Here is a 144,179-nt window from a genome sequence, read left to right on the forward strand (position 1 = left end):
CGAAAAGAGAATCCTCTAGTGTGAAAACGCTGTAAATCCTTTTTCTAATCATATTGAAAGAAAACCTGTAGAATGTAGATAGTAACAGACACCAAATCAGGAAAAAAATTGCGCTAATTATAAAACAAAATCGTACCAATACAAACAATGGAAACGTTCCCAGTTTTTGATGATCACGTCTTCAGAAGAGGGTTAATGATAGCATCATTTTTCACACCCCCCAGACTTTGATGTGTGGTGATAAAATGATGCAAGTTTATATTGAATTCTAGAGCTCTTATTTGCATTCGAAATGCGAAACGGGAGATTTATATCTGCTCGTGAAATGGTTCAGTTTTTCTTGATGGCATAAACAAATGCCAAAGGTAAGTATATAAGTTTATCTTTTACTTAGGTACAGGTATGTAGCTGAATTGAAAATGGATAAATAGCTAAACCCAGTTGAAGTATAAAATAGATATCAAGAATGGTTTGGGTTCGGTCGTTGACTTTTTACCCAAACTGCCAAGTATTATTTTTAAGATAAGGTACGGGTGAAAACAAGGGTAGCTGTAGGTAAATAGTTATAATACGAGTTTTTACGAATCAAAAATACCTTTGAATACTCGTTCAGAAATCGGAATGAGGTAGTTATATACGAATCAAAAAAAAAAGAAACATTGCAGTGGCATTCGATATCCGTAGCGAAATATTTATTTCCATTTTGTACTGCAATTTGTATCTTCAGTTTCTAAACCCACTACAATTAATGCTACCCCTTTATACATAGTATCTACCACAGATTAGACGATAACGTGAATTATGTGCGCAGTAGGTACACAACTCACGGCATTGTGCACTATTATGTTACGCCATCTGCCAACATGACATAATCTATGGCTTGTACGTGGCTCACTGTTGAATATTCGCCACCACGAATCGGATTCCGATATAGGAGATCGGTACAGGGTTTGATCAGGGTAAAGTTCGTATTTGGCCATGAAACACTTACGTAAAATAAGAATTGATTCAACTCTGCAGAAGAAGAATTGATCCTTCTCCGTGTGAGAGGAAGCCTGAACCCAGCAGTGGGACGATAAAAAGGCTGGAACAACAATAACAACTCCGGAACACGACGGTTTTCAGTCAGTAAGAGTCTGACACTCCCTCTCCGCTGCTAACCCACAGCGGAAGGGGTCATTTGATGATTTTTGACGTCGTTAAAAAAAAAAAAAATATGGTCTCTGATGTTGAATTGTTACAACGACTACTTCAGAATAGCAATCGGAGACGCCGGCTTTACGAGCCCTCCAAGGCATGAGGGTGTATGCAACTCCGCCAACTTCATAACTCCGGGCTGTTCTGACTTCAAAAACCAAGCATTATGTATAGGTAGGTACTATATTTTCATCATCACTGCCAAACCGTTTTCATTTCATTTAAATGTGTTCAGTAGATTTGGCATGAAAGCCCGATAGCCAGACATAATATAATTATTCAAAAGGAGTCAAAATCGGTCCATCCATTTTGCCTGAAAGCAACTACCAATTCAATACTCTTTACGAACCCAGAATTTATGATCATTATGTTTTATGCCCCCACAAAGCATACGACGTCATAGGAAGAAACTAGTTTGCAATAAAACGAAACAAATAATCGTATATAAGTTTTATTACCCTTTTGTTTTACGTCTCATGTTTTAAATCAGCTAAGCAAGCAATTTCTAGATTAAATTCTTGGAATACGGGTCGCGAGCTTTGGATCTTTAGATATAAAAACTTTTCTGTGACACTATTGTTCCTACTATGGGTTTGCCATTTTGATTTATCGCTTTGGTGAGAAGTAACTCTCACGAAGTTCAGTACATTTTGCTTGTCGTTCGGGTAGGCATAACACTCATTTTTAGAAACCTGAATGTCTGGATTGTAATAATTCAGCCAAAAATATAACAGATTTTGGTGAAACTTTACATCACCATTATTCACATTTTTTTACAGATCACACATCAGTATAAAATAAAGGCTACTTTTCATATGGATGTAGAAAGAATTTTCTCCTACATATCAACGTTTATTTTGACGCTATTTATCACTTAAAATTTCGATCACCATTGAAGACCACAATTGAAGACATAGAAATCAGGTTAGAAAATTGTCAACACAGCATAATTATATTGTCAACACAATATATGATATTTCTTGAGCTTCAAAACTTTATACACCCCTTAGTAGGGGTAAATCCAGCATGTCAGAGTAATTGATGCTCTGTCGTAGCGTCCTGTCCTCTCAGTCGATATCGAGATAACCTCTCCGATATTATAAATATTTTAATAGGATTGTACCGTCCTTTGAAGATCTATGCTCTGAGATCTTGACTTTAGTCAATTGGAGATATGGCTGCGAGAATTCTTTATTGGTAAAGGATTTATAGGGAGGAGAAGATTATAGGATCTGTTTTAGCACTACCCCTTTTGCCTTCGAAGTTCAATTCATCTTAATTTTCATGTCTAAGGACCTACTTGCTATGGGGACTATGCCCAACAATTTTTAACTGGTTTTTTGCCGCTTTGCTATTACGAGGGAGTGTTAAAAATGAGTTGTGTCCATGTTGGGATCGACTGACTCTGGTGTCATAATTACCGAATGGATGAACCAATATTTTTTATTTTTTTTGTACGTGAAATTGACGTGAGGGTTCTAAATGGCACATAACACATTTTTTCACAACTCCTCCAACTTTCAGAACATATCAAATGAAAGAGATTGCAGAAAATATTCAGCAAAGAAAAATCTTCTTCACCACAAAACCTAATCCCACAAATAAATGGGCGAATAATACAAAAAATAAAGCATTAATCCCTTGATGTTGGTAATTAGCGAAATTGTAGCCTGTCTCGTAACTTATTATCAAGTTACGTCAGTACGCGGCCGTCTCGCGGCAATTTGTGCGAATTATGAAACACTAGTGCTTGCTTTTTGGTTTTGCACAGGATTTTCTAGATTTTTTAAATATGAAAATATTTGTTTTTTTTTCTTCGTGAAGTTTAACTATCGCACTATGTCCTGGCTCGCTTTTTTCGTCATCGCAATCACATTAATATTACAAGAGCGAAAGTTAATGAGTTTGTATGTGTATGTTGTTGACACGAAAACAGCTAAACGAATTTTGGAGAAAATTAACAGTACTTATATAATGAAGCTTATACATTGGCACATCAGAATAACACATAAGTTAAATTTTTATAGGGAAGTAATTCCCTTATTTTTTAGTCGGTATTTTTTGATTAAATCGATAGCGGTATTCGCTATCTATTTACTAGTTCTGTTTAAAGAGATCCCAAAGCTATGTATGGCCCACTCTCTAAAATTCGTAGTTCAATACTAGTCAATCCGGTAGCTCTTCCAAAGGTTGCAAAGTTGATAGAGTACTAGATTTCTGAAGGCCGGTAACGTTGAAATTGACATAGATATTTGAATGACAACCGGAGCTGAAAACTGTGACGTACTATCGTCAGGTTGAAATCTGTTACGAGGAACCGATGTGTCTAGATTTGTGGCAAATGTAGTTTTCTCTTGCATTTTTTATTAATCTCTGTTTCTTATATTAATCATATTTTAGCCTAGTTTATTTTGATTGAGGAAAGTTTTTATATAAACTGTCTGCCTCCCAGAACAAAACTGTGGAATTAAATGTCACCTTCAAAACCACATTGCAACCTTTAGGAGACAATCTTACTTTTTTAATGGCTAGTAACTGGCGAGATATCCTGTGTTATGGTTGTCTATGGACGGCGAAAATCGCTGCCATAAAAAAAAGTTACTTCACAAAACGTTACTCACAGTTTTTTATCTTCTACAACACACAAACAAAACACCATCCTTTCATACACATAATAAAATTCATCCCTAAAACATTCGTAAGCTTTTCGAAACATCACACAGCGTGATTGGTAATGCAATTGTCTAAAATTGTTAGTGGTACGCGAACTCAATTGTAAGGCTTTTTAATGTTTATAATTGGCATCGGGTGACGTTAATCAGTATCCTGGCTGAATAACGTGGTACGTTCGCCTTGTAATTTAAAAAGTTTGGGAGAATTCGCGTTGTTTGTGGGTGAGAGTGTTGTTTTGGCGCGAACGTGTATCTACTGTTTTTTTTTTTGTGTAAGGAGGTTAGTTCTAGATTGTCTTTTTTTTTGGTAAAGAGGTTTTGAATGTTGATGTATATTTGAATGTGGAATTGTGTGTGTGAGTTATGTTATGTGATAGTTTTGTTGTTTTTAATTGTAATAAAATATTGTTTCTTTTTTACGTGATTATTACATAATATGACTGTTTTGCATTAAGACAAAACAGGTATTATATGTAGAAGAAAACACAGCAATGATGTGAAGAAGCAGTCCTATGATTCTGTGAAAATATCGAGAATATCAGTCATATCTGTAAACAAATCGAGAATATCCTCCCAATTTCTGTCACCACAGGGCTATCTGTCATACTTTACCGCCAAATTTTCAACCGGCGCCATTGCAGTCTTCATCATCAGCAAGAACCTTGGCTCATTGCTGTGTTTTCTTCTACATATAATACCTGTTTTGTCTTAATGCAAAACAGTCATATTATATGTCTTCGAAAACACAGCAATGATGTGAAGACCTGTTTGATATCTGCTGGTGATCAGAAATTATAAAACACAAGAATGCAATGTGAGAGTAATATAATTTACTAGGTATTTCCTTATAACAAACCTTCTTATCACTCTCTTTGAACCATCTTTAACTTTCAATATTTGCTGGGAAAATGTTAAGAACAAAATCCAACCACACTATTAGTTTAAAATATTTATATTTTTCTTACCAAGAAACTCAAATTAAACAATTCAATATGAAAACAAAAAACATAACTTCCTTCTTAGGATTGATAAATAAAAATGCAGTTTAACTGCCACAAATTAACAAATAATTTTCAAACATAAACACTTTAGCTGTTCAGCCTTAATAATTGAGATCAAAATCACATTATCATAAATAATCAAATATAATCACTATTAATCACATTGTTTTAAAATTATTATAAAGTAGACCAGGGACATCCTCACTGACAGGCTTATTTATATTTCTACAATAATATTTAGAAAAGGTTTCCACACACTTCCAGTTTCCTCTTTCTAATATCTCCTGTATAGGTCTATTGTCTAGCCATCCCCTGGAGGCCACTGCTGACCTTATGCTGCCTGGAGAGTAGCCATCTATCTGTGCCAATTTGAAGGCTGACCTCACCCATCCTGAGATCATGGTCTTAGAGGCAGGCTTTGTATCACCGGTGATTGATATAAAAAGGGAATTAACATTTGTAGCTTGATTGCGTCTAGTCTCTGAAATCTTGACTAACTTCTTAACGTTAGTGACTGGGCAAAGCTTAGAATCTTGGTGCTTCATGAGAAGCCAGCCTGATTGTCTATGAGAACTTGTGTCTGTTTTTGAGCCAAATTTTGGCCAGAATGTAACTGTGTCCTCAGTTTCAGCATATCCTTGATCGCCAAGCTCCAAAAGTGTAAGATCATGCAACCTTCGGCCAGATGCAAGTAAAAGAATCAATGCAGTGTGTCTGCTTTGATAAAAAAGAGTGTCTGGAAATTCTGAAGACTTTAACCACTCATACAATATTTTAACATCCCATACTGGTAGCTTTGCTGGGCGTGGTTTAGCTAGACTCACTGCCTTTAAAACCTGCTGAACGAAACAATTTTTGGCCAAGTTCTCAACCCTAGGTGCACAGTAAGTTGAGACAGCAGACTTGTGCAACATTACCGTGCTGTATGCAAAACCTTTCTCTAAGTATAAATTAGCTAAAAATCTGGCTAGGTCCTTGCCCTCTGGGCACTTATTATCCACTCCATGGGATTCACACCAAAGTATCCATCTTTTTAAAGGTGCACTATATGTACTAATAGTGGAGGGGCGCCAGCTACTTCTCAACAATCTTTGTTCATCTCTGCTCCAGTCCTTTACTTGATCTCCCCACCCCCAATTTTCCAAGCCTGAAGTACTAGCTTGTCCACTGACGGTGGAGGTAGTCCCGTCGTCCTGTCCAGCAGCACCTCCCTCAGGTTCTCTATGGGAAGTGGGGGTACTTGCGCGCGTGTCTTCAGGTCGGGAAACCAAAAGCACTGGGTCCACTGTGGCGCTATCACAATGTATGTCCCTCTGGCCTTGTTCAGATGTGCCAGAACCCTGGGCATCATGCTTGGAGGTGGAAATACCCAAGCTGTCTGAAAGTCCCAAGTTTGGCTGAAGGCGTCGCAGAACTCTGCGGAGCCATCCCTTGAGTCTAGACTGACATACCTTGAAACTACTGCCGTGTCTCTTGTAGCGAAGAGATCTATTTCTGGAACCCCCCATTGTCTGAACACTGCCTCCGTGGCTGGTGGCAGCAGGTGCCACTCGGGTACTGACTTTCCCCTTGACAGGCAATCTGCAATGCCGTTTAGGTTTCCTGGCAGGTGGTACGCTGTCAGCGTTATGTTCAGCCGACAAGTCAACTCTAACAACTGGGTTGTTAGGCCTAACAGCTTCAAGGACCGAGTCCCGCCCTGATTCCTTATGTACGCTACTAGAGTCCGATTGTCGGTCTGAACCAAAATGTGGGCATTCTGTAACAATGACCCTGTGACCTTATTACCGCATAAACGGCATACATCTCTTTTAGGTTCGAGTGCCAGGCTTTTTGGTTCGTGGCCCATTTGCCTGAGAGATACTTGCTGTTTAGACTTGCTCCCAGCCCGCATCCGCTGCGTCTGTGGTCAAGAAATGCGTTACCTCTTTCTTGAGTAACGGGTTTGGACAGCCCTCTACTGCTTCCAACCACCACCGGAAGTCCTCTCGCACTCCGGAACTCAAGTTTCTCTTCTGGTTTCTCCGGGAGAACTTTCTCAGGAAGAGTTGGGCCTTTCGACAGTGAAGACGGCCCTGGGGAATCGCATAGTTGGCGAAGTTTAGTTTTCCCAACACGCTCTGCAACTCTCTTAACGAGCAGTTGTCCCGCTTTAATAGCTTTGTCAGGGAGGCTTTTATTCCTTCTACTTTTCTGATGGGCAAGGCGATTGTTAGGTACTGAGTATCCCAGACCAGGCCCAAGTATTCCAACCTGTGTGTTGGTTCCGTCACCGACTTCTGGTAATTCACGTGCCATCCCAAAGACTCCAAGACGGCCAACGTTTCCGCAACTTGTGCCATTAACTTGGATCTGTCCTGACAAGCTAGGAGGAAGTCGTCCAAATAGACCAAAAGACGAATGCCTCGATTCCTGAGGATCTCTGCCACCCAGTTTGAGACTGCCGCAAATACACGGGGCGCCGATGATAGGCCAAATGGCAGAGCAGTTAACTGGAGAATTTCTCCATTGTAAACAACCCTCAAAAACCGTCTGTGAGTCTCCGCGACACACAAATGGAAATAGGCTTGATGAAGATCTATCTTCACTAGCCAGTCGTTTGCTTGAAGAAAGGTAACTATGTCTAATTGTGAAATTAGGTAAAAATGCTTTGTGGCTATGTACCTGTTCAAAGCCTTGAGGTCGAAGATGGGTCTCAATCCCCCATCCGCCTTCTTTATTAAAAACATTTTGGAGAAGAAACCGGGATCCACCACTGCTGGCTTCTCCAGGATGCCCTGCATCTTTAAATCCTGAATCACTCTTGTCATTTCCAGGGAAACTTTGGTGGCTATACACTTTAAAAAGTTCTGACCGGGGTATGTCAGGGGAGGTTTGCTTCTGAATGGCAAGCGGTAATTGGCTATAGTGTTTAAAATGAACTGGTTTGCTCCCAACTGAGCCCATCTCTCCGTGGAGAATTTTAGGCAACCTCCTCTGAACATCCGGTGAGAGTCATTCTTCTTTAGATCTGGTGGACTTATCGTTATTGGCTGTGTTAGAGGAACGTTGACGAAAGGGCCGGTTTTTATTAGAAGTATGCTTAAATTTCTTATCAAACTTTCTAGACTTATTTTTAAAATTATTTTTTCTATTTTGAAAGGGCTCACCCCGCTCTGTAACTTTCTTTTCCTTGAGGTAGGTTGGAGTATTCAGCCAGACCTGAGACCCTCCGAGGGACTGTATAATAGGCTGTAGTGCCTCTCTGCTAAATAAATGTTCAGCACTAGGTGGAACATTCCTCAATGTGTTCCTAAGGTTCGTATTTGAAATTTCTTTCAAAATCCTGTCCCGCCTAACCTCAATAGATTCAGATCGTTTTCCACAAATAATTTGCATTGTGGTCTCTGAATTTTTGTAACTCGAAGACCCAGGTCCAAAAATCTCTGACATTTTGTCCACCAATGACTTAGGGTTCAAATTAGTTGGATCCGCGCTAGCCCAATCTACAATATTCTGTAAACCCGATTTCAACAATTGTCTTTGCTCTAAGACTTTGTTAGATATACCAGCTAAAAACATTTCAGTAGCAGCTAAATAATCCTTATTCTTATTAAAGTGACACAACTCATCATTGACCATAAGGCCTGTAAATCCTGGGGTTGCAAGGCAACCTTGCAAAGCTTGCTTGTATCTAATGCCCTTCCAAGCCTGCGAGTCAAATTGTTGCAGCTTATTTAACTCATTAAACCTATCCTTATCGCTAGGTGGAATATTTTTCTTACTGTCTATCTCGGTGCTTAAGGCACCCAAATTTAGAGAGAGCGACTCGGGCTGTGCAGGCAAAGTAATAAATTGTTCCGCACAACTGTCCTTAGCAGCAGAAGGCTGCGAGCTCGTTATTGTACTATTTGGCGCTGCCCTACCATTATAGCAGTAACCTGACTGATATAAACTTAAGTAATTAGACAAATACGCCATTTGCGACATCAAAGTATCAACACGAGGATCGGTACGGACATGTTTAGACTTGTACTTACGGTTCCTCGCCGACGCACGAGAACGCTTATTAGGCAAGGGCGAAGCCGTGCCCTCCTCAAACTCCGAGGATGAGGAGGAACTACTTTCCAACGCCCTCGAGCTTGTCGACGACGATTGCCCTCCATCCGGAGCGGCCGCGTCTCGCTCGCGGTTCTCGCACGTATTACTCACCGAGTCCATTTTATTATATAAACTGCCGTGTTTTCTAAAGTAAAAGCACTGAAAAACTCACTTTTACACTCACTTTTTAAACTTTTTGCAGTTGACAAAAAATTTTTCATGCGTTTTGAACGAATCACAAGAATGCAATGGCGCCGGTTGAAAATTTGGCGGTAAAGTATGACAGATAGCCCTGTGGTGACAGAAATTGGGAGGATATTCTCGATTTGTTTACAGATATGACTGATATTCTCGATATTTTCACAGAATCATAGGACTGCTTCTTCACATCATTGCTGTGTTTTCGAAGACATATAATACATATGTTATGGACCATGTGATTAATTCGGGCATTATAAATAATGCCCGAGCATTATGAATAATGTCTAGCTTTATCGGGCCAAGTGATTAATAACTATCTTAACTTCATTATTTATCACATTGCACGGGCATTATTATATTGCTACATGATAGTTGGGCAATCTATATCTATACATATAATAAATCTGTAAAAAAACTGTGTCTGTACATTGAATATATTAAAAAAATAATAATTGGGTGGGGTTTAGAAACAGTAATGGAGCACAAATCCAAAAAAAAAATTCTGTCTTTATGTCTGTATGTCTGCATGTCTGTATGTCTGTATGTCTGTATGTCTGTATGTCTGTATGTCTGTTTGTTTGTACACGCTAATCTTCGGAACTACTGGACGGATTTCAATGATTTTTTCTTTGTTGTATCAGTATTAAGCCTGGTCAACATATAGGCTATAATTTATCTTCGAAACTTGAAGACCTGGTGCAGAACACCAACAGACCAACAAAACTATAAGAGATACCAAAATGATGCCATAGCAAAAATTGTTTCATGTGATAAGCATTTTCAGCTGAGATAATAAATTTTAAGATCTGGAACACCTGATGTGGAACCCCAAGAGCCCAGCTTCTCTGTACCATATACAGGTATGACGTTTTAGCAAAAGTTGTTTAACTTGATAAGCACTTTCTATTGACTTATACAAATTGAAGATCTAAAACACCTGATGTGGAACTCCAGGGGCCCAGCTAGACTATAGCATATAGAGGTGTGACGTTTTAGCAAAAGTTGTTCAATCTGATAAGCACTCTCTGTTGACTTATAAAAATTGAAGATGTAAAACACCTGATGTGGAACCCCAGGAGCCCAGCTAGACTATAGCATATAAAGATATGACGTTTTTGCAAAAGTGGTTCAATCTAATAAGCACTCTTTATTGACGTATATACATCGAAGATCTGGAACACCTGATGTGGAACTTCAAGAGCAATACTACACTTAAAATGTATAGAAACGAATGTTATGAAATAGGTATGGTGACACAAAACCGACGATTATCCCTTTATACACTATAGAAATATGAACTCAAGGACAATCCCCGGTGGACGTCGTTAAAAAAAAGACAATCCCTATACCATACCGCTAACTGTGGATGAAAATTACTTGGGCTATTGTGATGGGATGCTAATGGACTAGGAATGGGAAACTACGGGAACTATGGCACCTGCCGATGACAATGTATTAGATACATGTAAAATTGCTGGTGGAGACTTCGCCAGCTCACTTACTGGGCCCCGGGAATCAGTCACTGAATAGCAACAAGAGGACAACAGGGACATGAGCGGCTGAAGTGTGAGAATACCTCGGCGGATTTTAAACGCAGATTACGCGCTCCCTGTGGGTCACTTACCACGAGGCATCCTCCGAGCAGGGCTACTAACCCTGCTCTAGCGACTCCACTCTGGACGGCCAAGCCAAGCCAGAGGCTTGAGACCTACCCCCGTCATGGTTCACTCTGACCTGCCGGAGATGGGGGCAGTATACTCTCCCTGGAGAACTCAGTATATACAGCCCCGCGGGGTAGCTACTCCCCGTCATCAGCCTCAGATGTCCTGCGGTGCTTATATCTCATTATTATTGTCGTTATTATCTCAAGAGCCTTTGTCCCAATTATGTTAGAGTCGACTTCCAGTCACGATGCAACTGAGTACCAGTGTTTTACAAGGAGCGACTGCCTATCTGACCTCCACAACCCGGTTACCCGCTCAACCCAACACCCCTTGGTAAAACTGGTCAGACTTACTGGTCTGACTACCCATAACGACTGCCAAGAATGTTCAATGACAGCCGGAACCTACAGTTTAACCTACAGTTTAAGCCTTCCAAATAACGGTCATTGGTATCCAAAATATACGTAGAAAGTACCTACATACGAACTTAGAAAAGTTGCATTGGCAGGTACTTGCCAGACCTGGAATCAAAGACGCACGCTCATACTTGAGAGATTGGTTCTCTACCCACTAAACCACCACGACTTCCACTAAGTCACCACGACTTTGTCATCTATTTAATGTTTTTTACGTAATACGTGTAATATTTTTGCCACACACAACTTAAATGCGGACTAATTAGAATCACTACATTTATCCCTATGGTCGCGTCTATTGCGGTTCAGTTCTCAGCGTTTTGTTTAGTCTGCTGTGCTTTTGCCGTTGAAGTACAAAAATTAAATATATGGAACGTTTCTAATGCGTATCCCGTTGTTTTCAAGTCAACGGGCTCTTAAAATTCAATATCAGACGATTAAGATCTTTGATTTTGCTGATCCCGTAGTCGCTGGCATAAGGGACAGGATCCGCGTACGAAGTCGCGGGCAGAAGCTAGTTTGATAATAAAGCTATATTTTACGCGGTGCGAGGGCGGGGAAGGAAGTATGCATACTTTAATAAATTTGCAAAAACAAGCAAATATAATGTTGGATGTATAAAGCGCTGAATATCCCATGGCTGCAATAGGGTAGTGTCCAGGGTCGAAATAATGAAATAATATTTAGTCCGCTTTTTAGATAATCAAAAAATATTGGATACGTATTTTTTCTTTTTTTAATTAAACATAAAATGACAAAGATAATACACTTCAAAAATTAGGAGTGGGGGCCTTTTACGTCACAGTGTCCTGAAAATTGTAGCAACTTGTGACGTCACACTCAACTTTAACACGCTATATCTTAACAAGTTCTGATCCAATTTAAAAAAGAAAAAATACGTATCGCTTAATTTTGGACAACCTACAAGACGGACTAATTATTATTTTTTAGGAAACTAGCCTATTGGTGACACTGTAAGGATCCGAGTTCCCGAAGTCGATCGCGCTCGTAACGATGGAAGAAATATGCTTGCTACAGTTTAACCTTTATAAACTGGGAACAAAACAAGGTGTTTTAAATCAACTATATTCAAGAAACCAATTAACTGTCTGCAAGGATAGATTTATCTCACCTGATGACGTTCCAGAGACAGAGATTTCGCTGAGAGAGTGAAATTTTTGTTTTAAATTTAATTATATTTTATGTTATATTTTTAATATGTTTTTCCTTAACTTTTAAATGCAAAAACTAGTCGATTTTTAAGGCAGAAGTCCTTCATAGTTAATCCAAATCATGAGGCTAATTATTTGAGTGGTTTAATAATTAATTTATTTTTAATTGAATGGCAATAACAATAAAAAAATTGAACTTAAATATGTTTGTATTACTTTGCCCAAAAGGTCACGGGCAATATGTATAGTGCCCGGTCAATTTGATTATTTGAATAATTATTATCAAATTGCACTCTCATATTGAGCATTTTTCATAATGACCGGGCATTATGTATAGTGCCCAATTTATCACTTGGTCCATAACACATACAAATTATTAGATGAAGTCTAGAGGGAAAGGTAGTGTTTATAAAGAAATGCTGTGTGTTTACTTTATAATGTTTATTCAGTATTCATACTTAACATTTAATTAATGCTGACAAAAGTATTTACAACTTTATTTACACTGGAAATTACATATCTAAGTATTGATTACATAATACCTAATATGGCACAATTAAGTTAGCAATACTATTAAACTCAATGCTGAATAATTGCTAATTAAATACGTAAATTATGAACTTTGAAGTAAAGCTTCAGAATATAATTTGCGAAAGTTAAAAAGTGATAAAATGGTAGAAATGTCTAGATAAGTAAATTTCAGAATTTATACAAATGGTGCTCCAGGCAAATGGTTTTATATGTAAGATGATATATATTTCAACCTACTTCCCAAAAAGGAGGAGGTTCTAAATTCGGATGTCTTCATGAACTTAGAAGTCATGTTGGAATTCCGCCTGTACTCCGATTTGAGGCTTGTGGTGTCCGAAGGTCTTATCCAAGTTGCCTCCGGCTGATAATCTGGTGTTCTTGTCGAAGTTCCATACTCCATCACCGCTCAGTTTCATCTGTAATGAAGGGTATTTGACTGGATTTTGTTTCTGTGGCTTTTCGGATCACCCTTTCGGAGATATGGTAAGTGCAGTAACCGAAAGTTATGACAATAGGTAGGTAGATATTATTTTTGACTAATGTATCTTTGTTGATTGGGGACCTCCAGCAATTTTAGGATATTTAGGTATTCAGTGGATACCTATCTATCTATATCTTGACATCGAGAGTAAACTATTATAGATTGTATTCCGCAATTCCGAAAATATTTCTTCTGTACCTAATACCCATATGTATTCCAATTGCACCTCTAAAAATATGAACGTAAATAATTGGACTCAAAAAAAACGCCGTATGTAAATGAAATCAATACAATTTTCCAATACTCACGCCACTACCCCCTCCAATCTGCTTGTGCACATCAAGACCAGCCTTCGCGTTAGGATTGGACCAGTCCAGCCTGCCTCCCAAGTTGCTGCTGTCACCGTAAGGGCTGAGCACCCTGGAGCCGTATGCCTGGCCTTGGAGATGGCCGCGGTGGTCGTTAAAGATGTCTTGCTTATAGCCTCCGCGACCCTGAGGTAATAAGTATTGGGTTGGAGTTTGTAAGAAAACGAAATGCTAATTGCAAAAAGAGATGAAAGACAAGATACATAGAAGGAATCTTTTGAGGATCTTTTTCTTGCCTGCGAAAGCAGATATATCTTGTTTACTCTTCCGTTCTTGGCATACTGAAGTAAGGAAGAATTGGCAAAAGCATTGATCCACTCAAAGGATTTCATCTGGCAATACTTGTGTTGTGCTAAATTCTGATAGAACTTAATCGTTGGAATAATATAGGCAACAGTGATTTGAAGCTTAGGATACCATGAAATCTGGAAGACTTGGCAGCATTACAAAACATGACCAACGATGCTTTCTTATGACTATTTATGGGAAGACAGTTTTACCCGACTGCCTTTACATGCATTTTGATATTACAAACTAAAGAATACTCACGAATACAGAATCGTCAGTGCTTCCCAAAGTTCCGAAGACTCTGCCATTGCCTACTCCACGTGACCAAGTGAGGTCTCTTGGGTGACGGGAGACCAATTGTTGGTAGCCTGGGTACCATTCCATTGGCTCCTCTTGGACGTACATTTGGGCGTATGTGCAAGCTACGAAAGCTGCTAAGCATAAAAGGATTGAGGACTGCATTTTGAATCTGAAACAATAAGATTTAGATAGATTAAAAGGTTAGCTACGATTGGTGTGGATGGGTGACCATCTTGCCATGAGGAACTCCTCCGCCTTTTGGAAGGCACGTTTAATAGTTGGGTCCCGACTGTCATTTGAACATATCTGGCAGTCGTTACGGGTAGTCAGAAATCAGTAAGTCTGACAACCAGTCTTGCCAAGGAGTTGCCCAAGTAACCGGGTTGAGGAGATCAGAGAGTCAGTCGCTTCATGTAATACACTGGTAATCAGCTGCATCTAGTTAGATTGGAATCTGACCCCAGCATAGTTGAGAAAAGGCTAGGCAGATGATGAATGAGAAAGATGTTTGAATAAATACCTTTGGTTGTAGCTGTTACTTGCTCTCTTCACAAGATGCTGTAGTAAACTGTGCCTTACTCCATTCGGGAGTGATCATTTATACCAGTTTCAATATCGGAGGTGAATTCCCTCGCCCAAGAGTTAAGAAGATTCATTCAAGATGTGATTAATTATAATAATATTTATGTTTCTTATCCGCCTTAAATGGTGTTAAGTGTAGTAATGAGATAAGAATACGTTTACAGATTATGGGAGTATGATAGTGTAGAGCCAAGTTCCGAATTAAGTTTGTCAATATTTTATTTAAGTGAATCCGATATTTTGTAGAAGTTAATATTCAGCTTGATCTAATTAAATTGGGCGGCCTCACTTAAGACCCTACAAAAAGATTTTCTTATATAAATTGACATTTGAAACTCCAATAGCATTAGTTGATTTTTTAACATCAAGTAGAGGCCACTTAATTCGCGACGTTTGATGCTTTAGAAAGTAAATTATTGGACCAATAAACTAAACTCAATATTGCGGCATTTGACGATTTTTTTTTTACTAAATACTTTACGTATTTAGTTTGAAAATATGTTTTTTTTTCGAACTTGGTCTTCACTGCCAATTAATTATTACGTGTCTTATCTACTTTCATATTTAACTGCACAGTTTATAAGATAACCGGGAATTACTACTTATCTAGCGCAGAGTAAAATGACGTCAGAATATGCCTACATCTTGTTATCAGTAGCTTCGTCACACTGCAATGTGCTAAAAAGTACCCGATTCCCCGAACTACTCGTATGTTGAATCCAAAAATTAGATACTTGTTTTATGTTCTAAATGACAGTGTGACCAATGTGAGCTCATTTGTTTTTGGTTAGATTCAATGCTTAAACAAATGAAGCTATTCTGATGTTCTACGTAGATAAACTGTATTAATTCAGGAGTTCAAGTATTTTTTCAGAAATAAGTAATTATGACTGTTTACATGCATTAAAAGTATCAATTGGCGATTTACGCCAATTGATACTTTTAATGCATACTTTTAACTTGTACTTAATACTTTCTGTCTGTTGATTTGCTTTCTAAACATAGGAACTTGGTATTACTTGTATGAAACTGTTTTCACAATTCTATCTCTAGTAAGCACAACAACAGATAGATACAATATTGAAGTCCGCATTATGTGGTCAAACTATATTTTTCCTTAAGACCTGTGAAGCGATTGCGAGGAACATCATTCTTTGCCATCAAGGGACAATCGTAAAATGGACGTTAAACTCGAAAGTGTCCATTACATATAAAACCTTACCTTTTTGTTCTGATCCTAAAGTTAATGCTGTTATAAAGCCATTTATTGCTTCTTTAAACGATGTTATATTTCTTGACGTTCATAGCTTAATAAAGATAATAGAGTTGTCCTATGTGAAGTTCAATGGCTCTCGGTACGGTAAGTTTTCGGGTAGGTCACCTGCAACTTTTGGTTTGATTAGTTACTGTCGAGAGGAAATTATGTTTATCTTTGTTTGGGCAAAAACCTGATTAAAGTCTAGATTACCTATCAATATTTACCTAGTAAGCTTTAGTAAAATATTTTATGATAAGCGCAAAAAACAATATAATCAGATTATATCATCTGCAAATCATATTGAAAAAAAATAGTCCATTGATTGACAGTAAAAAAAGGGAAATTATGTCCGTCAATGTCGTATCCATAAGGTTTGCTAACTAAATACCCTATCAAAACCCTCACTTTCATTATTCTAACTATTCTCAATAAATATCCTCCCCATCTGCTCTAATAATGCATAATGACTTTCACCTTTCAAATCTGTTCAAGCAATCCATCAGTAACACTGGGAGCCAATTACTAGATGCGATATCTTTCCATTTTTCACGCTGGCTCTCAAATCGAATGAGAAGCTCCATTTACTTAGAACTTATAAACTCAATACCTATATCTTATACGATTTAAAATTCTATCTGAAACGAAACTTAGTTGAAAGCTGTTTGAAATTCGTTTAGGAATACGCTTAAAGTTGCATACTGGAAACTTTTAGTCGGCCATTGGTTTGTTTGGATCTCTGACTCTCCCCTGAATCAGTATGAATATGAATGGTTGTACGCGCATTACAAAGATAAGGTATTGAATGCGTTGATTGGTTTCAAGATTTTCTTCACCAGTCTTACTCAAGGGTATTGGGTTGCCCGAGTAACTGGGTTGAGGAGGTCAGGTAGGCAGTCGCTTCTTGTAAAACACTGGTATAGTTATCGGCACGAATCTTGAGCTCTGACCTACATCTGCGCAGAAGTGATTTATTAGCAAAAAACCAATCCCGAGTGTCGGCTATGACGCGATGCACTGCAGGCCAATCACCGCTTTAGCCCGCCCCCGCGCCGCACTTCATACTACAAAAGGGACCCAATAAATTACTTCTGCGCAGGTGAAGGTCAGAGCTCAAGATACGTGCCGATAACTATACTCAGCTGTAACCAGTTAGAGTGGAAGTCGACCCTAACATATTTAGTTGGGAAAGGTCTTGGGAGACGATATTGTCAACTGTCGGCCGACTGTTTAGTCTGCAGTGTGCAGATACTCTTAGAATGGAGAAGTTGTAAGTATTTGGATGTTGGTCCGATCTAGCTTGGTGGACAGTGAGAAATGGATATATTTTTGAGAAATCTTTTTTTCCTATGGATTTTGTTAAGGTATGATTCTAACATAGTATTACTAATAAATAAGCTGCAAGTTGAAAGCGGAATGGGTTTCAGGATTGTTCCAAAGTTACTGCGGCATTGGTACCCGAAAGGCTTAAGAAGGATGTTCCTTCTTAAGCCTTTAATGGTGGGTTTTAGTCGGCAAGAATCTGACACTCCCTCACGCTGTACCCACAGTGGGAAGAGTCATTTGATGATTTCACACAAGAAAAGGGGAATGAATAGAGGTTCCTATTTTAATCATAAGTTGAAAGACATTTTTCTTTATATCGTGGTTTCTTCGTACTGAAAAAAGTTACGTATTAATAATTCTTTCAGTCTAGATTAGCACGACTACAAAAGTTCATAAATGAAATACATTAAAATTTCTTTATGACCTAAAAAAGTAATTTTAATAATGGCCGCCCTGTTACGTTACTTCATTTTTATTAGCTTCGTTGTTAATTTATTAATGAAACAAGTTCATAAAGATGAGAAAAACGGTTTATGAAGGATCAGGGCAATGATCTCTCTAATGACAAAAGACCATTACCGTCAACCTTTTTTACTGTTCTATTGAAGGACACAGGTAAATTTCCTTCCAAAGATAAACTTAGAATATGAAAGAAAGAAAAACCATTGATTTGCACAAAATACGCAAAAGCAACAAAACTAATAACGAAACAAACATATACACAGAAAAATGCTGCAGTTGCGTCACCTTGCGAAAAAGGGCCAGCGCTCAGCATAAATGCTGTGCCTCGCGCAAGCAGGCACGAGACAACACGGCCTCGGAAATACACAAGCCTATATACCGTTTCAGGCAAAAAGAGTCCTATCAACTTGTTCTGCATCGACCAGTCTTCAGCGTAGCATAACTAAGGTCTGCTCACAGCTTTCGCGGATCGCAAGTCCTACTAGCTACATTTACCGTAACGAGAACCACCTCAATGATTAAAATACGAACCCCAAAAAAAGTTTTCATAACGCTGCCTCCAACTTAGGTACGCCTAAAAATAGTATTAATTTAAATGAAATATCCACAGGAAAAAGTGTAGATATACAAAAAAGCTGGGTTTTATAATAAAACGGCACAAGTTGAGAGTAAGCAGACAGTGATAGTTAAGTGCTTAATGTATCCGTGGAGAGGCAGTCGCGCCGCTTGGAAATTGAAATTGCTTAAGGTATGGTTCTGTTGACGCGACTTTTTCGGATTATGGAAATAATTTATGATTTGACAGATGTCGTTTGGTATCGTAATATTTTAATTGTGTCATTGTGACATTTGCTAATTTAGGTGTTAATATAATTAAATCGCTGAAGGACTAGTTAATACAATTAACAAAAGCATGATTGATGAGTTGATCCAACGAGTTGTGTCCCATTTTTTTTCGAACGGTGGAATACTTATGATTTGTGAGTTTGTGACCATTATTAAATATTCATTCTTATAGATAACCCACTAACTACTAAGTATTTTTATATTCAATTGAAAAGCCGTATTCAAATTAGTTCACCCGCTTTAGAGCTACCTACATTGTCACAGACAGATACACAAAACGGTCGAACTTATAACACCCTTCCTTATGGTCTTAGGCTTCACTTGTTCCAGAACCTATTAAAAACATCGCAAGTAAACTAACTTTTCAAAGCTCAAAGTATATCAACTACACTGGTACGCAAAGTAACTATAGTCAGAAACCACACAGCAATTTTCAATTTTAATTAAACTCCTTTAACCAGAAAATCGCCGCGGCGGAACCAACCACTAAACAAAGTCTACTTTATGAGAGTTATTCAGTTTTAATATTTCGCTAGCGAAATAAGCTCTAATGGCGAACGTTTATGATAAAACCTTTCATTAGAATATTTAAACGATTTTGTTTCTATTAATATAATCTGAAGACTGATAAGGAATGCATTGTTATGGCTGTGAAAGATAACTTTAATACTCGTAGCTTAAAATTTTTATCAGTGTAGAATCATGATATATGAGGAAAAGGGTGGGTTTTGTAACTGACTGACTGTAATCTGGTTTCTACTGTAGTCATTTGTCATGGAAAATTGCGTCTGCGTCTACTCTATCAAATACTTACTCTTAACTTCTTGATTAAACGTGATAAAGGTACGTATATTCTTTTATTATTGTCATCATCAGAAGCATTTTGTTTCATTTTGACAACTTAGAATTGTGAGTATAGAAAATGTTAACTTCGGTCAATAGTCAGTCAACCTGCGTATGTATAATGAACCGTAGTAACTATTTCACGCACTTAGATAAAACCGTTCCTCGAAAAGTGGGCTGCCTAACAACGAATTATTTTTTCAAATCGAACTTTTGGTTCCTGATTGTATAGATTGTGAACCGATTGTTACCTACTAACAGTAGGTACTTAAGACATAATTTTTATTCTTTTAAGATGCAAATGTTAAGCCCAACAAACTGGATATCCAGATTTCGCAGAAAATGATTTACCATAAGGTAGTATGTTTTAACATCTAAACCGACTACGCAAAGAAACAAAAGCCAAGATTGTAATAAATATGTAAAGAGTGAAGAGGGGGAGGCCATTAAATTTTGAGCGAGCCCTCACTTAGTCAGCTTGAGTGTTTTCCTAACAAATTGCTTCTGAATTTAGTCCTGATATTATATTTAATGTAAGAACTGAATTTATTGCTTTTAAAATTTATAACGGCTGTTATATCTTGATCGTTTACTGGGAATATTTTAGGTCATGCTTTGAATCGATATTGATATCATAGAAGTCTCGTATTTTAAGCTTATACTTCAATTGAATTGTCTGACTTATTTTTGGTGCAGTTGACAATTCTGTCAGTCAGTACTAAAACTGCTTTCCAAATATCCCTTGAAATTGACATCTGTCAACTGTACAAAAGATTCGGTATCGCTATAACTATCTTCTTTTGTTTTAATCTTACGAATAAAGTGATGAATGAACATTTAAACACACAAGTTTGGCCCCTCACCCACTTTTGTGAGATCAAATACCTAACTACACCCCAACTACAGGTATTTTGTTCGCAACAGTTTGCAATTTGATCAGTTTACTGGCGCGGATTGGAAGCTGAATATTTGTTCGTGTTTCAAAGCCACTCACTTACTCTTCTACTGTTGCGTGCCTATTGGATGAAAACTCGTGTTAATTATACAGTACAGTACTTAAAATTTTGTCTGTTCTCTCCACATAAAGAAGTAATACTTATTTATTTATTCTTAATTGCACACTTAACAATAAATATAAAAAGAATAGGGACAGTAAAGTTTCTGTACAATGGCGAGCTTAACTTAGAATTGGGTTCTCTTACAGCCAACTTTAAAGCCATAGAGAGATTCGATAGTGGTAGAGTAGATTAAAAACTTACTTACTTTAAAATAGGTAAGTAAGTATGCGGTTTTAAAAAGGATGTTAGAGTTAATTTCTTGTCTTTCTGAATGCATCTGGGTTCATCTTTTTGATGGCGTGACTGCCTACCTGAGCTTCTTAATCTCAAACCTCTACATAAGACTGTATGCCAGACTTTCTGGCTTCTGGCAATTTTTAAGAATTGGGAAAGATGTTTGTTCACAGTTTAATGTGCCATCGCAAACATGATGGGACCCTTTATGAAAAGGGGTCAGCTATCCGCGGAACGGCCGCTCAATCGTAGCTTTACTTAATCGAACGATGCACACAGCTAGGAAGAATTCCTCTTTAAAGATGATCCCATCGAATATCATACATAACAATCGAACGTCACAAAAAATACGCACAAATTAAGACAAATGAAACACAAACAGAACATACCGAAAATCCGCTGCAGCGACATTCAGCGCTGAATTCGTTGTGCAAACATTGTACCCCTCAGCGCATGCAGCGCTGTCCCAGATTGACGCTCACCGCATGACGTTGCACAAATATCACTATATTATGTACCATGTACCATCTACACAGAATAAACATGTACAGTTGTGAAGCCGTGGTGGCCTAGTGGGTAAAGAGCCAACCTCTCAAGTATGAGTGCGTGGGTTCGATTCCAGGCCAGGCAAGTACCAATGCGACTTTTCTAAGTTTGTATGTACTTTCCAAGTATATCTTGGATGACTGTGTTTCGGATGACACGTTGGACTGTAGGTCTCGGCTGTCCGTGAACATCCTTGGCAGTCGTTACGGGTTGTCAGAAGCCAGTATGCCTGACGCCAGTCTTACCAAGGGTTATTGGGTTGCCGGGTAGCTGGGTTGAGGAGGTCAGATAGGCAGTTGCTCCTTGTAAAAACTGGTACTCAGCTGAATCGGTTAGACAGGAAGCCAACCCCGACATAGTTGGGAAAGGCTCGGGAGATGATGATGAGTTGTGACGCATGTGTATCGACGAGCTTTTATCGGTACTAACGGTTCTGTCAGTACTGAGTGTCGTGCAACGAGCACATACGTGTGTGAGTGACATTTTAACGAACGTTGGAACGTAGCTTCACAACTGTTTCCAAGAGAATATTTTAAACTGTACTATCTATTTGATTCGCTAGTTAAATAGCGAGTTGCGAGGAATGGAATTGATAATGTGCTTGAACGGTGCTGATGGAATTTTGTGTGTCAGTTATTGATACTGATATGAGTCATATTTTTGAGTAGTGACAGTTCCGGTCTTTTCTGCAATTAGCAATTCTGTGGGGGATATTTTAACGCCAATTATTTTTGAAAAGTTTTTGAATTAGCATTAGCAGCTGCATATAAATACACTAGCTCCTGCCAGTGGTTTCACCCGATTCCTGAGAAAATTACCTACTTCCCGCACCCGGGTAAAAAGTAGCCTATGTTGTTTTGATATACTACCAGCTAATTATGTACCACATAGCTCTATTAAGGTAAGGTTCACGCGTTGTTCAGGCAGTTCTTGCGTAGAGGAAAACATCAATTTATACATAGGTACAAACTTTCGCGTTTATAATATTAGTAGGCTGAAGCGCAGTACGTAGGTTAATAATACATAGGTATAAATAATTACATTTTTATTATTTTTTGTCTCAGATCTTTAAATCACAAAAGAAACCCCATAAAGCGAATCTGTCAAAGAAGGATAATCACTCAATCCCAAATGAATCTCATTCCAGGAATTCTTATCAAACCGTTTGACAGCACAGCGGGTATGTAGCAACAAATCTGTGATACGTAACATTCAACGGTCTGCGCACGAACACGCTACAATCACCGACTAGTGTTCCCAAGCTCGTATTTACTTACTGCACTCCAGTGTACAGAAACTGGGGCAGTTTTAGGGTAATTCTTGCTCTTGAAAGCCTTGATTATGTAATAAACTGCTCCATTAAATAAAGAGCTTCTTTCATCCATTGTCTAATCTATCCATTGTCTCATTTTTACAGCCTTTATATGAAACAAAAGCAGCAAGAATCTGTTAAAATCTGGTCAAGTACCCATCTAAAGAATTTTGTGGTGCACAAGCATGTGACACAGAACTTATTTACAAACCCCAGAATGACTACAGACTCTTGCCAAGGCTGCGATCTAATTCCCAGATTTTATATCAATCCGTTTGACAGCACAGTCGGTATGTAGCAACAAATCTGTGATACGTAACATTCAACGGTCGGCGCACGAACACGCTACAATCACCGACTAGTGTTCCCAAGCTCGTATTTACTTACTGCACTCGAGTGTACAGAAACTGGGGCAGTTTTATTTTGGTGATTAAGTTTATGTGTTTATTGATGTAGAACAAAGTAGTAATAATTAAGAGTTTTTTTTTTTTACTTATTTTGGTTCGTTTTGAATTAGCAATACTTAGCAGCTGTATCTAAATAGATGAATGAAGCAGTATATGTCAGATTATGCTTAATCGCTACCTTTTATTAAATAGCTTCAAATGAAACTCAATCACTCAGTCTTATCAAACGGCATGTACCAACAAATCTGTGATACGTAACATTCAACGGCCGGCGCACGAACACGCTACAATCACGGACTAGTGTTCCCAAGCTCGTATTTACTTACTGCACTCGAGTGCTCAGAAACTGGGGCAGTTTTCAGTAAATAGTATTTTCGGGATTAAGTTTTATGGAGATTCTTGGTCTTGGATGCTTTGATTGATTTTGTAGGATATGGCTTGATTGAATAACGAGGTTTTAATGGATAGCTACTTCTATCACCAGGATAGATGGTAATCTGCCTTTATGTTATTCTGATGTGAAATCCAATTTTCATCAAAATTAGTTCAGTTATATTTGCATGATACACAAACAACTATCCATACATCCGAACGCTGTTTAAAATATTAAAACCAAAAAACCATCATCTTTCTATTACTCAAAATTCCAGAATTAAGGTAAGCGCAACACACTATGTGGAACACTGTAAGTAACCATTTACGATGACCTATTTACAGTCTTAACTTCTTTGAAGAAGTAGGTAATATTTTGTTATCAGGTTCCAATCTATGCGATTTCATTCCCACATTCACACCTCTTCTACATGAAGCTGTCAATTTCCCTTCACCGAGAAACAAACTATTTCTAAAAAAACCTTCACACAAAGTCCAAAGCTCTTCAGCATAATTAGAAATGATATCCGGATCAATAGCAACACGGGCATGTAACCCAAATCCATGCATTTTGTGAAATGGACCCGAGCGGACATGTAACATGCTTCAATCACAGAGCACACTCTAGAGAGCTGTATTTACTCTGTATGTTGGGAGGTCTGTGTCCATTTGTATGCGGGAATTACTTTTTGTATGTATTTTTCCAACCGACTTGAGAGAGTCGGGAAGAGATGACCGGACGACCTGAGATTGGGGGGAACACTCAAAGGATCGCTTAGCAGTGGGACTGTTCATGCTAGAAACGAAACCAAATATCATATCAGTAGGTAATTCTATACAAGCTTCTTCTTATCGAGTGAGCTGTAGATTTAATCACCTAACAATCTGTCAGAATCAATCAATCAATCAATTAGAGGAATTTTCCAAAATACGCTTGATCCGCCGGTGGCTAACGTAAAATCGTAACAGCATTCAGAGACGCCGACTTTACGTGCCCTCCCAAACATGGGACTGTAACATCGTCTACTTCCAGAATGCGTGCTGCTTTGTGAAAGTTTATAAAACCCAAAAATTCTAATTTGGCCTTACTCAGGAATCGATGCCGGGAACTGTTGCACTACACTGCAAACATTACTACCAGTGTGGTACTAGTTAGCGGTGCCTCATACACAAACATCAAAATATACGAGGTTAACTAACTACCTCACCCATATACAATAATTACTCTTAAACATTTCCTGCCGTCCAACAACGAAAACGCACCACTTCCCGTGCAGTGCCGAGTCAACATAATGGATGAGCATTGCATTTGGCGAACGCCCAAATTTACTGCTAGATACAGTATGTAGGTACTACTATATGTACCTGTCTAATGTTCCGAACTGTTCTCTCCATGTTTTGATATCAATACCTCGCATTATATACCCGAGAAGCAAATTAGGAGTATCATTTGAAGCACATAGTCTTAGTGAAAGGAGATCATTAGAAGCCAACTGTGTTACGTAATATGATCAACCCTATTTTGTGTCAAGGGTTTGGCAGAGGTTTAATCAAATAGAAATTCAGATTGGGCGTACGTTTAAATTTAATATATGGAACTTTGCAATAGTCAATAGGAGTTCGCGGTAAAACACCCTGATAAATCTAATTTCTCAAGAGTTTTACTTGCAATCATTTTACAATTATTAAGATCATCCTCTTGCCCTTATCCCTATTTGATTTGCATATTTGCTTCATCTCACAAGTGACACGCTTTCTACCCATATCGTCTTTCACACAATCCTTCCATCTCTTCCTTGGTCGCCCTCTTACTATTTAATCAATTATCAGTTTCATGATCAAGACATGATCCTCTTTCCTAAATGTCACATGCACATTTCATTGCCTTCCTCTGGTTTCGGCCCGCAATACATTCATCTCATTTACTAAAGGCACATAGATGAACTCTTGCAATAAAAGTTCAGAAAACCTCCCCAAAGCCAGAACACCCCATAACTACAAAAACCAAGCCAGCGCATCCCAGAGCACAGATTAATTAGAACAGTATGTCCATGCATCATTATTAATATACGGTTGCGTTATGCCAAACCGATAATGTTGGATAAACTACTTAATTATTGTGCATGTTGCAATTCAAGCGGTTTGCACACTGAATGTTTTGTAGGCTATGTAGGATACTGATTTTGTGTTATCGGCTTGAATGTTTTAGGGGAGTGGTTTCAACATTCGTGTACGTTTGATTGAATTGAATATGTTATCAAAAGAGATACATTTTCGAGTTTTGGTAGTGTGAGAAAATTGAGGATACTTCTGTTATTTTGACTTTTATTAATGAACCTGGATGATCATTTTGTGTGCAAAGGCCCAAAAATTGATATTGAATACAATAAAGTGCCAAAAGCTTCGTGATAACCGTAATGCTACATTCAAAAAAATACTCGTGATAATCTATACACATTGAACAAAAATCACCTATTAAAATTAAGTCAAGGAAAAACAAAGCAATAACAGCCAAAATAATCCCCGTGAGGAAATTAGGCACAATACTCATGACTCAAAGCAAACAAAACATTTATTTTGAGTTCATACTTATGTGAATCCCCTTATCACTGGATACGGCCTTATTTGACCCCGCAATTACTACAAATATTACGTTGAACTTTTAAGTTATTGTGTTTATTTTTGTATGCAAAGTATTTTTCTTATCAACGATGCTAATTTTAGTTTAGCTTACTAGATCAAAGCATCTTGCTCCTATGTTTCTACTAACATTGATGTTATCTTCAGTGTAAGCCTTATAAATTCGAAAGTAACTGTCTGCTTATACGTATGTTGTTCTATTACTCCAAAAACTCAGAACTAAACTAGAACGAATATTTTTCACTGGGAGATATCCCATATGACCAGGTGTACGAACTGCTGGCTTAAACTCTCAGTATCAATAAACGGTTATAGACAATCTTTCTTACTGACTGGTACCTCTTTTTAAAGGTGCTGTCTAAAAATGAATAAAACCATCTCAAGAAGACTTCAGCTTACTAACTCGAAATATCAATCCACAACGGTGATCCATTTTTTTATCACGTTGAACAGTAAATAAATCAATGAAAGTACTATTTGTACATCGAGTCACTAATCTTTCTCTGGAACAACATCACTTTTATCCTGTTACAGCATTTTAATAGCTTCGTTAAGAAAAAGTATCACCTCTGAGTCACCGTATATTTTCAAATGAATCCCCTAAGCCTTCGTTATAGGGAGTTTCCCGGAGACACAGCAGTGGGTATATATGATCGCTCCGGGACTGAGATGCTACAGAATCTTACAGTTCCTTGTGGAGTTAAGAAGTAAACTTGCAAGAGGTATGTGCATAGAATAATTACAGGTTAACTTTTTATTTCTGGGGTAGTTAAAGAGTCCAATGATTCTTTCAAAATTCTATTTATTTTTAAGAATGGGACGTTGGTACTTTATAATTTTGGTTGTATTACTGGGCAATAAAATCTAAAATACTTTCTAAGTCGTTTACGTGAAAACACGTTTTAAGTACTTTTTTTTAAAGACATTTTGATCCATTTTAACTACTTATTTGCTACACAAACACGTCATATAAACAGGACAACAAACAAACTGAGAAATTGATGTGCAGCAAGAGACTCAGCTCAGTAAACTACATTAGTATAAGTCCCATCACACAAAGCAGTGACATTCTTTTACATTACCAAGGGATCTTCTCATTACCATTGCTTCTTAAATACCTATTGCCATTCTTAACATTTACTTAAAATATTTCTTTTGTTTCAGTTCATCATGCAGTCTACTTTTTTATTATGTTTCGCTGCTGTGCTTGCATGTGTGTGTGGTCGTATGACCACTCCCGATGTGTACAAAGGAAGGTAAGGTGATCTTCTTTATAAGAAACTTTTTCCCATCATCATCCTCCGAGCCTTTTCCCAACTATGTTGGGGTCGGCTTCCACTTTTTCTAATACTTAAAAAGTATAAAAGATACATTTAAAAGTATAATTTTCTTATTATCTATTATTACTGCTTTCTTTACTGTGGTCCTGATTTATGCACGATGCTCCGTTTGCGAAAGCTCTTATTGACTGCTATATACCCATTTATAATGGTGATTTCGATATACTATCTATTCTTTTTTTTAGAATTTAGATGCTTAATTATATTGTTTCTTTTTCAGGCCTCTTCGCGAACAGCTTTCAAAAGTAGCCCGTCACGCTCGAGATGTGAGTTGGTCGACTAACGCTGGTAGGGGTCAGGTCTTCGGAACTTTGGGCAGCACTGATGACTCTCTATTCGTAAGTAATATTTGTGTTAAAAAATTCTTTCTTAAACCTCTTTATAAGTGAAGTTGATTGAGGTATCCTGCAGTAAATTAATTGGTAAATAGGCTAGGAGATTGTTGTAAGGCAGATTTTGCTTGTAGTTTACAAACAATATAAACGAAAAATAATTCGAAATTTCTCCCGTAATGTGCAAATTTTAAACCAGAAAAGGGCAAAACCGTAGCAATCATACGGGGTTCTTAATGGCAACGAAACGAACCCAAGTTCGCACGGGATAACAGTATTTTCCCACTATTTAATGCATGCTATTAAACACATAAACCTTCCTCTTTTATCACTCTAACTATTAAAAAACCGCATAGGGACGGAAAAAGCGACTTTGCTTTATACTATGTAGTGATACCATCCGCAGCATGTCATATTAACCTACTACCTTTCTACAGGGTCGTGGAGGCTACAAGCAAGACATCTTTAACGACCATCGCGGTCACCTACAAGGCCAGGCATATGGCTCCAGGGTGCTCGGGGCTTATGGCGACACCACTTCCTTGGGAGGCAAGCTGGACTGGAACAATGACAACGCGAAGGCCAGTCTTGATGTGTACAAGGATATTGGACGTGGTAGTGGCGTAAGTATCATTAAAAACCCTTTTTATGAGACTTTTTATTGCATCACTGTAGAGCACAGGCCTCTTCTAACACCAAGAAGGAATGAGCGTAAGCTTTCCAGAATTTAAATTACTGGTTTCCTCAAAATGTTTCCTGTGTCTTTACTAAGTCATTGTTGGCCAAGTTATACATAAAGAGTTCGTATGGCTCAGAAAAGTTACATTGGTACTTGCCTGACTTAGAATCGAACCGAACACTCGTACTTGAGAAGCTGGTACTTTAACCGCTTGCTTTTGATAATCTTTACCATATAGTATAATGTCAATAATGAGGGATTTCTAGGATGCTTACCTACAAATGTTTCACCCATATTCATATCATCATATTCATCATTAGATGCATAGTAATACTAAAGTCTCACCAAAATACTATTTTTCCAGATGAAGCTATCAGGTGATGGTGTATGGAAACTGGACCATAACACCAGATTGTCAGCCGGTGGTAATCTGCAGAAGAACTTCGGCCATGACAGACCAGAGATTGGCATCCAAGGAAAGATTGAACACGACTTTTAAATAGACTATAAAAGTCTTCATGCACATGACATTGTAAATATATTCATTTTCATAATGATGTCATTTTTTAAAGTCTGTAATACCAAATTGTATTGTGTTTTGAGATTGAGACTTCTTTGTAAATATATATTTTTTGTAAATAAATTCTTTAGAATGAATTTTATGCTTCCTTATGTATTACTCTTATGTACTCTCTACTACTTCCCTTATAACCTTTCTTATCTACTCCCCTTATATGCTTTATTATGTACTCCCCTTTTTGTAATAGCTTTATGTGCTTCCTTATATACTTTATTATGTACTCACCTTATGTACTTCCTTATTTACCTTATTATGCTATATTAGAGACGGCTTCCAATTCAATCGGATACAACTGAGTACAAAGACAAGTTCACAATAATTCTCCTGATTCCTATTCACATTCCCATAATATTTTACACCATCAAATAAACCACTTATTTATTTATCCTGTTACATTATTTAATAGCCTCGCTAGAGTTGAACTCTCGATCTATGAGTCACATCTCAAATGAATCCCCTTTTCTATCGGCTCTGGGAGTTCCCTGAGATACAGTATGCAGTAAGTACAGTCAACTTCAGGTCAGTGGTAACAGTTTTATAGGAAAATCGTACTTATTACTATTGAGTTAAGGTGCATGACAGTTACCACTGATGTGTAGTCTACTGTACGTACCTATATATGATCGCTCCGGGAGAGATCTGGTACAGTTTCTAACGGTTCCTTGTGGAGTTAAGAAGTTGTTTTAAAAGGTATGTGGTAAAAGGCTAAAATTCAAGGTAAAAAAAAACAAGGTTCAACAAAATGAATAAATCGCTACTCATGATTAGTCATAAATACATTCACTTTTATTGATTTGATAGATTTTTTTCCTACGATTCAACGGAGCAAAAAATATTCAGAACACAGTCCAAAACAGTACTTACCGAAGACAAGATTTCTAATGTTTGTTTCTTTCTATTTATTTATTAAATTTTACAGAAAGCTTACATACCAATTACAATTAAATAATATTATGTAGGTAATACGCCCACTTTAAGCGATGAGTATGGGCCTAACGGTCGTTCCCAATAATTTATCCATCTGTTGTTTTGGTTAATACACATACGAATTTCACATCACTTGTATGGGGCTATCTCAATAATCAAACTCAAAATTCACAGATAGCTTATTGAAATCCGCAGCTAATACTACATGTTCTTTAATTCCAGTTCATCATGCAGCCTACCTTCATTTGTTTCTTCGCACTGATTGCCTACGTAAGCGCCCAAGTATATCTGTTACCAGGATATGAGAAGAAAGATGAAGAATTCTATCGAAGGATGAATATGGCACTAGCTAGAGGATCTATGGGACGTACCTGGGAAACTAATGCGGGAAGAGGAAAGGTCTTTGGAACTTTGGGTAGCACTGATACTTCGATATTTGTAAGTACTTTCTTTTCTTTATTATTTCTTACTAGCAAACCGTCTTCTTGAGAATGAAAACCACGAAAATAAAATGTTTGCTCATTCAATATTTGTGTGTTTTTGGGAAGAAATATTTGCAAAGCATATGTAATTTCTTCTTCAAAACGGTTTTTTTACACTTACGAGGTATTTCACTATAGGGTATCTTCGTCTTTATCAAAAACGCGAAAAATTTTTGATAAAATTTTCAAAATGGTTTATGGTCTATCACCAGCATCCACGTATTTCATCTTAGTCTACTGTTGAATAAAATTCTTGCCTGTTATACTAAAAAGTCATTCAATTGTTATTTCGTAGAACCAAACAAAACATAGTGAAGAATGCCTTAGAATAGATGATACATTTGAAAACTTAACATAACCAGACCATTTTCTTAACCAATCTTTCAATAAAATCGTACTTTCTCCAACAGGGTCGTGCCGGCTACAAGCAAGATATCTTCAATGATCACCGAGGTCATCTTGAAGGTCAAGGTTACGGGTCCAGGGTGCTAGGAGCTACTGGTGACAGCAGTGTGTTCGGTGGCAAACTTAACTGGTCCAATGATAATGCTAGAGCAACTGCCGATGTTCATAAAGAAGTTGGGGGTGCGAGTGGTGTAAGTATTGGAGCATTCATTGCATTGTTGATAGTTCCGGCAAATAGCTTAAATGTTAAGGCCAAAGTTTCGTTTGGAGGTATCTGTATCGATGTTTTTAAGATTACTCACGTTGTTTTTTAATGATTGCTAAAACTTGAGGTCTAGCGTAAATTACCATTCTAGAAGAAAAACGCTCGATTTAGGGCTTTTTCGACTTTCAGATGAGACCTACAAAAATACGACCTTTTTGAGGTCAATACATTTCCCTATCTTACGCAAGTATAGTTACACCGTTCATATTATTATACAGTTCTTCTTAACTCGTATACAGTACCTAGTCCATTGGTACCAAAATCTTCTTAATTACCTTTTATGGAAACTGAACATAAAATCCTTGTATTTCAGATGACTGTCACCGGTGATGGAGTATGGAAACTTGACAAGAACACCAGACTGGTCGCTGGAGGTAACGTGGAAAAGAACTTTGGTCATGATAAGCCTGTAGTTGGATTAGAAGCTAAAATTGAACATGACTTTTAAAGACTATTTCGTTGTATTAAAACAGTATGAGTTATGTTTTTTGGTTAAGTACGTTTTAAAAGGCCTGGTGTTGATACAAAAACTTTTAAACATCTGTTGAACACTTGTCTAAAAAAAGACAGATTATGACGTTGAAATAAGGTCCGTTTTGCAGCCAGTTTTTTTAGACAAGTGTTCAACAGATGTTTAAGTTTTTGTAGTAAGGCCAATAGTTTTCCTGTAATTAATTCGGATAGCACTTAGCTTTCCAGGGGTTTGAAAACTAACCGACCCTTCTTAGTTTTTGATTATGATGACAATCTGACTTTTCAGGCTGGTTTGCACCACTTCTCATTAAATATGATTAGGTACCGCTAAAACCATTTAAATCTTTATTTTGTTTCTTTCAATTTCAAATTGATAGACATAGTAAAGTGTTTTGAATGTTTTTAACAGTTCTTAATTGTATTTAGTGAGCAGTGGTGAAAACTATTCTTAGAACAAAATATCTTTTAATTAAATTAAATTGTACCAATTTTATTGATTCAGTATCTATTATTGTATCGTAAGTTTTTATAGTTACCATATAATATGTAATAAGTACAATAATGTTAAATAGGTATATGTTTAACAGTAAATTGTAAATATTGAAAGTTAAAGTTACATTAATAAGTTATTATTTATATTATTTTGTACATAAGTACACATTTCTTTGTAAATAAATTTTCTTGACCTTTATAGCCTGATTTTTTGTATTATTACCTAAACCTTGAAACTGCAGTTATGAGTTGCAGCTATTCGAAGTACGCACTTACAAACTTTCTCTTCGTAAATACCTTATCCTTTAACTAAAATAATCCCTCTAATCTTGATTCCAAAAGCTTTAATGCCTCGAGCGTCCACTTATCAACACACATACCCACACTTCTTAACTAATTTAATAATTCAACGGCCATCGCTCGGCCACGTTCGGGAGCGCTCGGCAATGCTCGGCAAACGGCAAAACTTTGATAATTACTGGCATTCCTGTACTAGAATTGCTTGTTTTTGCTGCAACACTGTTTGCAAGTATGCGGGTTATAACTTTAAGCTATTAAAAGGAATGTGAATTATTTTGTTGGGTTCTGTTTTCTGGTCAGTTTGGTTCCTCTCAAATACTTAATAGGAAAGTTTAACTTAATGACACAGTAACACTGAAAAGTGGCGAAAAAATCTATGAGACGAACACAAAAGAATAATAAGTGCAGATTAAGCAATAATAATTAAGTACTTAATTAGCGACTTACGTACTTACAGTTCCCGCCACATAATTTGGCAATTCTGAAATATGGAGTTCCTTATTTATTTAAAAATATTAGTTAGGTCACTGTGTTAGCTACTATCACCTAGGTATTAGTTTTATATGGAAAGGTGCAAAGCAAGTAATAACCAAAACATCTGAATACCTAAAGATTAAGATCAAAGTTAGGAACTCGACTTTACCTATTTACAGCCTTACTTATAAAAATCAACAAATCATCTTCTAAGCATTGTTTTAAGTAATTACTACTTAAAGCCTTAAGTAGTGATTAAATTATTTTGACCTATAAACGTTGCTTAAGCATGTCTTAAGTAATGAACAGATAATGACATAAAAACATACTAATTTCTCAACACTACCGGAATGTTGGTAGCTTAAAAAAATATTTGTCATCAAAACGTTGTGTAATGGCAACAATGGCATCCGTAAAATATAAAATTAAAAAGTTGAGCTGTCAATAAACCGGAAATGAAAAATCAGCTGGTAAGAATCCAGCCATTTTGATAATTAGCGGGTTAAACAAGGGTGTGAGGCTACTTAATTTGACAGCTCATTTAAGACATTGCTTAGAAAATGATTTATTTCAGCCACGTTTATAAGTAAGATTTTTTCTTAAACATCTCTTAAGTATAACTTATTATTTTATAAGTAAGGCTGGTAGTTTTTATACATTGGTCATAATTTTTTGAGAAAAATCAAGGAAGAATATATTGTTTTTGCTACTTAGATCGCCATCTAGGTATTGCGATTTGAAGCTCTAAGAAGAGCAATGGTTGTAGAAGTACATAGAAGTACCTAGTTTTATATGAAGAGACCTCCTGATTTAGTAAGAAGAAAGAAAATAGCAATTTACATACTATTTATTCATTCGTTTTGCAATACTTACACTAAGATAATTTCGATGGAAAACTGATGTTCAAGTATTCGTATTTCATGCTGCAGCGCCATCTATGATAAATAGTGGTAACTTCATGTGTGAGTAAGCCCGCCACGCGTTACGTGGAAAGCTAATGTTCTATAATTTTACTAGATGGCGCTGGCTTAAAAATTGAAATACTGCAAATGTTTTTTTCCTTATTTTGTTTCTAAATGATCGCAATGACTATAAATTAATATCTACTAATAAAAAGTCATTTTATTTGTCCTTCTTTTTTTGTGTTTATTTTTCTGAATCTTTATGAAACTTCATACAAGCAAGAAGCAGACGTCACATTAATATAATTATCCTATCCCAGAAATCTTAGAGAAATCAGTGTATCTCACTATAAAAAGTAACCAAAAAACTCAACATAACTTCCACTTTTTTTATCGTCTCGATAAAAAATCGGTAATAGGTACCTAATCGATTAATCGGTGTCAGCATGACTTATCGTTACACTAATAACGAAATCGATTATCCACGTTTTTTTTGTTTACATTTTGTTTGGGACTTGAAGATGGCCGCCCATTGCGATAATTTTAGATGGGTACCTATTTAAGTAGTAAATGGTTCTACATTATGTAGGTAGGTACTAGCCATTCCCAGAATGGTTCCTATGTAGGGGAAACTACATATACTTTTTTGCATAACCCTGTAATAAAGCTTATACTAATCAGGGACAATTTAGCATCCTCACTGTAAAAGAATTAAATTGGTTTTCAATTTGATTAAAGGTCTAAGTACATTCAAATATTTTTGTATAATTTATTTAATTCAGGAAATATATGACGAGCACAGCTAGTGAAATGCCAAAGAAGGTAAGTAGGTAGTTATACCTACAACTCGTCAAATTATATTCAAAATATTCAAAAATTCAGACGACCGCCAGACGTCTACTGATTTTGACCGATAAACCCCGTCTAATATAATCAATGCATAATCATTTTTACAGTTGAAAGTCACCAATCACCTTCTAATATGAATAACGACTTGCATCAAAAAATATTTATGTATGAATTAATATTTTATTTACAACCAGTTGCTGTTATGTAAGTGAATGTAAGGAATTAAAGGGGCATTGACATCAGCGTAATTATTTTTTGCCGATGCATTTTTGATAGTTGAAAATTAACACTAGTGAATATTAAAATAACTACATCTGTAAGTTTGTAAGTGTGTATGGCAGCGTAAAATCTGGATTTGAGATAATTTCATGACCATCATATTCTACAGGCTATAATATCATTGATTAATAGGACTCCTTTTAAAGTACATTGAATAGCTCTCTCTTCAGCAAACCATGATACAAGAGATGTATAGGTTCATTATGTCTGATGTTGTAAAGCTTTTGAAAATATTAGGGGCTTAATCTGATCGTGGTTGTTTATAAACTCTTTACAGCCTTTGGAGAATGTTTCCTTATATTTTTATGCATTCGATTCTGTCTGATGAATCAACGTAAGAATAAATTAAAGAAACCAGATGCGAAACTAGTTTGAAGCTATCTATTGTTGCAACTAAGAAATGCAGACTGCCAAACAGGTTTAGTCTTTGGAATCTACTTCCTATAGTTTAAAAGATTTTCAATAAGCATAACTGTTCTAAACAGTGATATTTTACATCCAAAAATACACGCTACTTACTTAACATTTCATAATCATCATCATTTCAGCCATAGAACGTCCACTGCTGAACCTATGTTCAGCCATGTAGCATGTAGGCCTCCCCCTTAGATCTCCGCAGATACCTGTTGGAGGCGACCTGCATCCAGCGTCTTCCGGCAACCTTTATAAGGTCGTCTGTCCACCTTGTTGGTCCACTTAACATTTAAAGTATGTACATAATTAATTTTAACAATTCATACTTACATAATAGTAATTTACATGGTGCAACCAACATTCACAAAATAAAGAAAAAAAAACATCAAAAGCATTGCCGCTCAGCCATTCGTTGAATTCAAATTAAATATTCAGATTAGATGAGGTAGTTACTGCCAACGGTAACTGGGCCAGTTAGTGTAGTAGCTAGCAATAGTTTGATTTGATTTGATTTTAGTCAGTAAAAGTCTGACACTCCCTCACCACTGCTAACCCACAGCGGGAGGGGTCATTTGATGATTTTTGACGTTGGTAAAAAAAAGGTTCTTACGGCAACACTACTGAACTGATTTAAATTAAATTTGGTTTTACAGGTACTAGAAGCTCACAAAGGACTTATGCTACTGTTTATCCGGGCGCAGGAAAATGTCCTCCCGGGATACGTATAGAAAGAAAGAAAGAAAGAAGAAAGAAAAACATTTTATTTACGCGAGTGACACAAGGAAAAAAACAAGAGAAAAAACAAAAAAAATGACATAAAAGAATAAAAAAATACGAATTACAACACAGAGTACCTTATAATATACGGAAGTTACAATAATTTACAATTACAATACAGCACTGTTTCTTTCGATTACTGAACTATCTAACACCGACAGATTTTTCTAATTAGACTAGTAGTTCCTGAGATAAGCGCGCTCAAGCAAATAAACAACAGCTGTGTATACTAAATGTCCAGAAAAATCTGATAGTAATCAAACATGAATAACATCACAATCTGAGTAAAAGCAATTCATCCAAATTGTCGGGTTTTTCCGTAGATAACATAAGTGTATCTAATTTGCGAACCTCGTTATATGTAATCGCTTGTAAACAAAAGGAGAATGTTTAAATATATAGACACACTATTAAGCGATCAATATATCATATATGTATATCTACTTGTATACTAAAGTGTAATAAACAGGATTTTTTTTTGTATGTCTGTTTGTTTGTACCCAAAAAGCTTCAAAACCACTGAACCGATTTGAAAAATTCTCTCACTGTTGGAAAGCTACACTCTTCCTGAGTAACATAGGCTATATTTTATCCCGGTATGTGCAGTAGTTTTCACGGTATACGGGCAAAACCACGGGAAGTCGGCTAGTTCGAAATATGCGATTATATCGTGATTGATGTGTAAAATCAATTGTGAACGATTATGTAGATACAGATGGTAAAAGATGGAGTATTATTATATTGACTTGGTCGTCATAAAATCCCAATGTGAGTTGTGCTTGTTATGTTTTCACTGTAAACGGCTGAATATGATGTCACCCAATTGTTTAGCTTAACAACAAATTATGTAAGAATATTTCAAATCAGTTCAGTAGTTTCATAGCTTTTAGGGTGTAGGCAAGAAAAAAATCTTCTTTATGATTAGGTATTAGTCTAGATTCCATCTGAAATAAACCTTAGCGAATCGAACATCATTAATGTTCGATTCGCTACGTACATAGATTTGTAGTATTAATACCTAATTACTTAATTTGTAGTACTAATACATAGATTGCAAAGCAATTGCCACTTTTATATGTTATCTTCATACAAGCTTCATTAATTTTTTAAACCTTCATTAAAACAAAAAAGCGACAGTTCTCAGTCATCCGATATTTGGACAAGCTCTCAATAAGTACAAAGAGAATGTTCAGATTCATCATTTGTCCAGCATCCATTTATGTCAAGCGAGAGGCAAAACCGCAACGGAAGAACAGATTGACAACTTGTTATTATATACTAGCTTCAGCCCGCGACTTCGCCCGCGTAGAGTACGGTTATATCGCGCTTCCAAGAGAATTCTTAAAAAGTCCGGGATAAAAACTATCCTGTGTTCTTTCTCAAGATCAACTCTATCTCTGTAGAGTTATCGGCACGGATATCGAGCCATAACCTTCATCTGCGCAGAAGCGATTTACTGCCTTATTGCCTTATGCGTACGGGTGCGCAAAGCGATCCCCACTCTTCCGCCGAGAGCCCAATATCCGTGCCGGTAACTATACCAAATTTTATTAAAATCAGTTCAATGGTTTAGACGTGAAATCGTAACAGACAGACTGACAGAGTTACTTTCGCATATATAATATTAGTGACACCTAGTTTTTTTTGCTCGGATATATATAAACTTTGGAACTTGATTTGAAGCTTGTTACGCAATGTTATTCAGTGAATGGGTTTTACGATAGAAAATGGGATGGAATATGAAGCAGATGGGCGCTCAGTTTTTTTAGTATCTAGAAAAGTCGTGGTGGCTTAGTGGGTAAAGAAGCAATCTGTCAAGTATGAGTGTGAGGTTCGATTCTAGGTCAGGCAAGTACCAATGAAACTTTTCTAAGTATATTTTGAACATCAAGGGAAGGCACGATTAATTGGTGGGTCCCGGGTGTCTTTAAACTATCTTTAGCAGTCAGGCCAAAAAGGCTTAAGGAGATCAGAGTCGGTCTCTCCATGTAAAACAGTGGTACTCAGCCAACTCCGGTAACACTGGATGCCGATCCCAACATGATAAGGAAAAGGCTAGGCAGATGATGATCATGATGTGTGTTTCGCTTATTATAAAGGCGAATATGATATACTTGTTGGAACGTTGATACGGAATACCTACGTAGTTACTCTGATAATGGATTATTATTGGTTCCAGATAGGCAGGCTCTAATTAATGCAATTTCACCTTTCGTGAACTAAGATACAACTAATGACTATATCAAACTGAAACATAAAAAATAGCTTGTTCTTCTTCTAAATAAAAGAACATCAGTATTTTAATAAAATAACCGTAAATAAAACCAAAACTAAAAACACGATTTACACTCACTTTTTACGTAAAAATTCAGTAGAAAGTAATAGATACGTCCATTTGTATGTAACGTAATAATTTGAGCACAAAACAACTAATGTAGATATAATGTTACCCATTGTTTTATACTGTCAGTGTTAGAGAGGTCGATGAACTTTGTTTGGTAGATAAAGTTTTTTTATTTATGAAAACTTATATGCTATCCATAAATAGTTTAATTAAGTTTAAGCAAGGGCTCGGTATTTATAAGTTCTGAAACACGTTTGTTTGTTAAAAATCTAAACCAAATAGATATACATGTGGAAGTGTCATTACCAAATATCATTACTTATATACTTGTTATGTAATATTGTTGTAATTAAAGTAAACTTTCTTTAAAAAAGAAAATAAAAAAAATTAAGAGTTTGCTATTTGTTTATAAAAAGTTAAAACACATCTAGACATCTACACATGCCAACTTTGATTAAAAATATATAAGGAAGGGCTTAATAACGACTTAAGTAGGTACCTAGCATATTGAGAGTCTAATAAACTTAGGCCTACGGGTTTGTTTGAAAGGTGTATGATGCAGAAGGAACAGAGATGGGCGTTAGGTCACTCCCTCCGACTGCATTACCTTCTACTATTAGGAAATATATAATCAGGTTGTTTAGCTTGAGCTCATTGTTTTCACAAATTCACATCTATCAATTTGTAAAGTATGCACTTAGACGGACTCATGCAAGAAAATATCTGTAACCTGGATATAAAATGAATACCTAACTCATTTCAAAAAGCTCAAAATAAGTCTTAACTTCTAAGCAATAGAGTTGATTTTCCTTCTAACCTTATTAAAACAGACACAATATATTAATTTATGTTCTTTGATTATTTTGTCCGTCTAACATTAATTATGTCAATATGCATTTGACAGACAAAATTCACTTTCGTTTGCATAACGTATGTACTTACTTTCAATAATCTTATTAGTCTACTAAATACATGTAAATTGTTTTGTTGGTCCAGTTATGGCGTCTATTGAAATGGGAAATCACCAGACGACGGCTACCATAGTAGCAGTGGGAGGGAGTGTCAGACTTACCAACTAAGTCTCATCTATGTTCCATCTGGAACCCCTTGAATACCAAGGCCGTGGTAACTACTCATGGGTTCAATTATACCTAAGATAAGGTAAGATTTGTAAAAAAAAAGCTCAGAAACTGATTGTTATTATTTCAATATGAGGATAGTTTGATGATTCATTTCGATGGTGGTTCGACGTCCGATAAGAATCCAATGAAAAAATTACGATGCACTGTCATAGTCCGATGGGTCAGCAATATAGGATACACGAAGAGAGATTTACGTGCTCTCCGATGCACAGATGTATCACCAAGAACTTCCAGACTACGAAATGCTTTATGAAAGTTTCTGAATTCCAAAAAGCAATTTCAGCCCGAATTTTGAGACTACAGGATCAACGGGAAAGTCTCTAGTTATTGGTATATTTGCCACTTTAGATCATCAATCTCTTTATCGCTAAACATTATCTATGCTGCTAAATATTCGTTACTCTTTTCGTCATCTATTTATTTTTACTCTTGCTTCAGCATGGACTAAAACGTAAGTCGCATGCCACTACACATAGGTACCTAACATTACATCATTACATAAACTAGTCCAAAGTCCAAGTTTATTTTCCTCTCAGTTTCCATATCGGTTATTATACCGTATTAAGTTTTTTAATTTCATATCGACTCTTTTATATTTATGATTAGAAAGTAAATTAAAGCATCAAAATAGTTTAGAGAAATGATCTTAAATATAACAGATACATAGTGGATATCGCACATCTTGAATATTAATTATTTTTTACATTCGTTTATTTAATTAAAATACATATTTACATACTGATTTATAAAAATAAAAATTATAATTCAAGTACAAAAATTAACTCTCTATTTTATCATAGAACACAAGCTTACACTTAACCAATTCAGTACGGCACGAACCATAACTTGACACTCCCGATCATTTAAAATCACATTAATTTTTAATCACCGATTTCATAACATCAGTACTGATGATTCATAAAGCGATTGATCCTGAACCCCTTCGAATGAAAGCTGTAAGATGGCAGTCAGAACTAGTTGCTGAACACCACATAACACAAAGTGAGCCAAAAATGAAAAAAAAATGGTAATTGGTACCAAAGAAGGTATGGGCCGCAGTATAGATATAGAGTTGGTAATACCGCACTTTTAAGTGACTTTAGTTTAAAATGATCTGATTATGTGAATTGTAACATTATTTCAAAGAAATCTTAATCTAGATTTACGTAAAAAATAAACTTAATAAAGGGCGTCGAAAAATTGGTCCTCATCGCTGTCACCCGGTAATGTATCCAAAAAGGCTAGCGGCATTGCTACGTTGGATGGCAATGCTTAAACGTTGGCCGAAATAAAAGCAAGTGAATGATTTTAAAGATAAACACTCTTGAATAATAATACCGACTTAGCTAAGTTATTTCAGGCGTAAAAAATGTGGCTTGACTGGCTTGGGTTTTCCCTGTGGAATTTCCGATAGGCTTCTGTAGTTTTTTATAACGATATCTTTAATGAACATAATGTAAGATAAGTGTATCAGGTTGACGGATTTACTTACTACCCGAGTCAAACCAAAATATAATAATACAAAGATCCTTGCTGGAACTACTACGCGCACCCGGTTAAATAGTAAAATGGGCTGTCTAACACTGAAAGATTTTTTCAAATCGGTTTATCATACATATTTTCTGAGATTGACGCGTTCAAACAAAAAACAAACTTCGGCTAATTTATTTACGAGTATAGATAACACTTCAATATTCAAGTATGAATGACCAAACAGCAAATCTAAAATTTTGGGAAATCCAATAATTTGTTAAGGGACAAGGATTGAAACTTGAAATTTATTCAAATGATCCGAATTGTAAATTTATTTGACTGGAGTGAAATTATCAAGGCCCCTTTGTATTTGACCATCTTATTTATATTCATTAGTTTGTATAGATAATGAAACTTTGATTACTAGGGCCCGAGGTTATTTTGGTTTATGTATTTCTGTGGAACTTAATTACTTAGCTGGATTTTCCATTTTCACAGAATTTATGCTTAGATTCATGATTGATTTTGTTTTAATAGGTTTGTACATTTTGAGTTTTAGCTTGTTTTGTGTTTGGAGTTACTTATTGGAATTTTGGCTTTTGGTTGCTTAATTATCTGTTGTCGTTTTCAAATTGTATTTAAAGGGAGATAGAATTTTACTTAGTCGGTACAATTGAAACATACCATTATTTGTACACCTAATTAGTATGAGGAAAAATGGTAAGAATGTGTAACCTTTCAGAAGTTTTTTTATACGTATGATTTTTTTACCCGTTATACGTTCCGAGTGTAAAACCCGGTCGTGTAAAAGCATTGGTAAGTAAAGGCTGCTCAAAATAGGGAAACAAAAAAAACAATTTCATCCTGATTTGTCCAAAATGTGGCCAAAAAAATTTGTGTAACAAGTAACCCAGTTTGCTTTATGCGATCTAAGCTGACATTTTTATTACGTAGCAAAATATATTGCTGTAACAAGAATATGGACACAAAAGACTAATGAGAGCTTAGCGACGATGTTTTTTGGAAATAATTGAGAAAATTGCCGTCTGGTCGATAGAATCAACAAGGTAATTGTATTTTTATTTATTTCGTTTTGGAAGAATAGTTATTGAATACTTGTTAAGAATAAGCGCTTTAACATCTGTGATTCAATATTTATGTATAAGTATAGAATATTCTAAAAAATATTTTTTCAAAAAAATCGTCATAATTACCCGAGCCTTTTCTTAAAAAAAATGATTAAACATTAAAGAAAAATTAAACTAGAGTAAAATTCATGCTAGATCACTTGAACTTGTAAGAGAATAAGTAGGTAGCTTACAATCTTCAATTTATAATATTTTCGATGCGTCTCAATACGATTTTAATTTAAACGTATCTTATACTTTCATCTCATGGACATACAAAGTCAATAACACCAATACCAAACCAATCTGCATACTATCCAAAAAACAAAACACAACATATCACCCAGAAAGACTTAATCAGACATTCGAAAAAAGAACAGCATTAAAAAAAAAAACTTTAAAAAATCTACATCGGTGTCACCAACTCTATAGAATTCCCACCACCTTTCTACCGCGCTCCTCTCAACAACACTCACTTCCGGTCTCTATAAAAATGTTTGTGCATTTGTGGGTAGCTATCACTGCAAGCAACGACGGCAGGCACGCCATACCAAGCTTGAAGCCATGAAGACTTTTGTAAGTGATCGATATTTTTTATCCTTTGAGTGCAAGTGTGTGATGTGTTCGATAGATGGCGTTAGTGAGTTTTGGATTTTCAGTGATTTTTTTTTTGGGAATTTGTGATTTAATTTTGGCAAAAATTATACTTAAGTTGAAGCTTAAAATTAGTTGTCCAAAATGAATTATAGCCATCTAACGATTTTAATTAAATTATTATTATAAAGTGACGTAACAAAAAGTGCCAATGACGAAAAATCGTGACGAAAAAACAGCCGATAAATAAGGATGTGTACGAACAAAATGGTGACAAACCACAAAACGTTTAAAATAATATTAAACTACCATTAAAATAAATTCCTTTGTCTAAAGACATAGTATTACAGACTTTTGATTATAATCAAAATTGCAGTTTAGTAGATAACTTTTAGTTAGCAAATGTTTCTGTTATGTATAAAGAAGGTAATTGTTAGACTCATCGTGATAAAAATGATATAAGTGTTGCTGTAATTAAAACTGAAACAGCAATTATATTACATGTTCATAATGACTTGGAATCTAACGTTATTACATGAAAGCTTGATACAAATATTGAACGAGAAGCAAATAATGATAATACTGATTTAGAAATGGCTTAATTTAAAAATGAAACTAGCGAATTTATTAAAGAAAAATTATAAGAGAGAAAAGCAACTTCTATCTAAACTACTGCAGAGCTTTTAAGTGATACTTAGAAATAAAATATCAATTTATGAGTGTCACGAAAAAGTTATGACAAATTCAAGGTTGATAAAACCAAAAGCCTTAATTTTACAATTATCCGGAAAATTGCCATCGTCATAAATAGTAAGACGTCAGAAATCAATAAAGTATATAACGAGTACTAGTATTCAATTAGTCCAATCATAATCATCAATCAATTTCTTACATTGTAGACGACAGCTTATAACGTAATTTTATTGGCTACTGAAAAACTTTGTTTTACCATCAGCTTACCACCTTCTGCAACCTTATTTTACTAACAATAGAGTCCAAATTCCAATAGCTAGCTTTTCTTGCAACAGTACAAATAATTATGTTTCATGGTAATAAATGTCAGACTATTTTGACTGCCCTTTACAAATTAAAAAAAGCTTTTTGTATGTACTAATTTGTAACAAATTGGGACTTCTAAAGTTAAGCGTTGAGTACTAAAGTTTTGAGTTCATTAGTGCTTTCTTAATGGTTGCTATTTATAGTTATTGTATCAAAAGAATTAAAACTTACATTGTCATTATCGTTAATAACGTTTATGTTGACAATAATTTCAAGTGGGAACACGATTTTTATGTATTATTTGGTGCGACAGTCGTTATTTCTCTAATTCGTGTGTTTAGATGAGAAAATATTAAAGAACCCGAAGACCTCAATAGAATCAAAATATTTCATAAAAGACACTTTTTTGCGCTCAGCTTTTTCATGTCTTATAATAGAATTAACAATAATACAAACTTATACAACAATCTCCGTGACTTCAAAGCTTTCTCTTAAAATTTCAACCAAAAATCGCCAGCTACCGATTGTACTGATAACTTAATCTTATTTACTTATCCGGGCATCGAACTTAAACCGGTTCTGTAAGGAACAGAAGTAAAAGGGATAACACCTTTACTATCTAAGACCTGTTTTAAAGACATAAAGCTACCTTTCTCTTTCATTAAATACGTATTACTCTCCATATTTACCTTCAAGAGATTTGCTGATACGGAACACAATTTACTTTTAAGAAATCCGTTCACAGTTGCTATCTTGTCGAAGTAATAGATTCTACCAGACGAAACACTGAAAAAAGAGCAAACCAGTTTTTGCTGCTATGAGTCATAAAAATGGTCAAGACTCGACGCTGTTTTTGATCTCATGCATATTAAACACAGTCTGACACTCTACGTTAGTGTAAACGCTATAGAAGTTTCAAAAGAGGTTTAACAATACAAGACAAAAGAATATTCGCTTCAACTTCACTTGTTTTTCATCAATAAATCCGTAATCTTCATTAGCCCTTTCTCCTCGAGGTCCAAAACTTGCACTTACTACGTCAGATAAAAGGGATCTATTGCATCGTAAACCTGGAATTTCCTTAAGATAATTTGCGACATCCATTACTCTGGCTATTCTGTCCCACATAGGCATAGTTGGGGGTGTATCCTTGGCATTCTTCCCTTACATTTTCCGCCTAGTTACCGTTGCTTTACACAGTAATATATCGCCCATAAACTTAGTCACTTTCTTAGTGTATGATGGGTATACTCTGATTTATTTTACCTTGAGTATCTTGAGCTAGATTTTTTCTAAGATAAATAGCGCTTGGTAGATTATTTGTGAGGATTTTTGCTGTTGTATGAAATTATGTGTATCTAGAGCATTTTTATTTATTCCTTTAGTTTTTGTTTAGTTACTGTTTTTACGAATATGAAAAGTTTACTGAGAAACTTTCAGATTTGATAATTTATGTGAATATTAATATGCGAATGTCATTTGTGAATGAGGGTCATTCATCTTTTACAATAATTGCATCAACATGAGATGCAGTCTTGCCGAACGAAATTCTGTATGTCTTATAGAGACCGGTTTAAACACACTAAGATGCCCAATAATCTACAATTTACCAAATAAAGAGCAAAATACCCAACGTAACAGTTGAACAATCCAAAATCCTTTCCACCGTTGCATTTCTATCAAAGCGTTTACCAGCAAAGTCTTCTGAATCCATTCCTTTATCCTTAAAGTCATACATTAACGTTGGTATTGTTCCAAAGTTTTGTTGCTCCATTTGAACGATTTCATCACCTCATTTGGCCCACCTTATTCTGCCGCTGGCGTTGTGCCGAAAACTATTTCGCGGGTTCATTAAAAAGGTTCTTTATAGAGATTGGATATAAGGAATTTTGTCATTTGATCGGCATGTTAAACTGAGTTATTTTTAAAAAGCTGTATATCTGTCTGTTCTTTCGACTGAACCAGTTTGAGTTTTTAACTAGTTGTTGTAATCTAAAGAACTATGTATGTTCGGATAGCAACAAGAAAAATCGGACATTATAAAACATAGCATCACAATCCGCAGCGAAAATTCAGAATCTGACGCTCAAAATTAAAGCTAACGAAAACAAGACCAACAGCAATGCATTATAATATTTTATACCTCAAACTAGAACAAGGGAATCCAACTAATAAACCAACTTCCCAGCATACTAAAGCAACAGTAAAATTGAGAAATTCCTCTCTCGACCAACTCGGATACGATTCTACTCATTTTTTGCTACCGATGAAGGAAATTGCAAAAGCGCTTGTGACACAATTTCCTTGAGCATAATTCGTTATTTATTACATTGTATTACATAAATATGACATTGTTGGATCCGAAAGTTCAATGGCACAATGGCGACCAACAAACCGTGAACGAATGGTTTTTGTATGTGCTCTTTTTGTTTCCATTCCAATGATTGCGAAGTGAGGTGTGATTTAAAAGAATGTTATGCAAATTCTTCCATGTATATCGTTTTATGTTGTAATATCGTCTGAATTGTTCCTTTGAAGTTCATTGGGATTTCGTATTTTGGATTTTTTTCTCTGTTTTATCATATTTCGGGATGTAATTGCTCGATCAAGCGTGGATGCGAGATGTATATTGCTTCCTTTTATCGCAAAATCTTTGGCATATTTTCTTCGAATTGTATCACCATTGAAATTGGTATTTGATGTTTAATATTTTTTTCTTCGAATTTGTTTTATTAAAATTATCAAAAGCTTGTTTTGTGGCTCTTCTCAACGTAAAATTGCCGCTCAACCAACCTCACTCACTCCATCTCAATATATCTCTCAGATCTATAGATAACTTCACAAAAACCCTTCACGTCTAACGTAACAAGCAATACGGATACGGAAACACGTAATATAAGGCAACAATCAACCAAGGTGACCATTAGAAGATCATTAAATAGTTCACCGTTACATCAATGTTTGCGAAAACACTGATTACTCAAAGAAATGTGGTACACGTAACTCTCAGATAGAGTGTTTGTATAATCTAGATTATTATGTAGTCCACCTGAGTGAATTGGTTCTTGATTGATTTAAGCACTATTATTTTTTGAGTGGATTATATTGACAGTGTCTTTTGAATTTTTTTTTAAGTTACACAAGAATGAATTAATATTATTGATGTATTTTTTTAGGTCTTAAATTCTTCTTAGCCATGCTTTTCATCATCATCATCCTCCTGCCCTTATCCTGATTTTATTTGGGATCGGCGCAACATGTTTTCATTATTTCGAAAACTATCATTTATTTCATGTTATATTTCTGATAATTCATCCATTATTTTTCTACTCTCTTTATGGTTATTACGAGTGTAATTTTATAACAATAAATAAAGAAAATAAAAGATATATTTTCTTGCTTAAACTAATGATTGCTGACGGGAAGTCTATTCATACTGAAGACATCCGGATACACAGTAATAATAATGTTTTTATTTCTTTTCTTTCTTACAACAATACAATGTTGATTAGAAATGTTATAATTTGTCACAAATGTCATGATTTGTCACTAGTGTCATCTGCAAAAATATTGAATTTATATTGTAACTGATTAAGTAATAAAGACACCGAATTCTAGCAATTGAATTTAAGAGCTAAATACTTTTGATTGAATAGACTAGCAGTTTCTATGGGAACTACTGCTCGTATTGGGATAAAATACAGCCCATGTTACTCGGGGAGAGTGTAGCTTTCTAACAGCAAAAGAAATTTTCAAATCGATTCAGCAGTTTTAGAGGCTTTATTATACATATTAGCATCATTTAATTACCTTCAAATATTGTTATGATAACATCAAGTTGGATTATTATTCTAGAATGCATCTTATTTTGACAGGCCAGTAAAAATGAAAGGAATAGCAATTGACATGAAAGGCGATGTTACGTAATTAGACTGTTGGATAGTTCTTGAGTATATAAGTTGAAATTAATTCGACAATGAAGTAGGTAGAAAGGCGTTTATTTTGCAGTGAAAGGAGATTGTGTGGTCGACGCGTCCTTTTTTTTTTGCAGCATAGTGTAGAATTAATCAGAAAGGCAACTTAAGAGCTGGTATAAGATTTTATATTCTTTTTTATATCATCAATGCTATTGTATATACTTATGAAGACTGTTCTTATTATTGAACAGTGTTCATGTTAAAAAATATATGTCTTCTATAGAAAGAAAATTACCAGGATAAATCATGATAAATATGAAGTAAATACAATTTTTATTTTGAATGAAAGGAAGTGAAGATTAATGATTTCTAAGAATAGAAAAAAATACTGTTGCATTGGTAGAAAAAATTCTTTGATAAATAATCTTATACAGAACCTATTTTACTTTGTATATTTTTTCAGTTTTATCGAGAAATATATAAAAAGTTGTTCAATAAAAAAACATAACGATATTTGATACAACCAGGAATTTATTAAAACCAAATTCCACAAACCAGCTTTATATTTTTTCGGCATTTCAAAATGCAAACATTTATAAAAAGAAACACTTCAAATCGCCGATTGAAGTCGATTCGCGAAACATTAACGCCAAAAAGGTGACTTTAAAAAGAGATTGGCAAAAGTTGTATTTTTTTTCCAGTATTTTTTTACCATTCCAAGTTGGTAATTAAGGCGGTCTTTCAGCTCAAATTGCCTATTAAGACACCGGTTGTTAAGCTGATTTGCTTCTTTTGTTTTTAATTACATTCTTCCTATTACGAAATCTGGTAGCTGATTGTTCTAAATGAGTAGAACGGTCCTATTAAGGTATTCGAAACCTTTTTTTAAAACAATTGTAAACTGTTATTCTCGAGGAATTTTTTAATCGTTGTGTCTGTTTGGAATATTAAGTTGAATAAATTGGGATTACGATGGCATTCAAATGCCTTTCACCCTGTATTTTTAACCCGATTTCTTGGAAGCAACAAGTCCAATATTTTTTATTAGTAGAATTCTTGATGTTCATGAAATATTTCTTTCTTTGCAGGTGTGTTTGTTGCTGGCAGTTGCCTCTTGCAAGGCCGGGTTCGAAGGAGGCTACTCCAATGACGTGGGAGGTGATGGTGGTGGTCACGGAGGCTACGATTACTCCGCACCCATAGGCGGAGGAGCCGACTTCTCAGGCGGACAAGGACACAACCTAGGAGGACTTGGGGGACAAAGCTTCGGGGGACACGACTTCTCTGGCGGACAGACCCACACTCTTGCCCTCGCTCAAGGACATGATCTCGGCGGTCAAGACTTCGGAGGTCAGTTCCACGGAGGTTTCGGAGGCAGCGGAGGTGGCGCTCAGTACGCTGTCCACGAGGGTAACCAGGGCGGCCAGGATTTTAGCGGAGACTCTTACTTGCTAGCCGCTCAGGAATCTGGTCATCAAATCCATGACGATGCTGGATCTCAAGGTGGACATGATTTAGGTGGCCAAGGAAACGGTGGACACGATTTCGGTGGTCAGATCAGTGGTGGTCATGATTTCGGAGGTCAGGGTAACGGTGGTCACGATTTTGGAGGCCAGGGTAATGGTGGTCACGATTTCGGAGGCCAGGGCGGTAACGGAGGTCATGATTTCGGAGGACAGGGCGACGGTGGCCACGGATTTGGACCTCACGCTTTCCCCCTGCAAGACGCTGGCAACGAGTACGGACATGGTGACGGCCACGACTTCCAGGCTCACGCCATCCCTGTTGGCACCCATGTCGATGAAGAACACCCCGTCGAAGTACCCAACTACAAACATGTTACCTTCAAAATCCCTAAGACCGTCCACGTTAACGTGCCCAAACCTATTCTCATTGGTGTACCTCATCCTTACCCTGTCAAGGTACCAGTCAACAAGCCCGTAGCTGTGCCCGTTGAGACTGAAATCTCTATTCCTATTGAGAAGGTTGTGCCCTACCCCGTGGTTAAGCACGTTCCTTACCCCGTTGAGAAGCACGTGCCAATTAAGGTCGAGAAGACTGTGACAGTGCACGTGCCTCAACCTTACCCTGTTAAGATCCCCGTGTACAAAACCATCCACCATCATAAGGAGCATTAAGGAGTAGGAGAACTATGGAGTTCTGTGGAAGAATTTAACGATACCGTACTTGGATCTGCGAAGAAGATTTTATTTTGTTTTACCTCCAATATTTTTCTTGTTTAAACTGTAAGGCTGATTGATAAATTCATTCAAGGAGAGGTTATAAAGAAAGAATAGTTGCTATTAAGAGTTGTATAAAATTGTTGGTACGGATAGTTAATTTTTCCACGAACAGAGTTCAATTGAGTGCCTTGTAAATATTATTTTGTTGTTTAATTTTAAGTCATTTTCAACTGTTCATGTTGTAGTTGATTTATTTATTGTATGTTGTTGTTGTTACTGTTGTTATTGTTGATGTTGTATGTTGAATAAACGTATACGATTGTTAAAGATTTACTTTGTTGTTTGGATTTATCTTGCTCCCCTTCAAAGTCTTCTTTCTGCACTGTTCCAAAGTTATTTGCTATCATCGAAATATGCATTCCGCTTCCATTCCTCTCTGTCTGCTGTCATAGTAACATCCACTTCTTTTGTATTCATTCCAGCCTTTTCTTGATCTACCTTTGCCTTTTCATTCATCAAATTCATATGTCTAGTCGTAATAGCTTAAATTCAATTAATTAATACATAGCCAACGATGGCTTATGTAACAGTTGATGTACACAAACTAATAAATATAACAATTAGGAATAACGTAGCAGAGTAACAATTAATAGTAAATCGGGTTATTAAACGAATTGATCAATCTAAAAGACTACCTTTTCAAGCTTTTTTAATACATTTAAAATAAATTAATTGTGTAACCAATATAAATAGAACTGGCTCATTACATCTCTTCCTTACCATAAAGTTATTAAGGAAATACCTAATTTCCGCTTCTATTTCAAAACTTACAGTCTAGTTCCTTATGATCTAAAGCGGACACTTTAAAAGCTATTTCTAACTACTAGTAATAAATATGTAGTTCTTATCTAAGAAAATATAGTAGACCATTGCGTAATCAGACTTTAAGGATTTTAGATCTCTGGTCAGGAAAAGACGTGGCTATACCAGCTTTCGTAATAAAATATCTACATACCTACCAAGTTTTAACCAACTTCAAAACAGTAAGAGGTTTTCAATTCGACCTCGTATAGTCTGACCGTTTTTGGTGTAGTTGATGGTTCTATCAGTGAGTACAAAAAATGAACCTTGAAAATATGACCTTATGTATATTTTTTTTAAATATGTAAACCACTATCATCACTAAAATTCCTCCTAACAATTTTATCAACGACTAGCCGTTTTCCCGCGGTTTCACCCGCGTCCCGTGGGAGCTACTGCCCGCACCGAGATAAAATATAGCCTATGTTACTCCCAGATAATATAGTTTTCTAATGGTGAAAGAATATTTTAAATCGGTCCAGTAGTTATTGAGTTTATCCGTTACAACCAAACAAACAAACAAAGTTTTCCTCTTTATAATATTAGTATAGATCTAACAAAATATTTGGGGGATTCATTCAACGGCTCATTAATTTCATTTCTTTCTATTTCCCCTTCACCTTCGTTCCTTACATTACTTAACATAAACATGTTTTGCAATTCCATTCACAAACATCAAAACATTTTTACGTTCATTTTATAGCAATTACCCCGAACTTCTGGCATTCTCTTAGAATATTGAACCAACTGGAGACGTCATTGCCTTGTCTTCCAAATTGCTGAAAGTAAGATGCCAGTAGTACCTACCTATATGTTTGTGTTTGTCAATTTTGGCGTATGCATTAATGATGATGTTTTCGAAAATGCACAAGTGTCGTGTTGATATTGATGTCATAACCGGGAGAAAAATTTCCTCAATGGCGTCGCCAAAATGCAGGTGTTCGCGGGATGAAAAACGATACTTTCTACGCTCTGGCTTTTTAGGTATTCTCCAGATAAACTCCATCCAAAGGATGTCTGGAAGAAATCGCTGATTAGCGATAAGACCTCCATTTGTACTCTTCTTTGTGTATTGTGATGTGACTTAATCTCGCGGGGCTATCAGTCATTTATTGCGTTGTCTCGCCTCAAGTAAATAAAATTGTACACACTTTGTCGCATAGTTTTGTGCTTATGGCGCCTCCAGCTAGTTCAATGCTCTAAGTGTATTCTTTATACTGTTCAAATAGCCGAAACGCGAGCATATGTGCAAAATAAACAATTTTATTCCATCATTGTTGATCGGACACAAAAGGTACCCAACATTATGTTGCAATAGTCGGAAGTGAACTAACCATAGAGTTTTTATATGTTGCAATATTCTCCTTTTGTTGTGTTTCGTTTATTTGGTCTGAAATGCAATTGTTTTCTTTATTGAATCACGTTTAAGGTCTGTTTTCTTTTCAAATCTTATTTCGTGGCTGAATCGATTTCTAGATCTTTTTTTGTGATTCTTTTAAATCTTCTGAGTGGTCATGATTTTTTTCAAAGAATTTGAGGGAGCTAGTTGCATGGGTAACTGGGTTGAGGAAGTCGGTTAGGCAGTGGCTCTATGTAAAACAAACTCAGCTGCATCTGGTTAGATTGGAAGATGATATATGTAAAAAAATGATATTTTCTCTTTTTAATATTACTTGTGGAAAATGAGTGGAAATGTGTGCTTTCCACAATAAGGTCCATTTCCACAGATAACACAAACGTCATTTTTTCTTAAAACAACTATTCCTTTTATAAAATAATAAATAACAGTCGTAGCTGAATATTCCCCAACGCCCCTGTTAAAGCTAAACACCTCTCAATTTCACCTCTAAAACCGATGATTACCTTAAACTTGGAAACTGCACTTTGTACCAATAAACACATACTAAGCTAAGCGATAGCTACTGAAAGCTAATAACATGTATCAAGCTGCCAAGTTTGTGCCAGATACAGCCAAGTGCGGCCAAGAACATGCCGAGGGTTGTATAGTGGTGATATGATGGTGTGTATGTATGGGAAATTAATTTTGTAAGCGTGGTAAGGTGATTTATTTGTATAGGATTTTGTGACGTATGGCTTGGATAGACATATAGACACATACTTTGTAAGGTATACGATTTTCTACAGTTTTCATCTAAAAAAAAAATTAAGGTAAGTCCCATAATGGGTTATGCGCATTTTGAAATAAATATATTTACATTTTTGCAGGTGCTTTGTTAAATAACAAAAAAAAACAATCTAAAGTTTTTTGCCATAAAAATGCTAATCAGGATGATAATTAACTGTAGTTACGAAATATGTTTTCAGTAATAAAATATTACTAACTTTTTGAGCAAATCAAACTTTAAATTATGTTTGTGGACATATGAAAACCAGTAATGATATAGAATTCAATATTATAGACACAACCAGCTTCCGCCCGAGGCTTCGCTAGCGTGGAATTCGCTTATATCGCGTTTCCAAGAGAATTCTTCATTTGTCCGGGATAAAAACTATCCTAGTAAGTTCTTTCTCAAGATCAACTCTATCTCTGTACCAAATTTTATTAAAATCGGTTCAGTGGTTTAGATGTGAAAGCGTAACAGACAGGCAGACAGACAGAGTTACATTCGCATTTATTATAATAGTAGGGATTTACTTTACAAAAACCTAAACACTATTTCATAATATTTATCAACACTATTTGAACTTATTACTTAACCCTATGAGAATAGAACATAGAACATTATTTTATAAGTTTTTTATTCAAAAGTGTTGCTTGAACGCAGACATTTCACATTTGCATGTGTCGAGTTCAGAGAACCTTGGTTTCTCTCTAGAGATTTACACTTGAGGACAGAAATAAAGGGTCACCTTCATGAAAAAAAAATGCTTCAAATGATATCACTGGTATATAACCAGTTGGTTGGAAGAAAAAAAATGAATTGTTATAATTAATTGCATTTTAGTTATAATGTAAATTAAATACCATGAATACATTTTTGCTATAAATAAAATTAAAAGTATTGTAGAATTATTTAAAAATCTGCTCCCAAAACACTTTTTGTGTTATTTTGTGTAAAAAAGCGGTTATCAGTAAACATAATAAACCGGCCAAGTGCGAGTCGGACTCGCGCACCGAGGGTTCCGTACAAATCCTGTACAGATAAAAAGTGAGTCTCGCGCCAACCGTTCAGTTTAGAACAATCATAGTTATGGTAATTTCGTGAGATTCAAAATAGTTAGGTAATATTTTTTATTTTATAATATAACTAAAATAGTAGGCCAGTACCTTGTAAAAGTTATTTTATTAAAGTTATTTATATACAACATTTTATAATCATCATTCAGAAATTTGATTGAAAATAACTAATTATGTCTTAAAGGTCATTGGGCATATCTGACCCGCTTTGTAAAAAGTGGTGGACATGAATCAAACTAGTTTTAAATCGTGGAGAATGGTATCACGTTTCTTTGAATATAAATATTTTATTAAAATTCCATGGAGACGAATGTCCAGGATCGTTTGAAAAATATAAAAGACAAGCAGTTTTAGAGGATTGTACAGGTTGCAATGCTAGTTTTTATTGTTAAAGACTTTTCATAAAGAAGGAAGATGCCAATTCGGATGACCAGGATCTGATGAGAATCTGGAAACACTGAGAAATCGAGGTCAACTCTTGAATATTGTAGGCACGCATCGAGTCATAACCAGACATGTGAGTGTATTTTTGAGGGTACTGGTAAACGGTGAAGGTTTGGAGCTGATTTGATTATGGAGACCACAGAGAGTCGAGGGAACTCCTGAACGGTATGTTGCAACTACCACGTGCTTGGGCTTATTTTATTCGTATTGGCGAAGACTTTCCACATAGATAGGTTTGACTGCCATTGTGTGATCGATAGCAAAAATCAGATATAGTTATGGGAACTCCTTTACAATTTATAACGTAACCTTGTGTTGGAGCTTATTTTATTTTAGGAGATGAGAATTCACTACTAACTTGGGTTAAAGCAGCCATTGCAGGAATGGGATCTTTTATTTTTGAGGGATTAATCACCTAACGAGCCCCAGTTTCAGGTTTTTTTCGAAACCGCCTGACGACTTGTAGCTGTCGAATTGTAACAACGACTTCTAGAGAGTAGGATTCGGGGCTGCTGGCTTTACGTTTCTAGAGCCTTGACAAAAGTGTAATTCTGTCCCTTTCTTTGTTTTATAAAGTCGGCTTTATTTTATTTTGTAGCATTTTACACACAAATCCAACTTCAAACATATAAACAAGCAACAAGAAAACAAAAGCAAGAAAGAAATTAAAAAGATGTTAGGTGCATCGGTCTAGAAGTCGGTGTCTAGAGGATGCATCTATATTTACCACCGAGATCTAGACCGATGCATATAATCAGTTTTCTTGTTGTTTTTAGAAGTTGTTTTATTTTTTGTAAAAAGTTTTTATCTTTTGTGAAAAGTTCTCGTCAATACGAATAATACATATAAGCCCAAACACGACGTAACTAAAACATACCGTTAAGGAGTTCTCTCGACTTTCTCACGTCTCTATCATCAGGTAAGCTCTAAACCTTCACTGTTTGATAGTATCACCAGACATACATCTGAGAATCAAGTTTTAATCCTATGCATGCCTACAATTTCTGATAGTTGAGCTCGATTTCTCAGGATTTCCATCATCAGATCCTGACCTGATGACAATGGAAATGAACGGTGAGTATACTCTTTCACTACAAAGAAATGATTTCTCAAATCCGTCAAACGTGGTCGTTTAAATTCCCCATTGAAATGAGGAAAATATTTGATGTTTACACCTGATTTGCTCTAGATTCCCATGGTTAACATTGATACGACTAATGCCATAGTAAATCAGAGCCTTATATCATTATACTGTGCTATATTTCGTTCGTGTCCGCCGTGGGTATGGTTTCCATACTAAGGTGCCCAATGACCTTTGAATGATTTAAAATTTTTCACAGTTTAGAGGCAATTATATTTAAGAAGTGTTTGATATGAATTTCACTTTTTATTCAAAACTTTAATATCTCTACGCGTTCATGTGAAAAAGGGTAGGTAGTAAGTTTATAATCATTAAAAAAATATTTTATGTCATGTAAGCAAAAATAATATTTTAATATTTTATGTAACTTCAAATTTATCATTTTCACAATTTTTCCTTTATCTGTACTATATAACGATGCTTCGTGCCGAATTTCAAGTTTCTGAGTTCACGGGAAGTACCTTGTAGGTTTTGATTCCCTAGCGTGTGACGGAAATTCGTCTAGGGTGTCGGTAAAACTGCTGTATCTTTTGATCGCTTTAACTTAGAAGTTTGATTTTTTCATTGCTTAAAGGGACAATAGACCTAGGTATTTGGTATAAATTTCAATTTGGTACCTTTATTCGTTCGTGAGAAATATGGTAGTAAGTTTCATTTTATTAAAATATTTTTATTAATATTATTTTACTAAAAAATGTGATTTTCGCAATTTTTCCTATATTTGCATTATATGACAATGCTTCGTGCCAAATTTCAAGATTCTGAGTTTACGGGAAGTACCCTGTAGGTTTTGATTCCTTTGCGAGTGTCGAAAATTTGTTGAAAATATCGACATAATCGGTTGTATCTTTTGATTGGCTTGGCTTAGAAGTTTGATATTTTCACAGCTTAAAGGGGCAATAAACTCGAGTATTTCATGTGAATTTCAGCTTGATACGTCCACGCGTTCTTAAGATAAAGGGTCTTGACAGACAGACAGACAGACGGACAACAAAGTGATCCTATAAGGGTTCCGTTTTTTCTTTTCGAGGTACGGAACCCTAAAAATAAATCCACCGTTCCCACTGTATTTGCCCACAGAATACCTGTTCAGTAAAATATAATATTTCTATTGTATTCTAAAAATAAACGATACCCACAAAACATTTCTAGTTTCTAGAATATAAATTATTGAATATACAAACATGAATAGGAGTTTAAATTATACGTTCCGGGAAATCAGAAATACCTGTAAAGCTAATTTCATTTTTTTTTCATAAAATGAATCTGTAGTTTTGTTTGTTTTTTTATTCATTTACTAGCTTTCCGCCCGCGGCTTCGCCCGCGTGGAATTCGGTTATATTCCGGTATAAATCACAACAATAAGAAAACTTCTCATTCCCACGGAAAAATCAAAGAAGCGCGATGTAACGCTGGATACAATCAGTTGTTAAACCAAAACTGAATGGTACACTATATTATACGTTTTCCCTTGTGGAGCAAAAACATGCAGATTTTGGGCACTGGAAACCCGGGAACACGCTACATAGACCTGACCATGCGAAAAACAATGTTTTTCTAAGTGTACTCCAGCAACCCTGAGAGTTTGGCCTTGTGCTTTATTAATGGTCATTGCAAATGAAACCCTTATAGGAAATTGTAGTCTTTTAAATTGAAATGGGAGGTCTGTTGGAATAATCGGAATCCTAGGAATGAGTACACTTTCACCCTTTGCTGCGCCAGTTGCACTTCTTACGTATCTTAAAAAAAACAACGTCACCACGTTTTAAAAAGCTATCATTCCACTTCTTACGTATTTTAAAAACACATCGTTACCACGTTTTAAAAACACCCAGCGCCATCTATCGCATACCTCAAGAACTAAATAACTTAACTAATACTTATACCAATTAGTAATTCGTTGAATTATAGTTATTTCAGGATAAGTAGATGTAAACAAAACAGTTAAGACGATAAAACAAATTGTACGTCATCCCTCGGGAGTTCCTCATTTTCGAGGATTCATTATCGTATCATTTAGCTTCTAAATTTATATGTTCATATTCGTTTGCAATATATAAGTAGATGTAAAAAAAACAGTTTAGACGATTAAACAAATTGTACATCATCCCTCGGGAATTCCTCATTTTCGGGGATTCATTATCGTATCATTTAGCTTCTAAATTTACATGTTTATATTCGTTTGCAATATATTATAGATAGTTCAACTCAGATTTGCGCGCGGCCCTATGTGTGCGTCGGCTTGTAAATATACAACTTTCATTCGTGTGACAGTGACGACTGTACCTCTTGTCACGCACACAAGGGTTACCCACACATAAGGCCGCGCGCAAGACTGAGTTGAACTTACTATACCTTGTTTTAAACGACACACAGCGCCATCTACAATCCATCCATCAAGCAAACAATATTTTTGTTTTCCCTCGGGAATATCTATTTTTTTCGGGATAAAAAGTACCCTATTATTTAATCCGGACTTCTAACTTTACGTCTGCAAAATTTCAAAGCAATCGGTTCAGTAGTTACGGCGTGAAAGCGGAACAAACAAACAAACAAACAAACAAACAAACTCACTTTCCGATTTATAATATTAGTAAGGAAAGTAGATGTAAAAAAAACAGTTTAGACGATTAAACAAATTGTACATCATCCCTCGGGAATTCCTCATTTTCGGGGATTCATTATCGTATCATTTAGCTTCTAAATTTACATGTTTATATTCGTTTGCAATATATTATAGATAGTTCAACTCAGATTTGCGCGCGGCCCTATGTGTGCGTCGGCTTGTAAATATACAACTTTCATTCGTGTGACAGTGACGACTGTACCTCTTGTCACGCACACAAGGGTTACCCACACATAAGGCCGCGCGCAAGACTGAGTTGAACTTACTATACCTTGTTTTAAACGACACACAGCGCCATCTACAATCCATCCATCAAGCAAACAATATTTTTGTTTTCCCTCGGGAATATCTATTTTTTTCGGGATAAAAAGTACCCTATTATTTAATCCGGACTTCTAACTTTACGTCTGCAAAATTTCAAAGCAATCGGTTCAGTAGTTACGGCGTGAAAGCGGAACAAACAAACAAACAAACAAACAAACAAACTCACTTTCCGATTTATAATATTAGTAAGGATATAGTATAAGTACTTAAACTAGCCAGTTATTTTCGTTGCGTCCGAGCCCTGAAAGAACTTCTTGAATTAATTATCCTTTTCAATTTATCAGAACATTTTATATTTTCCAAGATAGACATATATCTACTACCACCCACAAATAAACTCACCTAATTCTATTCACCTATTATAACAAAAAAAAAATACTTTTTCATTTACAATATTAGTACAAGGAAATAATAAGAATTTTCTTCGCAGACCACAACAGTGAGTTATTTACGTTCCTTTCAGCGTTAAGTAGTTTAATGTATAAACTGGGTCGTTAAATTGTCCTGCAGTGTACGTCTGGTACAGCTGAGAACAGATGTAATGGAGTAAATGGTATACGTTTGTTTTATTTTATTTCTCTTTTAGTTCGCGTAATAAAAATCATATTTTCTTTTTAGCGTTGGTTTAGCTTTTTAATACATTCATTGGCGACCAAAGTATAATAGTATTAGATTTTGGAACGTATAAAAAAGGAAATCCGTGTCTTTTTCATAAACATACTAAAATGAATGATTTAGATAATCGATTTTCATGAGCCATTGGCTTCGCTGATTGGTTCAAACTATTGTCATTTATTTTTGTTACAATAAAAAATAAAAAAATAAATATAGAACCGGATTTTTCCCGCAAATTTCGATTCTAACTGCCCCAAAAATATTGTCCGCAAGTGTAGAATAATTACATACGACCACGTGCACGCTAAGTTGCATCCAGATTGCAGAAACTGGGGAGATATTATGCAGCACCACTGCAAAATTACTAATGAACATTTGTTATTCAACATCCCACGTAATTTCAATATGAATACCCGTTATTATTACCTGCTTGCTTGTTATTCAAAAGTCCTGTTATAAGGAATGAATGATAAAAATGAAAAGTTTTTTTGATCACAATCAAAGGTTAGGCTGGGCAATGCTTGAATGATTCTATCTGCCAGACTGAAAACTAATCCCTACTTGGTTGAAAAAAAAAAGTTTGCCCGCGGATTTTATTGAATAAGTTAAATCATGTTGATTGTTTCCCATAAAATATATTACGACTATTAGTCGAAGTGCGGCTTCACCTAATTTTAACTAAACTCTTATTACATACTAGCTTCTGCCCGCGACTTCGTACGCGGATAAAGTCCCTTATGCCAGCGACTACGGGGTCAGTAAAATCAAAGATCTGAACCGTCTGATATTGAATTTTAAGGGCCCGTTGACGCATAGCCATTAGAAACGTTCCATATATTTAATTTTTGTACTTCAACGGCAAAAGCACAGCAGACTAAACAAAACGCTGAGAACTGAACCGCAAAAGACGTGACCATAGGGATAAAAGTAGTGATTCTAATTAGTCCGCATTTAAGTTGTGTGTGGCAAAAATGTTACACGTATTAATACGTTAAAAAAACATTAAATGTTACTGAGATGACAAAGTCGTGATGACTTAGTGGAAGTCGTGGTGGTTTAGTGGGTAGAGAACCAATCTCTCAAGTATGAGCGTACGTCTTTGATTCCAGGTCTGGCAAGTACCTGCCAATGCAACTTTTCTAAGTTCGTATGTACTTTCTACGTATATTTTGGATACCAATGACCGTTATTTGGAGGGGATGTTAAACTGTAGGTTCCGGCTGTCATTGAACATTCTTGGCAGTCGTTATGGGTAGTCAGATGCCAGTAAGTCTGACCAGTTTTACCAAGGGGTATTGGGTTGAGCGGGTAACTGGGTTGTGGAGCTCAGATAGGCAGTCGCTCCTTGTAAAACACTGGTACTCAGTTGCATCGTGACTGGAAGTCGACTCTAACATAATTGGGACAAAGGCTCTTGAGATAATAATGAGATATAAGCACCGCAGGACATCTGAGGCTGATGACGGGGAGTAGCGACCCCGGTGGGCTATATATACTGAGTTCTCCAGGGAGAGTATACTGTCCCCCATCTCCGGCCGGTCGGAGTGAACCATGACAGGGGTAGGTCTCACGCCTCTGGCTTGGCTTGGCCGTCCAGAGTGGAGTCGCTAGAGCAGGGTTTAGTAGCCCTGCTCGGAGGATAGGTGCCTCGTGGTAAGTGATCCACAGGGAGCGCGTAATCTGAGTTTAAAATCCGCCGAGGTACCTATCCTCACACTTCAGCCGCTCATGTCCCTGTTGCCCTCTTGTTGCTATTCAGTGACTGATTCCCGGGGGCCCAGTAAGTGAGCTGGCGAGTCTCCACGTGCCATTTTTACCATTTCACCATTTTTACATGTATCTAATACATTGTCATCGGCAGGTGCCATAGTTCCCGTTGTTTCCCCATTCCTAGTCCATTAGCATCCCATCACAATAGCCCAAGTAGTTTTCATCAACAGTTAGCAATGGTATAGCACAGAACCGGGGATCGTCTTTATTTTAACGATTGTCCTTGGGTTCATTTCTATAGTGTATAAAGGAATAATCGTCGGTTTTGTTTCACCATTTCATTAAAGTTGTCTCAAAAGGGCTTCAGAGTGATGGCTTCGGCCCCACGTTTGCCTCCCAAAAATTCGGAACTCTGTAGTCCCGAGGTCTGGAAGAGACATACAAAATAATAATGAGATATAACGCAACAAATTCGGAGAGTGGGGGCTCGTGACGCCACGTCTAGGTGTGTAAAATTTGTACTAAGCAGTGACTTAACACAAAATTCAAGCGTGTTATATCTTCGTTATTATTTGTTTGTGAGAAGGAGAAAAGAAAAAATACGTGTCCATTATTTTAGGATTATCTATTTCATAACATTCATTTCTATACATTTCAAGTGTAGTATTGCTCTTGATGTTCCACATCAGGTGTTTCAGATCTTCGATGTATATACGTCAATAGAGAGTGCTTATCAGGTTGAACCACTTTTGCTAAAACGTCATATCTTTATTTAGTCTAGCTGGGCTCCTGGCGTTCCACATCAGGTGGGTTACATCTTCAATTTTTATAAGTCAACAGAGAGTGCTTATCAGATTGAACAACTTTTGCTAAAACGTCACACCTGTATATGGTACAGAGAAGCTGGGCTCTTGGGGTTCCACATCAGGTGTTCCAGATCTTAAAATTTATTATCTCAGCTGAAAATGCTCATCATATGAAACAATTTTTGCCATGGCACCATTTTTGTATCTCTTATAGTTTTGTTGGTCTGTTGGTGTTCTGCATCAGGTCTTCAAGTTTCGAGGATAAATTATAGCCTATATGTTGACCAGGCTTAATAGTGATACAACAAAGACAAAATCATTGAAATCCGTTCAGTAGTTCCGAAGATTAGCGTGTACAAACAAACAGACATACAGACATACAGACATACAGACATGCAGACATACAGACAGAATTTTTTTTTTGGATTTGTGCTCCATTACTGTTTCTAAACCCCACCCAATTATTATTTTTTAAATATATTCAATGTACAGACACAGTTTTTTTACAGATTTATTATATGTATAGATATAGACATTTCAAAACTTTAAATTGACACAATCCCTGTTGAGTTATAATCTATAAATATAGCACAATTTGCTTAAAAGTAAGTCTTATTCACAGTAACCATACCGCTACTCAATATATCAATGACCTGCCAAAATGAATGATATCATAATTTACATTGAACACTAAATTGAAAGCCTTTCAACAGAGCTATTCTAAACCAATTACCTATTTCGAAACATAAGCCTCTCGGTAATACAACACTAGTCAATCGAATAAAATATATTCTCCAATAAGCCTACCCACACTCTGCAGACTGATGATGTCCTCCTAGCCGATTATCGGCTACGGCGGCTGTCCTCATGTAAGGAGATTAGCCAACTGCGCAGGACATATTATAGTGCACGAGCATTTGCGCTGACACAGGTGCACTCACTATTCCTTCACTCTCATAACCCGATGGGACGGCAATCCGACACGAGTGGAGAGAGATCACAAGCAGGACCGACATTTACGTTCTAAACAGTCGGCCGAAAGTTGAGCCGATGGTTGGAAGAAAATCTTGAATTCAATCAAAGTTTTCATTCGATTTGATACCGGTCAAATAATTGATCGCTGTTATGTGCGCACTTCTAAATATCTTCGTACATATCGAGCACCCGATTCAACTGACGGCCGACTAAAAGTCTGTAGTGTGCGGATACTCTAAAGGTAATATTAATATCTTCCAAAAATACCTTTCAAATGATCGACTAAAATAAAATAAAAAGACAACAGGAAAATATCGGTATCTGCGAACACCCGTAATCGAATAAGAAAAAAATCACTCAAATTTCGAACGATTTCGTTATTAGATTTTTGCGAATGACAATTGCAATCGTTCGGGAATCGATTTCAATGGGAATCGAATTTGGAATGCTCTGGTTGAAGTGAATTTGTTCACTACAAAATGTTCAAGTGTTCATTGTGTGATTAATATTTCTGGTAATCCTTTTAGTACTGGTTGTATTATATCTAAATATATATATAAAAATGAAACCCGCTTTCCGTTGCCACGACATAACATGAAAACGGCTTGACCGATTTGGCTGAAAATCAGAGGGGAGGTAACTTAGACCCGGGAGAAGGTTTTAGGATAGTTTTTGTCACCATCCGGCTACGGGACGCGGGCGAAAGCTATTGATTGATATTAATTATAGAATACTACCTTCCATCCCGCGGTTTTACCTGCGTCCCGAGATAACTCGTTCCCTTAGCCAAATGGTAACAAAATCCTGTGTCCTTCTCCCGGGTCTTAGCTACCTCCTTTCTAATTTTCAGCATAAACAGTTCAACCATTCTTGAGTTATAAGTAGTGTAACTAACATTTACTTTATGTGAGTAGATTAAAGTCTTATACGGTACGGTAGACCGCCGACTGTCATGCACTTTAACTCAATAGTAATAAGTACGATTTTCCTATAAAACTGTTACCACTGACCTGAAGTTGACTGTACACATGTGTACCTATATAATAATTAGCATACATACACATACACTCGAAACATAATCACTTAGGTACAAAGTGTGAAGTTCCTGTTATTGCAGTAAGTTGACAGAGAATTTGATAAACTATTGTTTTACTTAATCAAAGCAAACCTATTACGGCACCTAAGTACACAATAGAACCATGCACGTAAGTCCGAACATGTAATCGATTGCCAAAGTATTCCATCCATTTTACTTCCAGGAACAATAAAACAAATGAAGCGGCAACAAAAATAAGTAAAAATTTAACGCTTCGTAACAACAATAGCCCTTAACAATAAATTCTCGCGACCAATCAACCCGATCTAAATCGATGCACTATTCGATTACGTAAACAAACAAAAAAGTATCGAATAACTCGAACACAGTGTAGTTACATCACTATTGTATTGACGTAATTCTGCGGTCAAAACGTAATATTTTATTAAGGTAATTAGGGCAAAATTGTTTTGTATATTTGGTAAAGTGAGTGTCTGGTTTCGAATTTATTCGAATAAATAAATAATGATTATAATTTGATGAATTTTACTTTTATTTATAAAGCAATGTTTTATTGGTCAAATTGAAATTGATGACTTCTAGGGTAAACTGTTTGTGGTATGCCGTAGGTAGCCAAGCTAGGATATTGATGGTCGATTTATTATTCGATACATCTTTTTTTTTGGTTTTTACGCACCATACACTTTGTTGAAGTCGGTATTTTTATCGTATATAGCCGGCTTTTCTCTATGGATATAATTCACTTATCATTATCACACTACTAATTAATTTCTTTGACGTGGTTAGGTTAGGTATAACTAGATGATTATTACAGTAAGTCCATGTGACACCTAATTACTACGTCTGTTTGATATGCACAAAGGACTACATATGTTCAATTACAATTTTCACCGAATAAAACGTACCTAGGTATGCTGTTTTGATTTAATTTCCAGTAAGTCTGATATTGTTTCTATGAACTACATATATGTTATATATTTAATAATATATCCTCTGGAATTAATTAAAATTACACTTAATTTACTAATACTCGTTATTCGGTTTTCGAGGAAAAGCGACTGAAAATTAATTTATGTAGGTACAATATTTTTGGAGTAAATATAATTCTTAATTAGAATAAGATCTAACTGTAAACTTGTAAGCTATTTCACAAAAAACATATATGTATCTATAGCTAATAAACTTGGATTACAGTTCCATCAGGATATAAGAGTAAAGGAAGAAGGAATGCTCCTTTGTCTGCGCAAATGCTTGTGAAAAATAATGTGTCTTGTGGAGCTGACTGATCTCTTGATATGAGAACAGCCGTTTTGGCTGACAATCGGCAAGTCGACATTATTATCGACCAATTTACTGGTAAACTTAAGTAAATATCTACCAATCCCTTGGAGCAAACAGCACACAAAATCTTACTTCACACTGCTGTCCACAACATATAGGTCAGCCTGTAACAAACAGACAGACAGACGGACGTATTGCCTTGATTTCACTGCGCTACTAATTCACAAAGGCTAGGTTTCGACCTAAATATTTACTAGGTAGGCTAGCTTCACGGAGGAAGGAAAAATAGAGATACCATAGGGAAGGCAGGTCAGGCGCCTTCTTGTAGGTCACGGTATAGGCATGGTTAGGTAGGTACTGGAACTAACGAGACATTCGGGTTCCTTGTCAAATTAAAACCAATCTATCAAAGATTGGTCTTTATTGATCTATTATTTCGAAAATAATGGGCAGGTTCCATAGTTGAGCAAGTTATGTACGTTCCTCGCACACCTGCATTTTGGGGCGCTACTTTCTTAAGAGATTTTGCGTTATGACATATCTGCTAGTCATTTTGTTCTCCATGGCTAGTTCTGTCTCCTTTGTAACGTACAACTTTGATTGCATTGGAAAATGTCGTTTGTTAACTTCTGACCTTATTGAAAATAGATTGGTACTGCATAATTTAATATTTGGCTTGTCTTCCTACAGCGGTCTGAAAGGGGTTTGGCTGTTGAACCCATGTTTGCATATTATCATGTCAATAGATATATGAGTGAGGAATCATCTTGATTCCTCACTCATATATATTAGGTATAGGTACTTAAACCTAACATCTTGAGGGAATTAATCCGTGCACTCCGATAAAAGATAATAAAAAATCCAATAAAGCCTCCGATAAAGCTTTTCAATAGATTTCTATCAAATCGGCTAAGCAGATTGTAATTTTTTATGATACAAATAAACAAAAATAAATTCCCTTTAAAATGTTTCTATTTATTTTTTCTTTATTCTGACTACCCATAACGATTGCCAAAGATGTTCAAATAACAGCTGAGATCTACCAACTTATAATGCCTTCCGAAACACAGAAGAACTCGTCATGACAAGAAGGCCACCCTCCCACAGACCGACTGCGCCAAGCGTTGCTTAACCTTATGTCCGATCGATCCGCACGACTTTTATTTAGTCACGAGTTTAAATTCGAGCAAATAAAAATGTCCCAGGGAATAAAAACATAGCTATCCATTGTGACACACAAACAGACCGCATTACAATCCCTAGAGAAGTGACACACGTTTGAAAATCACTGACCTAGCACAACTTTTTTATTGGCGAATAGAAAAAGTCTAGTTTACATTGTTCATGAATTCTTTTACACGAGTTTTTTGGAGATTCTTATGTTTTGCTGAGAAAATACTATTTTTTCTAATCTGCACTTTATAGAAATCCGATATTGTTGAAAAAGGCCCCATCTTTGTTCTAGTAATCTTGATCCAATTTTCAGTTTTTTAAAGGATTTTTACGCTTTATATTTCAGTGTGTTCAATTGCTTGACTTATTTTTTACAAACTCAGACCCTTTAAAAGCTCTTACTAACCGTTTCATTTAATCAAAATGATCGCTGAAGTCAACAGCCTTGATTAAAGAAACTGGCTGGTAAATAACCATCTTGAAATATTTTCTAAGAATGGAGGCTATATTTTACTCACTTGCGGGAAGTGGTTCTTCCGAGTGACATCGGTGACACCACTAATTATTAAGCTATGTACATTATAAATGAAAATGTTCTACCAAAAGAACAGCACAACATTGTTTTAACCTAAAATTATGCGCAGAGTAATTTACAAATAAGTTCGGAAGCCTTTTATGAAAAAAACCCTGTAACACATACTCTGTTCAGCGGAATTAACATAATTCTTTCATTTGTCAAAGGGTGGGACGATGAAAAATGCCACATTAAACGGAGGCGCGAAGTTATTTTTTGTGTTTTTTTTATTAGGGTTCAGTACTAAAAGCGGTGTCAACGAGACGGTTATTAGATTGTCTGGATGTCTGGATGTCTTTCTGTCTTATCTTTGTAAGCCTTTCGCTTTGAATTGGCTGAATTCGTATTATTTTTTGTCTACGACGACATCAAATTAGCGTGTTTTAGAAAGAAATCTCTGACAGACGCAGAAAGAAATCTGTGTCGTATTTTATACTTAACAAGATGAAGTCAGTAGTTTCTTTGTATGCTATAAGACAGCAGGAGCGTTAATTGCGGGATGCTTTGAGTTTATAACTTAAATAAACAAAATTCCTGCAGTGGTTCACCTATATCACATGGGAATTACTTCAAGCTCTCGGATTAAACGTAGCTTATAGCCTTCTATGTGCAAATCTACGACAGTTTTTTTTCCAAATCGGTTTGGTAGTTTCCCGGTTTTCATATGAACATCTTTGGCAGTCATGCGGGGAGTCAGAAGCCAGAAAATCTGACAACCAGACTTATCAAGGGGTATTGCATATAGGAGGTCAGATAGGCAGTCACTCCTTGTGAAACATTAGTATGCATCTGGTTGGACTGGAAGTCGACTCCAACACAGTTGGCAAAAGGCTAGGCAGATGATGAGCTCCTTATCGCGTTCAAACAAACCGACTCTTCAGCTTTATAATATTAGTTGTCTCAGAACCCTTATTTTAGGCGTCCAACTCGTTATATATTTAGGTTACTTTTATTTCGGCCTTTATATTATTACGTGTGACTGTAATTCCTTCCGCTAACCCACATATTTTATTTTGGTTTTAATTTGGTAAATATTCTTGGACTGGTTTTGGTACCTTAATAATGTTTTATTTTCTGTATGAGTGTGACTTTTTACTTTGGCTAGATTGTTTTGGGTGGTATATGTTTTTTTAAACTACAATTAAAACAAATACCTTAAGGACTGTGGTAATCGTGTATAGTTCACGGTCTTATGACATTTATAGAATATGAATAAATATCCAGGTTTATGTTTAAGTAGTACTTACCTGAAGTAAATGACTCTAAAAAGATATTTTTTTTTGTTCAAGAACATTAAATAATTAGAAAAATCATAGTAATGACATACACCGCAATATATCTCATACTAGCCGTTTTCCCCGCTTGCCCGTGGGAGCTGCTGCCCGCACCGGGATAAAATACAGCCTATGTTACTCGCAGATAATATAGCTTTCTAATGGTAAAATAATATTTAAAATCGGTCCAGTAGTTTTTGAGTTTATCCGTTACAACCAAACAAACAAACAAAGTTTTCCTCTTTATAATATTAGTATAGATAGTATACACAGATGTATTGTCCTAGTTAAACAGCACAACAGTTTTTATCATCTCTCCAAAAGCGCCTACAGTTTTCCTTCAAGCAATGTTGCATATCCACTTATTGCATAACATTTTGTCTCAGCTTGATTTAGAACCAGCCGCTGTCATACTGACCCATAGACATAATATTAGTAAACAGGACTGCGCATATAAACCCAAAAAACGAGCCGAGTGAAACAGTTAGTACGGAGGCTGTCTGTCCCTTTCTAATAGGGTGACTATGAGATTAAGCTATGTGAGACAAATCCGAATTTGCTAAGATTATTAAACGCAGATTGGTATTGAAGTTTTAACTTACGCAGTTTGTGACCTTAAGATACTTATAAAGGCTTTTAATAATTAGCGGGAATTTGCAGTATAAAAGCAGGAAGATTCGAAGTGAAGACTGTTTTTTTTTGTATTTCTACTTCATATATAGACTGCTGAGCCATTTCTGTCGCCTTTCTTCATTTTTTGGGAAGCTATAACAATAGTACAACAGTTTTAAAATCCATCATCCATATTTTCACTCATTACAAGAATTCGTGGGCACCCTAGTTGTTTGGTTTACGAAAATGTTATTATTAGCTAACCTGTGGAACGATATATTACAACCACCATAGGATTCACTTTTACAAGTATAAATGCAACACTTTTTCACCATTTAAATAGTTTAAATTGAATTTAATACACAAAATATAAACAAAATTTTAAATGCTGATTACGCGCCAAGAATGTTCAGGGTTACCGCTAGAAAATAAAAAAAAGCAAAATAAAAATTTATGTTGTTTATGTTTTAATAATAAATACGAATAAATTAATGCGATTGTTATTAATTTGTTGACTTACAATTGTTAAAATAACATAAAAATATAAGTGATTCAATTGTTTTTTGGGAAGACAAAACTTTTGATCACAACATTTTTTTATGCTGGCAAGGTGTTAGAAAGAGACAAACAGCCTCCGTTCGAGCTATCCCTCTCGGCTCGGATTTGCCTCTGTGTATTATGCAACCAATTTAGTACCTTATTGCGTTAGAATAGAGTTCATTTTCGTAAATATATATTTTGAGCGTGCGCAATCTTGTTTAGTAATATTATATCTATGTACTGACCCTACTCCAATATTCTTAATGTAGGAAAGGAAAACATTCACTTATGTTTCATATTTATTTGTGTCTTTTCTTTTCTTATAAGTTTTGTTAATTAAATTCAGTACCTAATTGATGATGATAACCCAAAATATGTGGGAACCAAAGCGATCCAAATGAAATCTATAGATTTTAATTGGTTTAAGGCTGACGTTTGAAAAAGTCTAGTTATTTCAATAAATGTTTTGTAATGAACATTGGTAATAGTCATCTTTGCCATGGGACGTCTATTGCTGTACAAAATCCTCCCCTATTTAATTCCAAAAGAATCGGTAGGAAGCTTGACTATATAGCTTCTAAATAATTATCTGTTTCAGACGTAAGCACACATGCTTACACATTATTAACTATCAAAAGCACCAGTGAAAAGAATTGCATAATCTAAAAGCGTGAAAAGATTTAAATTAAGTACCTACATACAAAGTATTCAATAACCCAAACAGCAATAACACTCAGCATACACTTATTTCAATCAAAAAGGAAATATCAAAAACTATTCAAAACTTTCCACGACAATTTTCATATTCCGAGAATGTTTATATCCATTCCGACTATAAACAAGTTAAATAAAAACTTGTCTAGTTGGAAAACTCGATAATAATTTCCCGGAATTTTTCTAGATGTTTCTAGAACTTTGTTTCGAAACTCGTATTTTTGTTAGGTCTGTTAAGTCTGAAATAACATTAAAAGGGCCGTGTTTAAAAAATTGTTATTACCATGAAAGAGGTGCGTCATTTTTGTATTAAACCAGCTTCAGCCAGGGGTTTCCCTGCGTTCTGTAGGAATTACTCAACGCTCTTGGCTAAAAAGTAGGTAAGTAAGCCTTTAGCCTGGTCGAGAAAAGGGCTATCTAAAACTGCAAGATTTTTTCAAATCGGTCTTACAGTTCCTGAGATTAATTAGAGGGCGCGTTCAAACACACAAAAAAAAACACAGCCTAGTTATAATATAAATGTAGACAACAGGTACATAATTTCTTGACAAATATAACCTTTAACTACAACTTAATTTATATTTAACACGTTTTTATACAAGAAACAAACACTTCTCATCCAAAATTACCTAAACAGCATCACAGCCAAACCTTTACAAAATTATCGTTCGTCAGCAAGCAATCCTTTAATTTGATGCAAACAACATTTGTAGAACCCGGTAGGCACTTCAGGGACGGCGACACGCAAAGGGACCTATCAGGTCTGTTCTTCGTGTAAACAATTTGTGAAACAATTTAGATCCCACCTTGGCCCCGTTGCTAAGTAAAATGAGGCGGATTTACAATTTATGTCTGAGATGTTGGCTCGGAAATTCGCGATTTGGGGTTTTTTACAGGTAAACCGGTTTGTTTTAGTGACGCACACAATACTCCTAACTAATACTAATAGGTCAATGCGATACTATCTATCCAACTTTTACGAAATAACAGCTGAACTCATTTAAATTAAATCTACTTATTTTAATCTGGGTGCGGGAATAGCTAGTTATCAATGAAGGTTCAGCGCTTACATACACTATTCTTAGTAGCAACAGTCAACGCATCAGTTCTACTAGGTTTAATGAGCTTTAAGTTTTTATTTAACTGTGCCCCTGTCTTTTTAAACTATCATTTCTCCCACAGTCTTAGTACGTCTCTATACATTTTTAACTTTATCTTGATCAATTAACCAGTTTGAATGTGTTATACACCATTGTCCAACACCTACACTCAAATTAATTTCCAATCTACTCACAAAATAATCAAACACCAACAGGTAACAACAAACCAAATTATTTCCTTCACCGCTTTTCTACCAGCCCCACACAATGTTTAACATTCCCTAGCAGCGTTGACAGAAATTGGCCCCTGCAAAATGAGAGTGATAATTCCAGGCAGCCGTGACTGGAGTGTCAACTCAGCAGATTTAATATCACGGATGCCCTCTACACATTTACTAAATTAGCTTCGTGTAAATTAAGGAGATTTCGACATTAATATTAGTTGTTTGTGATTGCTGTACTGTTAGACATGTGTTAAAATCTAACCCTTGTACCACAAAAATCTTTTAAATGTCTGTTGAACACTTGTCTAAATTACATATTATGACGTTGAAATAAGGTCCATTTTACTGCCACATTTATTTTAGACAAGGGTTCAACAGATGTTTAAGTTTTTGTTGTAAGGCCATATATGTCGGGCCTACATGATGTCGGTTGATAGTGCCAATCCTGCTGTCGATCCGACATATCGATGTGTGACATTGTAAGCGGAAAATTTATCGTAACAGGAAAATAAGGAGACAATATTGAGAAAATTTCGGCATTGTTTGCATTTAAATAATTTGGTAGGTATGTAAAAAAATCACAAAACAACTTGAAGGATTAATGCTCCTTGTTCTCTTTTTTAACACGCTTTTATTAGCTTGGGCTGTATGTACGAATGTAACTATGTAACGGAATCTTTGACCACAATTTTCACCGGTTTCTAAACATCTGATTAACTAGAAAACACACACTCTAATTTCTGCAAAATGAGAGTGATAATTCCAGGCAGCCGTGACTGGAGTGTCAACTCAGCAGATTTAATATCACGGATGCCCTCTACACATTTACTAAATTAGCTTCGTGTAAATTAAGGAGATTTCGACATTAATATTAGTTGTTTGAGATTGCTGACTGTTAGACATGTGTTAAAATCTAACCCTTGTACCACAAAAACATTTAAATGTCTGTGAACACTTGTCTAAAAAGTGACAGATGATTTATTTTAGACAAGTGTCCAACAGATGTTTAAGTTTTTGTAAAAAGGCCATATATGTCTGGCCTTCATGATGTTGGACGATAGTGCTAATCCGACATAATAATATCGATGTGTGACATTGTAAGAGAAAAATGCATCGTTACAGGAAAATTAGGAGACAATATCAAGAGAATTTTGGCACTGTTTGCATTTGAATAATTTGATTATATAAAAAAATACAAAATAACTTGTGACACAGTGCTCCTTGTCCTCTTCTTTAACACGCTTTTATAAGCTTGAGCTGTATGTATGTATGTTACTATGTAACGGAATCTTTGACTAAGATTTTCACCGGTTTCTAAACATCTGATTAACTAGAAAACACACACTCTAATTTCTGCAAAATGAGAGTGATAATTCCGAGCCGCCGTGACTGGAGTGTCAACTCAGCAGATTTAATATCACGGATGTCCTCTACACATTTACTAAATTAGCTTCGTGTAAATTAAGGAGATTTCGACATTCATATTAGTTGTTTGTGATTGCTGGATTGTAATAGACACATGGTTTAAAATCACAACAGGCCGAATCTGTAGTGTGGTATCGTATCAGGAAAATTTATGGTAACAGGTAAATTAGGAGACAATATGGAGGTTAAAGTATCAGTTTAGGTATAATTTACATTTCATTACGTTCATGAAAATCATCTGGTTACGGTTACCCTTTTCCCAACAAAGTTGTCTACCAGTCTCATCAGATACAGCTGAGTATAACTGTTTTAAGTACAAGAAATGACTGCCAACCTGATCTCCTCAACCCAGTTACCCAGGCAACTCAATACCCCTTGCTTGATAAGACTAGTTGTTAGACTTACTGGCTTGTATCTACTATCTAACAACTGCCAAAGATGTTTAAACGACAACGGGGATCTACTAGTTTGTCGTAAGTTTCGGAACACGGAGGAACTCGTCACGACAACAAGGTCATTAACCTAACCTTATGATTGATTCTTACGGCCAGCATGACTTCATAAAATAAAGCTCAATTTCTTTAATAAAATTATTTTCAAATGGCTACTACCTATAAAAAATCGACAAAAGTAATATTTCAATGTAAGAAAATAATTTTAGAATTAAAAATACATTTTATATTCCATAAATCTTACAAATTAAATCCTACAATATAACGCCTCATAACAATAGAGTGGACTTTAATATTTGAAAAAATTTAATATTTGGCAATAAAAAAAACATTTCTTCATATTCACGAAATAAAATGGAATTAAAATATTGTAAAAAATATTTTCAACAATTTAACACACAATGACAATATCACACCTCGCAACAATAGATTGTCATTGTTCAATATTTCACAATAAAAAATAAAAGTCAATATTTTAAATTCCCACGCATTGTTTTTTATAAAACATTTTTCTATCCAAAAATATTTATCTCAAATTATAGGAATAATGATTATTTTTGTGAATACAATTTCATTTTTCATAATATTTAATTAAATAAGAAGGAAGCATTTCTAGTAAAATATATTTTTTTATTCAAATTTACAATTACATTTGCATTTCTATTGTGTAGGTGTGTGTCTGTAAGTTGCCGACTACTTCAATAATATTTTATTATTCATTTTTATTTACATTTCCAAAAAGATTTTTTAATAAAATTAAATGTCAAATAACTGGTTGATACAATTCTGCACTGTTTTGGCACTGTTTGTATTTAAATAATTTTATATGTAAAACTTTTGAAATAAACCTACTTGATAATGATTAAATAAAGCTTTTTGTTTGGTCTAAAAGAACCCTTAAAAAATAAAATGGACATTTTAATAGGGAATTTAAGGTCACGGTGTATTTAAGATTTTTTATTAAAAGTTGTAGGAAATAGTAGATACTATATCTTTATAATTATTGCACCAACCATTGACCATAGTTTCGGGCTTATGAACTTACTCGTCTTTTTGTACAAATACAAAACACACAAATATAATATTGTTCATTATTTTAGACCATTGGCAAAAGTTTTCTAAGTTTCACTGAAAAAAAAAACCTAGTTCAAAAATACACCGTGACAACGTGACAATTCAAACTACCAATGCACACAGAAATCTCTGGTGTTTAACAACGATACAAAAACACGGGTACAGAGATAATCCTCTAGAGAATCAGTTAACTTCACCAAAAATAAACTGAAAATTGCCAGTGACGTCACACGCGGCATTGTCAACGCTTGTTACAACGTTAAAATTCATAAAACGTCAGTATACTGGTGTGGTACAGTTTTGTGTTGAATTTTTCAGAACATATGTATTGAATTGTGCGTTGTGATGTAAGTTGATTTGGTGATAAAGATGATCATCATCTTCATCAACTCATTAGAACGCTCATTCTTGAAAAGCGCCTTTCACAGTTCATACGAGGAGCCAAAGGCTAAAATAACTGACAATAAGTTTTATAAAGCGGTATCAAGTTGCCGAGGTAACCGGGTTGAGGAGATCTGATAGACAACCGCTTCATGTAATACACTTCCTCAGCTATATCTAGTTATACTGGAAGTCGAGCCCAGTGACTTAATAATATATATTGACTTAGTGTAGCCTGATCTGTAATCAAGATACGATACATTCTATAACAAACATTCAGTTTATCTATCTGTTGTGTTGCTTACTAGAGATACGAACGGGAACGGCTGTTACTCGATAAGTAGGTGCTATAAACACTAGGCAACCCGCAACCGTGACGTAGCAATTTCTACAATCTACCTGTAACTTCTAAGAAAAACACCAGTAAGATACCTAGTTCCACACACTTAAAGATAAAACTAAGAAAACTTGACCAATAAAACGATATCTTACTCCAAGAAGTCCTAAGTCTTATCAAGATCCTATATAAAACTTGCATTAAGGATTCGCCAAGTTTTTCCTTTTGTGCAGCGGATAGTCGCAAGTTTGAAGCCTGGGTGCATACATAACGAGAACATTTGTGCAGTCGGTACTACGTGACAAGAATTTAGACTGTAAGATACGACTGTGCAAATGTGCTGTTATATAATAGTGTATTACATTCCTTGTACTTAGTTTTTTTTTCTTGTTGAAATAGACACCTGTGTATTTTTTTCTAATTTCATCAATTTATTTTGGTTGACCAGGTGCAGTTTAATATGTCAATTTTCAAATAACATCAAACTTCGTATAAAAAGTTATCGGCACGAATTTTGAGCTCTGACCTTCACATGCGCAGAATTAATTTATTGGGTCCCTTTTGTGGTATGAAGTGAGGCGCGGGGGCGGGCTAAAGCGGTGATTGGCTCGCAGTGCATCGTGTCATAGCCGACACTCGGGATTGGTTCTTTGCTAATAAATCACTTCTGCGCAGATGTAAGTCAGAGCTCAAGATTCGTGCTGATAACTATACTTATTCCAACTTAATTCACATTAAGTTTACTTGTAGGTAATCTTTGCCTGCTAAGTATTGTTACTCCAATCTTACTTTCTACTACTTCGTATCATATATTATTATATTGCCTAAGTAGCTGACAATAGGACTTATTTACAGTGTATGCTCAGGGACTACTTAATACACTCTTTTAGATGGTTTAGATTCAATCTACGGTCCTATTCTCTCTTCCAAAATCCAGTTAACCACGTAAGCGTAAAAAACTCGAAGGACCTACTTTTACTTGAAACGCATAATTTCTTTGTCATTAAGCTTTCTAGGATTCTGGGTTTTATAAAGTACTACTTGAACATCAAACAAGTGAACTCAAATATCACTTAGGTACATCAAAAAGTCTAGATAAAAAGTCCTGAAGCCTAAAAAGTCGATAAACGCCAGTCGACACATTCTGGCCGAACCAGTGTTGAACTACGTACTATGGAAGATTTGACACATGAAGTAGACCAAGAGCCGGGATAAAACACATCAAAGTTTACAAGAAACCCAGCACCCGTTTTTAGGGTTCCGTAGCCAAAATGGCAAAAACGGAACCCTTATAGTTTCGTCATGTCCGTCTGTCCGTCTGTCCGTCTGTCCGTCTGTCACAGCCGATTTACTCGGAAACTATAAGTACTACAGTGATGAAATTTGATGGGAATATGTGTTGTATGAACCGCTACAAAAATATGACACTAAATAGTAAAAAAAAGAATTGGGGGTGGGGCCCCCCATACATGTAAATTTTTTTTTTCGATGTACATACCCGTGTGGGGTATCAATGGAAAGGTCTTTTAAAATGATATAAAGTTTTCTAAAAAACATTTTTCTTAAAGTGAACGGTTTTTGAGATATCAGCTCTCAAAGTCGTAAAAAGTATGTCCCCCCCCCTCTATTTTTATAACTACGGGGTATAAAATTCTAAAAAAAATAGAGGTGATGCATGCTAATTAACTCTTTCAACGATTTTTGGTTTGATCAAAGTATCTCTTATAGTTTTTGAGATAGGTTGATTTAACTGTAATTTACGGAACCCTTCGTGCACGAGTCCGACTCGCACTTGGCCGGTTTTTTTATTTTATTTTATCCATTGATGTCATATAAAACTGTTCTGTATTGTCGTTATCTTTGTTCAACTATTTAAAAATAATAATAATTTGGTTAGGTTGTTTTTATATTTAATCAAAGCCAAACTTTATAGAGTAAATTGCTGTAGAATGGATGCAAAAACAATATTCAATGTTTATATACTAGCTCCAACTGCGATTTCAACTGCGTCCCGAGAGAACTATTTCGAGCACGAGTATAGCAGTCTATATGTTAATCTTATGCATAAACTATTTTACTAAAATTCCGTTCGTTGAAGAAATAATAAACAAAACACAGCCACAAACACTCCCTTTATAATATTAGTATAAATATCAAGTCTGACGCTTCCCAACTCTTGATCTAAAAGCGACGCAGTACTAGAAAATTTCGGCGCGAAAAATACATTTTCCAATCAGAATTCTGGGCACGTCGCTTGAAAATGTCAACTGGCTGACTGAGGAATTTCATTTCTACTTGCTTTTGAACATCTGTGACTCGACAAAACAAAAGATACGCTTTAATATTGCCACAGTCTAAATAAAATAGGTTTGTGATCATTTTGCGAGGGTGTTAAATGTAGGTTATATTATAGCTACAATTTAACGAATTGATATAATATTTTATTTTTTGTTAAGGGATAAAATTGACAATACTCTAAGGGTTCTGTGTTAGCACACACCAAAGGATTACAGACGTCAGTATAGTATACACTACTAAATCCTTACTTTATGTTAGTTCTCAGATATTAATCTATGCTTCTACCAAAATACCATCTAAATCAGTCTACAAAAGCATATAATTTTCAAACTTTTAACATTGTTTTATACATAGAACATATCATATACGATAGTAGAATTCACATCACTTGTGCTATTTACTTTACTAATTGCAGAAGTTGAATTCATATCACTTCTTCTATTTAAGGAACAGCAGAATATATACATAATATATATCTTTATTTTACTTAGGTATAGTCTTTATTTTACTTAGGTACTTAGAAACGTGTAATTTCCCAATATTTTTTCAAATCCACACTGAACTTTACAACCAGCAATATTCGCACTTTCAAACAAAACGCCAAAACATCAGACTGTCGAATGCATTCAAAATCAAAATGGATGACGCGTGACAATCACAAAATTCGTACGATTGGGAAAACGGACCAGTTGACTGACTACGATTTGTAGATAGACTGTGACACCGATTTGTAAACGAGTAGCTTATTTGTGGTATATCTATACTGATATTATAAAGAAGAAACATGTTTTTGTAGGGTATAATTAATAGCAAAATAACTTCTCGCCCTTCAAATATACACAAAAATAGCGGTTTGCACCCGCAACTTGACAGAACTTTATCTCCTACCAGATTAAATATAGCTCTATTTGGGAAGAGCAAAGACTATAAAACCACTTGACTGCGCATACAGTGCCCCGACGCTCGCCAAAAGTTAGCGATTTTGCGCGTACTATAAGGCTACGATCAGTACGATCCTTTAGTAGCGACCAAGTCTATGACCTGCGAACACGCTAAATTATTGAGGATTTTATTTAGTAAAAATCAAAAAAAATGCCTACATGCGCGATGAAATGGTGCGGGAAACAATCCAGGACATCTAGTTACAAAAAGGATGGCATCGGCAAGTATCAATACCAAAATTTGGCTTCGATTTAATTGTATTACGAAATACCACAGGGGTCTATTTAAATTGGTGGTTGGTGAACCGCGCTCACGCTCGTTGATGTCTTTTGGAAAAGTCCCTTTCTTTCATTAAGAAATTCTAATACGTCCATCTCTTTCTTGCCCTTTGTATTCTTATCGATGAAATTTGGGCTGTTACCTTTGAGGATGAAGTGGATATCGATAATAGTAAAATTTACATTGATTAAAAATGTTTTATTTTGGCTAATGAGTTAATTAACTGACCATAGACCAAATTACTTTTACTGTAATAAAAAAAAAATATTTTCATTTTAGATTTTTTAAGATTCCAGAAATATGGAAAATTGGTCCCCAACAATAACAAAGTGCTGTTTGCTCGAGGCACTTCACTCTCAATTGTTTTGAATATTTAAAACAATGTTTATTTAGTTCAGCGATTCCAACAATGTTTTTGCCTATCTTAGTTTTTATAAACCTCATAATTTTGAAATAATTACATCGTGTACCTATTTAAAATATATCAAGAAATATGTAGACGTTCGATTATCGTTATTTACCAAAAACAATCAGGACCCTAAAATATTAATTCGAAAAAGTTATACTAACACATACATTTTAAGAATCAATAATTTTCTTGTAAGGAGGTCTTTTTTGTAATAGACTGATAGATAGAGAATAGATATTAATTATTCTTATACGATTTTATTGAGTATTTATTACTACGATGAAATACATTTTATCGATATTTTTTAATTGAAAGAGAGCAATCCCTTGCTGAGCGTACTCATGCAACTCGACCTTGAACTGACCAATAGTAGCCGCGGATTATGCCGCGTCCCCCCGCCCGCAGTGGTGAGTCGCGTTCTTAGAAGAAATTGGCGAGTGCGCTCTCTAGTGGTTATTTACTTTATGGGGAAGAGTATAGGTTTCCAACAGTGGAATACATTTTCAATCGATTTAGTAGATTCTGAGCATCTAGGGTTCAAAAAAACAAAAATATGTTTTCGTATTATTTTAAGTATAGATAATTATGAATATTGGTTTTCGTTAGTGCACCTTTTAAGTCAAATTATCATTTTTCATGTCGATCAATAAAACTGTTTTAACTAACTTTCAAAACGTTATGAAATGGGTATGAAAAAATAGTAAATGACGGTACCTACCTACTGAAAGAAACTGTCGGGAATTAATAAAACTGCAAAACAATTTAAAGCAACAAAGTAACCAATAACAGGACCTTCATTGTAAAAACTATCTTAACGAACCGACAATAGAGTTCATTTCCATATTTCAGTGAATGTTAGTTTTAATTCAAACAGCGACGAACTAATTATGGCCGAAATGTAAATAGCGTAATTTGTGTCATTTCAGTTTGTTTGTTTGTATTCTTTGTTATTTATTTATTTTTGTTACGGGATAATGGAACCACGCTGTTGAATTGTAATTATAATATTTTATTGGACTTCAAATATATAGAAAATTATAATGTCTATGCTTCTGGTCAAGTTCTGGAATCTATACTTAACATATTGAAGATTAAAAAAAGAAGTTTCACTCGCATCCAGCGAGTGCGTTTTTTTTAAATCATCAAATGACCCCTCCCGTCTGTGGGTGCAGCGTCATTGAGTGTCAGACTTATAGGTACTGACTAGAACCCACCATTTTCCTTCTTAAGCCCTTTATGTACCAGGGCCGCGGTAACTCTTTCAAACAATCCCGCAGCCCCTACAGTTTTTGGTCCTGGTAAGCCCCACAGGAGAAACTACTAATTAACATTACTACTAGATACGTATTTATTTTCTTTAACTACCACAACGAAATATTGGAATTCAAAAGAGGATTTTGTGCTTACGTTAATGGCATACTCGTGTCAGACATGAGTGTTGTAACCGCAAATACTCACGATTCATGATATATTATTGTGAAACTTTCATAATATAAACATTCACTAGTTAATGTTCTGTGGATTCTCTTGAATACTCCATGTTTGGGTGGGACATTAAATTGGTGGCCTTTGGCTGTCATTTGAACACCTTTCACAGTCGTTGCAGGTAGTAAAAAAAATTGAAGTGGCTATTCTTCTAGCGGGCAGTCAGCAGCGAGAAAGTCTGACAACCAGTCATACCAAGGGATATTGAGTTGTCCATGGTACTGGGTCGTGGAGGTCAGACAGGCAGTCGCTCCATGTAAGATACTGATACTCGGCTCCATGTGGGACCCAGCAGTTAAACGTGCATTTCAAAACACACAACTTACGAGGATTGTGTTACAAAAATGAGAGCTTGACGTAGAGGTACTTTAGCTTGATGATTGGCAAAATGTTTTCACCAAAGGACACATTAGTCGGTTACGACCGTAGCAAAATATTATTGCGGAGATAAAAAATCGTTATAATAATCTTATCTCTGATAACAAAAAGCTTAATGATAGAGATCGGTACATCTAATGTACATACATTATATAAATCCTAACTTTGGTAAAACCCAGTTGTATTTATAACGTTTACAGTTAATTGTGATAGTTAGTGATTTGTGGTTCGTGACCGTTCAAACGTTAAAAGTTTAGTTGACAATATAAACGCTTTTGAGGATAAAACCGTTCAACAAAATACGGCAATCTACGAAGCCTATGTGGTGCAAAGCTTCAGTTGATATTCAAGCTGGATTGATGGATACTGTGTAATGAACGTTGAAAATACTTTGAAAACAAACCAGGCTTTTAACATAAGACTAATTTGACCACGGATTAAAGTCAGCAACCATGCATCAAAGACTACTCAGGCTTATAGGAGCAAACCATCGCGAGACTGTGTCAGTAGTAGAAGAAAATACAGAGAACATTATTAATGGAGGAAATATAACAGAAACTGCAACTGAACAAGATATAGTAAAAATAACAGATTTTGAAGGTATCATGGATCCACGTGAAGACCAATCAGTGTCAGAGAAAAGAGGAGGATTTCAAACTATTCTTTTAGTTGTACTCATATTAGTCTTTTTTAAAGTCTGCATCTGCCTCTGTTATGGAATGTACAAATTGATTAAAAAGATCAGAAATTGTTGTAAGAAGAAGGAAGATCCTGGACCTAATAATCGTACAGTGATTCACACGACTGTTGAATCATATTGATACTGAGTTGCTTGTAAGAAACGCAACATAGAAATTGTGAGATAGAAAATAAACTAGAACTTGTTGATGATAAAAATACAAAGGAAAATGAAGAAGATGAAAAATAAAATAAAATAGGCGTAGTTGAAGATAAACTAAAGAAGAGCCACGGATTCTGGAAGTTGTAAATGTAAGAAATTATGAGCTTGATTTGCAAGGAAACTAAAAGTGTACCGCTGCAGACAATTACGTACATAAGCTGATAATTTACAAACCATGTAAAATCAATCAAATAAACTTGAGTATAATAACAAACTTTTTTTTATTTTATAACATTTTAAACATCTATTGATAGCATCTTCTTATGTTCTTAATTTTTTTCTGATGCATTTCTCGCCTTTTTTTCTGGCTGGTCTTATAGTCACTTCAGTATTTTAAAAAAAGCTTGTACGATACTCACATCTTTTAGTAAGAAAAATTTTGGCATCTGCATTGAATTGGAATACAAGTATCGTTTTCGTCAGGGGAGCATGATATTTCCAAATTTAAAATCTTCATCTTGGATCATCTTCCTATTTTATTATACTCACTATATTTTGTGTAATAACAGATGCAATATTAATGAAGCCACTAACTGACGGTATGTCGACAGTTCCAACGTTATAATGGATCATAATTGCGCTTGTGTGACATTTATGATTTGCATCCGCAGTAATAGAATAAATTATGTTAATCGTTTTAACCGTACGTAGTATTAAGTGCCAATCATTGGGGATTTATTAAGTGGTTCTTGTACTGGTGTTAATGTTGTTCATGGGAATACGAATAAAAAAAGCCTATTTTTTATAAAAATCGAATAAAATCAAGTAAGTTGTTTTAGAAAGAATTACTATTCTTTAAAACCAGATTTCAGCTTGCATTGTTTAGATTTTTTTTAGGTAAATGAGTTGTTTGAACAGTTTCTGTGCTCGAACGAGCCTGTGCTATGCAGTAGCTCAATAAAAAAGGCTTATGGTGACAGTCAAGTGTTGATACCCATTTGAAAATTTACCGTAACGAGAACAACTTACATTCATAGATGGAAAGACAATTCCCAAATCTCAGATTAAACTTAATTGCTTAACGATCAGAATATCTTCATTCAAGCAATCCTTTGATACCTCGGTTCTAATAATCAATTAGCAACGATTTGGCTCGCTCCGACATTTAGGTTATTACGTACTGTATAATGTACATTAATATCTATAGGGATTAAGTAATTACGTGAGAGCTTATCGTTTCAAATTGCTTTGGTTAGTGCTTTTGTGTGTTAAGGAATATTTGCGTACACTTCATTGGAATGTTAAGTTTTATCGCTACATTCATACAAAATGAATACTTGAAGATACGTTAGATGCAAAACTAGACGGAGGATCTGTCAATAGTCGCTGGGAAGCAGTGTTGTGGGTTGCTGAAGATTGAGTAAAAAGCAAACTTTCGGGGAGGCCTATGTCCAACAGTGGACGTCTTGCGACTGACATGACGACCACGGAAAATGAGTTCAAGCACTACCATTAAAAATGTACTTCATGAATCTACCAAAAACGTTGGTGGTGTGCCAGAAAGCAATCAAAAGAGTATTCATACAAAATCAGAGAGTAGAAAAAGATGAATCAAAAAGTCAGATTACGACTAAGATGTCAAATATGACATGAATAAACTTGCATATTAGAAAAAGCGATAAGAAATTAAAAGCAATGAAATAAAAACTTCGTCTGGAATGAGAAATGCTAATTCTTTACGCCTTGACAATCCTTTTGGAATGTTTGAATTTCGTATGTAAGTAAATCTTTGATTCTAATTTCGGTTCTGGGCTTTGATTATATATATAATCAAAGGTTCTGGGGTATTTGTCTCATCATCAACATCAGCCTATTTCAACGCTAGTGTAAGGCAAGAAGGATTATGAATATCCTTAGTTAGAAGTAGTAAGATTGCCACACAACCTAAATTATAAATCATTTTTATGAATATAATGTTTTATTTATAAGACGAAAAGCCTTCCTTTATAATACCGAATAATGCTAGGAATAATAGCGACCAATGATCTTCTTCCATTTAGTAATACCTAGCAATAATGCATAAAAGTGATTTGCAAGCGTTTATATTTATATATAGACATATGTATTTTTATTGTACCTCTATGCGAATAACTTTTTTTTTTCATTCCAGCTTGCACCGCCAAACAGAACCTTAAAAGGCAACAGAATAAAGACCAATATAACGTGGCAGATTTATACGAGGACGATGACCAATCAAATAGGCCCCGAAGTCAAACGGGCGAAGACATAGAATTTGAACCAGTAAACCCTTTGACTAAAGACAAAGAGAAACTAGTCGTTGTAAAGAACATAAATTGTGATGATTTCTCTAAATATGCAATGAATTGTACGGTTGAAGCAGCATTGATGTATAACTCTAGTAGGAAGTCGCCGCCAATGCCTGCTAAAGTTGGTGATTGGTGCAAGTAATGTGATGATTTTTTTTTGTGCGTTTGGAACTATACCCTTCTCTATTTTCTCTCTATGAGTCTTTGTTATTCTTTGATTATTTTGTCAGCAATATTATAATATTCTGGCAGCATCATTAATGTTTTCTAGTCAGTCTCACGGATTTAGCAATGTCAAGCCCTAAGCATCGATTTGTTTGAGAATTTGTATTTTTTAAACCCCTTGTCCAGATATTCAGTATTTATTTAGTACATTAATTGGGCCAAGTACTTTTTTTCGAACTTTTGGTTTTGGTTTTCTTTTTGTTGTCTTTGATATTGACTGTGTTTCGGATGGCAAGTTAAAGTGTAGGCCCCGGCTGTCATTGAACATCCTTGGCAGTCATTACGGGTAGTCAGAAGCCAGTAAGTCTGACACCAGTCTAACTAAGGGGTATCGGGTTGCCCGGGTAACTGGGTTAGGTCAGATAGGCAGTCGCTCCTTGTAAAGCACTGGTACTCAGCTGAATCCAGTTAGACTGGAAGCCGACCCCAACATGATTGGGAAAAGACTCGGAGAATGATGATGTTGACAGTCATTTTGTTTTCAGAGCAATACGCCACCTCACAAACTGTGCTATAGACTGGAATTCAGATTGCAAAGATGTAACGGAGAGCCATTTCAATGAAGAGAGTATCCGTGGCCATATGCATGTTGTCAACAACGTCTGTGATGATGAATGGTTTCTGAGCAGTAAGTATTGAAACTTACAGTCGATTTCTTTTGGAGTGGCGTGGCAAGGGGCGGCGCAGTAAACATCCTTCAAGTCGCTTCGGATTGCTTTGCATTCACGTTCGCGTTAATTCTTCTACGGAGGACATACAGTATGTGAAATAATAAATCGAATTTTCAATAAGGAGGTCTCCTAAGCATTACAAGCCTATTGTGTCAAGTCTATTACAATGTTATTTGAGTTCAGGACTTCATGTATTCTTCTTCCATTTGATGTCATCTCATAAGTTGTGTATTCTTTCCAGCCAGCCATCTTTAAAGCCCTATTTTTATTTTTTATCTATTTTCTTAAATACCTCAGGATACGACGTACTGCCGATGTGTATCGACGGAGCCTCCGACGCTTGGGAGACTTGTTACACGAGCTTTAAGACTACCGTAGATGAACAGAAGAACACAACACACGAATGGACTCACTATGAAACGCACTTCTTTATGTGTTGGTGAGTACTGCAGTTTAGGCAAACGATTTTGAGTTCTATTACGATGGTGATAAAGAAGAAGTTAGCTGCATATTTCTTTCTGAATTACTTACTTTAAGATGACAATTGATCTACTCATGCGGCTGTTATATAGCCACGAGCTCGTCTCGATTAATAAACAAAAACAGCATAATTCATAGATAAGTTAGTTTTCCATAAATTCTATAAATAACAAACAATTTTCAATAAATTTATTTTTATTCAATGGCCTTTCAGTAGAAAATCAGTAGAAAAACAAGCATTTATTTTAAACTAAACTCAAAAAATACTCCGTATTTGTTATAACTGATAAAACATATTTAAAGCCTTGCACAAATTCCCAGAATAATATTTTTCAATCGGGTTTAAAAATATTTCGAATCGAAAAGTTATTTGCACTTTACTGCTTTTCAACTGGACTATTATTGGAAATACATTCATAATACAGGAAATCTATATCAACTAGTACTAAAAAGCTGAAGAGTTTGTTTGTATAAATAGATCGCATTCATCCTAGTAAAGACTGGTCCCATTTGCAAGGGTTTCAATGTTGTAGGCTTGTCTATATCTACTATACATAGATATCTTATAAAAATAGATTTGTCTTCGAAAATACTCAAAAATTATTTCGCTCTTGCAAAGCTACACTGTCCCAGGTAGCATAGGCGATATTTAATACTAGATTTTGCTCGCGGCTTCGCCCGCGTGGTGTGTTGATAAAAAGTAGTCTATGTGTTAATCCAGCGTGTCATGTATCTACCATACCAAATTTCAACGAAATTGGTCCAGCCGTTTTAGCGTGAAAGAATAACAAGCATACATCCATACATCCTCACAAACTTTCACATTTATATTATTACTAGGAAGTAGGATATTAGTAGAATTAGTAGGATAGTACTGTGAAAACTGAGTAATAGTGAAACTGCGGAGAACAGTTACCCTCTTATTATAAAACGCGGTATCAAATAAGTATAGGCTTTTGTACTACCTTTAATCCACCTTTAAGTACGACCTTGAAAAAACGTTATTACAAAACGCAGTTTATCGCAAGTCCTATTACTATCTGTAGTACAAAAGATAAACCATCGAGCCCCCTAGTTTAACTGCAGTACTTAGTCGACAAACGTCAAATTCCAACATTATTTACTTTTGAGGTTATTTGTTTTGTGATGAAAAAAACGAAAGTGGACATAAATATGTGTGATTTGGAATACTTGGATGTGTTAGAATACTATTGAGAGTGTCCGGGGACCCAACAGAATGCGTTATCGACAAAATCTCTTCAAATTACCTGACGACAATTTTCGATATAAATATCGATTTACGTTTTTCGAAATAATAGTCAATTGAATGCATGATGATAATCCAGGAAGATCCTATGATGCTCAACTGGGCTCGCCATAAAGTAAGTAGCCTTTACAGTGCAAGTAGGTTGCCAAAACATCCTAATTAATTGTACCTATACGAGTCAAAGTTTTTATTATGGATGTTTGTTTATGTTCCACGCATAAACTACCACATAGATTTTGATGAAACTCCGAAAATATATCAGATTATCATACAGTCTATTGTTTATTTACAGATTCAAGACTATTTTGGCGTTTTGCACGCCGTATCTCTGCCAGTAATATAAAATGTTTGTAAAAGACTGGAAGCTTGCTAAAATGTACAAAAATGCCTAGATGAGAAAGGGAACAAGATTGTGTGATGAAGAACAGTGTCCAACATGTATCAGTGCATTTGACTGTATAAATAGACATCGGAATAAAATATAATTTTCTACTTTTATGTTGTTTCAAATGTTTCATTTTCTTTTGGTAATTTAATGCACACGATATTCTGTGTGTAAGTTATTGTGCATTTAATTTTGAAGAGGTTCTAATTAGATGCACAACGTCTTATTTAATCATTTAAATCGGGATGAAATAATCCAAATTATTTCTAACCTAAAAACAACTCGGATACGCGCGCTGACGTTCCGTTATACGCGCGAACTCGATAGTTGTTTAAAAGATAATAATTGAATCATGTATATCGTTAAAAGATACTAGAAATATAAAATTACCTTTAAATAATAAAAAGTAATATTTTCAACTGCAGAGATTTTTTTTTTTTATTATCATAGTTATTTATTTTTCATCAAAATAGACTTAACAAAATAATGTAAAAAGGAACGGCGCATAGAATTCGGAACGATTGAACGAATGATTTAAATATTTGTTGCTTATAATCTGTGGATATTATTTGAACCATAGACAAATCGAAGTACTAAACAGTCTTCTCTTAGTCTACGTTTTGTAATAAGGATGTCTAGACTACCGTAAGTACCGTAACAAACCAAGACGTCTTCAGTCGGGTTTAAACCACTACTTGCGGCAGTTTTTATAATAAGAGGGTTAGTGTAAAGTAAAACCTTGCTCCATCACAAAATTAATAGACCAGCAATAATTTCACAAACAAATTATTGTTGTCAGCAATAATTTGTTAGCTAATCCATTAGGAGTTGAAACTACAAATATTGGTTCACTAAACTTCTATGAATAATTTCGTGTTGGGCCCGTGGATATTGGCTATATTTTCAGTTTAGTTTACATTGCGAAATAGTCGGTTTTGAACCGTTGTTTTTACAAAATATATTTTTTTTAACACGCTCTTTTAATTAAAAAAATCTGTATACATATTGATAGTAGGTACTGTAACGTAGTTAGAAACTTTTTCATTTGTAAGGTTTTATTCGTTAGATATTTTTGATACTGACCGGGCAATCATTTCAAATGTATTCGATTTGTTCCATAGAATAAGTTTTTCATATTGAAGTGTGTCACTTCACCTCTCGAGCCCAAGCAATAAACGTCGTGATATCGAATCAGTTTTTCATTTTGAGCAAGATAATTATTCCTGGTACGACAGTACCTATCCCGCAAAACTAGGAAAAAAAGCCGTATGTACATAGGTATAGATTGTATATAATATTATTTTGAAAAATCATTTTTTTTATTTGGTATTAAAAGTAGTATAATATAGCCACTTCTTTGCCTAAAATTCTGTCTGAAAATTAAACTATAATATTACAGTCTATCCCAATTGTTAAGCAGCCAATTTAAATTAAACATATACCTTTTACATATACTCGATTTCTTTAAACCAGTTTTATGAAGGATACTTCGTTAAAAGTATAAAAATAATAAATGGAAAAATGCAAGTTGCGATTAAATATATATATTTTTTGTAATAAAAATTGTATTCAACAATGCAACTTAAAATATATCCCGCCATTTATTTGACTAATCCTTTGCACAAAAGCCATTCTTGCATTCAAACTATCCGTTGTACTATCAGCAGCAAAAACCTTCATTATTTTTTGTTTATTTTTGTAGTTTTACTATTTTCACCCTTATAGATTTAAAGTTACTTACACAAAAATTTCTAACTATTGGTGTATGTATATTACTCTATCGCGCGCAAACCTCTTTACAGATTTTGATGAAACTTAACAGTAATCTATTATTATACGTATCCATAAGATTACATTTCTTTGGAATGAAAATAATAACATAACAAAGCCAACAGAAAAGATTTATTATAAGTGGCCCTTCTGGCTATTAAGTTATCTACGTTTGAAATTCAAACCAGAAGTGCAGTACAGTATACGTATTAATATACACAACTATTAATATACATAACCTAAGCCTTTCACTGGGCTTAAATCTAGACGCCCCGTTGTCGAAATTCTATCAATATTGATGGAAAGTCCTAATATCAGGATTCTCGAAATAGAACACAATAGAAGCAATGGTTATTGTTAACACCAATAACAGTACGAACGGAATTTAATGTAATGATACAGCCTTAATCTTAAGAAATATTCTCTGTCTAAAATCGTAACCTTTAAATCAAGGGAGGTGAAATTTTCTCGATTAACAGGTGAAACCGCTAGAGTTAGGTAGAGTTTCACCTATTTCTACTTTTACAAAATCCGACTTTAAATCGTCATATAAAAGTACTAGTTTTGTAAACAAACTTCTGTCACTAACTGTACAACAATGAAACACGAATTCACATCGACAACTCGACAAAATATTTCAACAAAAAAAAAATACAAAATCCCTAAAATTGTTGACTAACGGTCGTTTCCGACATTCTATCTATCCGTGCTCACTAGAGATAGACTTTTGAACTGTATGTCCTGGATGTTTAACATCCTAGGCAGTCGTTTTAGAAGCCAGTTAGTTTGACGACCAGTCTTACCTAAGGGCGTTGGGTTGTCCGGATAACTGGGTTGAAGAGGTCAGATATGCAGTCGCTCCTTGTAAAGCACTGGTACTTAGCTGTATCCGGTTAGACTAGAAGCTGACCCTAGAATATTTGGGAAAAGGCTTGGGTGATGAGATGATGAGTTAGCGAAACAACAGAAAGGTAATACTAATACGTCCAAGGCCAATTTCGGCTACGACGGCTGTTTCCATATAAGGAGATCAGCCAGTTGCGTAGGACATATTACAGAGCACAAGCATTTGCGCAGACACAGGTGCACTAACTATTCCTTCACTCTCTTAGCCCGATGGGACAGTAATCCGACACGACCGGAGAGAGAACAGATAGATATAATATTGCAAACGGCTACTAACTTACTTTTTGTTCACAGTGCCCGGGCTCTGTTTCGTCGCTGCACGTTGGATGCGCTTTTCGACATGCCAGAAGTTTGTCCGTACGAACAAGCTGTCACGTTGCAGAAATTCTCCGTTATTGTCTCCGAAGGTGACGTTTATCAGGTATTTAAACTATTTCCTTACTGTTTTTGGGGTTCCGTAGTGAATGTTTTAAGTCCGTCCTTCTGAGTAGCGGATGATTGGTAACAATTTATTTTTTATGCGGTTATACTCATTTTAAAAGGGCTATTTATGAGTAAATTTTTTCAAAGGATGTCAATATGATTAAAGTGTTCATAATTGAAAGAGTGCCTTGATTATTATGTGTGTACTTTACGACTTTTAAGATCATGATCAATTTAATATTATTTAGGATTTATGTTTTAAATTGAAATTTCCCAAAAAGATAGGATAAAAGGGGTTTTTTAAAATGGACATTGTAAGTATGTAAATACCATTGCAAACCACTGGATTAGCATGCCCCAATTCTGATAGAAATAATGATTAAAAACGCAAAGCTGTCATCACGCTGTGTCCGACAAAAAAGCAAAAAATGTCGGAACCCATAGTGCGTAAATCACGCATGGCCAGTTATTTGTCACTCTGCTTTGTGCTGCTAACGTTACCTCGTGAACGTATGAAAATTTTATCAATTCAGTTTGTAATTTTTTTGTCCGCGATTTCAATTGGTGCGGAACCCAGTGAATTGGACAAAGGTTCGTAAAAGCGTGATAGTTTATTAGTACATATATTTATTTTTATACCCCAATTTACAGTTATTGAATCTGTGCGGAACAATTTTTATTTTAATTATTTTATTCGTAATGTTTTTATGGGATTCGCTTGGCTTTTGTTTTTTAAAAATTTCGGTAGTTATTTTTGTGGTTCATATTGAAATAGTCTGCATCAGTCCAATACTGCAGTATTTGTTTGTCCCAAGCTACTTTTCTGATTTGAAAAAAATATTATTTACGTGTGAAATAGCCCATTTATGTAAGAAGACTGTAGGCTACTTTTTATCCGCGTGCATCAAGTAGTTTCGGGACGCGAGAAAAACCGCTGACAGAAGTTTATAGAGTTAATATTATTATAGACATACCAATAGTTGATAACCTATCCAAATTGTTCCTGAATCAAGTACAGTTTAACCCTACTAAGCTACAGATCCGTATTTCCCGTCATACACGGAGCAAATATTCATTGAAATTAATATTTCAATAGGCGAAACATCAACTGTCGCTCCCAGGCCTGTATTTAACAATTCAGTCTCATTTGCATTTTATACGAGTATTACAATGTTCTACGGTTCTAGTTTGACAAAAATTGGCTCACCTTTCCTATGCATTACATTCTTGTTTCAGTAGTAAATTAAGTTAGGGAGTAAGTTTTTGGTACGTGTGTTTTTGTGTAAAGGATTTTACGTATGGCCCACTGTGTTAGAAGGAAGGCTATGTTTGTAGAGGGAATTTGATTGACTATGTGTGATAGTTTTTGGACTAGACGTATTTATTTTAGACTAGCCGTTTTCCCGCGGTTTTACCCGCGTCCCGTGGTAACTACTGCCCGTACCGGGATAAAATATAGCCTATGTTACTCGTGGATAATGTAGCTTTCGAATGGTGAAAGAATTTAAAAAAACGGTCCAGTAGTTTTTGAGCCTATTCATTACAACCAAACAAACAAACAAAGTTTTCCTCTTTGTAATATTAGTATAGATGGAATCCATGAGGGTGGAAGAAAAATAATGTAATGCTTGACTGTAATTATGTCCTTCATCGGCTTTTTACCTCACGTTTTATACGTGAAAAAAATATTAGATTCAGATGCAGTGAAAAGTGTTTCAATGTATTTTGATTACGTTGCGGGATCGGTACATGCTTACTGAATGTACCGAAGTATTGTTCCATGTGAACGCGCACTTATCTATGTGCATTGGAGCCACTCATATTTGTTAGTTTTTCGAGTTTTTAATTTAATTGGGAATATTTTTACAAGCTGTTGCCCGCGACTTCGTCTGCATTCTCGTTTAATCGTTCATTGCTCATCCCCCGTAGGTGATAGCGTGATAATATATAACCTATGTGTTGAACCGGCCCCCAGGTAATAGTCATGCAAAATTTGATTTAAATCCATGCAGTACTTTTTGAGTTTATCCGGGACAAACATACAGACAAAAATTCTGAAAACTACTTATTTGGGTTCAGAATCGATTATGGATCACCCCCCAAGTATTCTTTAAAAAAAATATTCAATGTACAGTTTTGACTTTCCTTTTATTATATGTATAAGATAATATGGAGGCCATGGAGGGGCCTGTACTCGCATCTGTCCAAAACTTCTTTATTCCATCTTTCTGCAAACTTACTTAGCCTCTTTAAAGTGTGAGAGTTCAAGTATGAGATGTAGTATCTCAAGTATGGGAAAAGTCTAGGCAGATGATGACCTACCTTCTTTCTCATTCCAGGACTGTGACACCAACATGATGTACGTGAACTGCCCTGGTGGTGACCCCCGACCCTCAGGCAAGTCGCTAGCCAAGCTGATGAACGCAGATGGCTATAATAGTCCATCGTCTGCCGTCACGAACCATGCTTCAGTCCTCGTCATCTTATGTTTGATCTGCCTTTGTGAACTGCTGAAGTAAAACTGTACTGCATTGTTTTAGAGTTTTTTATTTTTGCAAAAAAATAAGTGTTACGATGGAAGGAAGGTTCCGGTGTTCATACTTTGATATGTTTTTATCTAATCATTTTTTTTTAGATTCAGTTTTAATTCTTCCAAAATACCGAAGGTATAAATATATAGGTATACATAACAAAGAACATAATTATGAAGGTTCTACAGAATTGGAAAAAGTAAGTTTTTAAAATTTTACATAATTAAACTTTGCCAAGAAAACTAAACATTTATTGTGAAATTCCGTATCATCAGCAGTTAAAAATCAAAAGAAAAACTGTCCAAAGCAATTACAATAATGACATCAGTAGCAATTTCTTGAATGGCAAGATGCTCCCATGATTCCCGTAAAGAAATTAAGGAGGGTACTTGAGAGCACTTTGTTAAAGTTGTCCAATTTCCTTTCAGTTATCATACTGCTTGGTTGAATTGGCTTCAATATATTTGATTGCTTGCGTTTATTCTGTCCTCTCCAAGGTTTATTTTTATGGGCGAGACAAGTGAAAGCACCGATCAGCTTTGATCAAAGGCGATGATTAATGCTCATTCCTTCACTGCATGAGAAGAGACCTGTAGCCTTCAGTGGTAGGACAATAAAAAGACTGATGATGACAATAATATGCAAAAAATAAGGATATAAATCATTTTGAAACTTTCCAGACAAGGATCAGTATAACTGGAAATATTTTTAATTATATTCCAACCCTCGATCCCAAAATCTAAGTAGGCAATACAAAGTTAGCCTTGCAACATCTTTAGCAAACATATGCCGTTGAATGCCCACAAAACCTGTTACCAAGTTTCCCCCAATGAAAATAAGTAACCCATCAAAATGTAATTCTGAACCCTTTTTAAGAAAGTGGGACGAAGAAATTCCTTGTATCAATTTGACCACATCTAACCAAAGTTTTGGGCTGGCGAGAATAGAATTCAAAAGGGCTTTTTTTCGCGTTACCCCTCCCTAAGAGCCCTTAATAAGTAAGAAGGTACGTGAGAATTGTCGTAACGATGGGCTAGGGACAAATTTGGTACAAATAAGGGATACTATTGCTATAGTTGAGGACAGATGCTATGGCTCTTTATATTTGAATGCTTTTATGGGATATGGTTGCAGAGAATTGACAATATTATAGGTCTTAGAAAAACTATTGTTCATTTGATAGAGAGAATTAAATAGATATACAGCTTCAATACAATAATGATACTAAGGCCCGGTTGCATTGGTTACCAATAAATTGTCAGTTAGTTATCCTATGTAAACTGCTGCTTATAATGTCTTCCAGATATTGCTGTTTGAGACCTGTGATACCAAAAGTTATAGTTTATCTGTCAGATTCCTGATAAGCTATCAGAGATTTCATCAGTTACCAGTGAAACTAGCCGTAAGTGAAACATTTTGGAAAAATAGTTAATTCCCACTAAATGAATCAATTAGTCCGTATATAACTATAGGCTCGATTTCTCTCAATTATCTGCTCCACTTTGTTCAGGATGACCAATAATCCAAATCGAAGTGAAGAAAGACTTAGCTGAGCATAACAGAATCCAAACAGACACAAGTACCAAGTACCATCTAATCTCCATTCCCGTAATATCATAACTCATATCCGTCATATCATAGGGTAGCACCCACAGTTCAGTGAACTCGAAAGCTATCAGACCTCTACATTTAATTACGTATGAATTATGACATGCATGGTCATGCATATACCTCGTAAATCAAATTCCATTTTGTAGGCTTTGTTATGCATTTATTTGTGGACTAATATTAATTTATTTTGGCACTCTCGTTGGGCTTTTATTGGTTTAAAAGCTGGTTAAGGGTGAGCCCTTTTTTCATTGTATTTTAAAGTTATGAAATACTATACTCTGTCCACGGAAGCAAGAGCTAAAAGGTAAACAAAGAATGACACTTTTTCAAGATGGCGGTATAACCCGACCGATGACAAAACGTCACATTTTTGTGTAAAATGTTAGCAGTATCTGTGATTTTGTCATCGGTAGGGTTATACCGCCATCTTGAAAAAGTGTCATTCTTTGTTTACCTTTTAGCTCTTGCTTCCGTGGATAGAGTATAGCCGTTTTCCCTTGATTTGTGACTTGAGGGAACTACTACCGGTATCGGGATATAATATAATCTAGGTATGTTACTCGGGAAGATTTTAGCTTTATAGTAGTAAAATAATTTTTCAATTGGGTTTAGTAGTTTCGGAGCCAAAAATATCTTTTGTGTCATTTTATCACATACTTTAGAACAAACAGTCATGGTCACTGCTCATAATTTTGAGAAAACACACAAGTGGTCATCAGTTAAGTTAGGAACTAGGCCAAGAAAAAATAGGAAAGTAAATAACATAAAGAACGAAACTCTCGAGGGAAATCAGACTGACCGCAAAGAGGACATCGTTCTTCTAATCTCAAAAAGATACAACACTCATTAAAAAAATAAATAAGAGATCTTCCAAATGTGCTAATGCTGTTTATAGATTACAATGTTCTTGTGTAAGGCTGTGTCCACAGTAGCAAAACTGTTAGCAGCCGACTGAGTGAGCCGCTTTGTGGCGAACTGAAATCTGAGTTAACTGCAAATTCAGATCAATTTTCTTATTGGATTTTTTGTTTTTCTGTGTATCGGCCACAAACTAAAGTTGTCAGCGCACGTATCGTTACAAACTGAGCCCAAACCAGCAAACAGTGGACAATCCAATCAAATATATGGAAGGGCTCTAACTAAACCAAATACAACCACAAACTCAATCGGCTGGTCACAGTTTTCCTCAAAGTTTGCCTACTAGGAACACAGCCTAATACTCGCTCAAATGCTGTCGAGTACTTTTTTGAACAAACAATTACGCTTGCTCAATAATAGCTATCAATATTTTTCATAGGGTAACGAAACTGAAGGTATATGAAGCATCTTTATCCTCAAATCTTTTCAGGAAAAATAATAGTTATGTAACTGTACAGTAAACTTAAAATCTTTCCTCTATTTATACGTCACGTACGGATCTTTTATGTTTCACACTGACTCAGGGTCATAAAATGATGTTGAATATAGTTCAAGTTGACTTTTTGATGTACCCTCGTACTAAACGTGACCCTTAGTTACCCTGAGGGTCGTAAGGTACACTTTTGGGTCGTATGTGATGTCATGTTTCAGACCTTACCTTTCTGATTTTGGAAAGTGATGGTCAAAAGTTTGTGTGCTATAAATTATTTTTGGATGGTTTGTTTTGATAAGGATGCCGGGGCTACGGGATTGTTCAAAAGAATTACCGCGGTACTTGTACACAAAGGGCCCAAGAAGGAACATGGTGAGTTTTAGTCAGTTACTGTCTGACACTCACGCTGTACCCACTGTGGTAGGGGGAGGGGTCTTTTCCCACCAACAAAAAGTTTGATAAGTATTAAACGATAATCGTAATAGTAGCAGCGGTTTCACACTAGTGGATTTTGTCACGCGTATACCCTCGATTTTTCAGCCAACTACTTTATATAGAATGAAAGCACTTCACCGTTCTATTGTAAAGGTGACAGTTTGTGAGTGTGTTTGTCTGTTTGATACCTTCTCCATGCTCAAAAGACACACGAAAATAGCTACCTTAAAATAAATAGCTTGCTCTATTTTCGTCTCTGTGACTTGTCAACAATTTATATTCACTGCGCAACAGAATATACAATCTACAATTATACAGTTAGAAGATAAAGCGAAGACGTCTAAAAGATCCATCTTGAATAAAGAGTATTCCAACAAAAAAATATGGCAACATTTTGAGGAAAAACATTCTCAATTACATATATTTTCATATTTTTTTCTCTTATTTTTCCTTTACAAGATGTTCGCGCATTTTCCCTTAATTTTTAACTTGACTCGTATTGTTTCGCTGTCTGACAAAGGTGTTTATTTTTCTTTTTATAAATAAAGGCCCAATTTTCTAAGGAACTCGTTACTGTCATCAAAAAATTACTTCTTTGTTGAAGAGTGATTTCTTATCGTGTTCTGATTTTGTAAGTGATTGGTTTATGTTAGGAATGAATGGATTTTGTTTATGGATTACTTTGTTTATGATTTTACGAAGGTTACTTTCGACTGTACCTGTGAGTGCTTTCGTGCTAAACTACTGAATCGCTTTAAATGAGTCGTGGTAAAGATAATTGTTTATAGGCTCTCTTTTCGGTCGTGTCGGATTGCCGTCCCATCGGGTTATGAGAGTGAAGGAAGAGGGAGTGCACCTGTGTCTGCGAAAATGCTCGTGCACTATAATATGTCCTGCGCAGCTGGCTGATCTCCTTAAATGAGAACAGCCGCCGTGGTCAAAATCGGCCGTAGACGCTATTATTGTTTATAGCCAGAGAAAGATCATGGGTCATACGCTTAAACTTTTAATACGAGTGCGGGAAGTCAAATGGTGTATATTTATATAAAACCAAAAGGTTTCATGATGCATACAAACCAGCAGTGCAACTGTGGCCGACTTCATGAAATCTCAGCATGATTTGTGTTGTGAGGTAGGCAGTTGTAGACGTCAGTTAGAATTCAAAATAAACCTTAAGGATATATCACAGTTAGTACCAGATATAAGCAGTTAAAACTGACCTAAAATGAAAACAAAAAGGTTCACTAAACCTGAAAATTGTTCCAAAAATTATGATCATTATTTGCCTACAGAAAATTGTAGCCTAATTATTTTCAAACATCTCAGTCTGTGGGTCTAATAAAACGCTTAAACATTGACTGTGAGCTTGGTTTATTTTCAAATAAGGTCGGTAATTCTCGAAATCCGTTCGCATGGAAAAATCCGCATCGCGGGAATTTGGTAACAGGTGTGTACCAAAATTCGAATGAGTTACATTGGGATATACGGTTGTATAGTTTGAAAAACAACGTTGCTGTTTCCTTTTTCCGGGAAGAAAAGAAAATATATATTGAGTGATTCAGTAAAGTAAAGAATTTTGAATATTTTAGCAATCATTTTGTAAATAAATCATAATTTGCAGCATCTGTAAATGAATTTTGCAAGATAATAATAAAAAATTAATGGAACTGTTATATACAAACGAGTGCGCTATTTTTACTGTGACAATTTAAGAGGAGATAGACTCTTCAGATCTACTTAATTACGTCATGAGTTATTTAAATAACTTACTATCTTTTTTTTTTAACGACGTCAAAAATCATCAAATGACCCCTCCCGCTGTGGGTTAGCAGCGGTGAGGGAGTGTCAGACTCTTACTGACTAAAAACCGTCGTGTTCCGTCATAGGCCTTTTATGTACCAGGGTCGCGGTATCTCTTTCGAACAACCCGCAGCCCCGGCAGGCCTTGGCCCTACTTTGGTTGCTGACATCTCTTTGAGCAGCGCGTGGAACAACGCGCGCCGTCGACACGGATCTGTCGTCTAAGTAGACAGAGGAACGATGAGCCACCCGAACTCACCGCCCACAGACTCACGCCTACGGTGGCCGGGAGTCATCTCGCGACACCCGGCGCCCGTGGTGTCTACCTGGTCCAGCGCGGCGGCCGAGATGAGAGGTGCGCACTCTCTGGCGTTCCGCCTCCTCCTTCTCGAGCATGACCGCTTCGCAGAAGGAGGCGACGGCATCCCATTCCCTCTCGCCCCAGACCATAGCCTGAACCAGGGCCGGACGCGAGAGGTCGCCGCCGCCTAAAGCCTCGACGAGAACGCGGCGGTGCTCTTCCCACACAGGGCACTCCTGGACTGTGTGGTCCACCGTATCCTCGGGGCTATCCGCACAGTGGTGACACCCGGGCGCCTCCTCACGACCGATTCGATGCAGGTACCTCCCGAAACAACGGTGTCCGCTGAGGACCTGTGTCATGCGGTGCGTGAGGGCGCCGTGACTCGTCTCGAGCCACTCCTCGTAGAGGGGACTTACCGCCACTATGGTGGTGTGCCCTATAACTTACTATCTTATAAATGATTTGCACTATAACTATAGTTATTCCTACCACCGATATAATTGGTGGGACCACATTAAGGATCCTGCGGTGTGTAAACAAACGTTCCAGTTTGTTGTCTCTTCTTTGTCTTTGCTCAATATTGGGACAGGCAATTTAAAGCATCAGTTTTGATAGTATAGAACGCCAAAATAGTCGTCCGTATGTCCACACTAACCCATCTCACAGAGAATTTAGAGGCTCGTTATTTTCCAGTGGTCTCTCACTTGAGCAGAATTTATAGGGAGTAACATACCTACATCTATCTCCCTTCCACGTACGGATTAACGGAGACTCAGAGAGGGATAGAGCGATTATTAAAACTCGAATATTGCAGGTGCATGGAGAATTTAAAGTTGTATTAGTTTGGTGTTGTCGTGATCTATATCTTTGAGAGAATTTTTAGTTTTATTTTCTTTGAAGGAATGTTTTCCTTTTGTTTTCTTTCGGATTTTGCTTTTATTTAAGATTAAGGTACAGTCATCATTATCTGCTGAACCTTTTTTCCAATTATGTAGGCTAACTTGTTTTCAGGCTCATTTTTCAGACTTTCAGGTTTCTTATGACCCCGTTATCAATCCCAAAGATGTATCAATGACAGCAAGGAACCTAAGCAATATTAGTTTTAAAATATGTAACTAGCGCTTTTTAAAATATCACGTACCTCGAGAAAACAATATCTCGGCAGTAGAATACTTATTGTAATCGAATTTCTAATCTGAAATAAGTGTTAGTTTGTTCAGTATCATCTAGATTCTAGCTTGTTCTATATTATGCAGTCTTGCTATTGTTTACTGTGAGATAATGTACGTAAACAAAATCTGTATTATGTTTGAAATAATTTACTAGTTTTAAGTGTGTTGTTAGTGTGTTACTTTGTCATCTTAAGTTAATTTCGGGTTTGATTTGATAATGTTACAAAGCCCATTTAGTGAATGTGGATGCGGGTGAAACCACGGGAAGAAGATAATGTTTTGAATAAATAGAGTCCTTTTTCCATAAATCGATACACAACACATCTAAATATCTTCACATAAAACATTATCCTTTTCACTTAAAACCATCATAGTCTTGAATTTTTATAACAATGAGGGATATAAAAATTTACGGTTAACGTACCCTAACGGTCACTTCAACGCATAGTACCGACTAGCGAGGGTAACGTACACCGACAATATAAACGCCTGTTTTGCTTAAAACAATAAGTTTACAAATCATCATCCTCCGAGCCTTTTCCCAATCATGTTGGGGTCGGCTTCCAGTCTAACCGGATTCAGCTGAGTACCAGTGCTTTACAAGAAGCGACTGCCTATCTGACCTCCTCAACCCAGTTACCCGGGCAACCTGATACCCCTTGGTTAGACTGGTGTCAGACTTACTGGCTTCTGACTACCCTTTATAACGCAGTCTTTGGTATACTTAGAAAGTACATACAAACTTAGAAATGTCGCATTGGTAAATTGGTACATGTCTGACCTGAATCGAATCCACACTCGAGAGGTTGGTTCTTTACCCACTAAGCCACCACGATTTTAAAATTGATTAAAGAAACGTGAAAAATCGTAGTGAACGGTTGTTTAAAGAAAACTGTCGTTTAAAGAAAACTGTCGTTTATGTTTTCTGTGTACTTGGGCCTAAATAGTACCGAGAAATAGGGTTATCTCTTAATCTTTTTTTAGAGCTTTTTATATACAAGTTGATGTTAAATTAAAAAGGGATCTAGTAGGTTATATCTGGAAGATATAATGGTACAGACATTGTTTGGGTTATTTTCCACAAAAATAATTGTTTGAGTGAGACTGTAATTTGCCAAAAGGAAAATAAAGAAGACAAATATTCATTTGTTTGTCCCTTTATTTCTGGAGTAGGACAGTGTTCTTATTTACGGCATAATGTCTGCCTGTGTATATAATTAAAAATATATAATATGTATAGCCGTCTGTAAAAGTATTTTAGTACTTATACTGTCAGTAGTAGCAACGAAATACTCAAACGTTGCATAACTTGTCATAAGTAATTTAAGTCTTTTTTGCGACAGAGATAATACTGATACTGTTTTCTAAAATTGAGTGACGTTTCAGTATTCGTTTGTAAAGTCAAATAAACGTATTTATCATCATCGCTGTGACCAATTTTGTGGACAGCTGCAGTTAAAAGCTTTAGCCGCTGGCGTTCCCTAATCCTCCAATTATTTCATACATTTAACTCATATTTTTACATGAAATATCCTATCCACCCCATTTAAACCGAAGAGTCAATTTTGCGTGCATTGAAAATGTTCAGTAACTTAGATAGTTAAACCAACTGGATAAGCCATTGCCGTGCCTTCCTCTCTGCCTATGGTATGAGAGTGTCGCTCATACGCATATGTACATGTGTGCATCATTCTTATGTTCGACAATTTAGTCGTGTGATCAAAAACAAATGAACATCAGCTACTTTTTCACACACAGATTTGTGGTCATGGCGGCTCCAGTTGTTTAAATGCTCTAACAGTAACGGCCATTGGCGGTCAAGATAATTGAATTTGGAACGTTTTGTGGCAACTTTTTTTATTCGGTGAAATTGAACGGCAATTCTGTGTGTTACCGATATTCCGTGCGAATAAGGTTTTATGTATTTTTTATTTGCCAATTTGCAAATTGTTAATCAATTATTTATTTAATATTGCCTTTTTCGGGGAAAAATCTGTATCGGTATGCTTGGTACCCTGGTAAAATTATTGAAGCCTTTTCTTACTTTTCAATTTATATTCATAGCTATGATGTTTTCATGTGAATTTTTATGCAGTCGAAATATGTTTTAATCTTAAACGTTGTGTTGTCAGTTTTTCTCATCATTATTAGGTATACCGGTAGTAAATTATTATTTTGTTTCCTGTTTTCCCGTTTCCTGCGGGTTCACCTGCTTCCCGTGGAAACTTCTTCCCGTACCAACACTCAACAGTGAAAGATTTTTACAATTAGAGTGCAAATAATATTTTTTCTTCTTTACTATATTTGTATACGTAGGTAAATAACGTGAAATTAAGATGATCCTTCTTTCATAAGGTGTACTTACGCCCTTTTACCGGCGAAGTCAAATCTCTAGCTTGAGGGTTTGACCCAACAATGTTTTACCAAGGGACTTCCTAATAAATGATGTGTTACGAACTTTGTACTTCGTAACATGAAGCATTGGTATCTATGAAACCTTAAGGGAAAGTACGTTGGAGTTGCCATGTAATTAAATTATAATGTAGGTACTTGTTTGGATAATAAGGATTTTTTTATGGAAAATCTAGACACACGGCAGTGTGTCCGCCAAGTTCGAGCAAAAAAAGCGACACACCGGCCGTGGGTTATATTACACGAACCATTTCGGGCCAAATTCGACCCCCCTGTAACTCAAAATCTATTTTATTTACGCATATCAAATTTCTAGTATCTGTTGAGACCCCCTCACTTATCTAAAATACAAAATTTCATTAATATACCTATTGTAGGTCTTGAGATATTGACGTCAGAAAATCGCTATTTTTACTATACACTCACTGACTGACTCACTCATCAAAAACCTAGACCACTTCCAATGGTCGTATTGACTTGAAATTTGGCATGGAGGTAGGTCTTTATGTCAAAGTAAAGGGAAAAATCTGAAAATGGCCAAGTGTGAGTCGGTTTCAAAATAATGAAGGTGTTTTATACCTGGTGTAAATTTATACCCCTAAGGAACTAAAATGAACTAAATTTATCTATATTTACATATAATATATCTTCGAATGGTTGTACCGATCTGAAATTCGTTGCAAAGGTTTGTATTTAGTCAAAGTAAAGTAAAAATCTGAAAACGGCCAAGTGTGAATCACTTTCGAAAATAACGAATGTGTAACTTTGATCCACGAACATAATATATGATAACATGTCATGTCAGTCAGTTGGTAAATCTAGTCCATTTAGTTAATCTAGTTCATTTCTTAGTAAGAAATATAGTGCATATTAAAAAATCTGAAAGATAGTATTTATGAGACATTTCTTTAACTAAGTTCATCATAAGAAAAAAATAAAATAAACAACCTTACAAAAATAAATGAAATCCCACCCAAAACAAAAATGTGAAAGACTGCCAAGTTCGATAATATGGGAATGCTTCGCCTATAAAAGAAGTGAGATCTGAATAAGTACCAAGTTCCATACACATACCCCAGTTAAAAATAGTTACTTTTTAATGATGTTACTTGGCAAGTTTTCACACACCTTGTTATAAACCTACTAAACGCAATGAATCAAGTATATAATTTTCTATTAAAACTTGCCAAGTAACATCATTAAAAAGTAACTATTTTTAACTGGGGTATGTGTATGGAACTTGGTACTTATTCAGATCTCACTTCTTTTATAGGCGAAGCATTCCCATATTATCGAACTTGGCAGTCTTTCACATTTTTGTTTTGGGTGGGATAGTAGGTTTTACGCGCTGTTGTAGTGTTGGTGAAAATTTGTCTGTAACTAAGTTTACTTTTGTCTAAATTATTTTTTTTTGTCCGTCGAGCATGTATGCTTACGCATTTTTTTCCAAGTGCAAATATGCGCTAAGAATGTTGGTGGCATTTCACCATAATACAATATTGTCTAGATGTATATAGTAAGTATATACCTACATATTAGACTGCCCATCATTTATTCCTATATTTAAACTTCATCCAAAGGTTGTCTGAAAGACATTGCTCCCTAGCGATAAGACCGCCAATCGCACCTATCTTTGTGTCTATAATTTCCAGTATAGATAATAACGTCTTATGGTTTATAATAAAGAACAATCTATCTATCTACATGTCGTCTACAAACCAGAATCAAAATAGATTCGGTCGCCATAACTTAAAGCGGACAGCAGAAAGAATTACATTTGTGGGTCTGACCGCAACAATGTCTATGCCGACAGCACCCTTTGTAAGAGAGGAAATGCCACAAATAATGGCCGAGTAAGGATGGCCAACATTTAATATTAGCCTCGAATTTCTACTGAAAAAGATATTGGGTATCTGTGAAATCTTGGCAGCATATTTTGGGAGAAAGTAATCATTACGTATTTACAAAATAAAGACACGGCCACATCTGTCTCTTTGTTTACAATAAATAATACACTACATTTCATGAGGTTTTCGACGATAGCCAAAGAAGTTCATGGGGAAGATTTAAGTATCTATATATTTAAGTTTCTTTCCTGTCATCTTTCTTTATTATGTGTGTTCACAAAAAAAATAAATAAATAAATATCTAATGTGTAGGTACATACCCTGGGCGCAGCTAAGGCAGGGCTTTAGTCTGACACTAATACATAGTCTGACTAATAAATGTAGCGACTTAAAAAAAAAACAATACAATCATAAGGTTATATTGGGCTATTTGCTTAATCACTCCTTAGGCATCGTTCAGACCAAACGTATTGTCGGCCGCTGACTGTGAGCGCGCGTTACGCAGTTTATTGCTTTTCCATATATATTGAAATTGTCGTTCACACCGAACCGACTATACGCTGTTACGTCGTCTGTTGTAGCTGACTCTCAGTGGCCGATTATTTTACTACGCGACTATGCACGGCGGACGCGGATTGGCTACGCGGACGCAGTTGCCGAATAGCGCCGCTCCGCCGCGTACGCACCGCCGCGCCTCGGTACAGCACGTCGATAATTAGTGTCCCTTTTATATAAACTTAAACATATTAAAGATAGTAACTCATCGAATGTTTTACTGTCATACGAAAATATTTCTTGAACTTATTTGGATAAAGTCTATATTCGAAATATAAAGTATGAAATTGACCAAGAAAACATCTCTTCAAATTTAAGGGATGTACCCACAATCTCTTCTTTTTATTATTTTCGTCTTCCTCTAGAGCTTCGCAAATGGCAACTATCTGAATGCGCATCATTTAATTGAAATATCAGTAAAACGTCTGATTTGAAAAAAATAAATTACGCTAGTTTTATCTATACTAAGGAAAACTTTGTTTGTTTGTTTGGTTGTAATGAATAGGCTCAAAAACTACTGGACCGTTTTTAAAAATTCTTTCACCATTCGAAAACTACATTATCCACGAGTAACATAGGCTATATTTTATCCCGGTACAGGCAGTAGTTACCACGGGACGCGGGTGAAACCGCGGGAAACCGGTCGTTTATAAAATACTACGAGCAACTTCAAATACTGAGCCCTTTTATGTGTAGAATAGTCAGCCGCTCAGCGTACGCATCTAGTGTGAACCTACACGAGCCTATTCTTTTGTTCACACATGTAGCGCATCGTACGCTATAGCCTATTGTCGGCTTGGTGAGTACGCGTACTGCAGATTGAGTCGACGTTCAGACTGGGGCAGACAGTGAGTATACTCACAGTCAGCGGCGGACAATACGTTTGGTGTGAACAATCCCTTAGTTCTCATTAAGTGTGTACCACCCCTGATTTAACTAAAGTCATATAACATTAAACACAATGTACCGCTAACGCAACTGCAAGAAATTCATTAAGTTTCTATCTAAAGCTATTTCTGTATATCTTAACTGAACTATCCATTGTTCTGTTAAATACTAAATCTGTGGCTTAAGTACGACTGTTGTAATGTATTTAGGTTAACGTATTCGTAACATCGAAGGATAAATTAGACTCGACAGTATTGTTTGACATGCCAAGATTTCCTAGTTAAGTTTCAATTACATTGCAGTGATTGTAATATAATACATACATATGTCTTAACCTTAATTTACAGCATATTTACAACTTAGTATACATCTAAAAGGTCGCCGGAAGATGCTAGATGCAGGTCGCCTCCAACAGGTATCTGGAAATCTAAGGGGGAGGCCTATGTTCAGCAGTGGACGTCCTATGGCTGAGATGATGATGATGATGATAAACCTAAAACTAAGCTAAATACCTATATAATTAAAAAAGGAGACAAGGGGAGTTGGTTGCGCCACTTCCTCTTCCCAGCAAAAACACATAGGAAGTGGCGTTTTGGGGGCTGTCTTATGTAGATTCCTCACGTTCAAAAAGTGCTGTCTTGCAGCCAAGTTTGAATAAATGATTTTTTATTTTGATTTCGTTGTTACAACTCCACTTCAGAAGCCGTCTGACATAATATTTGAGAAAACTCTAACACTATGACTTGTTATTTGATTAAACATGCAGCTGATGGAGCTTGAAGGTGATGATAATGCATCAGCATCATCACAATTTGGTGCTGCCTTTAAAGACTTCATATCTGTAAAAACTTTTGTGTTATGTCCTGTCCTAGGTTTAGGTCCCCTCGAAATATGGCAGACGACATAAGATTATCCAACTCCGAATTTTCGACTAACATTATGTAAGTAGGCCGTAAAATTTCGGAGGACAAAGGAATCCAATTTATTTTGCAAAAAAAAATACTCGGGAAATTACCTCGCGAACTAAGTTTCTGAACTTTGAATAATTGGACGGTAAAAAAATTGTATGATTTCTTTTAACGAGCTCCAGGACTGCTCTGTACATTTTTGGAAGATTTGAAGAAATATTTTGGATGTTTTTTGCTTATCAATTCTAAACATAGATTTGTTCCTTTCATGCCTGATTTATTTCTATTTATTTTTATTATTTCTATTTTATTTATATTTGCGTTGCACCGAAAGAAGCCACACCCTTCAGGCTCAAGGCTTTGAGGTGCAAGACTAGGAGTAATTTGAATCAGTTCAGTAGTTTTAGAAGGCCTTGTGATTTACTAGAACTGCTAGAACTATTCATCCTGCTCTGTTCCCTATTTTATTTGGGGTCGGAGCAATATGTCTCACTCCCTTCTTGGTAATGTCATCTTTCAGGCAGTTCATCTTTGATGATAAAAAAACCACCCATCCATACAACAACCTGAGCAAGCAAAACCGAATAAAAGCTAAGTTAAGCCATTATTTAACCACGAGCCGTCAGCAAGGTACTAAACTATCAGTTTAAAGTTTACCTACTCGAAGTTAAGGTTAGTTTAACAAGAGGTCAAAGTTTTTAGTAAGATAATATCCTCCGAGTATCACTTCGAAAGAGTTTTAACTTTGTAAGAATATTCTTTCAGCTATCAGAATGAAGTTAACTCTGGTTTTGTAATTCTGAACTCAAAAAATCTGGTGACTTCATTTGATTGAGCTTTTCTGGTGGGTTTCCAGGAAAAAAAAAGCAAAACTCTTTTAAAAACATACCCAAGTATATACAAAATAATAATTTAATACGACTGATTTTTTTTGTCAATAAACGTATGGACCTATAGTAAAACAAATCAAAAAAACTGCTGCACGGAACAATAATTGAACTGAGAAAACAAGAACAATCGCAGTTGAAGGGCTTCTTAAATAAGCAAAATATTCCTGATATAAAAATACCTTAACTGTGATTGTAGGAGGAAAAAATAATTTTACATGCAAACATACATGTATACTTTGTGCCAAAATAATTTGTCCCTGAAAAAAGTGGCAGTCAATATACGAGTAAATTCTGGGTTATTTCTATTCTATTTTTATTAATTCATTTTTACAAACACTACATGGGCAAAAATAACTTAGAAATTGGATTAAATACATATTTATTGCGAGAATTTCAACTAGGTACACTTTAATTTCGCCACAATTGTACTTAAACGCCTACCAAAATAATCAGAGCACCATTTAGCTTCCAAATGTCTTAGGACAGAAGTAAAAGTTAATATTGAATTATTTTCTAATTCACAACAAGAAAGATAAGCAAAACACTTAACGAAGTTAAACAAAACCAATAATATTCTATAGATATCGTGTTTTTAGAGTCTCACTTAATATAAAAGACGTTAGAACTACGCGGTCTCAGTATAAGCGAGATTGTTGATATCGCTTGTACTGGGGCCCGATTCTCCTAAGCTATGTCAAATTGAATAGAAATTGAATCGCAATAGCAGTTTTAACCATATCGGGCATTCTGCTACTAATTAAGACCGATCGTATTCCAACGACATTCGATTGGTTTACGATTGGTCTGCCATTTTCGTGATTTTGGTCTATACGGTGGTTTGCTCTATATTGCAATCGTAAATCATTTGTAGACAAAATGATTCATTATTAAATGACAGAAAAGGATAAAAACGTTTATTTCAAAGACAAAATAGCGGAATGCCACATACGCTTCAATCGTAATTGAGTCGTGATTGGATCTCAGTCGCAGTGAATCGCATGTGGCTTAAGTAAAATTAGGAAAATCGGGGAATGATTCATTGGTTTAGTGATCACCAGGATTCATGAAATATAAGGAAGTGAGGACGAGCACGTAGCTATGTCATGTGGCACTCGCATGGAAAGCAAAGCAGGCGCTTGGTGATGCCAGTATATTATATGAGTGGACCATCTCAACATGACGAATCCCTTCCTGTTTTTTTTTTTTCAAAATACCCAGGGTAATAACTCGAGTGATATAAGACCCAAAAACCAGTTAGCTATAGCGGCAACGTAAAAGTCAATTTGTGCAATATTACTCGGTAATTGAAAAACAGTTAACCGATTATGAAACTGGTATAAGACGTCATTGAATTGACATAATAAAACGAGACCCTAAACTTGTTTTGGGGGCTATCGACCCTTCGATGTTGACTGTCAATGGTGTCAACATATTTTTTCACTTTATTACTTTCGTAACATAACTTATGCATGAAAGGATACTCGCTCTCCCTTCTGCTGGACACACTGGAACCTTGCTGATGATTTTCAATCTCTTAAAAAAGGTGAGCAGCTTCAGAATTAGCTTTCAGATACGAACGCTACGCCAGTGACAGTCTAAGAGTTGACAGCCGTTATATCCACGATTTAACCAATGGACGGCAATTGGAATGACGGCTGGTAATCAGTTAAATGTTGCAATCCACCTTAACAGGTAGCCAAAATATACATACCTACAGGTAAAACATAAAAACAAGGGCTCCTTTCCTGCCCCTATATTCCAAAAAACGCACATTACCATACATCAAAAATTATCACAATCATAATCATTTTCACGCTTGCATTAAGGCCACGCCAGTTCCGTTCATGAGTAAAGTTTCCTTTGCCCATTATATAGATAAGGGAGAATTGAACGCATTTAGTATATCTTGGAATTAAACGAACCTACAAATGAGTATTGTGGTAAGGGCAAACTTCTTATCTGAGGATGCCATTTGAGTGTCAAGTTGACACGCAGTTTTTGTGCACTCAATATCCTGGCAAACATACTTGATACTTGAAAAGTGACATGATATGTTCAGTTTGAAAGATAAAATTATACTTCAGAAGCAGGAATTGCGCATTTTTGTCATAATTGAATTAATAATACAGTACATGTGTAATCAGGTGCAATTAATTAAACACAACTACACTGTCTTATCCAAAACTGGTATTTTTGCAGCTAACTGTACCTAAGTACGAAAACACAGCTAAACATGAAAAGACAAAACTAAACGCTCTAAAATGATTTTAATGGCTCTTATGTTTAACACTCACTTCTTTGGTAAAACATCTACATAGAGCATAAATAGCACCAAAAATGGCTGTGAGAACAGTGAGTAATCCTGCTAATACGATTAGTACTAATTCTAGCTCTAAATATTCTGCCCACGACATGTTGGCGGCGGGAGAGCGCAGATGTCGCGCGCCGCCGTGACGCAGCACGTGCTCCGTCCACCACACCGCGCGCTCCAATGGTTTCATAGGCTGATCTTCCATCACGCTTCGAAGTTTTTCGATGTTACGTTTGTAACTGAAAACGTGAGACCAAATTAATTAGGAGGCCTTTTAAGAGACTGTTTTTCAATTTGGGCGTTAAATTGAGACTGTGAGATTTTTTGATTGATTGATGCAGCTTTAATGAGTTTACTCTTAAAAAGACGATGGGCTAAAAATACCAGCGTGACAAAGCGGTGTAGCGTGTCCTGTTATGACCTTTCCATCAATTGACTAACCACTGATATTTTCTTCATGAACTCGTCCGTTTATATTTTCTTATGTAAGAATGAAAAACATGTGCAGAATTTTACAAACCTGTCATCACCAACAATAGTATAAATAGCATTCCTAAATTGTTCTTCAGTAAGTGTTTCTAGATCTAATTGCAGTCCAATTTTCAGATACACATATTTCTCCACGTTGAACCACTGGTCTGCCAACATTGGAACACCAATCAGAGGTACTCCTGCTGTTATAGCTTCATCTGTTGATTGTAGACCTCCTTGTGTTATGAATAGTTTTACTTTTTTATGTCCTGAAAGATAAATAATGAATATTTGAGTACCTGTTGAAGTCAGTGTCAAAGGTTTTTATTTCATAGTTCTGTTGCAGGTTCTCGTGATACGTCAGTAGCACGGTCAAGAAACGGTTTTAAATTCATTACCATTATCACCGTTAGTTATTATCAATTCAAAATCGTGGTATCTTTTCGTTAGTGTTATCTTTTCTCCTCAATGTAAATATATTTAAAAAAAACCACCCGACCACTTCTCCACTTCTCTCACTCGGCTTGCACTATTTCTTATTGGATATCGGACTTAAAAACTTACTGAGTAGATCAGACTGTGGTAACCACTTGGAGATTCTGATATTCTTACTCCGTCCAGGCAGTTCATCTTTGTCCCATTTCCAAAGAACATCGTAGGGTAACTGTGAGAAAACTTTGACGAGAATTTGAATCCTTTCTGGAGGCAGCATTGAAGGAGCCACGTTGGTACCAAAGCTGATGTAAATAACGCCGTTCTTTGAAGAGTCTAAGTAGGTCTTCAGGTCCTGAAACAAAACAAGTATGAATTAGAAAACTGATGATAATACGACTTATGATGAATTAACATTTGGTGCAGTATCTTTTGGCATAGCTGCGTTCTAGGATTCCATTTAATTAATGCTTTTAAAGTTAGACAATCTATTTACTGAGCCTACATTTATGTTATATATATTTGTATCTTTTAACCATTGGCTAGTTATGAATAAAATATTCTTCGTTAACTGAACTGAATTATTATTCTCTGAGTACCATGTCTTTTTTGTAACTTATGGATTAAACCGGCAGAAACTATGATCTATATCGAATGATAACACTAATGACCTTTTTCTTGTTATCACTGCAGATTTACTCAACTAACCAGTCCTAGTGTCAGTTATCTCAAATATCTAGTAATAGCATTTAATCATCAATTACCTACTAATGTAATAAGTGTATGTAATATGAGACACAAGGAAGTATTATGTAAGTTGTATCATTCAATTATAGCGTGGTCAAGTCAAGGTCAAAATAAATACAAATTATGTTATATGTTAGTTTTTTTCCGTAAAATTTGGCGCTATTTAATAACCAGTTACTAAGCAGATTTTGATAGTCAGTTGTGCCGAAACATCATGTACCTAAGTATAAAAGATTTTAAGAAGTAGGATGCATTGATATCTTATAGACAATGACATGAGAAATACATAATGTTGTTGAAATAGATGATTCCCCCTTACCTAATACCAAACAAAAAAAAAACAGTTTTATACATTAGTAGTAGACAACAACAATAAATTAGAAGAAACAGGGCAGGAAGAAGAAGTAGACAGTAAAGTTATTGCCCGAATAAGAATAGAAAAAATCGCTTGATAAACTATGATACAATGAATATAGAAAAATAGACGATGTGAAATGCCCATTTGCTGTATAAAAAGTACTCACTTTTGGCAATTCCTTTATAGGTTTCTGATGCAAGCCACCCATGTAAACCACAGATGGAGGAACGGGTCTAATTCCTTCAAATATTTGATGCACATTCAAAAGAAGCAAATCGACATTATTTCCTAATTCATCAACAGTTGGTATCTCAGGACCAAACCTGTCTCTGAAGGCTTTGTTTACTAGAACACCATTATTTTCATAGATTTTCATTATACGATAGTGACTGTACAGTTCTGTAAATTTCTCCCATGTAGTTAAGTTGTGTAGTCTCTGTCTTAAAACTGAGGGGTACAGAATTGGATGATCGGCTGCTCCTATCAATTCATAGTTTAGCGGAGCCGCTCCTAACGAACTAACAAGAATCACTGGCACATTCTTGTAGATATAAGAAAATGCCAACGCTGGTCTAACACAAGCTTCTACCAACAAAAGATCAAACTTTTTACTCTTATCATCAATCAGTGTTTTCACTTCATCAGTTTTGAGTTGTGCCTCAAATACTTCAACAAGAGTGTCTAGAATAATTTCCAATTGCGTATACATGTCTTCCTTATTCCCTTTAGATGCAGCTTTGATAAAATTCTCATTCCAAATGTTATAAGAAATATCATGCACGTCTATTTCTGTTAGATTGGAAGTAACTTCTCCTTTCTTGAAGACAGGATCTGGTGTGATGACGGTGACCTCATGACCTCTCTTGGCTAGTTCTTGAGTTAAAGGTCGGAACACTACTTGATGACTGATAGATGGCACTGGGAACACAGCTAGTATCTTCGCCGCTTCGTTCGAACTTATTAACATACACGTAACTAAGAGATATAATACTGGAAGCGACATGATAGCGGCCGCAGTAATACTAAGATACTGAAGTTATTTTGTTTCTGAGACGGTTTAAGTATGCATTTGCCCTTATAAGTTTTCTCAGGGTTCCGTTGACACGATGTCATTGTCAAGGGTGCCGTGCGAAGTTCGTTGATTATTTTGCAGTTGGTCTTATCATTTTTATTTAGAAACCTAACATTCAGTTTATCATTTGGCTAAATTCTTTTACCTTTAGCAATTACTTTATATCTTTTTCACAAAAAAAAGTAAAGTGGATTCGTGTTTGTGGTTCTGTGGGATTGTTTGAACGGGCGTGTAGTAATAGACGTCAGTGCTTGACAACAACTGATTTATTCATATAAAAACTCATTACACAACAACTCCCCTTTTAAGAACATAACACACATACACTTCCCCCCTTAAAATAACATAAATCTTTAAATAACATAAATCTTAAAATAACATAACTCTTAAAATTCTCAGGGAACAAAAACCTAACACAATTAATTGAAAGAAAATTAAAATGAAACAAGACTCTAAAATAAAGATTCAATACTAGTAAATAGTTTAGCTTTTGCCCTAGTCAATGGACCAGGCGGGATTCCGCTCGAGGTTACTGAAGGACCTGCTGCATCTTTCTCATTAGGTTGAATACCTCTTTCCTGATCAGAGGAAGCAGGTGCCACATCGATTGCCACCGGGATTGGCTCACATTTTATCAAATGTCGTCGGTTGCGCCTTACTTTATTGCCACAGCTTGTCTCAACAAAATAAGAACGAGGAAATCCCGCTTGCCCTATAACTTTACATCTTGTTCTTTTATTTTTCCCATTTAAACAAATAGCTTCGTCTCCACATTTTAGTTCCGGAAGAACTTTAGTGTTTCTATCGAACCACCTTTTAGAAAATTTTTTTGCTTTAATTTGCTTCTGCAACATTGTTTCATGTTCCTCAACTACTTTTGGTTTTAACATATTAACACTAACTGGTAACTTACATCTTAACTGACGGCTCATTAGTAACTGTGATGGGGAACTAAGACCATCTCTTGGAGTATTCCTATAATTAAGTAAGGCCAGCTGAAAGTCACTGTTATCTCTTAAACATTTAATCAGCATTGACTTGACAGTCTGAACTGCGCGCTCACTTTTCCCATTTGATTGGGGATAGTTAGGAGATGATGTTATGTGAGTAAACCCCCACTCCCGTGCAAATCGTCTAAACTCGCGACTGCAGTACTGTGTGCCATTATCTGTGACAAGTAGTTCAGGAATGCCATGCCTCGCAAATATTTGCTTAATTTCTTTTATAATGCTTGCCGACGTTATATTCGGTAACTCACAAACTTCCACATAGCTAGAATAATAATCCACAATCAAAAGAAAATACTTTCTCTTCCATTCAAAAATATCAGATGCAACTTTATTCCACGGAATCGATGGAATCTCCACAGGTAATAATGGTTCCTTGGCAGGCGAATTTAAACATTCCTGGCATATAGAACAACGTTTAACAAATAACTCAATGTCACGAGAAATGTTTGGCCAAAATATTGCTTGGCGCGCTCGGCGCTTACAGCGGTCTATACCCTGGTGGCCCTCATGAACGACCCGTAACATTTCACCCCGTAAAGAAGAAGGTATTAAAATTATATCGTTTTTAAACACCACACCATCAACTTCATACAATTCATCTTTCATAGACCAAAAGGGCTTAACAACATCCTCTACTTTACATTTGTGATCCGGCCAACCCGAGTTAATGCACTTGATAAGCTCGCTTATTTCTCTATCATCGCGAGATGCCTTTTTTATTTCACATAGTTTATTGCATGAAATAGGAATGTTATTAACAATCATCGCTACCTGATACATTATATTTTTACTCATTATATTATCCTCATATAAATCAGGCAACGGTGCACGCGACAGTGTATCGGGAATAAACATGTACTTTCCCGGTTTATAGCTCACAATTAAATCATACCCTTGTATTCTTAACATCATTCTTTGTAAGCGTGCTGGAACGGACATCAACGGCTTTTTAAAAATACTCTCCAATGGCTTATGATCGGATTCAACAACAACACGTTTCTTCCCAAAAATATATTGATGGAACCTCTCACATGCAAACACAATGGCAAGGAGCTCCTTCTCAACCTGCGCGTACCGGCGCTGCGTGTCGGTGAGCGTGCGTGACGCGAACTCGACGGGGCGGCCCGCCTGCATGAGCACTGCGCCCAGCGCGTGCGCGCTCGCGTCCACCGACACCAGCACCGGCGCGCTCACGTCGTACAGCGCCAGCACCGGCGCGCTGCTCACCGCTCGACACAAACTCTGAAATGCACTGCGCTCAGCGCACTCCCACAACCACTCCGCGTCTTTACGAAGGAGGTTAGTTAGTGGTAATGCCAATTCAGAATATTTTGGTATAAACTTAGACAAGTAATTGACGGCACCCAAAAACCGTTCTAAACTTTTTCTGTACGTAGGCGCTGGCATTTCCGTTATAGCCTTTACTTTATTGGAATCCGGCCTCATGCCGTTCCGATCAAATATATGCCCTAAATATGTTACCTCCCGAACTCCTATCTTACACTTAGCTTTATTAAATTTTAAATTTATCTCACGAGCCCTATTTAATAAAGCATCAAGTCTTCTGTCGTGCTCCTCTTTATCTTTTCCCCAGACTATAATATCATCAATAAAACTATCAACGCCCTCCAAATCTTCTAGAAGCTGGCGTATCTTACCATGAAACACTTCCGAAGCGCAATTTATTCCGAATGGTGAGCGTAAGAACTGGTACCTCCCGAATGGGCTGATAAACGTGCATAAGTCAGCACTCTCCTGATCAAGCTGCACCGCCCAGAAACCGGAGTTAGCGTCCAGCAGCGGAGAAGTGCGTGGCGCCGTGCAGGCGTGCCGCCAGCTCGGTCACGGTGGGCAGCTGAAAGTGTGCGCGCCGAACTGCGCGATTCAGCTCCCGCGGGTCTAGACAAACACGAATAGTATTATTTTTCTTAGCGACTATGACCAAAGGATGCACCCAGTCAGTTGGATGTGTGACCTTTCTGATCACCCCGTATCTTTCCATTCGCTTGAGCTCTTCCGCCAACTGGTCCCGTAAACTCAGTGGTATTTTCCTCGCTGCTGAGATGACAGGCCGTACTGACTTATCTATCACAATGTGATATTTACCAGGCAAACATCCTATACCATCGAACAAGTCATCATATTGAGACAAATTTAATGAATGAATCCGCTTAATCAAATTCAATTGTATGCACGATATCCGTCCCAACACACTCTGACATTTCATATCGGCTATAGCAAATTTCAGTTCATATTGTTTACCTTTATAAACACAAGCTATATAGCACGTTCCCTTTACCGGTATTACATCGCCACTGTAAGATTGTAACTTTATAACTTTATTACATTTCAAAATGCTAACATTTAAACCTAATTCTAAAAATCTCTCAAATGACATAACATTTATGTCGGCACCAGTGTCAAGTTTGAACTTCTCGGTACCACTGCCACACGATAATACTTCAAACCACTCACCTAGTCGTTTGTTCCCCTCAATCATGGAAATAAAAAATGAATCACCATCATCCGACTCTGACTCACTTCGGTGTTTGATGTCGCATACGCGCGCTGTACCACCACCTTTATAAAACGCATTCGCTTTGCACACCTTCGCAAAGTGACCACGATTTCCACACACGAAACACGTGCATTGATTCGCTGGACAATTTCCAGCCTGACAGCGCGGTGACAGGCCCCCGCAGCGAGCACATAGATGCGGGCTGGGCGCTGCGCCCCTGCGCGCGCCTCGCCGGCCGCCACCGGCACTCCCGCGACCTCGTCGCCGCTGCGCGCCAACCACGTCCACCTGCGCCACTCCCGAACTCGTGCCAACAGCATCCATCTGCTGCTCGGATTCCCTGGATATTTCCTCGGCTTGGCATAGTTTTACAGCTTTGTCGAGATTCAGATCCTCACATCTCAACAGCCGATCTCTCACCCTTAAACTTCGAATGCCACACACAATTCTATCTTTGATCAATTCGTCCTCAAGCTCTTTGAAGTTACAATTTTTCGAAAGGAGGCGTAACGCAGTAACATACTGTTGGATTGATTCGCCTTCCTCTTGGTTCCGAGTGAAAAATTTGTATCGAATTAGTGTAATATTTAATTTTGAAACAAAAAAACTATCGAACTTCTCAAGTAAAATTTTGATATCATCTCGATCCTCCTCCTTATCGAACGTAAATGTTTGGTATATGTCAAAACCTTCCGGACCAATTAAATTTACCAGTAGACTCGCCTGAACCCCAGCAGTCTCTGTATAGTGTAAGGTTTTACAATTTAATGTGTTTAAAACTCTTTCGATTGTAAAACTGGCAACTGACAACTGACGTCAGACGCAACGCGGGTTTCTTTAAAAAAAAAGATAAACAAAAGAAGGGGAATAAAAGACGGGACTTAGCTGGTCGGGGTTGGCATGTTGAGTGAGGGATTTGAATGGTGGTAATTTTGTGTTTGATTTAGATAATAATACATACGAATTTGTGAAACTTGAGAATAAATGCTCATTGTTAACTGAATTAGTAAACTGGTTTTTCTCTAACGAGTATACTAGAGACACTTTCAACCTCTACAACCTGAAGAGTCTTACAATAGGCACCCGAAGCTTTCAGGAACAGCGTGAGTTGTTGTCGCCACCGTTTCCACGCCTCTGCGCGGCTTGCAGGACCGCCGTCCAAACTCAACTCGGATGGTGGGCGAGCGTGTTCCATTATTTTTGTCGATAAAATTGCACCAAAATACGTATTTTATAATAAATTTTGAAAAAATTTTCATCACCGCTGTCACCATGTAGTAATAGACGTCAGTGCTTGACAACAACTGATTTATTCATATAAAAACTCATTACACAACAGGGCGTAAGAAGGAACATGATGGGTTTTAGTCAGTTACTTCCTCAAGAAGTTAACCCTTATGGAAGGGGTCATTTGATGAATTTCCATAAAAAAGGTGGATTTTTGTTAACTGGAGTTATTTACATTAGTTTTATAGATGCAATTACGATGGTAACTATGTAGTGTATTTAATGATAATATACTAATGAATTTACTTGATTCGTATACATTGTATGTAAAATCATGAAAAAAAAATCAGGATTATTCTAGAAGATTTTAATTACTTCAACAATTTGTTTAACCTCTGATTATACAGAGGATAAATATACTGAAAAAAGTATTTAGGTAATTAATTATTTTTTTAATGTTTATAATTCATTAATTTTTTCGTTATCTGTAGAGCTATCATTTGCATCTTTATAAACATTAAAATAACAGGTTTCTTGAAGAATTTGGGTAATTTAGTTAGTTAGCATATAATGTGTTTTATTGTACGCAATATATCTAGTTTCTGTATGTGACATCACTTGCGGCTTATGATGCAATTTTGCAAATATTATAGCATAGCCTTGCCAAGAAAAATAATAATTTGTTAAAAATAGAGGTTTTTATTTTTTGTTTTTCAAAGTGACTATGTAGTAACGTTAAAAAAAAATATTTATTATTTATATCTCCAACGTTTGTTAAATATTGTCGTGACAATAGACATCTCCAACTTCAAAAAAAAAATAGGTCAATCTTTCTCCGCGTGAGAGGAGGCCTGAGCCCAGCAGTGGGACGATAAAAAGGCTGTAACAGTAACAGTATAATGAAGCACATACATATATAACATTAATACTCTTCAGCGATTTTTATCACATTGATTAACATATACATATGTGTCCGGAATGCATTCCGGTATCGCGGAAAAAATCCTAATTATAAGTTTGTTCTTTTTTCGTTTAGTCATACGCAGTCGGCACGCTTGTATCTTCTTCATAGTGTCGTGCACAAAGAATTTTGATACGTAAATTAATGTTTATCTTCATACAGATGTAATTAATAAGTGCAAAGCTGTTTATTAATTAAGTAGTGATAGGAGTTTACAGATCATAGAGTCATCATTTAAGCCGAAATACGTCCTCGCGCACCTTGGGGGGATAGGGCCGGACCTTGCGGACCACCAGTTCGGTTTCCGCAAGGGGCGCTCAACGGTGGACGCCATCATGCGCGTGAGAGCTCTCACGACGGGGATGCTGTGTCCCGGGGGTCGTCTTGGCGGTGTCTCTTGACATCGCCAACGCCTTCAACACCCTTCCCTGGAGTTGCATCAGGGAGGCACTCCGGTATCACCGGGTGCCGACCTACCTTCGTCGCGTGGTCGAGGCCTATCTGTCGGATAGGTCCATCATTTACCCTGGTCACAACGGGGAATGGAACCGGCGAGAGATGTCGTGCGGTGTTCCGCAGGGGTCGGTACTGGGGCCGCTCTTGTGGAACATCGGCTACGACTGGGTGCTGCGCGCCGACCTCCCTAGCGGCGTCAGCGTGGTCTGCTACGCTGACGACACGCTGGTTCTGGCACAAGGGAGGTCGCACCAGGAGGCGGCCGACATAATGACGCGCGGGGTTGCGATAGTCATCGAGAGGATCCAGCTGCTGGGACTGGAGGTGGCCTTGCACAAATCCGAGGCCATGTGCTTTCATGGGCTTCGGAACGCGCCACCTTCAGGCTCCCAAGTCACGGTGGGGGCTACCATCGGCGTCGAGAGGGCGATGAAGTACCTGGGACTCGTCCTCGACGGCCGGTGGAGCTTCGTCGAGCACTTCCGACGTTTGGGCCCCAAACTGGAGAAGGCAGGTGCTGCATTCAAGCGGCTCCTGCCCAACCTGGGAGGCCCAAACGCCCCCTGCCGTAAACTCTACGCGGGGGTCATGCGGTCCATGGCCCTTTACGGGGCCCCGGTATGGGCACGTTCGGCACGGCCGCGGGCTGTGCACTACCTGAACGTGCCCCAAAGGGTGATAGCCATTAGGCTAATCCGGGGGTACCGCACGATCTCCCGCGAAGCAGCTGGCCTACTCGCTGGACTGCCACCGTGGGATCTGGAGGCGAGGGTCTTCTTGCGCCTGTACGACTGGCGCGAGGAGGCTCAGCGCCGGGGAGAAACCCCGTTGCCGCGGCAAGTTGTCGCGCAGCGGGCGGAGCTCCGGCGCGATCTCATGGTGGCCTGGAGGGCGACTATCGCAACCCAGTGCAGGGCACGCCACCATCGTGGCGGTAAGTCCCTCTTTGAGGAGTGGCTCGGGAGGAGTCACGGCGCCCTCACGTACCGCATGACGCAGGTCCTCACCGGACACGGTTGTTTCGGGAGGTACCTGCACCGCATCGGTCGTGAGGAGGCGCCCGGGTGTCACCATTGTGCGGACAGCCCCGAGGACACGGTGGACCACACAGTCCAGGTGTGCCCCGCATGGGAAGGGCACCGCCGGGTCCTCGTCGAGGCTTTGGGCGGCGGCGACCTCTCGCGTCCGGCCCTGGTTCAGGCCATGGTCGGGGCGAGGGAATGGGATGCCGTCGCCTCCTTCTGCGAAGCGGTCATGCTCGAGAAGGAGGAGGCGGAACGCCAGAGAGTTCGCACCTCTCATCCCGGCCGCCGCGCTGGACCAGGTAGACACCATGGGCGCCGGGTGTCGCGAGATGACTCCCGGCCACCGTAGGCGTGGGTCTGTGGGCGGTGAGTTCGGGTGGCTCATCGTCCCTCTGTCTTCCTAGACGACAGACCCGTGTCGACGGCGCGCGTTGTTCCACGCGCTCCTCAAAGAGACGTCAGCAACCCCAGCGGGGCCCAGCAGGGCCAAGGCCTGCCGGGGCTGCGGGTTGTTCGAAAGAGATACCGCGGCCCTGGTACATAAAAGGCCTATGACGGAACACGACGATTTTAGTCAGTAAGAGTCTGACACTCCCTCACCGCTGCTAACCCACAGCGGGAGGGGTCATTTGATGATTTTACGTCGATAAAAAAAAGCTGAACATAGGCCTTGGAAGGGGCCAAGTATCCAGCCGATATACGCGATTTTTGTTATCCTGGTAGACAGACTCTAATTAAATATATAAAGACAGGTGGAAGTTGGGTAAGAATAACAATGAATACTTTTAATATACTGTAAGAATATGATTTTGATATGACATGTTTTATAACATTGTGTATATTTATTTTGGAATATTCACAAACTCCATACGCGGTGCTAAGTAGACACATCACACTCCAATCAAATAGTAAAAAACATAAAAAAAGTTGCAGTAGAAATCCCTAATTTATAATCAGAACACGTATCAGATATATATGATAGGTCCATCGAAACATTATCAGTAAATAATAAAAGTGATAAAAAATATAATCTTATTACTCAAAACGACGGAGGACACACTAATTAAAATATTATTTAAAAGGAGACTTTAAAAAAAAAGGAACCAAAAGCAGTCAAAAGTATCAGAGGAATCAATAAGAAGTTATTGATTACCCAGTCAATGTATAAACATGTTTTTAGACATGTTTTATTATTTCCTAAATACTACATACAGCATATAGTACGATATGTGGTGTGATCTTTGTTGCCATGGTTACAGAGGAGTGGTTTTTAATCAAGCTATCTTATTTAAATCAGAATTCCCCCGTCAAGCCGTAGGTGGTATAGTGTTTTTGCTGCATATTAATATTAATGATGCCTACCAGCATATAAGTCTTGTCACCTACTTTTATTGTTTTTGCTATGGAATTTAATTTTTGGCTCACAATTCGGGTAGCCTAGATCAGTGATGGCAGATGTGTCTATTAGCAAGTGCGACCCATATTCGTTTTGACATAATGTTTTAGTTTTCTTTTCATCTGTTATGCAATCGTCGATTGCTCCCTGCATAAAATCAAAACCCCTGCAAAGAATTTTATCGATGTTATAATCATCGGCAAGGATATTGAGCCCTGACCTTCACCTGAGCAGAAGTGATTTATTGGCTTATTGCCTTAAGTGTACAGTGCGCAAAGCGATCCCCACTCTTCCGCCGAGAGCTCAACCTAACCTATCCGTGCTGATAACTATAACACTTATGAAAGTGTATGTTGGTTTTTATAATCGCAGGAGCAATCAACGCTCGAGGTGTAACTCGGTGCTCTCTCCAAAACGAATTGAATCACATGGGCCGCATTGCACTAAACATTTAAGTGCATTATATTGCCGTTTATTGCGCGTGTATGTCGTGACTGCTGCTTTAAACAAAGACACTTCCGTCAATATTGATGCCCGCTGAACATAATGTGCTTGTAATATTTTACTGGTATTGCATTCTGTGCCATGTTGATGATTGGACAGTCCGACGATTTTAAACTTTCAGAGTAAATTTTATTTGACAGCCCGCAGGGAACCAGCCGAAAAATTGAATCAAATGCAAAAGTCGATGTTATATTTAAGAATTTGTTGTTAAATCGGACTGACCCTGCAATGTTCCCATTTAAAAATATTAATCAATAGGAATAGGATTGCACGAAATCTCCGCTCCTCAATCCTATTGGTTAATATTTCTCAGTTTCTCCACTCCGCAGCCTAGCTCCGCTCCGGTGGACAGGCAGCCTCACAGAACAGGTGCATGGGCATTTCTGGAGTTTTTTATAAAATCCCTCTCAGGAAAGTCATCCAAACACGTCGGTTTTGACTGTGTTTTGACCCGTGTGTCGTCTGGCTCGCTTTTCCGTTTGATGGCTTTATTACCTTCGTATAGGTATGAAAGTTAGCCTATCTTATTTTTTATTTATCTTCATGGGACTGCACCAATTATTTTATATTATTACAAGGACTGATACTAAGACCTGTTAAAAGGCAAAGGTGAGATTGTGTATCGTCATTCGCACTCAGCAATATTGTAATTGTACCTATCTACATATAAACGCGTGCAAAAATTTCGATAGCAACGTTTCATTATGTATATCTTATCTCAAAAATAATGCATTTTATAACTGTTTTACTTTGTAAAATAAAGCAAATTATATTCAAGTCAACAAACTACGTGTATTTGATAAAAATAATGCGATCAACGAACTGCTATCAAAAATTGAAAGTGAGTGGGAGGTAATAATATTTATAAATGAATGAAACATACTACAGTTGGACGTACTAATGACCTAAAGTGTCATTGAATAAAAGGATGATAAGGGAGTCGACAACAAGTATAATTCTGAATCACCTAGAATCGATTGGAATATTAAAAAAAAAATACAATACTCACTGTTGGTAATTCCTTTGCAGGTTTCTGATGCAAGCCACCCATATAAACCACTGATGGAGGAACAGGTCTGATTCCCTCAAAAATTGGATTTATATTCAGGAATAACATGTCAACATTGTTGCCCAATTCATGAACAGATGGTATCTCAGGACCAAAATTGTCTCTTAGGACTTGATTCTCTAAAATGGTATTACTCTCAAAGAATTTCACGATCCGGTAATGTTCATACAGTTCTCCAATTTTCTCCCATAAACTGAGATTGTAAAGCTTTTTTCTGAAAAGGTTTGGATAAAGAATAGGATGTTCTGAAGCTCCAATCACTTCATAGTTTCCTGGGGCCGCTCCTAGTGAACTTACGAGGATCACAGGTACGTTTTTATAAATATGAGAGAATACCAACGCTGGTCTCACACAAGCTTCCAATAGCAGAAGATCAAATTGTTTACTCTTATCTTTGATCAAATTTTGGACTACGCCAGTCTTGATTTGAGCATCGAACACAATAGAGAATGTGCTCATAATGATTTCCATTTGCGAATAGGAATCGTCTTTGACTCCTTTAGATGCTGCTTTTATGAAACTTTCCTTCCAGATGTTATAGGAGACATCGTGGACGTCTATTTCAGTAAGGTTGGGAGGTCCTCCACCATTTGTGAAGACAGGATCTGGTGTGATGACCGTGACTTCATGTCCTCGTCTGGCAAGTTCTTGAGTAAGAGGTCGGAACACTACTTGATGACTGATAGATGGCACTGGAAAAACTGCTAAGATCCTCGCAGCTTCATTGATACTTATAAATAGACCACACACGATGAAAATATTTAATACGGACACAGACATGTTAGCAGCTACAAAATCATATAGATACTAAATCGAAATTTATTTTGGTATCTTACCAAAACTGCTTTTTCATTAATAAACACTCGATAATTGGCGTTCCTCGTACGTTTTGGCGATCGGATTTTTGTTGATCAAGTTTGTTGAAAAGTATTTTTGATTAAATCGATACTCTAAAATAGCAATTTATATACATAAACAATGTCTTCATCATTAAAGGCATTTACTATGTACTTGTCTATTTACTTCATCATTATCATCTTGTTGCCAATTGCCTTCTTTATCATATCCAAATTCTTTTTTAACATGAGCAACGGGTTCCGTTCATTAAATCAGTCTTATCATTTCCCAATATTAAGCGTCTGTTTTATCAAAATTACTTTCAATCCCTAGCTTATTGGTCTATAAAAGATTGCTCACTATGATAAAATGTATTCATAAGTTGATAAAATCTGATAAATGAACGGGATCACCCTATCAATTCTTACATAATTCATTATTAAAGTTGATGTAGTAACAGAATAGAATGAATTTTCAGTGACGGCTTATCATGGTGTCGACGTGGCTGAGATGAAAAGTAGGAAACATGCTGTGAGTATGAATGTTTAATAATGTGTTAAGTATTAATGTGGATGAATAAATAAAAAAGGCAAAAATGCCACCACAGGAAATACAGGGCACAAGGGTCAAGATGCTTATATTTACGTTTTCCTAAATGCCACATTATAACTTTATAACTGCGTCAAGATGTCTTCATCTTCATAGTAATTCTTCTTATACTTTTACAAACCAAATAGACGCTTAAAAACATTAGAAGGATCAATACTAATAACACTGTTAGGAAAATAAAAACTAGTTCTAGCTCCAAATATTCTGCCCACGACATGTTGGCGGCGGGAGAGCGCAGATGTCGCGCGCCGCCGTGACGCAGCACGTGCTCCGTCCACCACACTGCACGCTCCAACGGTGGCATAGGCTGGTCGTACATTTTATTGCGAAGACTAATCATGTTGTGACGATAACTGCAAAAAAAAAAAAATGAAATGACATCAACATTAAATGTGATTAACGCCTTAACTTACTTGAATGCAACCATGTTGTGAGTGATTTGCTCCAAAAGTAAGGAAAGTAAAGCACTCGCTTTTCCTCCACAGTAGTAATTAATTAGTTAATGATCCTAAACGAGCTTCAAGCTATGTAACTAAAATGTTTCATGATACCCACATCATACATAGCATACATTCATCCTTACAAACTTTCACATTAATAATATCACTATGAACCCGAAATGATCCGTCCAGATAATAACAGAGATTTCTAACCTGCTATCGCCAATCACTGTTTCAATAGCATTCTTCAAAACTTCTTCTGTAAGAGTTGCCATATCTAATTTGACTCCAATCTTATGGTGTACATATCTTTCTACATTGAGAAATTGATCTCCTATCATGGGAACACCAATCAGAGGTACTCCTGCTGTTATAGCTTCATCAGTTGATTGTAGACCTCCTTGTGTTATGAAGAGTTTTACATTTGGATGCTCTGGAAAAACAACACTCTATTAAAAGCTAGTAAAGTCTACACCAGTTTTTACCCTTTGGGCTGCGGGATTGTTTAAAAGAGTTACCGCGGCCCTTGTACATAAAGAGAAAGGATCATTATGGGTAAGAGTTTGACACAAGGTCATTCTTATTCTTTATTGCACACTAAACAGTAAATACATACGGGATACAGACAGTTATGTACAACGGCGAGCTTAACCCAGAATTGGGTTCTCTTACAGCCAACCTTAAAGCGATAGAGATATTCGATAGAGGTAGGGTCAATTATATGTGCACAACAAATATGAAATACTAAACAAATATTAAATAACAATAAACTAAACATATGTATGTAGTAGAGCTACACAGTATATAAACATAATACATATAGAATATAATATATATATAATATAATATAATATATATATATATATAAGAACAGAAATATCATCTTGATAAATAGTATTCCTTTACTCGTCTCTTAAATGCATCCAACGATTGGCTTTCGCGTATCGAGTGTGGAAGGGAATTCCACAGTCTCACAGCACGAACAGTGAACGATCCATCATAGCGGCTCGTAGTGTGGGAAGGGACACGAAGGAGAAGAGATGAGGAAGTACGACAAGGTTTGCCTCTCGGAACAAGAAATTCAAAACGTTCCCGAAGATAACTTGGTGAGAAGGGATTATAGAGAAGAGAGAAAAGAAAAGAAAGTATGTGAGCATCTCGACGCCGCCGAATAGGCAGCCACTTCAGCCGACTCCGAAACTCCGACACGAGGTCGTACTTTCTGAGCCCGAAAATGAAGCGAATGCACAGATTCTGCAGACGTTCAAGCTTATCTAGAAGTTCCTCAGTCGCATCAAGGAAACAGACATCAGCATAATCTAAAAGAGGGAGAAGAAGCGACTGAGCAAGAGTAATTTTTGTTGGAAAAGGCAGGAACTTCTGGAGACGTTTGAGAGACTGAAACGTGCAAAATACTCTCCTGCTTACTTCTGCAATGTGCTTACCCCAGGACAGGTTGCAGTCCATTAGTACACCCAAGTTTCTGACTTGCGAAGAGTAAGGTATTGTGACATTGTCGTACAAGAGTGACGGGGGAGAATGCAGCCTATTCAGAAAATATCTGCCACCAATAATGATGGCTTGAGATTTGGAAGGGTTGACCAAAAGACCAAAGCTTTTAGCCCATTGACTTATGTTGTCAAGATCATTATTGATGGCATCAATTGTCCTAGGAAGCTCTTCGAGATGACAATGTTGATAAAGCTGCAAATCGTCTGCATAGAGATGGTAATGTGAAGTAAGTGTCTTTGTGATGGCGTTAATAAAAACGGAGAAAAGTAGAGGGGAGAGAACGCCACCCTGAGGAACACCCGCAGCAAGATCACACCACTCAGAGGAACCCTCGTCAGAGCGAACCGACTGCGAGCGACCTCGAAGATAGGAGCTAAACCACGCAGTTACAGACGGAGATATATTAAGAGAGGAGAGGATACCTAGGAGGATGTCAAAATCAACTGAGTTAAAAGCACTACTGAAATCTAGCAATACCAAAACTGTTAAGCGCCTGTTCTCCATAGCCAGCCGGATATCATCTGTGATTTTCACCAATGCAGATACCGTGCTATGGCCAGGACGGAAACCAGATTGGTACGGACTCAGCAGGCTATTAGAGGAAAGAAAGCGAGACAGTTGATTATTGACAACACTCTCAAGGACTTTGGAGAGGATTGGAAGTATGGAATGCATTTGAATAAAAAAATGATTCCTATAAAAAAAATAAGTTTTTAGCCTTTATGTAAAATTTTAAGATTATTGAAAAAGAAAGGAAATATAATTTGGATTAAAATATCAACAAATAAATAAAGTATGACATGTAAGAGATGGCCCTCTGCTTAACCTATTCGGTGAAAGCGGTCATGACTTTATGTAATGTCAATATAATAACTAGATATCACCGTATCACAACCGCGTTGGATAGAACACGATATGAAGATAATATGGAAACAGATACTTATTACTGTCTGATAACTAATCAAATGATTGTATATCAACAACCTAATTTGTATGTACTCAAATGTGATGGATCGGTCGATTGATGAAGGTTACTGCTTTTCCTAGCCCGGCCAGGGATTCATTCGAAACAGTACCGGAGAACTTCGGTACAGTACTTATTATATTTTACTTTATTAAGACAATATTGAAATTATTAACATTAAGAGCATAAGTAATGCAGAAGAGATAAGAAAATAAAATTAAATACATAGCAGTGAAAAAAGTAAAAATAATCAAAATCTCCAGACAATCAAATGTAAGCCATAGATAAGTAACAGTATACGGAATGTGAGACACGACTTAATTTTCAATAATGATTGTTATGAAGATAAAACGTGATATAACTTACTCAGTAAGTCTGACTGGGGCCACCATTTTGAAAGCCGTATATTTTCAGTTTGTCCAGGCAGTTTCTCAGTATCCCATTTCCATAAAACCAGGTACGGTAATCGAGACAATACATTGACAAAAATTCTCAATTTCTCTTCAGTAACTAAACTTTTGTCCACGTTGGTTCCAAAACTAAGGTATATAACTCCATTGGAAGAAGAATCTAGTAATGTTTTGAGATCCTGTAAGAAAGAATTAGTTGATGAACTATTTAGTAGTAAGGAAATTCAAAACTGTTTACCAATATAAGTCACCTTGCGGCAAGTAAACAAAACAGATGAATCCAAACACGACGGTGTGTTTAATGATATCTTTTGTACTTAACAAGATGATGAGAGAGTGTTAATGAATAACCTTTAATCAACATTTGGGTGACGTGAACTCTTGTTATCGTACAAATGCATTCTACAGGTATGAAGCAGAAAAAACTAGTAAAATTCTGGTGTCACAGAAAGACAGCGATCATCATCATCATCATCATCAGCCTATCGCAGTCCACTGCTGGACATAGGCCTCTCCAAGTGCAGTATATATCGATCTCAGTGGCGTACTGAGATCGATATATTGCATTTGTTCCCTTAATTACAATTGTGTTAAAAATCTAAAAACATATTTACCGTTGGCAATTCCTTATCAGGTTTCTGATGTATACCACCCATATATATCACAGACGGAGGCACTGGTCTAATCCCTTCAAACACAGGATGCACATTAAGAAACAACATATCCACATTGTTAGCCAATTCAGCCAAAGGTGGTGTCTCAGGCCCAAAATGTTTTTTCATCATAATATCTTCTAGTTTTTCAAACTCTTCATTAAGACTTATCACTTGATAATGATTGTATGTTTCAACAATCTTATCCCACATAGTCAAATTGAGACTTTTCTTACGATTGATCGAAGCATAGAGTATTGGATTAATTGGTGCTCCAATTGCTTCAAAGTTACCGTACGATGCACCGAATGAACTCACAAGTATCACAGGCACTTTGAAGACGGAAGAAAAACCAAGTACAGGTCTCGGACAGGCTTCTAACATTAATAAATCAAATTGATCACTCTTGTTGTCAATTAAATCTCTGACTTGTTTATCATATAAAATTGCATCCGTTACAGCATAACCCATTCCTAAAAAAAACTTAACTTGATCTGCAAGGTTATCCTTATTCTCTCTAGGAAAGCTCGTGAATATCTTCTTCCATATTCCATATGCTAGTTCATGGACATCGATTTCTCTTAAATTGGTTGGTCTTTGTTCTTGACTAAAAGCTGGATCTGGAGTGATTACGGTAACTTCATGTCCTCTCCGAACTAATTCTTGAGTTAGAGCTCTGAACACTACTTGGTGACTGATAGATGGTACTGGAAATACTGCTAAAATTCTTGCAGGTTCTATGAGATTTACAGATAGAATGCAAAATACAAGTGCACTTATTAGAACTGACATTGTGACTGGGGAAGACACAAAAGTGAATGATAAACCGTCTACGTTTTATCTTAGGATGTCAATGACAGTGTTTGTGCACAAACAAATGAATAATTACGACAGTAATGACGTACAAAATGTCAATAATATGGCAATTAGTTAATGCATTTGTATACAAGTAGGTACTTGTTGCGATGCGGTAAGGGATGCGAGCAAGAATTTAATTTATTTAAACTGTTGAGGTTAAATACCTTTATTTATGAAACGACTTTTTCATTATTATTATTTCTATGGGTCAGTAATAATTGAAAGAAGAACTTATCAATGATAGGTACCATTTTATTAATAGGAACAATTTTGAGATAAAGAAGAATCTTAAATAAATCAAGAAGTTGATATGATTTACGGTTGATTAGATATTGTATATCTGAGTGATTTTTTAAATTTAATTTTTGTATGTACGTTACTCAAGGCACTTAGATTAGGAAACAATTACCCACAGTGAAATAACTACATAATATTATGTCAACCTCATCAACTTCTTTTAGTTTTCTTAGGTGTAACTTTTCTGAAAACTATTTTATATAGCGAACTTAAGATTAATATAAATAATGCTAAAGCTACTAATAAACCTAAGAGTACAGTTAGAACCAATTCTAGCTCTAAATATTCTGCCCACGACATATTGGCGGCGGGAGAGCGCAGATGTCGCGCGCCGCCGTGACGCAGCACGTGCTCCGTCCACCACACCGCACGCTCCAACGGAGTCATCGGCTGGTCGTACATTAGAGTACGAAGTTTTGCAACGTTTTCCCGGTAACTGAAAATGATAAATAAAATATGTACATAAAGGTGCAAAAACTACGATATACTCAAAGGTGCAAAGACGTAGCGCTAAGCTTCAGTTAACATAAAAAATAAACAATAGCATTAATGAAAAATAAATAACATTCAATTAATTAAATAGCAGTAAATAACTAAAAAAATATTGTATTGTTGTAAGAAAATATAAAAAAGCTAGTAAGTTAATGGATGGAATGGAATGGAATATGAAAAAAAAATATACAAGCAAACTAGGATTTTTCGAGTACGAGTACGTACGCGGTAGCCTTGGAGTACGCGATGTCGCCGACAAAATACAAGAAAAACGGCTGCGATGGTACGGACATGTTAAAAGGAGACCACCTGAGTACATCGGCAATGCGACACTCAATCTCGATATACCCGGTCAAAGGCGCAGAGGCAGGCCAAAACTGCGGTGGTTGAGTGTCGTAAAGAAAGACATGGAAATCTGCGAACTCAAAGAGGAAGATGTCCAGGATAGAGCGAAGTGGAAGAAGAAGATACGGAAAGCGGACCCCGTCACAAGACGGGATAAACGCTAAGAAGAAGAAGAAGAAGAAGAAACTAGGATTTTTCGAAACACAAAAACGTGTCTCATCGAGAAGTTAAGAATGAGTAGATAGATTATTACTTTTAAGAAGTAGATTGTATTAAACACAACACTTCAATTTTATCATAATGATTGTAAAAATCAGCATCGTCATTGCCTTTACCGGACAAGTTCCAACTTGCACGAACATAGCTCAACTCGTACGGTAGACTGTAGTACTAGATACCTTACAATTACGACTATTATGCAATAGTAGACTAATCTGCAGTAAATTGTATTATTAAAGGAATACATAATTTTTTAAAGATTGAAACAAACCCAAATACTATGGAACTAGGACCAAGGAAATAATGAAATCACTATGAAAATCTGGAAAATTCAGAACCATGAAACGTAAAGCATGAAACAAAGGATCACTAACCTATTATCTTGAATGATGGTATTAATGGTATTCGTAAACTGTTCCACTGTTAGAGAATCCATCATGAGCTTAATGCCGATTCTGTGATACTCATATTTCTCAGCATTGTAAAACTGGTCTCCATTCAAAGGTATGGCAATCAGAGATACTCCTGCCGTTATAGCTTTATCTGTCGATTGTAAGCCTGCTTGTGTGACGAATAGCTTGATTTTTGGATGTTCTGAAAAAGGAAATATATTTTATGTAAATCATTGTATGTATCATATTTCATTAGGAAATCACACAGTACAAGTGATATTGGTAGGGTTACTCGTATCATTCAAGTGACTATAGGTCCGAAGAAGAAAAAATCGAAATAGCAATTTGAATGTCACTTTAAAATTCAAAGTAAAACTTACTCAGCAAATTAGTTTCAGTTACATTTACTTATAAGCAGAGATTGGTCTTTAAAACATAATGTACTTACTAAGAAGGTCTGACTGTGGCAGCCATTTAGAGATCCTGATATTATCAGTACGCCCAGGTAAAACATCATTGTTCCATTTCCATAACACATCATAAGGTAATTTGGAGAACGTTTTCACTAGAACTTCAATTCTGTCAGCGGGCAGAGCCGCCGGATCCACGTTTGTGCCAAAGCTAATGTAAATGACACCATTCTTTGATGAATCTAGATATGTTTTGAGATCCTGAAAAAACGGAACAATAAATAAAATCAGATGAACTAACAACAAAACAACGCGAACTAAATAAAAAATGGAATGTTATGGTTAATGCTCACTTTTGGTAATTCTTTTCCTTGTTTCTGATGTAGACCACCAAGATAAACCACAGATGGAGGTACAGGTCGAATCCCTTCAAATACTGGATGAGCATTCAAAAATAGCATATCCACCGTGTCTTTTAATTCTGCGAGCGACGGAATGCCATTCCCAAAATGTTTTCTAAGCATAGCGTCCTCTTCCTGTACCATGCTTTCGGATCCTTTTATTGTTAGATAGTCATAATACAGTTCAGTAACTCTTTCCCATATTGTGAGGTTGTTTAATCTTTGGCGTGTTATAGCTGGGTAAAGACTTGGGTGTACAGAAGCACCAAGTGTAGCATAATTATCTAGGACCCCTCCTAAAGAACTGATGAGTATCACTGGTGCTTTATAAATGTAAGAATATGCTAACGCTGGTCTAACACAGGCTTCTATGAAAATTAAATCAAACTTCTTACTTTTGTCTTCAATCAAACTTTTCACTTTGTTGTCTTTTAACTGGGCGTCTATGACAGCTATGAGTCCTTTTAAAATTGATACCATTACATTCATCACATCGTTTTTATTCCCTTTCGTTGATTCCATGAATGTTTTTATCCATATATCGTAGGATATATCATGGACATCGATTTCTGTTAGATTGGTTGGTGTTTTTCCTTTTAGGAATGCAGGGTCTGTTGTGATGACAGTGACCTCATGTCCTCTCTTAGCTAGTTCTTGGGTTAAAGGTCGAAACACTACCTGATGACTGATTGAAGGTGTTGGAAATACTGCCAATATCCTCGCTGCTTCGTTTGAATTTGCAAATAAAATATACCACGTAAGTAATAAAAAGAAATTCATTTTGTTTTTAGGACTAAATGTTCGTCAACTGGTTTCGACGGGTATAAACACTTTACTGAAGATAATCCTGATAGTACTTCTAATATATTCAAGTGTTGTGATTCATGGGTTGCTCTTGACCTTCATTTAAAATACGATAACAAAACAATGTTTTTGTTGCGCCATTAGGATAAAAAATAGATTAAGGGTACTGTATTGGTAAGGGTACAAAAACAAAACTTTGTAGTGTCTGAGGTTACGTTTGAATAAAATAATTGTGCCAAAAAGTGCGTTTCTAAATTAACAAAATGGTTCAAGGTTTTTTGACATGTACCTAACCAACGATAAAAGGTAAAAAAATATTTCAATGAGTTTGAATAAAACTAAATTATAAGTTCATGTAGCCTATCTCAAATAAGTCGGAAAATGCATAAGACATAAAGTCATAAAGTTCACTCACTATCACCTAGCTTGTACTCGCGGGTCATTTTAGTACGAAGTACGAACCGCTAGTCAACGATAAGCATATAGGCCTCTTAATTGCTTCATAGTTCACTGTCCCAAGTAATACTAACTTTTATAAGAAGATCATAAATGGTACCTAGTCTACTAGAGGCGGATATCTACAAAGTATCTATCCATCAATCTGCGATTAGAGATTGAATGTTGACATAAGCAGCTCTGCCTATATAAATTTTGCCATATCTCAATCTCTAGTCGCAAAAAAGGGTATATAGGTTATAGAAATCCAGTATCTGAACTAGTGTAATTCTTATTAATTATTAAACGGTTTTATTTAGCTCACCCCGTTTGTTTTATTATTTATTCATTCTTGGGTCAAATTTAGAAATTGAAATTTCAGTGCCTTCCTGTTGTCAGATTGATCTGAAATTTGGTGCACACCTTTATTTCCGATGACAATACAATATAGTAATATCAATAACATTGCAAATCCAAGATGGCCGCCGGTACAAAATGGCGGATAACGTAGGTTTTATCAATCCCATCAATGTGGGTATCAAATGAAAGTGCTCAACTAGTAGAATACAATGTACTATATAACATTCAAATCCAAGATGGCGGCATCTACAAAATGGCGGATAACTTAGGTTTTATCAATCCCATCAACATGGGTATCAAATGAAAGGTCTCAACAAGTAGAATACAATTTACTATGCAAAATTGAAATCTAAGATGGCCGCCGCTACCAAATGGCTGCTAACAATTTTTAAACGGTTGTATTTAGCTCATCCCGTTTGTTTTATTCTTGGGTCAAATTTAACTCTCTTCCTGTCAACCAATTAATCTGAAATTTTGTATACACCTTTTATTCCGATGACAATACAATATAGTAATATCAATAACATTGCAAATCTAATATGGCTGCCGGCACAAAATGGCGGATTACATATTTTTCCACAACCCCCTCAATATGGGTATCAAATGAAAGGGCTACACAAGTAGAATACTGTCAGCAACCCCAGCGGGGCCCAACAGGGCCAAGGCCTGCCTGGGCTGCGGGATTGTTCGAAAGAGTTACCGTGGCCCTGGTACATGAAAGGCCTACGACGAAACATAACTATTTTTAGTCATTAAGAGTCTGGCACTCCCTTACCGCTGCTGACCCAGGGAGGGGTCACTTGATGATTTTTGGCGTCGTTAAAAAATTGACTTTTTTTAAAATTAGATTGTAATAAATTATCAGGTAAGAGACCGTGTAATAATGATGCACTAAATGAATTAGATAGAATGAGGAATATTCGGTAGGCATTTTCATTAAATACTAAAAACTAGAAAATAAAAAACCGGTAAAAAAACTTTTAAGTCAAACGGTTTTATCTTATGTGCACTGAAAACTAGAAAATAAAAAAATAGTTACTTACCTGTCTACCTACGTAGGTGGTCTTTGTCATATTAGACTAAAATAAAAACGTGGGGCCCCTCTGAAATCCTACCTATGGCAAAGCATATCTTTATACTTTGGTAGATCATGAGCTCGGCGTTCGCTGGTGAAGCCGCTACGGCTGATTATTGATTGTCTCCAGTTACGATTATAGTAAGTCGATGCAATCCACACCTATTATACCTCTAGAAGAAAGTACTACAGCAACAGTTAATGGGCCCCAGGTTTTTATTTTAGTCTAATATGACAAAGACCACCTACGTAGGTAGACAGGTAAGTAACTATTTTTTTATTTTCTAGTTTTCAGTGCACATAAGATAAAACCGTTTGACTTAAAAGTTTTTTTACCGGTTTTTTATTTTCAATCACAATCTTTGATGGCTCGTTAGTGTCTGCCATTGGATCTGAGCAATTATTTAGTAGTCGTCAATGTGTTTTGCTATGTTTGATTAATTAGGCGCATACCACAAAAACTATCGAAAATGTCATCAATACGTTTATATACTTCAAGGATTGATTCATCTTTATGCGTTTACGCTGACTTGAAATAAAATTTCTGCTGACCATGTGTTGAATTTGGATTTATTAATTCAGTTGGTTTTAACTTTTTCATTTGTTAATTTAAATACAACATCATAATCATTCAACAATTTATTCATAAAAATACAAAAATTGCCTCATTGGCATTTAATTCTTCAACAAAATTAGTTTATAACAATGAAACATCAGTTGGTTTTGATTTTACGCGATGCTACAAAATGTACATAGACATTTTTATACAGATAACGAAGAATCAATGCAAGTGTTGTCAAAATTAATAATAAGAAAAAGAGAACAGTGAACACTAGTTCTAGTTCTAAATATTCTGCCCACGACATGTTGGCGGCGGGAGAGCGCAGATGTCGCGCGCCGCCGTGACGCAGCACGTGCTCCGTCCACCATACACCACGCTCCAAAGATGTCATCGGCTGGTCGTTAACAATACTCCGTAATTTTTCTACATTCCGACGATAGCTGTAATTAAAAATAGGTATTGATTAATTTCTTATTATTACTTCATATTTTTGGATGGCACAATGAACTATAAGTAGTACGTCACAGTAGGTCACGGCTGTTATTTGAACATCTTGGCAGTCGTTACGAGTAGTCAGAAGCCAATAAGTCTGACAACCAGCCTTAACTAGGAGCAGTAGCTCTCCCGTGTAACTGGGCTGAAGAGGTCAGATAGGCAATCGCTTCTAGTAAAGCGCTTGTACTGGTTAGACTGGAAGACGACCCTAATATAGTTGGGAAAAGGCTAGGCAGATAATGATGATGATTAATTTCTTAATACAGAAGCGGAAGAACAAGTAGACAAATATATGGTCAAACACGATTCTAATAAAGGCAATGATAAAAATAGTGGTAATGTTATATAATGTGTAGATTATTTAAATCACGTGTATAAGGTGGACTTTGATCAATATACGAAACTCGGAACATGAAACAGACACGTAATTATCTTTTTGTCAGACAAAGTGTTTAGTCATCTTAACTTTTGCTCTTGATAAATTGATGGCTAATAATGACGTATAGAAAAGATTAAAGTACAATACAGACCTTTGATCGTCAATAACAGTGTAGATGGTATTATTAAATTTATCAATAGTAAGAGTATCAAGGATAAGCTTAATGCCTATCTTATGGAACTCGTATTGCTCAGCATTGAAGAATTGGTCTCCGAACATTGGCATGACAATCAGAGGTACGCCTGCTGCTACAGCTTCATCTGTCGATTGCAGACCTCCTTGTGTGACAAACAGCTTGATTTTAGGATGCCCTGGGAAAGAAAATTGTATTAATTTTATGTATTGATATAGGATATATTATTACATTACTTGGGGTTTCAATATGAGCATGATTTTTTGTCAAACCGCAAATATATTTGCTTTCGTCTTGCATTCTTATACTAGTTAAGTTGAAAAGATTATATTTTTTATAATTTTGCACAGTCTCTCACTACTCAGATATCAAAAGGGGTGTAAAATTGAATCACAATGATAGGTATCATTTACATTTACTTATAAGCAGAGATTGGTCTGTGATGTTCAGCAGTGGACGTCCTATGGCTGAGATAGATATATAGATAGATATTTATATAGATATACTTTATAAGGTACACCAATTTTACATTTTTGATCTTAATCTAGTTAAAGTAGGTGACGTAATAGGCGGTCTCTTCCAGACAGCCTTAGGATGGATTGAGACGAGAAGGACAAGAGGCAGTTAGGCAAAGTGTGCCTAACTGCTGATGATGATGAGATGATGAGAGATTGGTCTTTAAAACATAATGTACTTACTAAGAAGGTCTGACTGTGGCAGCCATTTAGAGATCTTTATATTTTCAGTTCGTCCAGGCAGTACATCATTGTTCCATTTCCATAAAATATCGTAAGGCAATTGAGATACTGTTTTGACTAGAACTTCTATCCTATCAGCTGGTAGAACTGTTGGATCTACGTTTGTTCCAAAGCTTATGTATATGACTCCATTTTTCGAGGAATCTAAATACTTTTTGAGGTCCTGTAAAAAAAATTTAGTTAATAGGTCATCCTGTAAAATAGGTTTAGTTTTTAATTTATGTTTTTGTGTTGCTTTAACTGTGTTCGTATAAGATGAGATTGTATTGATCGGTAAGAAATAAAAACCTCAGAACATAAATTAAATAATGGAAATTATAGAAATGGAATTTAATGTTATGGGTCGCAATTTTTTCGAATGAACGATCTTTCAAGATGATTAAATATATTAAAGAGAGAACAAAATAATCAGCAAAGTAAAAATTACAAAGGGCAAAACAATAAATAAACAAAAATATATGAAACTTACAGCTGGCAATTCCTTTTCTGGTTTCTGATGCAACCCACCCATATACACTACTGATGGAGGCACGGGCCTAATCCCTTCAAACACTGGGTGTATATTAATGAACAGCATGTCCACATTATTGTTTAATTCACTGAGTGCAGGAGTGTCTTCACCAAAATTCTTTTTTATCATCGCATTCTCGGAGTCTTCAAGTTGTTCAAATACTCTGATTACCCGATAATAATTATACAATTCCTTAATTTTCTCCCATTTACTAAGATTGTGAAGTCTCTGACGCGGTGGGACAGGATGAAGAATCGGATGCTCCGAAGCTCCCAAAGTCTGATAGTTACCAAATACACCTCCAAAGGAACTCATTAGAATCACTGGCGCTTTGTAAATATGAGAATACGCTAGTGCTGGCCGTACATAAGCTTCTAAGAAGATCAGATCAAACTTTTTACTCTTATCTTTGATAATTTTTTGCACACCATCGTCATTAAACTGTGCTTCGACTATTGCAGCGATTGTTTTATAGATTACATCCATTACATGAACCACATCATCTTTGCTTCCTTGCGTTCCAGCCATGAATATTTTGTTCCACAGGTCGTAAGAAATATCGTGAACATCTATTTCTGTTAGATTGCTCGGTGCTCCTCCTTTCGGGAATACAGGATCTGTTGTGATGAGTGTAACTTCATGACCTCTCTTGGCTAGTTCGTGCAATAAAGGTCGAAACACTACTTGATGACTGATTGACGGAGTAGGAAACACTGCCAAAATCCTTCCGGCTTCATTTGGAAATACAATTAATATTAAACACGTAACAAAGGTTGAGATTATCATTTTGGAATATTTAACTTAAAGTCGTCAGACTCCGAGGGCTGTTTAACGTATACTGACGCTTATTTAAACGAGTGTTAAGTTTAAAAGCTTTGTAGATATAGTGATACGAGTCGTTAACTAATAGGACCTTCAATATCAATAGTAACGATGACTGACTTAGAAAAAAAGATTTCGAATAGTATTACGTTACTCGTGAAGTTGTTTTAAATTTGAATAATATTGAACGAGTGCAAAAAAAGTTACACTTGAAAATCAATGACAGTTGTGTTGCGTTTCAACAAAGACTACACATTTATAGTAAATTTTTCTGCAAGTAATGGACGCCAAAAATAAATAAAATGTTTCTACCATATCAGTTACAGATTTAAACGTCACAAGACGAGACATACCTAAAGGGGTCTACACACCAAAGCCGCTGACCCGGCGGCACAGCCCGGCGGCTTCAGAATGCCCAAGCCGAACGACTTTGCCGGCGGCAATGCCGGCGGCACGACTGCCGCGGCATGTGGTGTTCTAGTAATTGTCAAATACTCTATGAAAGCCGGCGGGCAACTGACTGAGTGAGTGGAGAGGGATGCCGCCGGCATCGGCATGCTGCCCCGCCGGCTTGCCCGCGCGGGCGTAAGCCGGCGGCATGATTGTACAAAATAAGGCCGGCGGGTTGGGCCGCCGGGCTGTGCCGCCGGCCTCAGCGGCTTTGGTGTGTAGACACCTTAACACGTTATCTATGCTATAATTTATATAATTACGCATGACTGGACATCCTATTTATCTCAATAATAATATAAACGTGAAGTTTGTATGTATAGATGTTTGTAATTCTATCATGAAATAAATGGAAAAATTGATTTTGATGAAACTCGGTATTGAAATAAGTTATAGGTACTTATATCAGAATGACATATACCTATAATATCCATGAGCAGGATCTTTATAAATGTGTTAAAATAGTCAAGTTTAGTGCATATTTTATTTTAGAATTAAATCACAAGATTTATGTTTTCAAAAATATTTTTTAATTGTATACATTATGCTATCGTCCATATAAAAGCCGATTTTAACTTCTATCTGATATTGCTATCCCAGACCTGAGAAACCGAAAGTAGTAATAGTAGTATAGTTAATCTGTCACATAAGTTGCTGAAAGGCTATCAGAGATTGTATCAATAGCCGATTAAACTTTCCATCTATAAAACTTTCCATAAATCTATATACATAAAAAGAAAGTCGTGTTAGTTGCACTATTTATAACTCAAGAACACTTGAACCATTTAAGCTGAAAAATTAATATGGAGGTAGCTAAGTTGTTGTCACCGGCTGACGCAGGTGAAACCACTGGTGGAAGCTAGTTAGAAGATGAAGACGTGGCAATGAAAGGACGTTACGCGCCACGTTTCAAGCGAATAGAGGAGTAGATTCACCGGTCAAAAAGCGCTAAGATATGAAAGTACGTAATGCCACGTGTCAAGCATAGAGAGGAGTAGATACACGAGTTAAAAAAGCTAAGATAAAGACACCAGACAAGATATTGTCCTATCTGCACGTTCCTTTTCGCGAACATGACGATACATTTTTGACACGTTGGGAATCGGTGACGATATTTTTTTCAAAACGGTTCAGTAGTTTTGAACCCAAACAAACAAATGAAAAATGTTTGTTCTTTATTTTATTTGTGTATCAGTATAGAGTGTAATTAGCATGATTATGATGCAAGTAGTTGAACCCTTACTATTTATTCACAAAATATTCACATTAATTGAAAATAAAATAAAATAAACTTATATATTGAACTTAGTTCAATATGATGAGAATCAGATTATCAATTGTCACTCTAAAAAATACTGGAAGGCTTTTATGAGCTATATTATTACCAAGTTTCATTAAAATACAATTTGTAATTTTTTAAAGAGCAATAAATCCAAAATTCAAAATCGAAATTATAATATTAACTAGCTGTCTACCAGCGGTTTCACTTACGTCCCGTGAAACCAATTGTCCGTGCCCGGATAAAATATAGCGTACTAGCGACGCGCTCCTGCTTCTCACGGGATAACAGCTTTCCCTACTATTTAATCATGTTGGGGTCGGCTTCCAGTCTAACCGGATTCAGCTGAGTACCAGTGCTTTACAAGAAGCGACTGCATATCTGACCTCCTCAACCCAGTTTCCCGGGCAACCCGACTATTTCAGTTTCCCTACTATTTAATGTATGTTATTATACATATAAACCTTCCTCTTTAATCACTCTATCTATTAAACAAAGTGATCCTATAAGGGTTCCGTTTTTTCCTTTCGAGGTACGGAACCCTAAAAAACGCATGAAAATCGGTTGTGTAGTGTTTTTTGATTTAAGCGTACAAGGGGACATAGGGACAAAAAAAAACTTTGTTTTATACTATGTAGAGATGTTACTCAGGGCTAATGTCTTTCCCAACAATGAGAGAATTTTCCAAAATCAAATTCTTTAGGATATAAACAAACAAACACAACAATGTTTCTACTTCATTTATGTAGTATAGATATAGATTATTAATAAGAATAGGATGTACTTAACGAGATACGACAAAGATACGTGGGTGTTACGATTATCTTATAGAAAAAAAAATTGCGTCGTCACTTCACGTGCCAATAACCACGCTGATAAGTTTATATCTTGTCTGCTGTCCATATCTCGGTGCTTCTTAACTTTTGGGTTTTTCCTTTAGAAAAATTGAAGGTCAGGCAAGCAATACAACTTTTCTAAGTTTGAATTTTCTTTCTATCTTGGACACCAAAGTCAAAGTCAATATCAAATCATGTTTTTCATTAAGGCCTTTACAAGCACTTATGAAAGTCAAAATTATAAATAGGTTTGATTCCAGTTGCCCATACCAAAAGTAGCTTCATATGGAGAAGAACGGGCAAGAAACTCAATGGTTACTCTTTTAAAATTAATAGGTATTACAGTTTGTATGTACATACACACCTACCATAACATGCAAATCATGTAGAATCACAGACAAAAAAAAATGCTACAAGGTTTTCACATTTACAAATCGGTTTATATTTTGGTACAAAGTTATAAACAAACGATCAAAAATAATTCAATTTTACTGTCGGTGTGTCCTATGGAGCGGGACCAGCATGTTTCCAGGCATTTTTGTCTTGAATATAATCTTCTAATTTATAATATACTTTTTTACGAAGTATGGCTTTTAGGTATATGAGTTTTAAACCGCATGTCATTCAGGTCCAGAATGATATTTACATTTGACACAATATCCCGTGAAAGATGTATGTACTTTAGATAGTCTAAGCTGTGGGATCTATTTTATTTTAATTTCGAGTGTTATAATTATGTCTATCGCATATTTTATCAAATCAATGTGGGTTTTTCCTAACATAATTATATGATAATTCCATATATAAATTGGCAAAGTACGGTCATAATATTAATGTTTTTAAACAGTTCTCTAAGAGATTCACGACCACGTAAGTTGTACATAGCTCTGACAGCTCGCTTTTGCAAAATAAATATGCATTCAATGTCAGCAGCTCGTCCCCACAGCAGAATGCCGTACGACATTATGCTGTGGAAGTAACTAAAATATACCAGTCTAGCTGTTTCTACAGCCTCTACCAATGACTGTGTTTCGGAGGGCACGTTAAACTGTAGGTCTCGGCTGTCCTTGAACATCCTTGGCAGTCGTTACGGGTAGTCAGAAGCCAGTAAGTCTGACACCTGTCTGACCAAGGTGCATTGGGTTGCCCGGGTAACTGGGTCGCTTGAGGTCAGATAAGCAGTCGCTGCTTATAAAACACTGGTACTCAGCTGCATCCAGTTAGACTGGAAACCGATCCCAACATAGTTGGGAATAGGCTCGGGAAATGATGATGATGGATATTCTCCTTTTAACAAATGACACGTGGCGGTTCATATCTTAGCGCTTTTTAACTGGTGGTTCCACTCCTTTGGAAACTCGACATGTGGTGTTACGTACCTTCATATTTTAGGGCTTAGGTATTGGGTTGCCCGAGTCATTGGGTTGAGAAGGTCAGATAGGCCGTCGCTCTTTGTAATACACTGGTACTCAGCTGCATCAAGCCGGTCCCAATATACATAGTTGGGAAAAAGGCTCAGGAGATGAAGTTTAGTTCACCGTTATTCCATTTGGTATATCCTGTTATGATAATGAATACGGAAATAAATAAAATACCTTAAAAAGAGATGACATATATTGATAAAATCCGAAATAGAACATCATTTTCCTTAAGCACGGTTTCTAAGGAAAAGTTTTAACAATTGACTGTCTATAATTAGAATGATAACAGAAATAGATATCGAGATATTTATTGAAGAATTCTGATTTGTGCTATCATCGGAATTATTGTCTAATATGAAGAAACAATCTAAGATTAGCACTCAACGTGACGTAGCAAATTCTATGGAAAATTATTTACTTGATAAATGTGTTTTGCCAATTGATAAATGTGTCGATACTATTATAATGAAAAATAAACACGCAATATTCTGTTGTTTGTACCCTAAAGGCTCCGAAACTACTTAATTGATTTCACAGTGCGGACTATTATTAGCTTCGGAGATACTGCTGCCCATCTCCGAGCATTTAATTCCACTTGGTGCTGTGTGGTGTTATACCACCACCAGTTCTTCAGAGCCTATTCCGTTATTCAGCAGGGTGCAACACAGGCAGGTGAGATTGGCAAATGAGGTAGGATGATCTAGACACACGGCAGTGTGTCCGCCAAGTTCGAGCAAAAAAAGCAACACACCGGCCGTGGGTTATATTACACGAACCATTTCGGGCCAAATTCGACCCCCCTGTAACTCAAAATCTATTTTATTTACGCATATCAAATTTCTAGTATCTGTTGAGACCCCCTCACTTATCTAAAATACAAAATTTCATTAATATACCTATTGTAGGTCTTGAGATATTGACGTCAGAAAATCGCTATTTTTACTATACACTCACTGACTGATTCACTGATTCACTGATTCACTGACTCACTCATCAAAAACCTAGACCACTTCCAATGGTCGTATTGACTTGAAATTTGGCATGGAGGTAGGTCTTTATGTCAAGGTAAAGAGAAAAATCTGAAAATGGCCAAGTGTGAGTCGGTTTCAAAATAATGAAGGTGTTTTATACCCGGTGTAAATTTATACAGCTAAGGAACTAAAACGAACTAAATTTATCTATATTTATATAATATATCTTCGAATGGTACAAAGGTTTTTATTTAGTCAAAGTAAAGTAAAAATCTGAAAACGGCCAAGTGTGAATCACTTTCGAAAATAACGAATGTGTAACTTTGATCCACGAACATAATATATGATAACATGTCATGTCAGTCAGTTGGTAAATCTAGTCCATTTAGTTAATCTGTTCATTTCTTTGTAAGAAACATAGTGCATATTAAAAAATCTAAAAGATAGTATAAATGAGACATTTCTTTAACTAACTTCATCATAAGAAAAAAATAAAATAAACAACCTTACAAAAATAGATGAAATCCCACCCAAAACAAAAATGTGAAAGACTGCCAAGTTCGATAATATGGGAATGCTTCGCCTATAAAAGAAGTGAGATCTGAATAAGTACCAAGTTCCATACACATACATTTTTTTTTTCCGACGTTAAAAATCATCAAATGACCCCTCCCGCTGTGGGTTAGCAGCGGTGAGGGAGTGTCAGACTCTTACTGACTAAAAACCGTCGTGTTCCGTCATAGGCCTTTTGTGTACCAGGGCCGCGGTATCTCTTTCGAACAACCCGCAGCCCCGGCAGGCTTTGGCCCTGCTGGGCCCCGCTGGGGTTGCTGACATCTCTTTGAGGAGCGCGTGGAACAACGCGCGCCGTCGACACGGGTCTGTCGTCTAAGTAGACAGAGGGACGATGTGCCACCCGAACTCACCGCCCACAGACCCACGCCTACGATGGCCGGGAGTAATCTCGCGACACCCGGCGCCCATGGTGTCTACCTGGTCCAGCGCGGCGGCCGGGATGAGAGGTGCGAACTCTCTGGTGTTCCGCCTCCTCCTTCTCGAGCATGACCGCTTCGCAGAAGGAGGCGACGGCATCCCATTCCCACTCTCAGGGACGGACCATGGCCTGAACCAGGGCCGGACGCGAGAGGTCGCCGCCGCTCAAAGCCTCGACGAGGACCCGGCGGTGCCCCTCCCATGCGGGGCACACCTGGACTGTGTGGTCCACCGTGTCCTCGGGGCTGTCCGCACAATGGTGACACCCGGGCGCCTCCTCACGATCGATGCGGTGCAGGTACCTCCCGAAACAACCGTGTCCGGTGAGGACCTGCGTCATGCGGTACGTGAGGGCGCCGTGACTCCTCCCGAGCCACTCCTCAAAGAGGGGACTTACCGCCACAATGGTGGCGTGCCCTGCACTGGGTTGCGACAGTCGCTCCCTCCAGGCCACCATGAGATCGCGCCGGAGCTCCGCCCGCTGCGCGACAACTTGCCGCGGCAGCGGATTTTCCCCCCGGCGCTGAGCCTCCTCGCGCCAGTCGTACAGGCGCAAGAAGACCCTCGCCTCCAGATCCCACGGTGGCAGTCCAGCAAGTAGGCCAGCTGCTTCGCGGGAGATCGTGCGGTACCCCCGGATTAGCCTAATGGCTATCACCCTTTGGGGCACGTTCAGGTAGTGTACAGCCCGCGGCCGTACCGAACGTGCCCATACCGGAGCCCCGT

The 144,179-nt window shown here is 36.6% G+C and overlaps 12 protein-coding genes and 1 long non-coding RNA gene across 14 annotated transcripts in view; 5 read left to right on the forward strand and 8 right to left on the reverse strand.

Annotated features, from left to right (window-relative positions):
- Positions 1–6,726: 6,726 nt before the first annotated feature.
- LOC135118658 (uncharacterized) lies at positions 6,727–7,865 on the reverse strand. The gene has a single exon (XM_064041242.1). It carries the CDS (start codon positions 7,852–7,854, stop codon positions 6,742–6,744), a length of 1,113 nt encoding a protein of 370 aa, XP_063897312.1. The 5' UTR covers positions 7,855–7,865; the 3' UTR covers positions 6,727–6,741.
- A 5,339-nt stretch (positions 7,866–13,204) lies between these two features.
- On the reverse strand, positions 13,205–15,051 carry LOC110378803 (gloverin). Its single transcript, XM_049849969.2, has 4 exons — positions 14,892–15,051; positions 14,333–14,540; positions 13,724–13,909; positions 13,205–13,350 (listed from the first exon to the last, which is right to left on the reverse strand). Exons 2-4 carry the CDS (start codon positions 14,531–14,533, stop codon positions 13,216–13,218), a joined length of 522 nt encoding a protein of 173 aa, XP_049705926.2. The 5' UTR covers positions 14,534–14,540; positions 14,892–15,051; the 3' UTR covers positions 13,205–13,215.
- A 12,752-nt stretch (positions 15,052–27,803) lies between these two features.
- On the forward strand, positions 27,804–29,262 carry LOC126056544 (gloverin; the record flags this gene model as incomplete). Its single annotated transcript, XM_064041022.1, has 3 exons — positions 27,804–27,932; positions 28,364–28,549; positions 28,970–29,262. Coding segments are annotated over 3 exons (450 nt in total), but the record flags the coding sequence as incomplete, so codon positions are not given.
- Positions 29,263–29,733: 471 nt separating this feature from the next.
- LOC126056543 (gloverin-like) lies at positions 29,734–32,177 on the forward strand. Its single transcript, XM_064041218.1, has 4 exons — positions 29,734–29,875; positions 30,335–30,550; positions 31,005–31,190; positions 31,578–32,177. The coding sequence occupies exons 2-4, from the start codon at positions 30,341–30,343 to the stop codon at positions 31,710–31,712; spliced, it is 531 nt and encodes a 176-aa protein (XP_063897288.1). The 5' UTR covers positions 29,734–29,875; positions 30,335–30,340; the 3' UTR covers positions 31,713–32,177.
- Positions 32,178–42,733: 10,556 nt separating this feature from the next.
- On the forward strand, positions 42,734–50,044 carry LOC126056613 (uncharacterized). Its single transcript, XM_049850230.2, has 2 exons — positions 42,734–42,887; positions 48,910–50,044. The coding sequence occupies exons 1-2, from the start codon at positions 42,876–42,878 to the stop codon at positions 49,957–49,959; spliced, it is 1,062 nt and encodes a 353-aa protein (XP_049706187.1). The 5' UTR covers positions 42,734–42,875; the 3' UTR covers positions 49,960–50,044.
- A 33,145-nt stretch (positions 50,045–83,189) lies between these two features.
- On the forward strand, positions 83,190–92,575 carry LOC126056539 (uncharacterized). Its single transcript, XM_064041283.1, has 6 exons — positions 83,190–83,332; positions 83,726–84,020; positions 84,593–84,735; positions 85,076–85,217; positions 89,881–90,007; positions 92,349–92,575. Exons 1-6 carry the CDS (start codon positions 83,281–83,283, stop codon positions 92,526–92,528), a joined length of 939 nt encoding a protein of 312 aa, XP_063897353.1. The 5' UTR covers positions 83,190–83,280; the 3' UTR covers positions 92,529–92,575.
- LOC135118676 (uncharacterized) lies at positions 86,171–87,021 on the forward strand. Its single transcript, XR_010277711.1, has 2 exons — positions 86,171–86,640; positions 86,818–87,021. It is a non-coding gene; the product is annotated as an uncharacterized LOC135118676 (long non-coding RNA).
- Positions 92,576–98,013: 5,438 nt separating the features above from the next.
- LOC135118598 (uncharacterized) lies at positions 98,014–98,700 on the reverse strand. Its single transcript, XM_064041024.1, has 2 exons — positions 98,697–98,700; positions 98,014–98,477 (listed from the first exon to the last, which is right to left on the reverse strand). Exons 1-2 carry the CDS (start codon positions 98,698–98,700, stop codon positions 98,014–98,016), a joined length of 468 nt encoding a protein of 155 aa, XP_063897094.1.
- A 10,261-nt stretch (positions 98,701–108,961) lies between these two features.
- On the reverse strand, positions 108,962–123,578 carry LOC110381614 (UDP-glucosyltransferase 2). Of its 2 annotated transcripts, none has more exons than XM_021341962.3 (4): positions 122,211–123,578; positions 110,060–110,282; positions 109,545–109,764; positions 108,962–109,263 (listed from the first exon to the last, which is right to left on the reverse strand). In XM_021341962.3, exons 1-4 carry the CDS (start codon positions 123,048–123,050, stop codon positions 108,981–108,983), a joined length of 1,566 nt encoding a protein of 521 aa, XP_021197637.3. In that variant the 5' UTR covers positions 123,051–123,578; the 3' UTR covers positions 108,962–108,980. The 2 variants fall into 2 exon arrangements, with proteins under 2 accessions (XP_021197637.3, XP_021197638.3); XM_021341963.3 differs by lacking the exon at positions 122,211–123,578 and adding an exon at positions 111,199–112,160.
- A 140-nt stretch (positions 123,579–123,718) lies between these two features.
- On the reverse strand, positions 123,719–128,541 carry LOC110382752 (UDP-glycosyltransferase UGT5). Its single transcript, XM_049849911.2, has 4 exons — positions 127,657–128,541; positions 126,999–127,221; positions 124,370–124,589; positions 123,719–124,069 (listed from the first exon to the last, which is right to left on the reverse strand). Exons 1-4 carry the CDS (start codon positions 128,485–128,487, stop codon positions 123,790–123,792), a joined length of 1,554 nt encoding a protein of 517 aa, XP_049705868.2. The 5' UTR covers positions 128,488–128,541; the 3' UTR covers positions 123,719–123,789.
- A 283-nt stretch (positions 128,542–128,824) lies between these two features.
- On the reverse strand, positions 128,825–131,936 carry LOC110381615 (UDP-glycosyltransferase UGT5). Its single transcript, XM_021341964.3, has 4 exons — positions 131,062–131,936; positions 130,747–130,969; positions 130,281–130,500; positions 128,825–129,286 (listed from the first exon to the last, which is right to left on the reverse strand). The coding sequence occupies exons 1-4, from the start codon at positions 131,887–131,889 to the stop codon at positions 129,001–129,003; spliced, it is 1,557 nt and encodes a 518-aa protein (XP_021197639.3). The 5' UTR covers positions 131,890–131,936; the 3' UTR covers positions 128,825–129,000.
- A 2,471-nt stretch (positions 131,937–134,407) lies between these two features.
- On the reverse strand, positions 134,408–137,738 carry LOC110383631 (UDP-glucosyltransferase 2). Its single transcript, XM_049849919.2, has 4 exons — positions 136,640–137,738; positions 136,111–136,333; positions 135,371–135,590; positions 134,408–134,785 (listed from the first exon to the last, which is right to left on the reverse strand). The coding sequence occupies exons 1-4, from the start codon at positions 137,465–137,467 to the stop codon at positions 134,497–134,499; spliced, it is 1,560 nt and encodes a 519-aa protein (XP_049705876.2). The 5' UTR covers positions 137,468–137,738; the 3' UTR covers positions 134,408–134,496.
- A 5,827-nt stretch (positions 137,739–143,565) lies between these two features.
- Positions 143,566–144,179, reverse strand: part of LOC135118599 (uncharacterized) — a 1,124-nt gene continuing 510 nt past the window's right edge. Inside the window, exon 1 of the mRNA XM_064041025.1 lies at positions 143,566–144,179. This exon is cut by the window's right edge and continues 510 nt beyond it. Within this exon, the coding sequence (XP_063897095.1) occupies positions 143,566–144,179 (614 nt within the window).

Source organism: Helicoverpa armigera, chromosome 24 (assembly GCF_030705265.1).
Source record: "Helicoverpa armigera isolate CAAS_96S chromosome 24, ASM3070526v1, whole genome shotgun sequence".
NCBI lineage: Eukaryota > Metazoa > Arthropoda > Insecta > Lepidoptera > Noctuidae > Helicoverpa > Helicoverpa armigera.

Excerpts from the sequence above, each read along its gene's own strand:
- LOC126056543 (XM_064041218.1), top strand. The coding sequence starts at position 30,341 with ATGCAGCCTACCTTCATTTGTTTCTTCGCACTGATTGCCTACGTAAGC. Across the intron at positions 30,551-31,004 it reads GCACTGATACTTCGATATTT|GGTCGTGCCGGCTACAAGCA; the intron begins GTAAGTACTTTC and ends TTTCTCCAACAG. Across the intron at positions 31,191-31,577 it reads AAGTTGGGGGTGCGAGTGGT|ATGACTGTCACCGGTGATGG; the intron begins GTAAGTATTGGA and ends CTTGTATTTCAG.
- LOC110378803 (XM_049849969.2), bottom strand. The coding sequence starts at position 14,533 with ATGCAGTCCTCAATCCTTTTATGCTTAGCAGCTTTCGTAGCTTGCACA. Across the intron at positions 13,910-14,332 it reads GCACTGACGATTCTGTATTC|GGTCGCGGAGGCTATAAGCA; the intron begins GTGAGTATTCTT and ends TTATTACCTCAG. Across the intron at positions 13,351-13,723 it reads AGATTGGAGGGGGTAGTGGC|ATGAAACTGAGCGGTGATGG; the intron begins GTGAGTATTGGA and ends CCTTCATTACAG.
- LOC126056539 (XM_064041283.1), top strand. The coding sequence starts at position 83,281 with ATGCTAATTCTTTACGCCTTGACAATCCTTTTGGAATGTTTGAATTTC. Across the intron at positions 84,736-85,075 it reads TGATGAATGGTTTCTGAGCA|GATACGACGTACTGCCGATG; the intron begins GTAAGTATTGAA and ends TAAATACCTCAG. Across the intron at positions 85,218-89,880 it reads ACGCACTTCTTTATGTGTTG|TGCCCGGGCTCTGTTTCGTC; the intron begins GTGAGTACTGCA and ends TTTTGTTCACAG.
- LOC110381615 (XM_021341964.3), bottom strand. The coding sequence starts at position 131,889 with ATGAATTTCTTTTTATTACTTACGTGGTATATTTTATTTGCAAATTCA. Across the intron at positions 130,501-130,746 it reads GCCACAGTCAGACCTTCTTA|AACATCCAAAAATCAAGCTA; the intron begins GTAAGTACATTA and ends TTCCTTTTTCAG. Across the intron at positions 129,287-130,280 it reads ACCATCATTCAAGATAATAG|TTACCGGGAAAACGTTGCAA; the intron begins GTTAGTGATCCT and ends TATCATTTTCAG.
- LOC110382752 (XM_049849911.2), bottom strand. The coding sequence starts at position 128,487 with ATGTCAGTTCTAATAAGTGCACTTGTATTTTGCATTCTATCTGTAAAT. Across the intron at positions 127,222-127,656 it reads CTGATAAGGAATTGCCAACG|GATCTCAAAACATTACTAGA; the intron begins GTAAATATGTTT and ends TCTTTCTTACAG. Across the intron at positions 124,590-126,998 it reads GCCCCAGTCAGACTTACTGA|AGCATCCAAATGTAAAACTC; the intron begins GTAAGTTATATC and ends TTGTTTTTCCAG.
- LOC110383631 (XM_049849919.2), bottom strand. The coding sequence starts at position 137,467 with ATGATAATCTCAACCTTTGTTACGTGTTTAATATTAATTGTATTTCCA. Across the intron at positions 136,334-136,639 it reads CAGAAAAGGAATTGCCAGCT|GACCTCAAAAAGTATTTAGA; the intron begins GTAAGTTTCATA and ends TTTTTTTTACAG. Across the intron at positions 135,591-136,110 it reads GCCACAGTCAGACCTTCTTA|GGCATCCTAAAATCAAGCTG; the intron begins GTAAGTACATTA and ends TTTCTTTCCCAG.
- LOC110381614 (XM_021341962.3), bottom strand. The coding sequence starts at position 123,050 with ATGTCTGTGTCCGTATTAAATATTTTCATCGTGTGTGGTCTATTTATA. Across the intron at positions 110,283-122,210 it reads CTGCAAAGGAATTACCAACA|GACCTGAAGACCTACTTAGA; the intron begins GTGAGTATTGTA and ends GTTTTGTTTCAG. Across the intron at positions 109,765-110,059 it reads ACCACAGTCTGATCTACTCA|GACATAAAAAAGTAAAACTA; the intron begins GTAAGTTTTTAA and ends TTTATCTTTCAG.
- LOC135118658 (XM_064041242.1), bottom strand. The coding sequence starts at position 7,854 with ATGTTCAGAGGAGGTTGCCTAAAATTCTCCACGGAGAGATGGGCTCAG.